A 143000-nucleotide genomic window follows, 5' to 3' on the forward strand; every position below is an offset into this window, starting at 1 on the left:
GAGATAAAGATTTCTCCTTTTGATTGCTCCACTTGAAACCCAAGAAAATACTTCATTTCACCCAAGTCTGTTATTTCAAACTCTTTTAGCATGGCATTCTTGAAGGCCTCAATCGTCATTGAATTAGTGCTGGTGTAGATCAAATCATCAACATAGATACATACAATAAGTAAATCAGCTGCTCCACATTTCTTAACATATAGTGATGGTTCAGATTGGCTTTTAGAGAAACCATTTTGCTAAAAATAGGAATCTATCTTGCCATTCCATGCCCTTGGTGCTTGCTTAAGCCCATAAAGTGCCTTGCATAGTTTATAAACCTTCTCTTCTTTTCCTTTGACAGCATAGCCTTGAGGTTGTTCAACATACACCTCTTCTTCAAGCTCTCCATTTAGAAATGCTGATTTTACTTCAAGCTGAAATACTTTCAGTTTTAATTGAGTAGCTAACGCAAGAATAGTTCGGATTGTCTCCATTCTTGCAACAGGTGCAAATGTTTCATTAAAATCTACTCCATATTTTTGAGAATAGCCTTTTGCTACTAATCTTGCCTTGTTCTTTTGTATGTCTCCATCTTCATTGAATTTTGTTTTGTACACCCATTTCAAGCCAATTGTTCTCTTTCCTTTTGGAAGATCAACAAGTTTCCAAGTATTGTTCTTCTTGATGCTAGACATTTCTTCATTCATTGCTTTCCTCCACACATCTTCTTTCACAGCCTCCTCAAAATTCTGAGGTTCACAAGTAAAAGATGCAACATTACATGAATGATAAATATCAGTTAAGGAACGATATCTTCTTGGTGGAGAATCTGAATCTAGATCAGGATTTGATGTTTCAGTTTGAGACATGCTTGTTGTTGTGTCACTTTCATGATGATTTAAAGTTTCATGAGAACCTGCATGATGTTGATTTCTTGTAGGTTCAAGAAATTCTGGAGACAGAGAAACTTGGGTAGCTTGTTCTTCCCATTTCCATGATGACGTCTCATCAAAGATGACATCCCTTGAGAGTATTAGGTGATTTTGGCTTGGATTGTAGAGACGAAAACCCTTTGATTCATCACTATATCCAATGAAGATATACTTTTCTCCTTTTTCATCAAATTTGTCTCTCTTTTCATCTAGAATAAGTGCATAGGCAAGACAACGAAAGACTTTAAGTAGACTTACAATGGGCTTATGCTTGTACCAAGCTTCAAATGCGGTTTTGTTGCGAACAGCCTTTGTTGGTGATATGTTAAGAATATATGCTGTAGTATTTACAGCTTCAGCCCAAAATTGATTTGGAAGACCCTTGCCTTTGAGCATGCTTCTTGCCATCTCCACTATAGTTCGATTTTTTTTTCAGCATTCCAATTTTGCTGAGGAGTGTGCCGAACTATGAGCTGCTTTTGAATTTCTTTTTTTTTTTTTTTGCAATAGTCAAGGAAGGGCTTGTAAATGAACTCTCCTCGATCAGTTTTTAGTGTCTTTATTTGATAACCACTTGTTTTTCTGCAAGAGCTTTGAAATTTAAGAAGGCTGAAAATGCATCAGACTTTTGATGGAGAAAATAAATCCAGATCATTCTAGTATAATCATCCACAAAGAGAAGAAAATATCTTTTGTTACTAAGTGATGGAGTTCGTGTTGGACCGCAAATATCTGCATGCACAAGTTCAAGAGGTGCACCAGCCCTCGAAGCTATTTTTGGTAAAGGAAGTCGATGCAGTTTTCCGTATGCACAATCTTCACATACACCTTGCTTTCAATTTCAAAAAGTCTAACCACCATGCTTTTTTGCTTCAGTAGTTGCAAGCCCTTATAATTTAGATGACCATACCTCAAGTGCCAAATGCATGAATCATCACAATTTGCAGTTTTGAGAGCAACATCATAAAATGCCTTCAAGGTAAGAGGAAAAACATTATTTGAACTCATCTTTATGGCTGCAACTTTTTGAGTGGAGTTCTTGTCAATTACTATGCATTGGTCATTATCAAAAATAAGCTTATAACCTTTCTTCATCATTTGTCCAACACTTAAGAGATTTTGGTTGATGCTAGGTGAATAATAAACATCATGAATGTAATTTTTCGCGCCCTTCATGGAGTGGACAGCAATGATACCTTTTCCTTGAATCTTCACCTTTTTGCTATCTCCAAGTTCAACATTAGAAGAATAGTTTTCATCAAGTTCCACAAACTTCTTCCGATCTCCTGTTATATGGTTGCTACATCCGCTGTCCAAGTACCAAATTTCCTCCTTTTGTCCAGAACTTGTATAGGAGAAGAATAGTTGATCATCACTTTCTTTTGAAAAGTTTGCTGTCTTTTTGTCTTTGCTGCTTTCTTCTTTGTTCTTATACCAACAATCATTTTCAGAATGATTTGGAATCTTGCATCTAGTGCATCTAAAATGGCAATTCTTGTTTTCATGATTAGTCTTCTTGCAAATTGAACAATAAGGGTTAGAATTACCAGATCTTTGTTGCTGAAAATTTCCTCGACCTCTTCCTTGAGTTCGTCCTCCTCGGTCTCTTCCGAAGCCTTTTCTTTGAGATGAATTCCCTCTTCGAGCAGTATCTCCTCTAGAGTTCTCATGACTCTTCTTTTCTGCAACATTTGCTTTAGCTTGAAAAGCTTGCTCCAATGGTTGGTTGGTGTACATGCTAACCCTCCATTCATGTGCTTCGAGAGAGCCCATCAACTCAAACATAGTGAGTTGTGAGAGATCTTTTGATTTTTCAATGACAGCAATGATATGCTCAAACTTTTGGGGTAGACTCCTTAGAATCTTCTCAACAATTTTCTTTGCCGGAATAGTGTCTCCGCAACTCTTTATTTGGTTGATGATCTCCGCAGCGCTTGAGAAGAAATCTCGAACAAGTTCAAAATCCTTCATTGTCAAATTATCAAATTCTCTCCATAAGATTTGCAACTTAATGGAGATAACTTTATCTGAACCTTGAAACTCCTTTTTTAGAATTTCCTATGCTTGTTTTGCTTTTTTTGAGACCAAATATTCTTGGGTAGATAGATTTGCTTACCCCTTGTTGAATTATTCTCAATGCTGCAGCATTTCTCTTCAAACTTTCTTTATACTCCTCATTTTCTTCTGTCCATGCCATGGAGGTTCCCGTTTTAGGTTTCTCTTGAAATCCGTCACACACAACATCCCACAGATCTTGTGAGATGAAAAGTGTCTCCAATTGAGAGCTCCAATAGTCATAGTGCTCTCCTTCAAAGATGGGTATAAAGTTTGTAGAATATGTGAAAAGAGAATTGGTTGTTGTTGCCATTGAAGATGATGGCTCTGATACCAAATTTGTTGGAGGATAGAACAAAAGGAAGAATAATTTGGTAGAGAGGAAGAGGAGTAAAATAAATTTCTGCTGAACGTCCTCTTGATTGACTGATTTTTTTTTCTGATTACATTGAGTTGCTTTTATAGGCCTCAAATATTAATTACTCCTAATTACTAGACTTAGGATTACAAAGAGCCACACAGGAAACAGAGCATGTCATAGGATACTAAGAGCCTCACAAGAAACAAGGCATTAGTCAAACTTTCTCAAGTTACTAAGCACCAGCCAACTACTACTAAATTAATTGCAAATTACTCTCAACAGCAAGAGCATGATGGAAGATCGTGTTCATGTTCAAACATTCAAGCTATTTGGACTTAATATTGAATGAACATATATTTATATGTATGCTACTCTGGTTTGCCTTTCTGCCAGCATGGTGGCATTAAGAATGCTAGAGGTGGAGGGACATTGAGTACACGTGCAGATTGTGAAAAGTTCCTTATTTATAAGCTTCTGAAATATCCATATTATACATAACCGTCATGTGCTAGGAAATAGTATGGTCAAGGTTGACACCCATGGAATTTTCAAAATGTTGGGCAGTTAGGGCTTTTGCAAAATTTTAAGTCTTAGCCAATTGCTTCTAGATTGAAAAGTTGAATTGAGCTTATTCTTGGATTGAGAAATTCAGAATTTATGATCATCATCATCATCATCATCATTTTTGGGGGGAGGGTTTACTAATAATTGGAATTATTTGGAAAACGCTATTTACTTATGAAATGAAGATATATACATAAAAATATGGGGATTCATTGGAAATGCAAAATGCAATAAATTATAGTTTATATGTTTCTGGAAAGCATTTATTAACTTGTGACAAAATCACAAAATAACATCAATTTTTTTTCATGAGAAGATAAATAACAATCTTAGAATTTTCATTCTTTTGTAGACCAAATACTGGATTGGGGACTTCATCTAATAATTTTTGGACTCTTCTTTTCTCTCACTCAATCACTCAGCTTTAGGAAGGATTCATTCTTGTAATTACTTCTTCCTGATGTTTTTTCTCTAATTTTCATAATATTTTGCAAGTTTGTTTCACCGCATTTTGAAAACCCTGCTGCTGGTTTGGGGCCTTTCAGCTTCACCTGACGTACATTATGAAAGAAGTTTGGCAAGCAAACAACATATTAACAATTTGTGTTGTATATTGTAAAGTTTGTAGATTTGGATCTGTTTCAGATCCAAATCTTGGTTGGTAAACAACAATTTGTTACATAAGGTCGTGGACTGAGATCCAGTTCACCCACCAAATAGGTGATATAAATCCTTGAACTATTTTTATTTCCATTTGATTTTCTTTAAAAGTCACTGATATCTACAAATCAAGAAAACTACAGCAATACTTGAATAAAGCTGGTGTGGATCCCCAAAGTTAGATTTTCTGTTAACCCAAATAAACAACATTCCAAGTCTCTCATTTCTTGTTTATTAACACATGCCAAATTATGTTTTTGAATGGTTGGCTGATGATTAGTATATCACCTTCTAGTTTTACTTGGGTTTCATTTGAGGGTAATAAACAAAAATAAAAAAGGAACCAACAATGCTACATGAGTCTGAGATCCTAATGCAAATATATTTCAATATTTTCTTTTTATGCTATGTGCAATGCATATAACAAGTTTGTCCCAATCAGGACTGGGAGCACCATGCCAATGAAAACATTAGAGAAGCAAGAGGCTGCACGCCATGATAATTTCCAAAGAATAGTCCTTTCTTCCAGGTACTGGGCATGATATTCATTCTAGCTGAAAGATCCACTAAATGGTTGGAAGCGACTGAGTGATTCATTTATTGCAGCCTATAATGTTTTTCCACTAATTGGAAAGGGAATTATAAGAAGGCCTTGTTTTCAGAATCTGTTCACTTGCTTTGCTCATATATTTATTGTATCAGTTTTTCTGCAAAAATGTCTGTGTCGAGAGAGTTGGACCATGAAACTTAAATCGTGTGTTAAAAATGTATCACCACCGTTGATGTCAGTATTGATATTAAGTTTGATTTTTCACTCAGGCTTATTCTCTTAGAAATAACAAAGTACAAAATAATGATGAAATTCAGTTAATTTAAAGTAATATCTGAATATTGCTTGTTATTCTTTTCGGTCATTTATGATAAATCCTTTTATGGCAGTTATTCTTTGTTCTGGCATGTAACGTATTTAAGCAAATATAGAGCTTTTCTGCATTACCCCTTTGTTTGACATATCTATCATGTAGTTGGACTTGGAAGACAACTATTCCATCCTCATTTATGGAACTGGCGTGCTAGTTGCTCTGTGGATATCAGTGACCATCGTTGGTGCAGTTGATTCTCTTCCTCTGGTATGTTCTTTCGCATATCTATGTGGAAACTCGTTGAGTTCCCTTATATGCAGATATAAGTTTTTGCTTTTAACCAGTTTTGATGATCTTAAATTCATGAAACAGTTTCCAAAGATGATGGAAGTCGTGGGCCTTGCCTACACACTCTGGTTCAGCTATCGATATTTGATCTTTAAGGTGGCTAAACTCAATTGTCAAGGTAGCGTATCTTAATTGGAGAAATTAGGTTAATAATTATGCTGTTGGCTTTTACAGGAGAATAGGGATGAGTTGATTGCGAAAGTTGAAGATCTGAAGCAGCAAATCATTGGGTCATATGATGAATAAATTTGCTCTAATTCTGTTTGCTTGCTGCTCCAAGCTGAGCTGTATGATGGCTGGTTAAATCAGTTGAACATGAAGAGCTATATTTTGTTTACATTTTTTTGAGTGGATTGTCTTTCAGTATTCTCGTGCAATTTGGGAGCATTGGACACGTTAGATGACATTGCTCTTTAGTTAATTAAGCATGTTCATGGCTTTGATTACATTAATTCTCTGTAAAGATGTTTAATGATGAAAAACATATGCTGAATTTTTTTTTTTATACAGGTTACCTGGTGTATGCACAACTGGCATTGAATAGATCAGAAATCTGTGCTTTATGAGATATGGTTACATCTGCAATCTGGTTAAATTATGTAGTTACCTTGCCTTGGGGTTGATGGAATCCAAGCTAGCATCTCTCCATGCTCGATTCTAGTAAAATGATTTTGTAATCAATATCTGTTAATTAGTCAGTATGAAACTGAAGGAATCGTACACAACAGATTATGGTGTTCTGAAGCAGCAGATAAAAGGCAACCTATGAGTTCTTGGATTGCAGGAGGCCTAGTACCAGAAGACTTTCCAAGGCTTAGCTTTCTTACGGTAGGTCATGATTTGTTGTGAGGTAGCTAAGCTCTTGCTCAAAACAATTGGGTCATAGGCTTTTTCATTAACTTTCTTGAGAAACCGTAGACTCACATTACATTGCTGACAGTGATTTCATGAAAATGTACAATTAGCTTGACCAGTCAAGTATCATGGTGTTATTTGGGGTTTTGAAGTGCCATGTTGAATTTGCGATGTGCTTATCCTAAGTGATGCTTTGAACTACTTCAGCACAGGAACAAGAGAACCTTGTTTCTCTTCGGCATCGGGTCATTCAGCTTATGTCCTCGCCATCCTGAATCCAAGAACGTGTTGCAGCAGTATTTGGGCCAGAGCCTCATTTTAAGAACAAACTGCACTTCCGAGGTCCACATACAGCTGCAATTACCAGTTAAACCCCATTCCCTCCCGCCCCCTTCCTCCCCGTCCCTTTTTTTCTGGTCAACCAACATACCAGCTGCTGTATGAAGCAAGTTGTTCAACATGGTTCTTTAAATAAATTTAGAAATTTCGTCGGGAAGGTTTGCTGTTAAGATGGACTGTTAGGTGACACAACTGGGCCAAGAATTTACTTGGTAGGTCAGTCATATCAGCATCCGAGGCATCACATAAGAGCATAAGAATATCATCAAAGGCTTGCACCAAGGCACTTTGCTCTCTTTTACAATTTATACGTCCCACAGGGGGCTAGATAGAATGATATGTTATATATTTATGTAGAATTCAGGTTAATGCCGGCAACCTGTTTGCAGCAATGACCTAAAAAATAATCACTATACATTTCATTATCCCAAAATAAAAAACGATATTAGGAGTCCCGAAGCATCCCCTCCCTTCTAAAATTCCTCCTCGCTTTCCTTCTTTCGTCGGCAATTTCAATGCGAAGTCGTCTCTTCTCAAACCAAAACCCTAAGCCAGGTATTCTTCGGCAACCCCGCCGGTTCGGCGCCATCATTGCCACCGCTAGTAGAGGAGAGAACTTTTATCTCCACTTAGAGGTCATCCCCATAGAAGATGATGCGAAGCTTATTTCCTCTCCTTATTTTTGTTCTTCGTAGTATTTCAGCGAATTTTAGTTGGCCTGCTCCGGTAATTGGCCCGGTTGTCCATATTTTAACCCATTTGAGCGGGTATTTGCTCACGATAAACCCACCCATTTAGTGGCTTTTTGATATACCCCCTCCGCCGAAACGAAGGCCCACGTTCTCCTCTGCCACCGTTATCCTCCACCTCCGCCGCCACCGCCCGCGTTCTCCTCTGCCACCGTAATCCTCCACCACCACCGCCGCGTTCTCCTCTGCCATTGTCATCCTCCACCTCCGCCACCACCGACCGCCGTCCCTCTCTCTCTCTCTCTCTCTCTCTCTCTCTCTCTCTCTCTCTCTCTGTCTGCGCGTCACGCCACCTCGCCGTCGTTCGTTGACCTCCCTACTCCGTTCGACAGGGAAAGAGGCGGGAAAGCCGAGCTTCCGATCGCCGGTGGCGGACGAAAAGGCCGGTGGTGGCGTTCCATCCACCGGGAGAAAGCGGCGGTGGTTGCCGACCGAAGAGGGCGCGTAGTGAAACGGACGGTAATTTGTGGACGCCAACCATCTGATCTTGATCGAGTGACGGCAAATAGCGTTCGCGCAAGCATGCCATTTCGGCCCCGCTCAAATTTATGCGAACTTACGCATAACATTTCTATGCTGATGTTTTCCGCATAGAAATTAATATAATCGAAAAACGTACACATGCACAAAACTTTCTACGCGAAGACCCAGGTCCGCATGGAATTTAATATGCGGACAACATCTGACGCGTGCGTAAAGTTTCTATATGGGAGGCATAGAACATAATGTGAGGGCATATGCCAAGTCCCTAAAAATATACACGAGTTTATGTCCGCGTGGTAAATAATATGCAGACTACCGCAAAAATAATTGTAGTAATTCTATGCGGATTTTGTTCCGCATAGAAAGTATGCAGATACACGTAAACATTTGCATAAAGATTGTATGTGGATTTATCCTGCATAGAAACTAAAATAACCGACACCTGAAAGTGAACGCATAAACATTCTATACATATAATGAATGCATAGAAAGTTGTATGCAAATACATACAAAACATTTGCATAAAGATCATATGCAGATATAGTCCGCATAGAAATTAATATACGTACAATAGCGAGCTAGGCATAAAATTTCTATCTTGATGCCGTCTGCATAAATAATAATATAAAAAATATGCCAACACATGCATAAAACATCAGATCAATGTATGCATAAAATTGAGTATGTGAAAGCTCCACTTTATGTGCATAAAATTTGCTATGCGGATATTTAATCTGCATATAAATAAGTTTACGGGCATAAACCGAGGTACGCATAAAAAGGTACATACAAATTTATCTTCACATAAAAATTATTATCCATAAATATGCGAACTCATGCATAAAATATTTATTTTAAAAAATTATGCAAAATTTTATATGCAGATATATAAATAAATCGTATAAATTTTTTATGCAGAATTATGCCTATATAGAATTTTACATGCAGACACGTGTAATTATGTATAAAATATATATGTGAGTTTTTTTTATATAGAAATTTATATGCACATATATGCGGACACGTATATAAAATATTTATGCAGAAAAAATTGCATAGAATTTAGCATGCAGAAATTCTTTTTATGCATGCAAAAGTTCTATGCAGAAGAAAACTGCATAGAAGCTGTATGCGGATATATGAGGATGTTGCGCATAAAAAGTACATGCGAAAATATTTTTGTATAGAAATTTATACACATGAATATGTGAACGAAGACATAAACAATCAGTGCGGGGTAACATGTACATAGGGTATAGCATGCGGAAGCTCCACGTTACGCGCATAAAATGTTTATGCAGAATCTAAGTCTGCATAAAATTTAATATGCAGACATTAACAAGGTCGTGCATAAAAAATATTTGTAAAGTCGTTTCCGCATAGGATTTAACATACATAAATATGCGGATACCTATATGTTCATGCACGAACCAGCATACGTATAGAATTTAGTATGCGATAGCTCCCATAATGCGCATAAAAATTGTATGCGGAGGAAAATCTGCATAGAAATGAGTATGCGAACTTATGCAAATTTCTCATACATATTGTATGCGGGCTCTCCTCCACGTAGAAATAAGTGTGCAGATATCAGTGAGAGAATGCATAAAGTTTCTATGCAGTAGCATAATCCACATAGAAATTGTTGAATAGTGATGCAATATAATAGGAGAAGTTGTTAGTAGACTGGATCATAGGTGAGATATTATTTTATTTTTTTATTTCTGTATAGTGTGGAGGCTGTTTTCATTTTCTGTTATGAATTTTATAGACTCGTCTTTTCTGTAAGGTCTTTATATATCAGATATTGGCCATCACCTAAACTGATAGTAGAAACAGTTTTAAATCTGCTCCCTTTCTTCCTTCTCTGATTTTTTTGTTTTTGCTGTGTGCAGGGCATTGTGCAGCAGATTAAGGAGACGAATCCAACAATTCCTGGTATCAGAGCTAAGTTTGTGCGATTCGTATTTGAAAGAAAGCTTTTTGGGGGGCTGTTCTGCTACTGTGGAAGGCTATTTGAAGGAGAAGATCAAATTGCAGGTGGTCGTTCTCCAAGAAGTTGGTAAAAAAATCTTGTGCCCTTGAACTGTTTGACGAAAGTTCTCTGAGAAATCATCATGGTAGCAGCCAATGGTAGCAGTTTAAGTATTACTCAGTTTTTGATTTCTATCTTTAAAGGTGCAAGTTATGAGTTTTAGAAGATTAAAATGAGAACTTTCTTCTTGTCTCAAAATTTGTGGAAACTTGTTAAAAATGGTTATGCAGAACCAGGTGATGGAGGAGTTAATCTCTCTGCTCAACAGAAGAATGAGTTAAAGGAGAATCGGAAGAAAGATTCAAAGGCCCTGCTGGTGATACAACAAGCTGTAGATGAATCTATCTTTCCAAGGATAGCAGTAGCTATAAAATCCCAGGAAGCTTGGATGATTTTGGAGAAAGAATATCAAGGTTCAGACAAGGTGAAAACTGTTAAACTTCAAGGCCTTTGTCGTGATTTTGAAACTCTCTTCATGAAAAAGTTAGAATCTGTCCATGAATTTTTCTCTAGAGTTTTAGTTGTGGTTAATCAAATTCATGCTATAGGTGAAAATTTGCTTGATCAAAGGGTTGTTGAGAAAGTGCCGAGGAGTTTGCCATCTAAATTTGACTATGTTGTTGCAGTCATAGAAGAGTCTAAAAATTTAAGTACATATTCTCTTAATGAACTAATGGGTTCTACGCAAGTTCATGAGTAGAAAATTAATAGGTCGCAGGAGAAAGGCATCGAGCAAGCTTTTCAAGCAAAGATGGAGATCTCTTCAGACAAAGCTGAACATAGGACAAATAAAACCACAGGTCGAGATCATGGTCAAGGTGAATATGAAGGTCGTGACCATGCAAGAGGCCGAGGATGTGGTCATGGCAGATCCTATGGTAACCAAGACAACTTCACCAAGCAAAGGAGTAATCATTTTTCTGATGTGCAGTGTCATTCTTGCAAGAAATATGGGCATATCAAAAAATTTTGTCCAGAAAATTCTAAGCATGAAGCAAATTTTCTTGAAGAAAAGAAAGAGAAGAATGATTTGTTTCTTACTTGTTTGAATGGTGAAGTAATGCTGACATCTGGTTTCTAGACAGTGGTTGCAGCAACCATATGACAGGTGTCAAGGAGATTTTTCAGAATTTGGATGAATCAGTGAAAGTCTCAGTTTATCTTGATGATAACAAGCAAGTTCAGTCAGAAGGCAAAGATACTATTGTGATTCGCAGTAAATCAGGAAATGAGAAATTCATTCATGATGTTTTATATATTCCTGGTTTAGCACACAATCTGATTAGTGTTGGGCAATTACTTCAAAGAGACTATTTGCTTTCTTTTCATAATGACAAATGTGTTATTAGCAAAAAAAAGTTCAGATGTACCCTTTATGGAAGTTTGTATGACAAAAAATAGGATATTTCCTATGAAAACTTCTTCCATAGATCATGTCTTGGTTGTTAATGTTAAAAATGACTCATGGTTGTGGCATAAATGTTATGGACATCTAAATTTTCATGGGCTCAAGTTATTACATGAGAAGAAAATGGTGGTTGGACTGCCATCAATTGAACAAATGCAGGACGTATGTGAAGGATGCATATATGGCAAGTATCAACGGGCATCATTTTCTTGTGGAAAGTCTTGGAGAGCAAAGAAGTCACTTCAGCTGGTGCATGTAGACATTTGTGGACCTATGCAAACATCATCTCTGAACAATAGTAAGTATTTCCTTTTGTTCATTGATGACTATAGTAGAATGTGTTGGGTGTATTTCTTAAAGAATAAATCTGAAATATTCTCTAAATTTCTGATTTTTAAAGCACATGTTGAAAAACAGTGTGAATAGTTTATTCATGTTTTGAGGACTGATCGAGATGGAGAATTTTGTTCTAATGAGTTTATTGGGTTTGTTAATTTAATGGCATCAAAAGACAGCTTACAGCAAGTTACACACCTGAGCAAAATAGCATAGCTAAAAGAAAAAACCGCATAGTAGTTGAGATGGCTAGAAGTATGTTAAAAGCAAAGAAGCTTCCGAACACTTTTTGGACAGAAATAGTGGCTACAGCTGTTTATCTTCTTAACATTTCTCCCACAAAGGTAGTTTGAAATCGTACTCCATTTGAGGCTTGGTATAATAAGAAGCTAGAAGTAAGTGATTTAAGAGCTTTTGGAAGTATTGCATATTCCCATATTAGTGTAGAAAAGCATTAGAAATTAGATGAGAAGAGTGTTAAATATATTTTTATTGGGTATAGTGAAGAAAGCAAAGCCTATCGCTTATATAATCTTGTTACAAAACAGCTACTTGTTAGTAGAAATGTTATTTTTGATGAAAATAGCTACTGGAATTGGACTGAAGTTGAGCAGGTAACACCCACTATTGGATTAGATTTTTGACTGTCAAACACAGAGAATTGAGAATCTCCTGCAAGCTCTCCATCATCAAGTGCTCAAGGCACTACTCCTTTGAGTACTCAATCAAATAGAGTGCTTGAATCTGGTTCTTCAAGTGAAAGCACACCAAGGAAGGTAAGATCACTTGTAGATATTTATAACTCTTGTAACTTTGCTCTCATAGCTGCAGACCCTTTATATTTTGAGGAAGCTATAGAGAAAGAAGAATAGAGAAAATCCATGAAAGAAGAAATCTCAGTAATTAAAAAAAATAAAACTTGAAAATTGGTTGACTTGCCTAAAGAAAAAGCAGCCATTGGACTGAAATGGGTGTATCGAACAAAGTACAATCTTGATGGAAATGTGCAGAAGCATAAAGCCCAGCTTGTCGTCAAAGAGTATGCCCAACAATCAGGTATAGACTATTTTGAAACCTTCTCTCCTGTGGTAAGAATAGAGACTGTTCGAATTATTTTAGCACTTACTGCACATAATAAATGGATGGTTTATCAATTTGATGTTAAATCTATATTTTTGAATGGAGAATTGTGTGAGGAGGTATATGTACAACAGCCCTCAGGTTTTGAGATCAAAGAAAAAGAAGACAAAGTTTATAAGCTCAAAAAGGCACTCTATGGGTTGAAACAGGCTCCGAGAGCTTGGTGTAGTAAAATTGATGCCTATTTTCTTGCAAAAGGGTTTCAAATGAGTGTACACTCTATATGAAATTGAAAAATGATGGTGAGATACTTATTGTTTGTTTATATGTAGATGACATTATATATACTAACTCCTCCAAATCTCTTCTCCATGAATTTAGAGTGCAAATGATGTCTGAATTTGAGATGACAGATTTAGGAGCTCTTCATTATTTCCTTGGTTTGGAAGTTAAACAAACAATAGATGATATTTTTGTCTCACAAGAAAAATATACTCTTGATTTGCTTCAGAAGTTTGGTATGACAGCTTGTAAAAAGGTTGATACACCAATGAATGCTAATGAAAAATTAACTCTTGAGGATGACACAGATCTAGCAGATGCAACATCTTTTCGAAAATTGGTTGGAGGGTTGATGTATTTGACATATACTAGGCCTGACATTGTATTTGCAGTAAGTATGGTGTCCAAATTTATGCATAAACCTACAAGATAACATTTTGGAGCAGCTAAAAAGATCTTACGTTATGTTCGTGGAACTAGCAACTATGGCATATGGTACTCTCATATTACTAATCTGAATTTGTTTGGCTTTAGTGACAGTGATTGGGTAGATTCTTTGGATGATCGAAAGAGCACAACAGGATTTCTTTTCAGTCTTGATTCAGGAGCAATTACCTGGACATCAAAGAAGCAAGTAACAGTTGCATTGTCTTTATCTGAAACTGAGTATGTTGCGGGTGCAGCTGCAGCATGCCAAGCAATTTGGGTACAAAGAATTCTTGAAGATCTCCAACAACTTCAGTTAAATGCAACCGAGATCTTTTGTGACAACATGGCTGCCATCTTCATGTCAAAAATCTTTCTCATCATGGCCGTGTTAAGCACATTGACATCCGTCATCACTTCTTGTAGGAGATGGTCTTTAAAGGTTTGATCAAGATGAAAAATTATGCAACAAATGAGCAGATTGTAGATATATTAACAAAGGCATTTCCTCCTGGAAAGTTCTTATATTTTAGGAAACTTCTTGGTGTTTGTGGTTTTGCATCAAGGGGGTGTGTTGAATAGTGATGCAAAATAATAGGAGAAGTTGTTAGTAGATTGGGTTATAGGTGAGATGTTATTTTGTTTTTTTGTTTTCGTATAGTGTGGAGGCTGTTTTCATTTTCTTTATGGATTTTGTAGACTCGTCTTTTCTACAAGGCCTTTATATATCAGATATTGACCATCACCTAAACTGATAGTAGAAACAGTTTTAAATATGCTCTCTTTCTTCCTCCTCTGGTTTTCCCATTTTTGCTATGTGCAGGACATTGTGCAGCAGATTGAGGAGATAAATCCAATAGAAATTTAACGTGCGGTCTTCTATACCTGAGTCGACCGCGCCCCTCCTCCCGATGTCATCATCCCCCACCGTTAGCCTCCACCGCCGTCACGATCTGTGGTCTCCTCTTCACCCGTCGTCCTCCACCTATGCCACCATTGCCCCCGATTTCTTTCTCTCTCTCTCTCGCCGTGCATTACTCTACCTCATCGTCGATCAGTGATATCCCTACTCCGTTGGAATTGCCCTAACCGCTAGGATTTAACCCAGTCGAGGACTAAGATAGTATAAGGAATGACCGGGCCGTTGTCCGATTCAAGAACTTATTGCCTGGAATCGGGCCAGTCCTACTGTAGCCCCACCAACGAATGCGAGACGGGCGACTGCGAGAAAGAGGGGCGGAAAATCTCTTCCTTTCGTGAAATTTTATTATAGAATTCCGCGGTTGAAATCAATTACCAAAGCATTTTGTGAATCATGAGTTGCATGGTGCATGGTCTTTCGCTCTGGTTGAGAAAACTCACCAGAATATGTCATAAAAATACAAAGAAACTTTAACGGTATCAGGCATCTAATATATATATATGAAAGCAGAAACGGAAAATAAATATGTTAGCAAGTTAAGCTATCCATTTAAGCATCAATTTAAGCAAAAACTGAGAGTAAGTATTTTAGCAAGTTAAGCTATCTACATAAGCATCAACTTGTCATTTATGAATGCTATATAAATTAAAAAAAATCTGTAAAGTATTATTAAATTAAATAAAAAAAATATTATAGTATTAAATGATTGAATTGAAGCCCATGTATGTGAATTAAATGATGTGATTAAAATATGATATTATCATATTTTTGTAATTAAAATCCACTCATGTATGCAATCGAAAATATAGATTGATATCAAAAATTTAGATAGATATTATTTCATCATATTGATTAGTTTAAAAAATAATTAATTTTAAAAAATAATCAATGATATCATCTGGAACCTGCACATAACATGCGGGTTCAAAACTAGTTTCTTAGGAATCGGATGCAGATTCCACCTACAAAAATTTAAATCCTGGGCTTCATTGAAATGGAGAAAGACGCCAACTACCTAAGACTCGTTTTTTGACTGACTCATCCTTTCTTTTTATTGATAAAAAGAACAGCTGATGTGTACATGATTGACTAGATTCATAATCCACAGTCCTGTTTGCTGGGTACATTGATCATCCGGGAGCACAAAATTTTACTGATGAAAGCGAACAACTAAATGAGATATGACTAGATTGACGATCCATTTGCTGACTTGTCAAAACAGAGCATCCACCAGCTCCTAATGGGATGTTTCCTAATCCCACTGCAGCTTGTTTTTCCTTCAGAAATGTAAAGATACTCTTCCTTTGGGAAAATTGTTCAAAGCAATATAACCTCAAAGGAAATAAAGAGTCCTAGTGGAATTAAAAAAAAAAAAAACTAAGGGCTTATTGACTTGTAGCATTTTCTCCACGACAGCTCATGACAGGATCAGATCAATTCCCAGTTGCTTGGACTAAAACCATGCTAAATTGAATCCTCACAGATCTATACTTTGCAATTTACATTGTTTGGATTTAAGGTAACTTATAGTGATTTGATTTTGGACAAGTTGATGCATAATCGGAAAACTTGGACAATAAATTAAGTATGCTACCGGCATTGATGCATAACCTGGCATCAATGAAATATATACACTTTTTGTATTGCTCGAACGACATCATTTGTGCGAGAAAAAAATTATGAATAAAAAGAATCTTTATAGAGGATGGTTCTGTCACAGTCCTCAAATGGATCCAAAACGAAATGAGATATTGAAAAATTCATCTATCTGCTTTATGATATTTGAAGATCTCTTTGTTATTCTATCGTGGTATTTGCTCGGCACATCTTTCAAAAGATGAATTACATCTTTTTGTTATTGAAAAAAAAAGAAAAAAAAAGAGCACATGGTCGAGACTTGCAATTCGCATGAATACTTTTACATGTAAAACCCCTGAAGAAAACCAGTGTTGGTAATTGATATCTTTCCCACGTGACATACATGTGAGTGTGCTGCTATTGGGTTTCCCAGTTAACGAACCGCTCGAAAAACCCTGCAAACGGCTCGAAAAACCCTGGTACATACCCCAACGCCGCCCGGCCCACTTCGCCCCTCCTCTGCCGGTCCTCCTCTTGCCTCTACAAGCCATCTCTCTTCCTCTCGAGGTCGAAACCCGGACTCGTCCAAAACATCCTCTTCTCCCTACCTCTCCTTTCTTCGATCTCGTGCTCGGCAATGGCGTGCTCCGATCCAGTCTCCTCGGAAACCTCAAAGAGTGGCAAGAGGAAACGACCCCAGGCCCATCAACTAGAACCCCAAGAACAAGAAGGACAAGGGAGTGGCGACCAAAAGAAGAAGGCCAAGCTTAATGGAGTCTGGGCAAACCTCGACCTCATCCTCTCCCTCCAGAGCAAAGATCTTCCGCTCCAAAGGTCCGTTCTGGCCGCCTGAAACCATCTTTTTTCCTGTTTTTCCTTTTTGTTTTTGATTCGATTCGGTTCGGGAATGAATTTGATGCAGAAAGATCGAGCTTGCTTTTGATTTTGTGAGATTGGGAGGTGATTTCAGTGGTCGAGGGCCGGAGCCAGTCGGAGTCTCCCGTTTGGCATCCTTTCTAAGTGATTGGCTGCAGCCCCTCTTGATTTCTTTTGATAATAGTAAGAAAAGCTTGGAACTTTTCGATCCTTGTTTGAACTATAGAAGTTGGTTTATTCTGAAGTTCTGTATAGAAAAGTCATCAGTCGTTGTTTCCCCGAATCTACTTCGAGCTATTACTCGTACCTCAAGGCATGCATTACTGGTAATGAATGGTGATGTTATGTCGGATGACGAAGAGTCTGGTATATTCTTTCATCAGGTTTTGGAGTGCCTCTCTTTGCTTTTTGAATCCAATGGCAGAGCCTTCTATAATGCTGGTGCAGAATTATGGGTTTCATGTGCTGTGGAGGTTGTTAATCTTGTCCGCAGGGCTTCAGCAAATGATGAGCATCACTCTTCCCATGCTGAAGTCCTCTTAAACCTTTCCAGTCTTCTACTCGAACACTTCTCTAGGTTTCTGAGGTTTCATCCGAATCCAAGAAATGTCTTTCGTGTCTTTGTAGATAGACTCCTTGACCTGCTGTTGGAATTGTTGGTATTACTGCACTTACGAGTTGGTGGCAGCAAAGGTTGCCAAGTTGGAAGCTTGTTGAGGATGGTTGAAGATGTTTTGTCAAATGGGCTGTTTCATCCCATCCATATTAGTGGATTTTTAAGTTTGAAGAGCTCAAGCACAAAGCGTGATGCCAGGGAACTGAAGGGGATCAATGAGAGCTATCACAGACATTTCTTTCAGAGACTAGAGAAGATCATAGCGGAGAAGAAGGCAGTGTTGCTCGGTGGTTTTGGACACCTGTTTTGTTTATTTGCAAGTAGAGTTAAGAATCATAAGGGAGCTTCATTGGCATCGAAAGTTGACAGTTCTTCAGGGAAAGGTGGTGACATCTCTGAAGAAGCTCAGGAAACTAATAAGCCACTCTTTGAAGTATTTGTGCATTTTATGGAACCTCTGTTGCTAGAATGCAAAAGGTGCACCCAGCTGGAATTCTCAGAACTGGGAGAAGCCTTAGAGCTCAGATTGGTAGAAACTCATTGCATGCTCAAGTCCGTCAATGAAACTCTTGCAAGTTTTATTCAAGAGAAGATTTATGTACGTACAGAGGATACATCTGAAGGAACACATTATAATTTCTTGAAAGAGGTCTATGACACAATTATTTCCATTTCGAGCAAAATTTATCTGTTTTGGTTATCAGCTTTGCATAAGGATGATGCAAGAGTCAAAAAGGTGCTGCCTCTGATAGCAAGGGAGGTTTTTGTTGTGGTGGGGTATTTTCTGGAAATTGAGTATAGAGCTGTTGGTGATGACCTAATAAAACTGTGGCTCATGATGTTCTCATACTTGGCCATCCATTTATCTGCAGTGGATACAAAGCCTTCTTCTTTGCTAGTTTCAGAGATTTTAAACCTTGGTTGCCAAGTAATTAATGTCTACAGTGAGCTTCGCCAGGTCAGTTGTGTATTTTTTTGTGAGTATTTATGATTGTCAATTGTTGGCCCCCCAAATTTATTATGTTAGATATATAAAATTTGCTTATCTGTTAAGCATGGTCTGTGCAAAGTCACCTTATGCTGAGTTTTGCATCCTGATGGCTTTCTATTATGTCATTTTCTGTCATAATGCCAGTGCCATTGACTTTTTGTTGCCGACCTGTTTCACACTTCATTGACAGTCTGTGATTTTTCCCCTTTAGTATAAAAGCTGATATGATGAATTTGCTGCTGGCATCTCAACTACATCTAAATGGCTGAGGATCATGTTAGCACCATGACTAGACAATAAAACCTATATTCTAAGCTTGTTTTACAGTCAAGACATGTTTGCATTTATTGGCATGGCTTTAGAATATTTTGGTCAAGCAACCTACATGATCAGATTAGATTTACTCATAGTATTCTTTTTGCTGAGCTACGAGTTTTCTTCATATCAAATTTAGTTTTTACCAGTCAGTTCCTTGTGGGTGATTCATTTGATTAATGAACATAGGATCAAATTTTCTGAGGGCAATATTTTTCTTCAGTCAGATATGAGTACAGGATTTCGGTGACAATGTTAACATTAATCGTCGAACGAGGGGGAATCTTGCCATTCGCCTTGCTAAGAGAAAATTTAGTAATAAAACTGAGAAGATGCTAAAAAAGGTTTTTTAATGTGATCAAGATTGTTTCTCTGTAGCAAAGGAAAGAAAGAAAAGCAAGGTAAAAAGAATTGGCCTCTTTCTTCATCAACTCTTAGTATCCACTATTACTACCATGGATGCCATAACTTCCTTGGGCTACATTTTGTTACATTATAACTTTTGAGGGGATCAAGTAAAATTTATCTGGGTACCATTGGAGGGATAGAATTCATTGTGTGGGAGAGGCTGTTTCTATGTTTTGAACCCATGACCTTTAGGCCACAATAGAGCCCCATTACCACTGTGCCATGGCTTACCCTCTTAACCAACATCAATATTATATTGAACAAAATAAAAAATTAACTTAACTTTAGTTTTTTTTTTTTCCTTCCAAACTTTCTAAGAAACCGTACAGTACATTTTTGAGTTTCATTTTAGTTTCTTTATTTCTTTTACTCATCCACTGACCTCCTATCCTTGTCTCTTTATTTTCTCCTATCATATGCTATATAGCCAAACACAGGCTACGGTTCTTTAAGGTTCATTGAGTTGGCAAATCATTGCCATGTATAATTAACAAACAAAAAAAATGCAATTAAAATCAAAAGAAGAAAAAGACACCAGATACAAGTGTTGTTATCTGCTGAATTTAGCATAATTTGTGGACTGAAAGAATCCAGTTTGTTTCTTCTAAAGAAATCTCCCTGATGAATTTGGAAATGGAATATAATAGTACAATCTGATTCAAACCAGTCTTAGAATATTTAATTTCTAGATATCAGTTCTAAAAGCTTGTTGGATTGATGTCTGATCCTGAAATCAGATTGACCAACTATCAAATCAAAGTTAGGTCCTTCGAGAATCCAGACATATTTCAATATTTTAATAATATATAGTATCATAATTACCATTTTATTTAATTGAAATAGTGTGTATAGACACCTGGATCTTTACATAATCATATTGAAACTGGATATAGATTTTTACTATATCTGTTTAGTAATTGAATTTGGATATGAATCAAGGTTTTAAATCCCGTGGGACGGAGCTGTCTCGGTTTTTTCATGGGACGGGATGCGTCGCCATCCCGCCCCGTCCCGACACTTGGGACAAAGGATATCCTAAGACATCTCGATTGAAACGCTAGGATGCTAGTGGGATGGCCTGTTCCAACACATGGAATGGTACCTTATCCCGATGTCCCATGGGACGTCTCGGGACATCCCACTGGGATCTGAATCCCTAGATATGATATGACAAATCGAACTCTGACTTGAATCCTTGTGGGATATGAAGTGAATCCATGCACATGCCACTCATTCCATGACAAATCATCTTTTTATCTCTAGAAAATATTTTAATACAATGAAATAAATTCAAACCTCATTGCCATTTATCAATGCATACTAATTAGTCCCAGGAAACTACTAAAGATATCTCAGCGAATGGCATATGGTTCATTATAATGTTTTATCTGTTGCATGGTGTTTTATTGCTTCGCAAAAGTTTAACATCCTATTTTATTTACTTTTTTTAATTTAATGAAGTGAAATTAGCATACAGATATCAGGAAACTCTCCAACTTGTATCTTAATTTCATCTATGCTGACTACAGTTCAGTTGGTGACTTTCTCATGGTCCCCATCCAGTTGAATTGGGAATCTCTGGTGGCTAAGATAATAATTCAGTTGCATCCATTTGTTGCTTTGATTGCATTGTTGCAACCAAAAGAGTTTTGCTCTGTGGTTATGGTAACCAAGTAATGAGGTGTGTACCAATTCTACAGCATCATCTTAGTCATCTGAAGGGAATAATAGTACATCAACATCCATCACACTACTCAGTATACAAGAGTTCTTTAACGCTTTGGGGAGTATCTGAGATAAAATATTTGTCGTTTTGTTATTATTGAACATTGACTTCAAACTCCTTCTGTTGAGAATCTTATTTTTCACCTCCCTTTCCACCTGGATCTTTGTATCTTCTTCTTCTTCTTCTTCTTCTTTTTAATTCCTTTACTATTTCATATTTTTTTTTTGATTAATCCATTTTTATTTGCCCTTTTAGTCAGTTGTGATCCTATTACCAGTAGGGTCAGATGTAGAAGATCCAAGGGAGGCATTTATTCAAGAAAAGTGGATGAGAGTTGACAAGACCTTGTTTATGAATTAAAAGAAGGGCATCTTCTAGAGAGAAGATGCCTAGTAACCCCTAAATATGATAAAAGGAAAAGGGTGTCCTATTTTACAAAGAATAATGAGAAAAGTTGTCGCATGTGAAGTTGCAACAATGCAAAGGGGAAACATCATTGAAGCCAAGAATAACATCCACTTCAAGTCAAATCCACATCTTTATGCTTGGCTACTGTTGCTTTGTGCTTTAACAAATTTAAAGGTGTTCTCTATTGAAATATGATGGAACCCTGTCAAATGTTCTGGTTATTATATATCAAAACTGGAACCTGATGTCTATGTATTTTGTTTTTCTGCTAAAAAATTCTGCATTCCTCTATATCCATGAGCTGTAGTCACATAATTAAACTTGTTTCTGTTCTCTATATCATCACTTCTTTCCCTTTCTTAGATTGAACCAGGAATCACCTGTTTGTTAGCACACTCCTGATTTTGCACCAAACAGTGCAGGCAAAATCACACAGCATGAAATGATTACTTAAAGATTCTTCTTTGTTTACAGTTCATGTTTTCAACATGTTGACCTGTTTTAGTCAATGCATTCATAATCATTAGCTTTCGAGGCATGCAAACCTTTTGCATTCCATGTGTCAGTGGGTATTTGTATTTTTTATATGCTAGTATTGGGCACACACAAGGCATGTGAGTGATAGAAAAATTTGATAAATAGCTGTGATCTGATCTAGTACAACATCTCTTGTGCATATTAAGATGATGGATGCACTTTTACTTTTGGTTGGTGTATTTCTGTTGTTTCTCTTGTACAGGGAGAGAGCATGAGCAGGATCAAACTGACCTAAAATGGTCATATGTACTGAAGCATCAAGTATTTATCGAGTTGATGGTTGAACAAAGATACTCACCCCTTGGAATCTCGAATTATAATATTGAGGGGTGTATGCAAAACATTTGAGTAGAAGTGGGATTTGATGGACTGTTATGATCCCATTTGATTCAAGACTATTTTTAGAAAAAAGAACCCCTCCAATCTCACATAACCTTATTAGCTATTGCTTCTAAGCACAGCAACAAATTCTCCAAGGAAAAGAGCTCCATGTTCGTTATGTTTCTTGACATGCTTCTCACCTTTATTCATCTGATCACATTTTGTGCTGTCATTATACCATTAGTTTTGGTGTGTGATGCTATTCTAGAGGTTGTCATTCATGTGCACCTCCAAAAGTGCAAAGCCAAATCTTTTTCTGTAATTCTTCTAATGAAATTGGATTCCTTCTTGTTCTTTCTGCATTTTTCTTTTGGGTTCTTGTAATTATAACTTGGCATGTCTTTGTTTGTTATTCCTGTCTATCTTGTAGGTAAGTAGTCCCATTTTTTCACTGTGTAAAGCTGTGAGACTCTTCAGAGGTGCTGGTAATGCTGGTTCAGCAGGTCATTCTATATTTGTTGCTTCTTTGCCTCTATCCTCTCAAGTGTGTCAAAAATCACTGGCAACTTTGTTATGTTCACAAGCATTCCGACTTGCCGTTTCGAATGCTATCAAGTTAATACCAGAACGACAAGTCAGCGGGTGCATACAGCAACTGAACATAGATCTTACATATTCACTGGCATGGATGAGACACAGTTCCTTAGGGGACGATGTTCTGGATTCAGGAGAAGTGAACTCCTTAGATAGCGGCATACTGGATATAGATCTGCAAGCTGAACTTCTTGGAGGAGTTCTGTCAGAATTATACACCATTGTGTTGGATTCCTTAGCTGTCACAGCAACAAATAGTGTTTTAATAGAAAATTCTATTGAGAACTTGATGAAATCAATGAGGCCAAGCTTCAGTCAGTTGGTACAAAATCAATCAAATGGTGTGAACAATTTCCTTTCTTCTCTTATAGGCATAGATTTATCCAACTATGAATGTGAAAGTGGATTGCTCGCAATGTCACTTAGTATGTCCTGGGTATTTGTTTTTTTCTTCCGGTTGTACATATCCTGCAGAAGCCTATACCGACAGTCAATCAGCCTCATGCCGCCTAATTCATCAAGAAAGGCATCAGAAGCAATGGGGTGTTTGTTTATGGTTCGTTGTGGAATAGAATGGACTGAGAAGCATAAGCATATGGATGAAGGCTATTTCTCCTGGGTACTTAAACCTTCTATTTCCCTGTTGGATGTCATCCAGACTCTTTCAGAAGTTTTTCTGTCAAGCAGTACAGGAGGCTCTGAACCCCTTGTTTATGTATTACATATAATGGCCATCCAAAGGCTCAATGATTTGAACAGAAATATTAAAGCTTTTCAGTTCTTGCAAGAAGGGGATGAACGTTCAGTACATGTGCAGCTGCCTCAAAGTCCTTATGGACACAAGTCAAGCAAAAAGTGGAAGCGACTCGTCACTGCTTCCAGGCAGGAGGCAGCTGGGCTAACTGCATTCATAACTGGATACTTACCAATGCTAGCCACAGAGGAAAAATGTCTATACAGCCAGAGTGATGAAACTGCTAAGACTAAAACACCATTATTTTCCTATGAAGATGCCTGGGATATGGGTGTTTGCTCATTAAATGAGAGTACCCTGCCAGTTGCAATATGGTTTCTTCTTTGCCAAAATATTGATATTTGGTGCACTCATGCTACTAATAAAGATCTGAAGAAATTTTTATCTCAATTAATACATTCTTCTTTGCCATCTGGAAACAACTACAGTGATGTCAGAGAGCAGAGCACATGTGAACCTCTCTGCAAGAAAGTTACTGCACGCAATATTTCACTGGGACTTCTCTGTGATACTCTTCTATATGACCAAACAGTAAGTAAATGCATTGGACAACAGATACATCTCTCTTCTATCCATACACAAAAACTCTTGTTTTGAATGATCAAACTGATTTATTTTGTCAAGTTTCTAAAATGGATGAATGTTTTCAGTTAAATTTTCACCTTATTTGCTTGTTGTGGAACCAATTAGTCTTCTTGTCGCTAACAATGGCATCTTATAATATTGATTCTTTTAATTTATCCTTTAGGTAGTATCCAAGCATTTGCCATCAAGATTTTGCCGTATTATGAAGAAAGCACTTTCTCCTATAATGAGACACACCTGGGCAAATGATATAGATCTGAGTTCCTTGCCAGATTGGTCAGAGATCTTGAAAATGCTGGATCCAGGGCCAAGGGTCAATATGGTTGATGGGAATGCTTTGCATGGTTGTTCTTCAAACATGTCCTATAACCTTCAAGGCGAGAAACAGTCATTTTCTTCCTCCAGTGTGGAACTCAAAACCTGTGAAAATTTACTTAATCTCTTCTGTAAGATGCCTGGAATTCATGTAAATGTTAAAACATTTTCACTCTGTGCAAGTTACATGCTGAATCTTGAAAGGTAAGCTTGCTGTCCTTTTGTTTCCCTTCTTACTTGCTGCAATAGTGTGATGTATGCTCTAAATTTTGATGTGATAGTGGGATTTATGAATTTGGATTACACACATTTTAGCAAGTCCTTGGGAATTTTTTTTAAACTAGTGCTTTCTTTCAGTTGTTTAATTAACTGTTTCATCTCTCCATAAAATTATAATATTGCAACAATTTTTGTTCAGGCTAGTATCACGAGCAATCTGTAAATTTCAAAATTGTCTCAGTTGTAACAACTTTGGGTAATGCCAGTGATGAAACAGGGAGTAGGGCTTTTTTGTCATTTTAAAGTAAAGGATATCATAGACATTCTATAATGTTTAGCTAAAAGAAGGGTTAAAATATTTATTGTGGGACCTTATAAGAAAGTTTGGAGAATGCAAGGACTGTAAGGAATATTAACATCAGTTGGGAACCATAAATTTGTTATCTCTATCATCATAATAATTACTATGGCATCTATATGGTAAATGGTGTGGAGTGGGTTTCCACATTTGCAGCTTATGCCTCTGTGGCTCAGTGTACTGGTCAACAGAAGATAAATCTACTCAGAGAAGCCATGAAATCTTTGACATGACATAACCATACAAGATGATACATCAGTGGAGAAAATAAATTAAAAAATGCAACTGCTAATTATTATTGCAGGAATTTCATTGTAAAGTCTTTTCTTGTTCCAGATTAGTGTCAGTGAGGTGCTAGTGATGCACTTTTAGAGTGATTCCATTGTAAAATCGCAACTGCAAATGAGCATGAAATTGAGTTTTCAAGTGGAATTGACGTGAAAATCCTCTACACTTTCAGAGTATCTTGTTTTTCTTGTTCTTTTTAAGGCCAAATGTGCTAAAATATGATTTTTGAAAGGAGCTGAAAGCTCAGACTACAGATATGTAAGCTTTAAGTTTTATAATTTAAGCAGCTGAATTCTTGTGGTTGAAGCTAGAGTGCTAAAACTTATTTTCAGATTGTTCGTATTACTGTTCAAAGAAATTTAAACTGTAGCCAATGAGTTTAACTCTTTGTAGTCCTGCATTAAGACATCATTGAACTCTATGTGTGTAGATTTTGTAGCAGCAAATAATCCAAAATATTTGAAAGTTGTTTAACAGTTGTATGTACATACTGCTTAAGGAAATTTTGCCCACAAGTCAGTCCATTCCATTGCTTTTTAGATTTTATTATTTTGGAATTTTGAAGAATTTGTCTTTGATTCACAATCTGATCTTCTATATCTCTCCTTGCTGATGATGCCATTTATTGATTACTGTCTCAGGCTAGTGGTTTCAAGCTTGCTAAGCTACTGTGGTGAATCTTTTATCTACAGCCCTTATGAGCTTTTCAAGTTATTTATATGTTGCAGAAGGGCCATGAAATATTTGGTTATGGCATTAGTTGAAGGGAATTCAGAAGCCAGGCAATCCTTGTATTTATGCACTTTATTTAACAGCTCATCTTCTATCTTGTGGCTTTTGAAGTCAGTCTATGAAATAGTTGGATTGCCAAAAATCTTTTTTGGGGAGAACTATGCTAATCAGGTGGAAGATTTGATATTTTCATTAATAGATCATACTTGTTACCTTTTTCTGACAATAAGCAAAGAACAGATGAATTCTGCAATGTTCTCCTTAATAAATAATGAAAAGCTCCACATGGACCTGCCAGTGCATGATGTGCCTGGTGGAAAGGCTAGTTTAAATGAAGGTGGTCAGGACTCTGATGCTTCTGATTATGTTGAAACCTGGAAAAGCATCGAACTTATGGCTGACACCTTGAAGGATCATATGAGAAATTTACCTGTAACTATAGAAAGTGGTATGTGTGTGATCAAGCCAGAAGCTTGCTTCAGTTTGTTGAGCTGGAATAAGTTATCATCTATAGTATCTTGCTCCCAGAGTTTTTTATGGGGTGTGGCATCAGCCTTAGATAGCACATACAAGGATTGCTCCAAGGAAAAACCACAGTCATCGACATTGATGCCTTGGTGTGTATCTAAACTCGGCAGTTACATTTCCATATTTGAGAATTTTGTAAACCTGTGCCTGAATATATTGCTGGTGGATAACAGAAAAGGGTTAGATTTCCTCAAACATCTTCCAGAGTGGAATTATGATAATGGTTTCTTAAGCTTGGATGTTCTTGTGGGAAGTGCTGCTAAGTGTTCCTGTTGTGAAGTTGAAATTTTTGCTGAAAATCATGTCAAGACACATAAGCAAAGTGAAAGGCCCGAGTCCTCTACATCTGGTTATGATCATGACAGTAAAAACCCTTCAAATTACGAACATACAAAGGGTTCAGGATCAGAGGAGCAAATACCATCATCTGCGCATGCAAATCATGTAACCAATGCTTTTAGTGACATTCATGCAATTGATTTATCTAACTTACAACATTTAAACAGACCTCTATTATGTAGCCTGTTGAAAGGTGAAAGTCGTCAGATAGCATATACACTCAGGCAGCTTTTTATTGCATCTGCAGCTATTCTCAAGTTGAAGTGCATGTTACCATTTTCTACACATTTGGCTTCACAATTGAACTGTAGTCACCTGGCATCAAAATCCATGGCTGTTCTTATTGGAACTTCTCATATTGTTTTACAGGGAATAGCAGAAATGGTTGACATGCCAGATCCCTTTATTTTTGTTTGGGTTGATGGCATATTAAAATATCTTGAAGTTGTTGGGAATTATTTCAGTTTGGGTGATCCTACCTTGTCTAGCAATGTGTTTGCTCAGCTAATAGATTCTCACATGAGGGTTATAGGGAGATGTATTTCCTTCCAAGGGAAGGCTGCAACTCTGTCTTCTCATGAGACAGGATCAAATACAAAGATGCTCCAGTCTCAGAAAGAATCGAGTGGGAGCAATATGCAATTTCTTGATCATGGACAATGCAGCATAGATGCATTTAAGGCTAGACTTAGGATGTCATTCAGAAAATTTATTAGCACACCTCTGAAATTGCATCTGAAGGCAGCTGTACAGACAATAGAAAGAGCATTGGTAGGGGTGCAGGAAGGTTACAATGTGGTCTATGAAATAAATACTGGCAGTATAAATGGAGGAAAGGTATCCTCAGTCGTTGCAGCTGGGGTTGACTGCTTGGATTTGGTTCTTGAATCAATCTCAGGTATTGAATAGTTTGATCTCTTCCATGTTCATTGAAGAAGATAATACTGATTTCCATTAAATAATAGGTAATTTAAAAATTATTTTACTATTAGAAACCATTAGTCAATTTCCATGAGGTAAAGTGAGGGAGAATGTAGTATTCTTTATCTGTAATAATCCCCAAAAGGCTGCATTACTATGTAAAAATGCTTGACATGTATTCATGAATCATTGTATTGGCTGCGATATTTTTAATGTACTATGGAATGAAATAGTTGATCAGTTGCCAGTTTATATATAAATGTTTTTTTCTGACTTTAGGCATGCTTTCCAGGACACAAGCATGTTATAAAGAAAAACATCCCGAATCTAATGGGTGCTTTATTCAATATAATTTTGCACCTCCAGAGCCCAACAATCTTTTATGTGGGGAAGCTAGCACATAATAAAAGTGATGTCAATCCCGATGCAGGGTCAGTCATTCTTATGTGTGTCGAGGTACTGACAACTGTTGCTAGAAGGTCTTCTTTTCAAATGAATTCATGTCATGCAAGCCAGTGCTTGCATGTACCAATGGCACTTTTCAAAGACTTCCATCAGCTTAGAGCTTCTCACGTCAAGTGTCATCCTTTCATATCCAAAAACCAAGAAGAAACATCATTAACAAGTGTGCATCACTGCATGATTGATCGTCAGTTCTCCATTGATTTATATGCTTCATGCTGCAAGTTATTATGTTCCACTCTGAAGCATCAGAAACGGTATGCATATTTTTTCCCCTTTTTATCCTTGTTTGTTCTGTAATATTTCACTTGAAGCATATTATTGTGGTGTAGAGGAGGCATTTTTAATCCCACATCAGTTGTGAGTCAAGAGGGAGTATGACTTATATGGGATCAAGACCATCTCTCCCCCTTGCAAGGCACCTTTTAAAGGACAAAATTATGAGGCCCAAAATGGCCCATACAGCTTCTGAACTACTGGCATAGGCCAAAGTGGACAATACTTTGCACGTGTGAATGCAGAGATCGAGCCCTCCGACCCCTTGACCACAACATTGGCGCCTATCGTGAGGCGGCCTTCTGCCTACACATACCTCCTCTTGACTGGAGGGGTATGTTGTGGTGTAGAGAGAGCATCTTTAGTCCCACATCGGTTATGAGTCAAGGAGTATGGCTTATATGGGATCAAGACCATCTCTCCCCCTACGAGGTGCCTTTTAAAGGATAAAACCGTGAGGCCTAAAATGGCCCATACAGTTCCTGAGCAATGAGTCTATGCCCAAGTGGATAATACCTCGCGTGCGCCAGCGTAGAGATTAAGCTCTCCGATCTATTCAAGCCATCCGACCTCTTGACCACAACGCATATTATTTCGAATTTAAATGAATATTTATATAAGTTGCCGATGGATTATTTCTTCAATGAATTCCTGTTCAAATTAGTTGCAAATTAATGTTGAGATAATACGTTTTCCATTTATTGTAGATGCTCTTGATTTAATTGATGGTAATCTAGAGGCCATGGCCTTCAACAAAACTACTATTGTATGTGCTCTTCCTAAATAAGTTTGGAAGGCGATTCTAGCCTGAATATATAATGACATTGAAGGAAAGCAATTTCAAGGATCATAAAGTTATATAGTTGGACACTTCTGCGAACTGCTTATGGTTATTTATCATAAGTGCCAGTAAAGCGAGTTTAAATGTTATCATTAGTGATGGTATTAAAATTAGAATTTACAAATAATAAAGGAGAAAAGAAAACAAAGTGTTTTGATTAGTTCACATCTTCATTTTACAATCTCAAAGACAATCTTATGCTTCTGCCTAGGGGTCAGTTCTTCAAGTTTCTTTATGCCCATCGCTGGAGTCATACTGACCTTCTACCTTGCAGTTAGGCTTAGACACTTCTTCATGCTAGACATTGAGAGAAATCTCCAAGGCATTGGGTATGCATCCACACAATAGGACTAAAAAGCATCACAGAGTAACCATTTCTTGCAGCAGAGGGATTCCTACCTGCCAACCAGCAATTGTCCATTAGACAATAAATCTCTAGAAACTCCATGCCGGTAAAGCATTTCTTGTTAAATGCCTTATACGCAAAGATTTTTGAAGTCTTCCAGCTACTTGGTTTCCCATTGACTTCTTTTTCCATTCGTGTTTTAAATTTGTTACTCTTTAGAAAATCCTCAACCATCATTTCATGTTCGTGCACTATAGCATGGACACTGTGACACCATCATATTAATCATCATGGAAAGTTTGGAATATAATATGATACTCATCAAATTTAAGAGAAATAAAACATATTATTCAGACAAAACAAGTGAAAGATACTTCGAATATTGTAAGACTTTGTTAGAAAGGTGATGGGCATTAGTTTATAAACAGAATCTGCAGAACTTAATGGAGATATTTCTTACTTTTGGTAATAGATAGATGGTAGTAGAAGTATGGAATTTCAACAAGGCTGAGGATCTCTGTCATGCTTATATTGGAAAGTCAATCCACTGAAGTTTTTGGAGAACTTGAGGAGTTAGTGGTGAAAATATTTCTTCGATCTAATAATGACAATGCTTAAAAGCTAGGCATAATAGATATATGGAATTTCAAAGAGGTTATGTTTATAGGGAAAGTTAATACCATTGAAGTTTTTGGAGAATTTGAAGAGGAGGTATAATGAAAATAATTCTTAGATCTAATAAATGCAACACCTAAAGTTAGATATAATAGGTACCTAGGAATTTTAGTGAGGCTGTACTTACGTTGTTAACCCCATATGAAGAAATGAAGAGGGGATAAACCGATAAAGTGAAAATATTTCTTAGATCTAATAAGTACCATCTTAAAGCGAGACAATTCAACATTTCTATTTTATAAGAATTGTTAAGAAGACTGCTTAGAGATGATCTCATGTACATATAGCCAAAGCTGTACCATTAGCTTGTTATCACCCTCTTTGCCAAGACATCGTTGGTGTGGGTGAATCTAGATCACAAGTTCATTGAATTCTATATCTTTTTAAGCAAACATCTGAATTGTTAAGAAGACTGCTTAGAGATGATCTCACGTACATTATAGCCAAATTCCATACCGTTAGCTTGTTATCATCCTCTTTGCCAAAAGACATCGTTGATGTGGGTGAATCTAGATCACAAGGTCATTGAATTCTATATCTTTTTAAGCAAACATCTGAAATTCTGAATTATTAAGAAGACTGCTTAGAAATGATCTCATGTACTTATAGCCAAATTCCATACCATTAGCTTGTTATCACCCTCTTTGCCAAGACATCGTTGGCGTGGGTGAATCTAGATCACAAGTTCATTGAATTCTATATCCCTTTAAGCCAACATCTTGGCCATTTGGCTGAAATAAGTTCATGAACCTTGGTCGGCTAACATTTGGAGTTGCACCATGAAGAATGCAGATTTGTTTGTTGTCTTGCAAGTTTGTGAACTTGAAATTTAGGTTGAGGTAGTTGAGCATCATTTCTACAAGGAGAATAAATCTTTTGTACTTTTCTTATATAATGTTGGATGATTCAAAGCATTAATCATATGCTGCATGGATCTATGATCAGTGAGGTGGTTCTCATACTGTAATTGCAAGATTGGAAAGGGTGGGGCTGCTATACTTATCCCTCAATATCCCTCCACAGTGCTGTTATTTTTAGGTTAAGTGCGAATGCTGTTTCTTTGGACTTTTATTATTCCTGGTGATCATTGTTGGGAAAGATGCCCTTGTCCCAGTGAGTGAAAATGGATTCCCTTATCTGTTTGGGACGAGAACTACAAATGAGATACAAGCCTTTCCCCTCCTACCTTTCCATCACCAGCAAGTTTATTTGGCTAGTTCAAGGTTGTGTCGACTGTGGATGGTTATCAATCGATTGATAATGGCATACATGGTTTCAAAGAGCTGAGGGAAGGGAGACAACCAAAGTAAGTGGTCACTGGTGGTCGGAGGGTGGATCGAATCCGATAGTGTGGAATTTGAATGTCAGCCATGGAAAGGTCCATAATTATACTTGGACTGGGCTTTTTGGCCCAACCAAGGATGCATGTCACCAAGTCACTATTCCAAAGGATTGGTTGAATGAGTACATATTAAGAAAAATAAATATTTAAAAGTATAATATGAACTATTAATTATTATGTATCAGACATTGATTTCATTTATTAGTGATTTAGTAAATTATAATCACTAAAAATATGTAAATGGTTAAAAAAGGTTTCTTAGTGCATGAGACTCTTACTACTATAGGTCTTGCGAGGACCAAATGTACGCAACTCCCGTTATTGTGGTTTTGAACTTTTGACATCCTAGTCTAAGGCCTCTGCCCTCTTTAAAATACCTAAGTAGTTAGATGCAAATTAAATAAATCAAAAACTTTCTTAAAATTTCACTTTAAAATGACCAAGAAAGAGCATTTTTAAATATCAAAAGTTCAAAATGTACACATTCTTGATTATTCTCTTTTTTTTTTTAAATAGAAGAAATTCAAAGAAAAATAACCTGAAAGGGTAGATTAGGATGGACTACTAGGACTCCTAGAGATTTAGAGAATGGAGTGCGGCCTCATTGCCTTAATCACCCTTAGCTGATCAAGGAGGGGGTGAGAGAGGGCTTTCCAGCAAGGGCAGAGGCTCAAGGCCATGGAAGTGGGGAGGGAGGTAGAAGTGATGGTCATGGACTATTCAGGACGGGCTAGGTGCTGATCTTGGGGGTGGATTGGGATGCCAATATTCAACTTGGGTGTATGGAATGGGAAGGATCGACCTCGCAAAAGGTAGTGGTCGTGGTCAGGGTTGACAGATTTGCAACTCATTTGTGAGAAGAGTCGATGAGGCATGGGCATGTCGTTCTCCCCCTCATTTGAAGAGGACTAGAAGGGAAAGGATTAGATTAGACTTGATTATAGTTTTTGGGTTTATAATCTTCAGTGATATAAATCAAAATACCCAAAAATGGGATTATAAGTTAAGAAGTGCAAATGGGTTATTTGGCATAAGTTTAGCCACTGGTCAATTCTTTTGGAATTGCCTGGCTTTTGGAATTGCCTGGCTAGTCGAATCAAGGCAAAAGTTGGCAGGTCACGTGAATTTTGGGTATTTTGTCTTTGGATTGCATATTTGATCTTTCAGGAGAATTGGATTGGCAAAAGGGCTAGTTCACCGGTTTTCCTGCCTGACCAGCTAGGTCCATCCAATTCTGATCTATAGGAAGAGCTCTTGAATTATCCAAAAAGGAAGAAAGAGAAAGGTAAGAACCAGAAGAGATGGCCAAAAAGGATAGGACAAAACAATTCCCCTCAGAAAACAAAGGAAAGAAACTAGTTATTCTGGATAAGTGAGTTAAACCTGTATCTACTAGACTAACTATATGATGGCTAAGCTATCAATATTTGGGGAGGATAGTGGGATAAATCCTCAGTTAATCCACCTTATTTCTCGATCAAACACTGTATAACCTTCTCTCTTCTACTTATGGAACACCCATCACAATAAAGTTCTATAGCCAGGTTTCTTTTGTTAGAGGATATTTTTTGGGTGTTGGGATGTGGTGTTATGACATTGCCAAGTGAAACAACCCCAAATTTATTACATTTCAAAGTAGCTACAATCCTTTATGTTATGCTAGTTTCAGAACTCATTTTTTAATCCATCCTGTCAAAGCTAGTGCAGTTATATTTTTAATACATATATAGATGTACTTATGCATGTTGGTACATGCATAAAAAATATTACACCTTTTTTATTAACTTATAATTGCTTTTTTTATTTTATTCGCACTTAAATGTGCATTTTAGTGTTTTATTCAATTTAGGTTTCATCTAGTTTGGATAGTTAACAGAGATTCCTTTATTTGGCAACTCAAATAATGATGTTTCTTTCCCTACTTCTGTCCTGTAGTGAGGTTGAACGATGCATTGGTCTGCTTGGAGATTCAGTAAACACTCTTCTTAATTGTTTGGAGACTGTGGATGCTAAGTTAGTCAATGGAAAGAGTTATTTTACTTGGGAGCTGCAGGAAGCAATAAAATGTGCCAGCTTTCTCCAGAGGATCTATGAAGAGGTCTGAGATACCTGAATATATTCCTGTGCAGCATATTTTTGCATGCAATCTTTGCTTGCTACAATCAAATGTTAACATTAGTTTTTTGTTCCCATGGTTTTCAGCATCATTATTTAAAGTAAGAAATATGATTGTTTCAACTGTATCCTTGATTAATTGACTGCACTGAGATTATCTCCTATATCAAAATGTAATTGAGAGAATCTCCTAAATCTAAATGTAAATTTATAAAATTTGATTATAGAGTTATAAAGAAACAAGGCTCCTGTATATGAGATAATGAAAGTAAATGAATGCTTTATTGAGGATCTGTGTTATATGGATTCTTCATCCCAACAGAAATACCATATCAACATTGACACTGGTATCCTTTTTGTATTCTATTAAATGTGCAATCCTGATTTAAGTTGCCTCTAATTTAGCTTCATGGAATATAAAATCTTCTTTACTCTTTTTACCTCCAACCAACTACATTATTCGAAGACATTAATAGAACATATGATTTACTTAAGAAACACTACTATGGATTAAAGTATGTTTGCATGGTATCCATCTGGATCCATTTCCATGTCTGGATATATCTGGATGTAGACACAAAATATAGCATATATCATCTTGATAGTATCTATATACAAATCCAGATCTGTTAAAGGAAGTAGATATCTATATTGATAAAGGAATCATTAATGTGTATCTAAGTCCAATTTCAGCCTTATTTAGTCCCATATAGCTCTCATAAACTCTAAAGGTGAATAAATGGCAAGATAACATGTTTTTACTTTATCTTGCTTTCCATGCAGTGGCATCTTTTATTTGGTACTTGTATGCTTAGAGTCAGCCTTACAACCCAAAGCATGCAACATAGCAGGCTTATCTGGAGCCACTAAAAGAGTCATGTGTTTAAGTGGATGCGGTGTCCCTTATTGTCCCTTGTACTTTTGTTTGTTTGTTCTAGACAGAAAGTTAAGAGGCTTGTATACTTAATTTGAGTTACTAAAAGTAGAGTGGAATATGTCATGCAAACAGTTTATACTATTCAATTTATGTCTGCATTCTTATCAGAGTTGTTAGTATCCATTTCATGTGCATGGCCCTTCAAAACAAATACTGTACAAATTTTTCAGCATCCAACAATATCCATATTTGTATAAGCTGGATGGAAATGAATATGGATATGATGTACTAACACCCAATCCCTTTTCGGCTCTGAATACATGGGACATGGTGATATGACATGGATTTCCTTGGGGTCTAGATTTCTAGCATCTTTAGATATGTTTTCTTATATGGGTTGTTTTGGCTTAATCCATGATGATTTTCATGGATCATATGTAATTCTGCTCATGGTTCAACATGAGTAAGATTTTATAAGAAACATATCTACACTTATTTTTTACTTGCGATGAACTAAAAAATATGTATATGTGTGCACTTTATGCATATTAATATCTGTAGTCCCATCCTAGTATTCTGTTTCATCTGCTAGTAGAACTGGCGAGTATGTGGCACCTATGCTTACAGTCTCTAAGCCATGCAGGCAAAGATGCTGGGAAGTAGGACCATACAAGGATCAGATAACCTATTAAGACTAAAATTATGAAGCATCCAGTTCATTTTGACAACGAAATATTTCTAGTAGATTCTTGAAGCTCAGGAGTAAGTGAAAAGGAGAACAGGCAAACTGGAAACAGCTTTCAGTAAGTAAAGTGATAAAATTAATTGCACTGATTAGAATGAAATCAAAACTATGAATTATGCAACAAAGAAATAGAAGCCATACTTACACAAGGAGTAAGAAGAAGAACAAAGTTTTTTAGGACAATTAGATCTCCTGATTCTGTAGTGGCCATAATATATAAGGTTAAATTTCTTTTAGTCTGTTCTTTTTCTCATGTGTCACTAAGTTCCCACATGACATTTCGAGATGAATGATGGTTCTATTATTTATCATATCCATACTGGCCTCCTTAACTAAATCTTCCTTGCTGACAATACCCGAGTTTCTTTGCATGACATTCATTTTCTTGACACAAACTTCTAACAGAGTTAAATTTTAAAAAATATAGTTTGCAAGGAAGCTTATGAGTTATGACTTCCGTAAAATATCAACTTATGCCTTCATTTTAATTTTAGGTGTCATGAAAGCATTTATTGTATTCTTCATCAGTTTTAAGTTCTGGCTGACAGTGCATGTTCTACAATGTATCTTTTGGGCATTATTATTTTGTAGATAAGACACCAGAAGGATGCTCTTGGAAGGTACTCCTACTACTTTCTATCCAGTTACATAAGTATCTATTCAGGATATGGCCCCTATCGAACAGGCATTAGAAGGTCAGGATCTTGTTCTTATACTAAATAATATCAAGAGCATAAGGCTAGTTCTAATGCATGTGATTTTTCCCTTGATGATCTTGCTACTGCAAAACTATAGGTGCTTTACCTTATTAATGTTGATGGTTACTCGTGTCTTGCAGAGAGATAGATGAAGCATTGAGACCAGGAGTATATTCTTTAATTGATGTATGCACACCAGCTGATCTTCAACAACTTCACACTGTACTGGGTGGTTAGTGATCTTGAAGTACACAAATTGATGTTCAGAAAATTTATGTATGCCTTATGGCATGGGCTTATATATTTTACCTATCTTGTGGATTTTGCAGAGGGCCCATGCAGAAGTACTCTCGCAGCTCTGCTACATGACTATCGATTGAATTTCCAGTATGAAGGGAAAATCTGATGTTATAGTTACTGTATACTTGAGAGTGTTATATCTTTCTTTAGGCCTATGTGCCTTGACCAAACCTTTCAGGCAAAGCACATAGATCATCACTGAGAATTTCCAGAATGGAATGCCGCTGACCTTTTGACTGAGCCTGAGACCGTTAGGTTTGTTGCAAAGCTAATTTGTTTTCTTCTCTGCATGCCTGCTGGATTTTTGATAAATTCAAGAGATGTGACTTATAGTGCCTTCACATTATGCATTTCTGCTGCAGGACGTGACTGCAACAGATGACTAATGGAAGGGAAAATGATTCAGTTAGTAAGAAACAGTGGGATGCAGTATTTGAATGACCAAGTTTGAAAGCCTACTCCATGCCCTATGTAAGTTTCTAAGCCCCGGAATAAATGGGCTTTTCTCCTACCATGATCTATTGATCCTATCGTCAAAGGAGTTGGGCATTAGCACATTCGATTGGAGAAATTTAGCATTTTGAATATGATGTGAGAATATTCATATGTCCAAGTTTGGCAGCCTACTTCATACCCTATTATATGAGTTTCCAAACCCTGGAGTACACGTGCTTGCTTTTTGCCTGCGGTGATCAACCAGTCTCCCTTTTCAAGGAGTTGGGCATTAGCACCGGTATCATTTGCATAAACAATTGGAGATATTTACCTTTTTGAATGTAACTTCTTAATGTTCATCCATCGTTAATGGAGCAGGATCTGGTCAGTTTTGGTTCAAGTCAATCACTGCTTGTTATACCAAATGTAGTGATAGGAGAATTTTAGAAAGATGATGTATATTGGATGATGTTCCCTTATGTTTGTTTCTGCAAATATATATGATTATTGGCCAAACGGCTCATGCCCTCTGATGTCCATGCATCACTGTTGTAGTATATTATTATTATTATTATTATTATTAGTATTATTATTATTATTATTATTATTATTATTAGAAATGAACGATCATATCAATCTAGTATGAGAACAGTTCAAAAGATCAAGATACATAAAATTTTACGGAACCAATGGATAGTCATCACTCTTTCTAATTCAGTCATCAATATAATCTGCAACAAAGATTGTCATTCAATCTACCGTAGTATTCTCTTTTTGTAGTATATTATTATCTCGCTGGAAAGAACTGAATTTTGTTTCAAGTTTCTACGTCTGCTCATATACGCTGCATTGCTTGATAGAATAGTCAAAAATCACCTATCAGATCACCTCTGAATTCATCAGTAGGGGATCAACTGACACCACTGATATGCTCATGTATTGCATCTATCCTCGGCAGCCACATCAATCCAATGAACTGAGCAATGTGTTCCAACAGGTGACCAATGGCAGTAACAAGTAATTAACACAACTTGGTTCAGATGGTTGCATGCTCAAAACTAATCACTGAAAAAACAACTACTTTGATAAAATTATGCAATGATTTGGAGTCGTGCCACTTCAAAGAATAATACCACAATTAACTACTTTGATAAAAGCAACTAATCATCTATCAGATCACCTCTGAATTCATCAGAGTTGGGGATTGACTGACACCAGTGATATGCTCATGTATTGCATCAATCCTCGGCTGCCACATCAGTCCAATGAACCGAGCAGCGTGTTCCAACAGGTAACCAATAGCAGTAACAAGTAATTAACACGACTTGGTTCAGATAGTTGCATGCTCAAAACTAATCACTGAAAAAGCAACTGCCTTAATAAAATTATGCAATGATTTGGAGTCATGCCACTTCAAAGAATAATACCACAATTAACCACTTGCATTTCACATCTTGACTTGGAGAATATATATACACAGCTAGAAGTTTACCAGGATGTGACGGGGCAACCATGAACCAACTTTGTTCATTTATACAATGAAATTCTGTAAACAATGTTATACACGTGTGGGGGTTCTGTAAAGGTTTTCCCGGAAAGGAGGGAGCAATCTAATTTACTCATGAATGATGTTGAACGTTCCCGAGCTCTATTGAGTTCTCCCAAGCATGTGATTTTGCTCTCCAATGCAGTGAAAGCATCACCATGATGTTAAGCATTGGGTTCTCCCCAGCAAATTATAGCTTTCAAGCATTACATCCAATAAAATAGACGACCTTAGAATAACTTTGAAATAACCCCGCAAGATGACCAAAACGCCACAGAGGCTGCCTTTAAAATTGCTGGATTTTGGTAAATCCTGGAAAGGCAGAAGAGGACAATTCCTTAGATCAACAAACTGCAATATGGAAAACAATTCAAGGAATACTCTCAGAAGAAAGTTCAAAAGCATCTATGCAAGAAGTGCTGCTTGAACAAAAAATAAATAGACAACAATTCAAGTAATACTCTCAGAAGAAAGTTCAAAAGCATCTATGCAAGAAGTGCTGCTTGAACAATAAATAAATAAATAAAATATGCACAAGAAAAATGCAACTAAAGGACAAATATAAGGATTTTGAAATGGAATATCATAAAATGATTTTTTTTTATTTTTATTTTTTTTACAGTCAACATGAATACATTATTCCCACCACCACCATTATTATTATTATTATTATTATTATTATTTTGCTACAGAGGGATCAAAGATCAAAGTTGAAGATACGAAACACTACGGGCATCAGCCATGATCAAACAGTTCAAATCTATAGGGAAATGATCAGATCTCATAACTGCCGCTTGATTCATGCAAGCCTCCTTTCCTAGGTGATCAGCTACCTGGTTACCTTTTTTTTTTTTTGGTACAGAAAAGTCAAGTAACCCAGAAGCCATAACCCTTATACGCCTGATAGCCAGGTGTAAGGGGATCTTTACCATTTATCCAAGCAACTACCGTTGAAGAATCTCCTTCCATTTCAACCTTAGCAGCCTGTATCCTTTGTATGGTAACCTTAAGCCCATGCCAGGCAGCAAGATTGTCAGCCACCGAACCGACCTAATTGAGATCATGATCGATGCAGCAATCAAGACGGCCTAACTCATTCCGAATAACCAACCTGCTCCAGCTCTTTGTTGAGGCACTGAAGTGTCAAAGTTCAGTTTAGTGAAGCCTGGTTGTGGGGGGTTGCCAGAAAACAATCAAATTTGAATAGGATTCCACAAAAATCTGTGAAATATAACAACCCCAGATGCCAGTTCCACTCAACTACCTCCATTCCAAAGACCTAAACCATTCATTCAGCAATCTCCAACCAGTTTTAATGATCTCCATGAGTTCAGTGAACTTGTTGAGAAACAGACCCTTATTCAAGTATGACTGCCACCACTGATCGGTTGACAAAAGAAATTGCCAAACTTGCTGAGCAAAAGTGATTTGGAGTTCACCAAGCTGTTGAATGATTTGCCAAAAAGACAAATACATTATTTAACTTTTTTTTTTGTGGATATAAGGAGGGAACCCTTTGAGACTCAAGCCCAGGAATTTTACCCAGGGGAAAATCGTACATGTAGGAACAACCTGGGCCGAATTCTTGAGAATATACCATTCAAGATCTGAACCAGAACGTCTTGTAAGGGCAGGGTATGACCAAGGAGAATTTTCAGGGCTGGTATGTGACTAAACAATGATAAGTACTTCCCTTGCAGTCATGCACCCCCCACCACATCTCCTCCACGCCCCCTCCCCAAACCAAACAACACCTCCTCCCCCCCCCAAACCACCCAGCCCCCCTCCTTTGAACTTGTCCCATGCCAATGCACCATAAAAGAAGGATTTAGTACCACAAACCAAAAGACCACATTTTTTGTAAATTTGGTAAGAGTAAATCTTATTGCAACAATTAAAGATAGGTATATAATATTCTGATACTACCAGTTTGCATCTCACAAACATTAGGAAAATAAAAGTTAGATTCTATCTTAAATCTCAATACAAGGGAGTATCAACATGTCACAATCTTCAGAAACCAACTTTCTAATAAAATATTAGATGCTTCCATGAAAACTAGACTAGATACTGGGAGAATCAGCATGAAAATATTTCTGAAAAAGATAAATAGGAAACCATATTTGTATGTATAAATGTGCACCTTATGATTAATCAGTGCCAGAACTCTTGGAACTAAAAAACAGACTGAATCCAGCTTGGTTGGGGAGGGTGGGGGGTGGTGGGGGGGGAGAAGCCATGATTGTAGCATGTAGGATAAATCATAGAATCCGGTGCCATTGCCCGGTCTCTGTATGTGTGCAAACATGTGTGTACCTGTTTGTTTTGTGGGGTACACGGTGATTCAAATCTAACAACCTACTTGGACAGAGAACTTACCCAATAGCAGTTGCACTCCAAGAAGCAACATTGTAAACAACTTTGCTTCTATCCCATGCCTTTTGAAGCCTACTCTTCTTCCTTTTTTCAGAGAATGTTTTGCTAAGGGCTAAAAGGACCCAACAAAAAGAGGCAAAAAGCATGCAATAGAAACATTAAGTTTATTTCTGATAATTAAGAATAAAGTAAGAAGCAATGACTTATCATATACTTTTTATGGAAATAGATCATAGAAACTTACCTTCTTGCAGTTGATTGGGGGTTAATTCCTGCATAATAAGGTGCTAAGTAAGAAGACATACAAAGGTAATAAAGAAAACTTATAATTCAAAACCTTATAAAATGAAGCATTAGGGAAATAGAACTTTCTATTGGCTCAGATACAGAAATATCTTACTTTTTTGAGATAGGTATAATCCATTAAATCTTGTTAGCTTATATAAAAAAAGAATCCTGGTGAAAATGTAACTCGAACAGTTAATTAACAAGATGTCAAGACAGGAAGTTTTGAGCAAAAATATTGTCATATTGCTGGCCAATACAGTATAGTATTTGTAGGGTTAACAAGCAGAAAACCGAGAGACCAATACTGGAAAAGTTTGGCATACTTTAGTTTGCTTTAGTGATAATAGGTATGCAGCCATGAAGCATGCTATGCCATCCACAATGTCCTCTTGCCTAACAAGAACATAATCATCTTGGTCTGATTCATTCTCCCCAACAGCATGCTTATCTTCCCACAAATCATCAGCACTAACCATATCCCAAGAAGAATTATCATCTGCTGCCATAAAAGATCTCTGTCAGAAATTATGACTAAAATTTGGAAATATATCAGAACCCACAATAAGGAACATATTAGTTCTTCGAAGATCAATAACATAACAAATTGTGATAAACGATATGAGACAAAAAAAGTAGTTGAGAACAATAGAATAATACAAACAGTTTGGTATGTTCAATGCATACCATGAATAGTTTGAGCAACTGGCTTGTGGACACTCCCAAGTTTTTCCAGAAAGTTCGGCGATTCAACTTTGGACTTAAGAAGTTGACATAGCTGCATAACAAGTGAAGGTATCAAATATATTTTAAGGAAAGTTCCTGAAGTTAAGAGCTGATACATGGCATTCTGCATAGTAGAACAAATAATCACACACAAGGACACATTCTATAGTCTACATGTTGATACATATGCAATTGTTCCCTTCTACAGTAATCTGCTGTAGTAAACAGACAAATATACAATGAGCACTTTCAGTTATTCATTAACTTCTTACCCACAACTGTATTTTCTCTTGAACAAGAGGAGACCAGAGGAAATGCATGTGCAAAAGAAAAAACAATATATATATATATATATATATATATATATTACTTTTTATCATAGGATAGCTTGTCTAGAGAAGGGATATCATTCTTGAGCCCTTGGGCTTCAGTCAAGGCATGTGCCACAAAGCTAGGCTTGGTGACAAGAGCCAATGATTCTAGCTCTAGAGGGCTACCAAAAAGGGAGGCAGGAGGGGGAGGGGTCTCCATAATGGATTCCATCGAGGTCTCTCACCGATGTTTCTTGGTTAGGATTAGAGTTCTAGCATATTTCCCGAGGCCAAGTGGCAGTAGCCTTGAGTGACATTATAAGCTTGTCATATTTACACAATGCAATTATAGATTAGTGATCATAATAAAACTTGTATCAGCTTTTCTTTTTTTCTGTTTCTAAAACAAAACCCAATTACATTAAAAGATCTGTTCTCAGTTGTTCAAGAAAAGTTAGAGGTGACAGCCCAAGTGGGTCTCAATGTCCTTGAGTAATCTTAGAAAAGATATGCAAAAGGTTCTTTTTCATTTTGTACTCAGGCTCATAGCTTTAGTAGGTCTAGATGCCCTCAAGCAGCCTTGCAGTAGAGATGTAAGAAGTTTTCCTTTTCACTTCTAATAACAGGGATATTTTAACAATTGTGGTATTTTTGGAATAGAGGTGCAAAAAGTGGGAAAATATTTTCACTTTTATATCGTTCTAATCAAGATTCGCAGATTCGGTGCCGGAACCTGTGCCGGTTGCCAATCGGTACGGTACTATACCGTATCATACAGTATCATACTGGATATAAAAAAATAAAAAAAAAATATCCCACCCAACAGCAAAAAAAAAAAAGAAAAGAAAACTGGGCCGAACTGGCCCTAAACCGGATCAAATGGCCCGATATCAGGCGGTTCGGGCCGATACCGTCTTGAACCGACCGGTTCAGTCCAATTCATACCATTTTCTGAAAATCCGAACTGAACCGGACCGGTTCCTTGCCGGTACGGTACAGTACAGGATGTACCGGCCGATTCGGACTGATACGGAATACCATGGTTCTAATTATAATACGCTTGTTGGATGCATGCCACTGCTAAAGATTTTAGATTTATCATAATTTAGCATTAATTTTAATTACTAAATCCGAAAATAATTAATTTATAATTAATTTTTCTTATCTCCTTTCTTCTCATCTAAAAGTTTTTAGTTTTTACAAATCAAATATACTAAGATATCTTTTATAAGTGTGTAAATTCTTTCTTTCTAACTAATCTGATTCTCTCAAAGCCTACTGATATTAGAATTCCTTCTTCAATACAACTATACAAGTCTTAAACTTTTGAAGAGAGAAATCTAATTAGAGTTACCATAGTAATATAAGATTTTAAATATTTAATAGAATATTCTGATTAGGTTTTCTTTTTTTTTAATTGAATAATTGAAAAATTAAGCCACTTTTATATAGTTTAAGATATCAGGTTACATAGAAGGTGTGACTCCAAAATGGTTGCAGACAAGGGAGATTGCATTAGGAACTGAGTTTAATATACAAGATAAAATTGGAAGAAATAAACAAATATAACATAACATAAAAATCCTAAGCAAAACCTAGATTAACAGCATATGGTTTGTAGATAAAACAAGGTTCTAAAGTACCACAGTTCGTACACTAATTATAAATTATCATAACATATTATACCATCGCAAGTAGCAACATTATGGAATAGAAAGAAAACATACATCTAAAGCACTCTTTCAGTTAGACAAAAAATTAATTATTATAACAATCCTTTTCGTACTTCCTTTTTTATAAATAATTAGATAAATCACCAACTTTAAATAATTTAAAATGTCAATAATCATATAAATTTTAGAAAAAAATATAGGAACACCCTCTCAATTTTAGACCAATTTCATTTACATCTTTGTATTTTAAAAAGTGTCAAACTAGTATTTCTAGTTATCGATAAGTTTTAATATGGTCTAACAATCTATCTCCGTTTATGGAATGATATCATTTGATCACCAAATGATACTAATATTTTGTAGAATGATGAAAAGACCCTTATATCCATCTCCTCTCTCCTCCCTCCTCTCCGATTGATCCCCTCCTCCATTGCTTGCATCCCTTTTCTCCCTCCTTCCTCCTTACCTTCCTCCTCACCCATTTTTCTTCCTCTAAGGTGGCTCCCTTCACCTCCACCTATTCCTCTACCTCCTCCCCTTCCTCCTCCTCCTTCTCCTCCTCGAAGCCGCCCATAAGCCATCCCTTTCCATTGCGGCCCTCTCCACCTCTGTCCCTTTTCGCCAGCAACCCATCCTTCTCCTTCCCCTTCATCCCCATCCTCTTCTGCTCCTTGTTATCCTTCTCTTCCTCCAACTCATTCCTTGCCGACAGCCCCTCCTCCCTTTCCTCCTCATCTACTTCTCTTCCTCATCCTCTTCCTCCTCTTAGCCCACACATGAGCCTTACCCCTCTATGATGGCCCCCTCCACATCCTCCCCTTCTCACCGGCAACTCATCCTTCCCCTCCTCTTCCTCCTCATTCATTTCTCCTCCTCATGGTGGCTTCCTCCATCTCCATCCATTCCTCCACCTCTTTTCCTCATCCATTTCTCCTCCTCATCCCTCTCTCCAAGTCTACCTCTATCCTTTATTGTAAGCAATCCCTCCTTCCTCCCCATCCTCTTCTCCTCCTTGTCCTTTTCCTCCTCCAACCCATTTCTCACTGGCGGCCTCTCTCCCCTCTTCTCTTTCTTCTTCATCCACTTCTCCTTCTCATCCTCTTCCTCCAAGCCCACCCATAAGCGAGGGACATTTTTGTCCATTGAAAGAGAAAGCTAACACCGTTTGTTGGTAAGTAAATGGCCGAACCATATTAGAACATATTGATAACTAGAAGGATCAGTTTATCATTTTTTAAAGTACATGGGGTGTAAGTGAAATTGAACTAAAATTGAAGGGGTGTTTCTATAATTTTTTCTAAATTTTAAATCATGTATAGATAAGAAATCATCTTAAATGTGCATATTGATGCAAAAAGGCAAAATAAACATTTAACATCAAGCTAAAATTTTTTACTTCAAATTCCACAACTGTGGCCCACCAATAACCAGCAAAGTTTGAGATTTCAATCTAGACTGAAATATTCTAATCAAAATAAGTTTAAAACTACTTTATTTTCATCAGACATTTGCCAGTTTTGGCTGAAACTAAGCCAAATAAATCTACTAATTTATTATAAGATGATTTCTTATCTTCTTCTTGAGTTGCATCTAGGTAATTAATCAAGACTCTGGGAAGACTTCTTGAAAGATTAAACTTGGCTTGACAAGTTTTGAATAGATCTGAAAGCACATAGCTATTGGGATGTAATGAATTTAATTGAAACAGAAGTCTCTTCTGATTTTGTCATGTTACAACTTTTAGGCTATTAACCATGCTTACATTTTCATGAAGTATCACTAAGGAACCAAAAATCACAAACGAGTATATATGCATATGTGTGTACAAGATCTTTAATAAATCACACATTATAATTTGGAAAAGCTTTCTAGTCTAATTTTCTGAAATTTATTGCTTTCTTTTTTGTTTGTTCATAAAGATTTGTTTATTGATTTAAATTTGTTCTGGATCAGTTTAAAGGTGTAAGACTGGAGAACCTACAAAATTGAAGGTTTGAAAGAATACAACTGACATTATGTTAAGAAGAGTGATTTGAAATCCTTGAGCTTGTTAATATTTGTCCATGTTCCGAAAAAACTAATCAGCCTACTAAAGTTTTATGCCATATAGATCAAGAACACATGTAAAGTCGAAAAAGTACATGGTTTCTTTACTAGATAAAAATCCCATTCAAATTGAAAGATGGACTGCCTCCGGTTTTCTAACCAACCCACGCACTAATTACCTCTGTCAATCACATCTCTTCTCAAGCTTTGTCCCTCCAAACTGACCAAACCAATTCAAACTGTTGATTTATCTCATTTTATTTTGCACGCATGCATTTGGATGCATTTATTTTGCAAGCATCTGAGCCTTAGTGCTCACAGATATCCTAATCAACCTGCTGTACTTTGCCAGGGTTAATCTTGGCTTCAATTGAAGCTTTGGTATTTACTTTTTCTTCCAAAATTTTTTGCAAGCCATAATTACTATCCCACACCTAAATCGTTCTCATGGCAATTCACAAGATTCTTGCCACTATAATGTGTATCATGCCAAAGCTGATAAAGGGCTTGCATGGGCATGCCATGATGCATTTGCTCTGTCTTAGAAAGATGTGACTCTATCAAAAGGTTACTAAAGGTACAGTGAGATATGCCAGGGAAAAGCTTTCGTTTATTTAAGCTGTTTTCACTGATTTAAAGTGGTTAATAGATAGGTTCTGAGTTTTGACACTTCTAGACAAATCTAGCATTTTACGAATTCAGACAGACACAAACTTGTGGCTGAAAACTTGTTCTAAACATATGTATGACAGTTACTACAGAAATCTAGCCTACAAAATCAGATGGAATAAGATATTATGAATTAAGCAAATCAAAAATCAAGAGAAGCTTGATGATCGAGGGTTCAATGACACATAATTTCTGAGCAGCTCAAATGAAACAATGCTTCTTCGGCAGATGCAAGTTCTATTTATGTGCCATTCAACCACATGACAAACCAAATAACCAAGGTATTTCAAAGACCAATAATCATAATCATGTCATCTAACATAACATTTGTTGCTCATGATCCGTTTTATGTAGTTGCTTTTACTCCACTTCCTAAATTATCATTATTACCCTTGTGTCTATTAAATTCACAAACATGCCTATTGCCCAAAGTTTATTATATGTATGCCCCTTTTAGTAAAACAGAAGATATAGACTTATGATAGAACCCAAAACCCAAGGCATTCTTCCCGGTTGCCCTAAGGCATCAACAGCTAGCCTAGTGAGTCCAGATTGAGCTTTAAGCCTAGAATGCTAGAATGGATATACTACCTTTTTTTTATTGCTGCCTACCTCTTCCTGAAGCTCAGTAAGCCAACATTATGGAAGTCCTGGATCATTTGATATAAGATTAGTAACAAAAGCAGCCTCTGATTTCAGAATAAAATATGGAAAATTGGCTATGGAGATTCTGTGTGGTCATCCTAATATGCAGAACTTCAGCCAAAACTGCTTTCAAAGTGTTGCCCTCTGCCCCAATTAAAAACTGAACCACCCCGCCTCACCCCCACACCCCCCACCCCCACCCCAAAAAAAAAGAAAAAAAAGAAAAATGAAAAATGAAGTTCAACATGGCAGCCCTGTATCTGGCCATACGCGAGACCTTGTATTTGTTCCTTAATCACATCCAACTCCAAAGGTAATCTAAAATTACTAAGTCGAAAAAATCAACTCTATAATTTCTAAATTAAAGCATCACACATAGCATCTCTTCAATCCAGAATCCAGTCAAGGATTTCTATGCTGATCAACACTACACTAGTCATTCATTCAAAGTAGATCAATAAGAATTCAAAATGCAACCGCCTTTCCCAAGTCATTCTCACAGTACAGGATACAATAGTCACCATGATTCACCATGAATATTGAACCAACGAGATCTTGGCATAATTATAAGAACTTAAGAAGCATTTGTTTTGCCTACAAAACCAAGTATTCAGCACAAATTTCCATAAGGTTAAACCTGCATTTCAAGACTTCTCCCATATTTCCAGGAGCAAAGAACAGTTTATTATGACCACTTCTTCTGCTGCTGCTGCTGCTGCTACCGGATTATTACCATCCTTCCATTCTGGAAGTGCTACTAGTTCAAAGAACTTCAAGATAGATAATAGACTAGGTTCCACAAGTTCTAGTCTGGCTCTTAGTCAAATAAACCGAAACATAATTATGCCTGGCAAGCAAAGGTGGGTGAATCTAGGAATTTGGGTTTGGATCCTCATAAATAATTGGAAAAGTATCAGACTACACCATATGCAGTTTCAAACAATTTCGCAAGCCTCCAAATCTGGTTACAAGAAGACTTCCGATCACATTCTGCTACCTCAGCTCTAAAACATAATTATTTTAATAAGCAGATAAATCACAGAAATGAAAACCAAATCCTCCTTACGTTTTCCATCATACAAAGAACTGTGAAATGTATATAATACATCACCTTCCACCCCAATCATAGATCCCACACCCCCCCACACCCCACACCAACCAAGATTAAACTTTTATAACATAATCAGAATAAATTATACGGAAAATATCAGAATTAAATGCTATCCACCATTCGCCGTTATCAATTGTGGATCAGAAAGGAAATTCAATCAAGAATTAGAATAATTCGAGATCTACCTCATCTGTTTCACAATCGCTCGCTGCCGAGGACTGCAACGGCAATCCCTCCTCCCACTCCTCCTCTTCCCTCCTCTGCTCCTCCTCGTCCGCGCCGACGGCGGCAGGATCCGGGTCCAGGTCCGTGTTCTTGAGGAGCTCGAGCGCTCGCTGGCATTGCTCGAGGACCGCCTCGAGGGTTTTCCGCCGCACACGTATCTGCTCCTCCGCGCCCCGGTGGAGGCGCGGCGGACTCCGTGGGGCCTCGGTGGCGGAGTGCAAGGTGGCCGCCTCCGCCTCCTCCATGAAGCCCTAACCCCAAGACCAGAAAATGGAGGGGGGTAGGGATTCTATAGAAGGATTAGGTTTTGATTGACTAGATTGAGGAGGAATTCCGGCCCCGTTCTTCATCTCCGGCTACATGGGTTCTGTTCCTTGCTGTCGGACGGATCTTGAATCGACCTTAATAATTGTTGCTTTTATTATAATATATGGTCTTTGGGAAGGGCTTATCGTTGAGTTCTCCGGGAAGGGCTCGGGTTGTATCTTTCGCACGAACGAATGATTGATCTTTTCTGGCAACATGAACCGTTGGATCGTAGCTTCCCCAACCTCTCAAAGCATCAGAAATTCGCTGGTATCCGATCCAACGGTGGATGCACGCGAAAGAAGGTGCATCCTTCTTTCATGTTAAAGATATAACCCCTGCCCCTCGATGAATTGGCGTTCGGGTGGAAGCGGACGGGAGAAGCAAGGCCTTCTCTAAGTTTGGTTTATTAATTATTAGTGTCACTGTCAGGTAAGAGAAAAACTAAAGAAATAATACAGGGAGACAAAAACTGAAGTAACCCAAAAAAGGGACTACACTACAAGGAGGAACGAAGCCCCACCAACTCCGTGAAGATAATGAAGTCCAAAAAAAGGGACGGGAAAGGTAAAGGAAGAGATGGGAAGAGGGTTACATGGAAGGAAGACACATGCGGTAAGACTGCTCGTTACTCAAAAATATTGACGGTACGCCTCTATTTCTTCATCCAAATCCTTCTGCAAAAGAAATATGTTATTTCGTTTTATCAATATAGATTAATAGAAGTGCAACCGATAGTTGCTGATCTGCAGGAAGATGGTTTTCTTTTTGTGTTCTTAATTTCTGATCTTTGCCCAAGCTGATTTGCCATGGAAGTTGGTTGCCAAGGAAACAGCATGCGGTAGTCTTCTAGCAAACCTATAGCAAGTGAGGATGTCTCTTATCTTTTCAAAAAGGCCACGGGGCAACCAGTGCCCACTTGCCACCCTTTTTCCATGGGACACAGTGGTGCACTGCAGTGCATCGCATGCACCGCAGAGGATCCGCACACTTTTCCCTAAAACCTCTCCATTGTAAAGTCAATCTCCAAATTGCTGATAAAAATCTGCGCATAGCCCATCTTGATAGAAGGATTTAACTGAGGATACATTTAGGGTGCACTGAGTTGGCAGTTGAAATTGAAATTAGAATTAAAATTGGAATCAAAATAGCCGTATCTTTTTTATAGATAAAATAGTCATATTTTGCAATATGTTTGATTCGTGAGATCAGAAGTGGAGCATTTTTTATTAAATTTTTAAAAAATCAATTAAATAAAAAGATGTCTTTAAAAAATTAATTTTTTATATATTAAAAAATTAATCTTTAAGTAAAATTAGTGGAATGATTAGACGAGCCACTCATTTGCATTCCTATGTCTGAATTTAGCTCCCCAAAATCAAACACATCTTTGAATCATACCATCAGAGTAGAGCACCCAACATATCGTTTGGCTGAATCAATTTTGGGATGCCCATAAAATACTTTGGGCTCCTTTAGATGTGTGTAGGAGGAAGGCTACGGTCGATTTTTCATGAGTCCTCGATCTATAGTAAAACAACTACTCGAAAGAGTTGGACTTTGGAAAGTCCATTCGCATATACGAACGTGCTCTCCGTAGACAAACCCTAGTGGAACCAGCTGTGGTACCCTTCTTCCGTGGCAAAAATTAATAGTCTCTCAAGTTCAGAAGATTTCCAACAATGAAGGATTTAGAGAATTTTTTTGTTACAAAAAAAAAGAATTGGAGGGGGGCGACCCGCTCGGTTATTCACACCCCGACATTTAATTGAAGCCCGGTCTTCATCGTGACTTGAACCTAGGTCACTTGATTGAAAATAAATGACCCGTTTCACTGGGTTGCCACCTCGATGGCGAAGGATTCAGAGAATTAGTAATAGCTCTCTGCATAGTTGCAAGTTTTTATTGGCTGGTTCCGCTGGTTAAAGGGGCAATTTATGTACTAGCTACTCATAATAATCAAATTGCACCATGGTGAGAATTGGGACGAAAGCAACCATCAATATTTTATTCAACTCATGAAATTAAAATCAAACCGGCCAATGTCAAAACTATGCAATCTGAATCAAAATTTTCGGATCAAATTGACTCAGGTTATGATATATACCAAAAATTTAACAAATGACAATTAATTTATATTTAAAAATGAAAACATAGAAAGTGAATTAAATAAATCAATAAAAAAGAAACAGGTTGAGAGGCCTATAAGCAGCTTGTGTTCGACTTAAAATTTAGTTTGAACTGGCATGTTCAATTAGTAAACACGAGCCAAGCTTATTAACTCGAAATATAACTGAGCTATACATAAGCTAGGTCTCGTTCATATTTTTCTTGGTATAGGTCAATACTATATCTAATTTGTTTAGTATTATCAAAAGTATTAAACTATAGTGCATTAATTTTGCCACCTTTGTACTCAACGTCAAAATCTTCCTTGATTTGGTGAAATATGCTAGCAAATCCACCCTAAACATAAGGCTCCTTCGATGTCTGTGTAGGCAGTGGAGCTAGGGGAGAGAGAGAGCATGTTCCCTTGCCCTCTCTCTCTCTCTCTCACACACACACGCGCGCGCGCATGGGTGCCAACAAGCCCTTCTATACAAGTGCTATTCTTAGTATCATGATCATTGTCTTGAAACTCTTACTTTTGAATCAAAGCCTTTTATGGAGCACAAGACTAGGGGGTGCAGGGGGCACTGGTGCAAGATACCGAAAGCCCTCTAGCAACCCCCACCCCACCAAAAGAAAAGAAGAAAAAAATGCGTAGGGTGGAGGCCATATTCGATCCATAAACGCAGGCCCCAACACTCATGGTCCTTGCCATGAACCTAATCTCAAGGTCATGGGCAAGAAGAACTTTTAACTATATTTTGTGTTCGGATGCCGGTGTTTACTCTGTGCATACATGAAGTTATGTTCCTTGTTGTTGGTTGCATTATTACATTTGTGATGTCCTAATTGGAGTGCTTTAGTTGGTGCAGGTGCTTTATTTTGTGTAGGAGTTCATTTGCCGCTTTGCATATACAGGAAGCTGCGTTCCTCGAGTTATCATTGATGTACTTAGAAGGCAATGCTCTCAATTATATGTTTGTTTGAATAGAAGCTACTCTTGTACCTGCATGGTTCAGTTGAATAGAAAGTTTACAGCTCATTAATTTGACACATAATTTGACACGGTACAATAAGTATGTCATTTTTCCCATGTATATGGAATAGATAAATATACTATTATCTGATCCTTGTACGTTATCTCTCATATATCCTAATTTTATTTTTTATTATTTTATTTTTAACTTGTATTGCTTTGCTTGTATATGTGCGTGTATATAAATAAAGATACGCAACATTAACAAGGTGAGCGGATGGACAAGAGCATTATCCTGTAATACGGCAACGTAATCGGAACACCCAACAAAAACAAATATAAACAAATGAAACGAACCCAAATAAAATAAGCCCCGTGTAACACGGCCATCACCTCCCCCTACAAGTCTGCAACCTCCCTCAAATTAGCAACTCAAACACCGGTTCCGGAACACACAATCCCCTCCCACTGTTCCACCAAACCACAGCATCCCACCACATTGTCTCACCCCGCTCACAGCACACTCGACCCTTCCACTCATCCCTTCCCTCCCTCTCCTTTTCCTCTTTCGTCTTCTTCTCTGCCTCTATTTTTCTCCTCAGACTCTCTTTCTTTTTAAGAAGATTTCGCGAGCCAATCAATCAAACCACTGGTGGACGGCCACCCCTTGGTCCCGGAGCTTCCCATAGAGCGCGAGGCACTCCCGATAAGCCCTCCGGCTTCTCATCTCTTTCCTTCCTTTCTTTTTCTCCCACAGGTGGTCGCACTCGAGGAAGAGCTCGTCGACGAGCCTGATTGCCCGCCCTTTCACCACCTCCTCCACCACTTCCGCCTCCGCCTTCATCACCACGTACTCCTCCTCCCGGACGTTCTCTTCCAGCCACTCCGCCATCCCGGCCGCGGCCGCCGCCTCCGCTTCGCCCACCGCCACATCCACCCGGATGATCTCGAAGTCGCGGTCGCCCTTCGGGTAATGGCGCTCGAACCACGCAGCCGCGCTCCCCCCCGAGTCCCCGCCGGCCCTACGTCCACGAACACCCGCCGCCGGTATCCTGCTAGCGAGTCCCCCGTCAGTTCCGGTAGGTACCGCGGCCGCAGCGACGGCTGCCGCCTCGACGTCCTCGGCGGCTCCAGTAGCACTCCCTCCAGCCCATTCAGCACCTCCTTCTTCGCCTCCGGCACAGCCAGTAGCCGCCACCCGCTCCACTGCCGCACCACACCCGGTGCCTCTCCGGTGGAGGTGTCGGTCTCGGTTGTGGCCGACGCCGATTTTTTCCTCATCGCCACAATGGTGGCGGCGCCGATCCGGCGGATGTAAGCAACGCGGTAGTTTTCCGGCAGGCGGAAGGGCTCCAGGGGGTCGGAGCTGACGCGGACGGTGGCAACGCCGTCGATCTTGAGGGCCCGGTCGATGAAATCGAACCCGGAGAGGCCGGCAGCGGCGAGGACTTCGCCGGCGGAGATGACGAAGTCGACGGCGCCTTCGGGGACGGCCGGCATCCGGTCGCTGGAGATCGGATCGACCCCATTCTGCTTCAGGTGCGGGAGCTGGACGCCGGGGTCGCCAAGGAACACGGCGCGGTCACCCGGCCGGAGCAGCCCGCGGAGACGGAGATCGCCGAGGAGAATCGGCAGCACGAACGCCTCATCGTCGATCGGCGGGACGGTGACGAGGGGGGACGCACCGTTGCCGTTGCCGGGAGCGACGCTCTCCGTGGAGTCCAAGCGGCGGAGGAGGGAGGCCTGGAGCCAGGGGAAGGACATGATGACGAGGGCGAGGAGCACCGATCGGGCGAGGAGGCGCAGGAAGCGCGGATCCGGGAGGCGGATCACGAGGCGGTCTCGGTAAACCTCGACGGCGCTGGCGACGCCGAGCCGTCGGACGGCTCTCGCCTTCTCCATCTCGTCACGGCTGGCCGACTTCCAGGAAAAGATGAACGGAAAAAAAAACAAGAAAGTAAAGAAAGTCTCCTGTTTTTCTGGTCGCAAGAAGGAATTAGTTCGCGAAGAACATAGAAGGGAGAGAGACGAGGGGGAGAGAATGCCGGAGAGCGGGAGGTGAGATTAGCGAGTGCAGAAGCGGGCAGCGGTGTGGTTACCACCTACGAGAGCAACACGGGTGCCAAGAGTTGGGAGACAGAGGAGTATAAATTGTTTCATGCGTCGGCCTTCCATTGCTTCGGTGTACCTTCAGATTGACGGTGGAGATTAGTAAGAGCAGATCATCCGGGTCTCCACCACGCAGAGTTGGGGAGGGGAGGGGAGGGGAGAGGAGTGGGTGAGGACTTTGGAGCACGAGGAAATGGGAGCCCGTGGAGGTGAGATTTTTGTGGGGTTGGATTTCTCTAGTTCTCACCCAGAAAATTTTCTGACGACTATTAGGGAGGGCGGGAGGGAGAGAATTAGAAGGGAGGGTTTGCTAATTTGGGAGGGAGGGAGAGGTTATTGTGCTTGCGGTTCTTATAATCTTATACGAGATGGGAGGGCGCTTGGTACTATTTTTAGGGGGTGGGAGAGATTAACCGTGCCACCGGAAAAGTAGTTTCACCAGTGGCGGCAGGCCGGCTTGTGCTGGCTTTCGTGGTGCAGTTGTAGGAAGATGATGAGTAATGGTTCGGCTGCAGCGATAGGTGTTTCGGAATCCTACATATGTTGGACCAGGTTAGTATCTAGGTTTCACCTCGCATTACAATCGATGGCTCGTGCTCCATTGAGACAAACCATGCATGCATGGCCATGCGGTATTATCAGAATAACAAAATTCCTAAGCACGACATAATAGTATAAACACTCCCAGAATGGGAATATAATTATACAAGAGCGACAACCTTAGGAGAAGAGGTAATAATATCCATGATATCCTATATAACAAAAAAGCTCCCAAGGATTTGATTTTGGAATTTGATATGGCGAGCTGGATCATGAGCAAGGCAATGAAGTGATTCCACTTACTGAAGCCAGATGATGTACTTGGAAGCGTAAGTCAGAAGTCCTCTTTGTAGCAGTGCCAGCAGAATGTAGGAGATAGATGATAGACCCATATCCATAAGCCATAAAATTCTGATTTTCCCTCCCAAAGTAGGCTGGCTGTCAACAAGTCTAAGCAAAGGAATATGATCATAAAGAGACAAACATAGATCGAACACTGGGCACCCTATAAAGCACCCCCACAACAGAGAAAGAAGCTCAGAATGAGTTGACCCTAACTTGCAAGTGAAAGGGTATTAGATAATGCACCCATCATAGTCCCAAATAGACCATTGCACACTATAGACCCAATCCTTGATACCACTGTGGATACATTCACCTAAACAACCGCATCCTATTAGTGAACATCGAAACTGTTACCACCGGAGATGTGCATTGAATGCTAAGTTGCTAAGTATGTATCAAATGGAGATAAGCTAAATATTGATGAATACTATATCTTGAAAATTATATATTGATTTACATGAAGGGTGCATTGAATTGTCTAGATAGGTCATTTGGGATGGGAAAGGAAGAGACTGAGAGGTTAGGAGGAAAAAAAAAAAAAAGGGACGCAAGAGCTGCACTCATTTTTTTTATGGAAATATTGTGGGGGATGGAAGGGACTCCATTAGTAGAAGCCTGTTCCTGTCTGAACTCTTCACTATTTAGTTGCCGTTTCAAGGGTTACGTGGCAAAAAGCTTCCAGACGATCTTCTCTCATGCGCACACCAAAGTTTTTTTTTTGCTCCTATCAAAATGCCATGGAAAGTAGAATGTTAATATCAATTACCAGTGTCACGTGATCAAATAGATAAAAAGATTAAAGAGAGAGAGCGACGAGGGTGATTTCGATTGTCCAAATCTCAATATTTAGGAATGCACTGTCCAAGATTTAGAGGATGGGAGTCCCCCAGTATATCTGACCAAATAACTATTTAGGGAGCATGCTATTGTTATTGGTGCCATATGTATGTAAATATAAGAAAATTTATTACAATGTTACAATCCAATTTTTGTTATGGTTAACGTTATGATAATTAGAGCATAGACGTGATGGAGGATTTGTTATCGCTGCATGTATCTAATAGCATAATTAGAGTGTCTCGAAACTAGTTCAAAAGCCTTTAGAGGTATAAAACTTAAACAAGAATCTGTGAAATCTAAGGGAAGAGGGACAACACTGCACAGTAAAAAACAAAAAAAGGAAGGTGGCACAAAGCATGTCATAACTAGTTATCCAAATTGTCTCATATAACTGAAAATATGAGCACCTGAAGACTGAAGTCTCATGTTTCACAATTGCATGTGCAATCTTTTGAGAATGACTAACTGAAGTCTCGACCGGTTGTTTAGCAGGCAGAGCATTCCCGTGCTGCCATGGGTGCATCCTTGATGCCGCCATCCTCCGGACTTTGCCATACAACACTGACTCATGCTTCGAGGAATGCAACGCTGACTTGTCATCGGTGAAGAAGGATCTCAACTTCAGAATCTACCATATGGAACACTTTGTTTGACTCATTGACATCAACAATGGTGGGTTAAAGTGCTCCTATCACAAAATTATTTGGAAGGTGGCTATATCTGAGAAGGTTAAATTGTTCTTATGGCTTGTTTTTAGAAACAAAATTCATACTGAGGAGAACCTTGCTATGAAAAGATGGAATGTCAGCTTAGGGTGGTTGCCTTTGCAGGGGAACTAATGAATCAATGGGACACTTATTTATTTCTTGTCCATTTGCTTGCCGTATTTGGAGGACCTTAAAAATACAGTTGAAGATCACTAAGTGGCCTACGAACTTGCATGATTTATGGACTGCATTTAGAAAGGAGAAATTTGATTCTTCAGTTAGGCCCGCGGCGGATCAGCTGATAGCAACAATTTATTGAAAAATTTGGCGAGAGCTAGCGTAATTCAAGAATTTTTCTAAAAAGATTCAGCCCCTGGGATATTGTGGTTCAGAAAATTCTACAATCATTTCAGAATTGGGATCAGATCCATTGCTCATCCAAGACTCGTTTGTGCCATGAATCCTTATGGTAGCGGGTATGTTCCTTAGCTCATCATTCATAAGACCGCTGCAATTTGCCTTGAGTGGATGGGCAGCTCTCTAACTAAAGACACTGTTTAGTCCTTGTTTCTTTGCGCGCAACTCTTCAACGGATAGCTTAATCTTTGGTGCTTGGAATCCTTGGTTCCTTATAGAACTTTTCTGCCGTGGTGTTTATAGTTGATATCTTCTTTCTCACTTTTCATTTTTAAATTTGCTTTGACTCCTTTCTGTAGCACCAAATAGTTGTATTTATTTGTCCTCTAATGACTTCTTTCTGAAATTTTTATCATCTGTACATATTTTTTCTTCTAATAAAATTTGGGTGGCTGTTTTCTAGACTCCCTTAACTTCAAAAAAAAGACTCAATGAATTTTCACTGAAGGAAGAAGGGGTGTAGAAATGCCAATTTAAGATTTGCAAAATTAAAGTTTTGTGGAGAATATGTGCGTAATTAGTTATGACCACTTCCGTCATCATGGTATATATTTGTCCGTCGTCGCCAAGCCAGAGCAAAGTAAACATTCGTTCCCTCTTGTAAATACTGTTTTGTACATGCATATAGACACAAAAACACCTGCATGCAACTTCTTTTTAACAGTGAATATCACTTAATAATCAGTATAAAGCAAATAATGCCATTCCAACAATTATAATCTATATACACAACAATTTATATGCATGAACTCATATGTGAAACTATATTGTTCATAAAGCGAACCATAAAAGATCCAAACTCAGTTTGGGTTTGCTTCACAGGTTCAAATCCTCTACATTGGAGAGTCTGATTCCAGGATGGATGGCCACGTCCCAATCCAAGCCAATGGGTCGAGTGATGATTCGACCCAACACATAAATTATAAATCATCTCAGTGCCACATGAAACAAGCCAGGCCGACCAAATCCTCACCCGATCTAACTTAATCCGACTACAATTGTGGGCAGTGCCACGTATGTTGGAAAGAAATTGAGATGAAACAGGACCTTGAGGAAGATTTTTTTTTTTTTCTTTTGTTAAAAAAAAAAAAAAGACCGGGTTGGAGGAAATATCTGCTGTCGTATTCGTACCCAAAGTTTTAACTTCTGCGTAACGGGCCGACTCGATTTTTAGATCAGGACACGATACCGTTCCGCCCCGTAACGCATTGAATATGATGTTCCACCGTGCTAGGGTAAGCCGCCAGCAGATCACGCGGCCCGCTCCCTCCTACTACCGGTACTACCGGCGTCTTAGTTAAGCTAACCCAGTCCTGTTCCTATTTCCTAACTAGTCGGTATGTCAGACCGCATTTGGAACCTGATAAGTAACTAGCGCTCCCGGCGTACCTAGTCCTAGTCCGGGTCCTAGTCGGAGTCGATATAGAAGCATATATAAGTAAATACTGATACATGAGAAAGAAAACAACAGTTCCCTTCGTTCAGCTTAATTTCCACCATCGACATGAAGAGAGGTATGGCCTGGGAGAAGAGGATAGAAGCCGTTCTTGGGGGCATGCGAAGAGACTTCGACCTTGGCCTGTCCAAGAAGGAATTCGGCGGTGAGAAATCTCTTCTTTTCTCTCTCGGTTTTTCACTGTACTCTAATTCACCTCAAGAAACATGTTGGGGGATTAAGTTTCCATTGATTGAGGCATGTTTTTCTTTGCTTTCCGTTGTTGGATATTTCCCTTCTTTATGTCTTCTTGGATTCACTATCCTCTTCTTTTCTTGTGAGAATAATGTAGAACGATGCAACAATGAACAATATCCTTGAAAACTGAATCTATGCCGGGGAATCAGAGAAGTTGGTCTCCTCACTGCTTTGAGATTTTCTTTTAATTTCGATTTGTCTGTGTACTTCAAGAACTACATACTGCTTCAAGAACTGCATTCCCCTTCGATACTTTGTCCGATTTTAATCACCTGAATACTTTCGTTTCCCCTTATTGTCTATTGTCTTGAATTATTTGAAAGAATTTCATCAGTCAATTTTTAACACGTATGATCCTAACATCATCTGTTCTCTAGTTCACCGCAAGAAACCTGTTGGGATTAAGTTTCCGTTGATCGAGACATGTTTTTCTTTGCATTCCGTTGTTGGATATTGCCTTCTTTATGTCTTCTTGGATCCACTATCCTCTTCTTTTCTTGCGGGAATAAAGTGGACTTCGTAGAACGATGGAACAATGAACAATATTCTTGAAAACTTAATCTATGCCAGTGAATCAGAGAAGTTGATCTTCTCACTGTTTTGAGATTTTCTTTTAATTTCGATTTATCTGTGTATTTCAAGAACTGCATTCCCCTTCTATACTTTGTCCGATTTTAATCACTTGAATACTTTCGTTTCCCCTTATTGTCTATTGTCTTGAATTATTTGAAAGAATTTCATCAGTCAATATTTAACATTGCATGATCCCAACATCATCTGTTCTCTAGTTCACCGCAAAAAACCTGTTGGGATTAAGTTTCCATTGATTGAGGCATGTTTTTCTTTGTTTTCCGTTGTTGGATATTTCTCTTCTTTATGTCTTCTTGGATTCACTATCCTCTTCTTCTCTTGTGGGAATAAAAATGGACTTCATAGAACGATGCAAAAGGAACAATATTCTTGAAAACTTAATGCCAGTGAATCAGAGAAGTTGATCTTCTGACTGCTTTGAGATTTTCTTTTAATTTCGATTGGTCTGCGTACTTCAAGAACTACATTGCCCTCTCATACTTTGTCCGATTTTATTCACTTGAATACTTTTGTTTCCCCTTATTGTCTATTGTCTTGATTATTTGAAAGAATTTCATCAGTCAATATTTAAGATGTATGATCCTAACATCATCTGTTATAATTTTCTCCTTCTTCTTTCCTTTTTTGCAGGGCCAATGTTTGGTGATTATGGAACGTTTTTACCTGTTCAGGTGCGGCACCCTTCTACAAGCTCTTGCCCAACACTTCAAGCTTGCGCTGCCTCGAAGCCTCCTTTCGAAAAGGTAGTTGTGCTCCTTTCGGTATTTTTCCCACTACATTTGCTTTATTTATGACATAGGATCTCAAGTTTCTGAAAATCAATTCCTACTGGTTTTGGTCTGTGAAGCAGAGTTATGGAAAATACGATACTGGACATGATACAAATGAAACTGGTGAGGCAACCACAAAATCCAAGACATCCTATGATGAGCTGGCTGATCTGGATGATAGTTTGGCGGAATTCACTCTATATGAAGCCAAAACTCTGAGACAATCAGCTGATCGATTGAAGGTTTGGAGAATTTTCATGCTTCTTTTTATTCTTTGTTTAGTCTCTACTCCTGTATGATTTTATACAATACCACTTGTGATGTTTAAAACGTTGCAGACTGCTGGGGATGGAGTTGAGGTCACTGAGATCTACCTCCATGCAGGCTTGAAATTTTTGAAAAGTGCCTACTTGCTCGAGTGCCGCACGATTCCAGGATTAAGAAGACCAAAGGGTACTCCTGATGCATTTCATTGCTACATTGATGCAGCAAAGCTCTTCAGGTAAGTCATTCAAGTGCTTCTTTGAAATATAATATGCTAATTTTCAGTTTACCCAACGAATCTGGAATAACACTTGCCTCTGTGTAGTACAACGTATATGCTGTTGAAAAGCTTATTCTAACCTAGAGAATTGGCTGAGCAATGTTAGTTGGACACTTGTAGTGTTAAAGTGATAATATATCGACATAAGGATTCTAATCTACTTGTCTTTATGCCCTTGTTGATGAATTGGAAAACTGCAGCTTCACCTTTTCAAATCTATAAGAAACTAAAGCACACAGATATTTTTCCAAACAAAAAAATTGAATGCATGAAAACAGCAAACCATTTACTCTATTATATCCCTATTGTTGGATCTACATCAAGAACACACTAGCTTATGTTTTCTTTGCATGTAGTGCCAATCTAGTCTGTCTATGTTTTCCGATGCTCGGAGCAAAAACTAGCCCATTAACTATCCTATTTAGATGTTCCATTATAATATTTTTTCATGTTTTTGAAGACTTGCATTCCCACAATCTCAATTATTTTTGAGTAACATCAATTAAATTGACTTGAAATCATATTTTAAATGCAGGTACTGTGCAGAAACTAGTGAGAAAAGTGGAAAGATTGAAATAGCTGTACTTTCATACAAGTGCATGGAAGTGACACACTTGAGAGTTGCTTTTGGCCTGAAGAATATCTGTTCAACGAGCAAAAGTAATTACTTCACCACAATCAATTTCTGAACTATTTGGCTTTTCTTATTAGCATCTAAATAAAATGCATCATTACAATAAAATATCTTCTGTTGGACTAATACTTTGGTTCTCACTCCAAACCAGGTCTGATTTATGAGAAAGACATCAAGATGTCATCACATCTCAAACCAACGAATGATACTGTATCTCATCTAAGGCAGCTTCTCAGCATTGTAAGTAATATCTTCTTCTTCTTCTTCTTCTTCTAATTTTTGCTGGATCTTTTAGAAAGGAAGCAATAAATGTTTGTACTTATATGATTGAAATTCTTTTGGGAGGAGTGAAGGTAGGCAAGATCTTGCTGTTAACTAATAGAGATATTGATTATTGTTTTACAGTCAGAGCATACTGCCTCTGCAATGAATGCATCCAAGAGATACCGTGCTTTGGAACTTGCTATTCGACACCACTCTTGCACCGAGGGATACAGAGCTGAGAGCTTGTCATCAGTGAAAAAAGCCCTTGATTTTAGTTTCTACAATGTGGAAGAGTTTGTTCGCCTCATCACATTATCACTGAAGGATGTAGGGATGTAGAGCACCTATCTAAGATTTGTAATTTTAAATGTGTTTATAGTATTTGTGAATTTTTGTGCAAAGCATAGTGTAACTAATTGTTCCTCTAATGTGTCAAGGCGTAGACTTGTATATAGCTTTGCTAGGTCAAGACAGAGTGACATTCCCTCATGTAATTATTGTTTTCTTATTTTTCCTAACTTTGTATTCATTCATTCTTTCAATTGAATTTAAACATAAAGTTATCCTTTTCTCTGAAACTGGACTTCTACGAATTCTTTTTCTTCCAATCTAATGTGTTCTCCTTTTTCTATTTTTTGGGTGAGAACAATGGCGAGATTGCAATCATCTTGGATCAAACTTGGAACCTCACACCATGAAAAACGTGACTTACTGTGATATCCCAAACCAGAACTAATCCCGCCCAACTTTAAAGAGTAATCCAACTGTGCACAGATTTTAAAGCATCAAAAAAAAAAAAAAAAAAAAAAGAGGGGGGTGGGGGGGCGCGAAGAAACATCAGGAAGAAGACTTCTCTGATGAAGAGGAGTTTGAGCCAAACTTTAGGGCTCCTCTATAAGAGGAGATCCTCGTTCCCTCCCTTCCGTGAGCATCCACCGTCAAGAAGATGCCGAGATCCCTCTCTCCCGTTGCCGGAAGACTCGTGTTCGTCTTCTTCTTTTCTTGAGAAGCTTTCATCGAGATCAAGGCCGTTGATCGTCGGAAAAAGGATAAGAACTCTCTCTAATCCTTCTTGCCATCTTCCTCAGCCTTTAAATCCCAATGTTCCGCCGGCAATCGCCGGATTTCTTTGAAAAAAATAAAAAAGAGTCCCCTGTTTCGGACTGTTTCCGCCCCTCTTTTTCTGTGGTTTTCCAGCACCGGTGGTCACCGCCAACCACCGGTCTGGGTTTCTTGGGCTGTGCGGTCACAACCCCGACAGCCGCTGGCCACCACCATGCCGGACGGGGGCTTCTGGTCCAAAGAACAAAAAGGGGGAGCACAGTCCCCTGTTTTGTTTAAACGAAGGAAGAAGAAGAAGAAAGAAAGAGAAAAAGGAAAAGAAAAAAAAGAAAAAGAAGAAAAGAAAAGAAAAGAAAAAAACTTTCTCCTCTCTCTCTCTAATTTCTTTCTTTATTTTTTCTCTCTAAAATTTTTTCTCTCTAAATTATTTTTTTCCAAATTTTTTATAATTATGAGAAGAATGACGATGAATTTGAATGATTCTAATAAAAGTAATCTGATCCGTGGTCATCGAGCAGTATACTAGTATCTTGATCAGACCATGAACTATTAGATTTGACCATCCATGATTTTATTTTGAATTATCTGTATATTGATTTAACCATGACTTGATTAGATTATTTTGATTGGACCGATCGAGATGTTAGACCATGTCACCTGATCAATTCAAATTATACCTTATAAATTTTCTCTTCTCTGATTTTCTCTCTCCACTTGATTTACGAACTCAATGAAGAAATCTCGACTCTATCACTTTGAAAATCTAATTTGGCACGGTAGCTAAACTCTACACCATTTATGTCCTAATTGAATTTTGACTAGATAAAATTAGATGATTGGACTAATTTGGACTGTAGGATACAGATATCCATCAATTCTATCTTTCTTAATTATTCATGTATTATCTAATTATTGGAATTGATCCTGTATAGAGTTGTGGATGATGATCATAGGATATTGCAATATGATCTATGAACAAAAAATTTTGGAAGAAAATTTTTAAAATTATGTAGATTTATTAGAATGCGTATAAGGTAAATAATGCTTCACTTTTTTTAGATTTATTGATAAATTATAATATATTTTTTTGATATGATTTGTGAAATGATGCATGAATTGGATGAATGATATTTTATTATAAAAAATATCTTATTTTAAAATATTATGACGAAGCATGATTAAATTTTTTTATTTCGTTATGCATTATGTCGATTGACCATATGATTATATGTTTTTTTATCGAATTAGGAAAAGAAATATGACTTATGAAGAATTTTGATATAAGAATAATATGAACTGATAATCTGGCTATGTAAAGGTCCCTGCCAGTGGGGACAAATACGTTGGCAATTGATTTATCTTGAGAATTTATATCGCCAGCGAGATAAACGACATGTCGCCAGTGAGACCAGCGATAAACCGTTAGCGAAATCAGCGGTTCCAAAGGACTTTGCTGCCAGATGATTCGTAGCTCACCGCAAGATGATATGCGGTGTTATGATCCTGCTATAGAAAAATGTGATCATAGTTCATGGTTGATGAAAAGAACTTAAGAATGAAAGAAATTAAAATCTCGAAGGAAACTTGAATATTTGAAAAAAAAATAAATTTAACGTGAACTATATTATATAATTGAAATTGATTTCAAATTGATGAACTCTATATGCGTATTTTTTATAAATAATTATTTACTTTAATACTTGATGAAATCTATTTAAAGTGATCATTGCTTATTGGACTGTTTAGCTCATTACCTCTTATTTTACTATTTTTACATATGTTGAGAAATTAAGATGATATAAGAAATGAATGGAAGAGTGATTAGAAGCAGAATCTCTATACTTTTATTTTAGATTGAAAGTCTTATTGAATTTGATGTAAGGCCTATTGAATCATTGTTAAATTTATTGAGATATTAAAGTTGAAATTTAGATTGTTATCTTTTCGATTTAAATTATTGACTAATTATTCCGCTATTGTTTTATGATAGTATGATAAGATATCTTGCATGTTTATGAAGAGAGTTTTCTATGAATATGCGGCGATTGTTATGACTTTTAGCGCACAATCTTGGATCAAAGACATGATAATTACGTAACTTTGCTTGCCAATACATTCAATATATTTACGCTGAAAGTGGTGATGCTGGAATCGTGTTTGTTCTTCAAGAAGCAATACAGTAATCCAACCACTTATTCACGCTGCAAGAAAAAGCTTGTTAAAGTTGTTCTGGCCCATTGGCTCAGTTGGAATTGCAAGTTGAGGACATGAATGGGCTACGCACAAGAAATTTTTAGCATAAATTTTACAACATCCAGACCCACACAACCGTCGAATGTTGGTGAGACAGTGTTATAACTTTGGAAGTTTTGAAGATTATTGTGGTGTTTGAAAAACAAAAGCAAATTGGTGTATCGAGTATTTCGATTGTAAGGAAGAAAGCAACATAAACCACACAATGAGGACAGGAGCCAAGGACTCCACACATCAAGAGCTCCTGCATATATAACAGCTTCGTTAGTAACAAAATATGCCCACCAGAATGAAAAACAGCGATCTTGCTAGAGGGGAAAATTTCAAATTTCAAACTAATTTCAGATACTTATTTTAATGCTACTGGTCACTGATACGTGCCAGGAATTGTAAAAGTATAAAAAATGATTGTTTATCCAAAGAAAAGGAAACATAAACTCATTAACAACTAGAGGCACTTGTGACTATGAGAGGATAATGATGAGGGGCGATTCAGAGAAAAGAAGAGATAGGATCTAGCTATTTCTTATGTTCTGATGAAATTCTTAACCAGAACCTATTTCTAAGCTTGAATGGACTGGAACATAAATAAATTAAGAGATTATGCGTTATTTCAAGTTTACTAATGGACATAATCTGTAGAATTTAGAATTAAAAGAAACCATTTTGCTCTAAAAAAATCAAAAGAAATGACAGAAAAATTAAAATGCCTCCAAGGTTTGAGCCTGGAAAATCTCATCTCTGGAGAAGTAAAAGATTTCACAAATTAGACAATTTGAAAACAACTCCCAGGTTTTGAAGTTGGGACATTGTTTAAAAGAGAAGACGAATTATTGGGCTATGGCTTGGTTTGTGTTTTGCTTGTCTTCTTGAGAGGCAGGTTGGAGATGCTATCAACTAATAACTTGTTTTGGTGTAACATGAAGACTTCTCTGAGAGGTCACCATCCAGGTGTTACTTTCAGCCAAGCACATCAAATTATGGTGGTCTAATGAAATCCTGTGCTCAGTACTCCTTTAACTGCACCCATATTCATGAACAAAAGATCATAGTTGAGATGTAAAACCTATGTCTTATCGAGGGAAGATCGGATAGTTGCATAAATATAAACATGACTCTAGTGTTATGAATTGGGCTAGGTTCATTCAGGTCTAATTACTATTGGGACCAGGTCCAGTGGATCTTACTAGTAGTTACTCGCCATATTATCTTTTGCATTTAAACAGTTCAAGATCAAATGAGGGTGCCTATTATCCATCATATATGTGTCCTACTATTTGGATTGATCCATGGTCCATGTAATAATTTCTCCTGGTTTACACACAAAGTCAACTTATGTTTGGTGCCCTCCACTTACATCTAGTGAAGCAATTGACAGGCAAACCCTACTAAATCACCGGCATAAATATAAAGGCTCATTTGCTTCGAGGGAAGAAAATTTTCTCATTGAAATATTTTTTTTAAGAGCGTATTCTTAGGAATATAATGTCCAAAAAAGTAGTTTTAGTATATTGGATGGACCATGGGAAAATGATGCATTTCAGAATGCTTTATGCTTATTTGAGTATCTATTTTTCTGAAAAATCTATGTAAAATACCAGTTATATCCTTAATAAAGAAAAAGACCTTATCCTATTTTATTCACGGCTTTAATGGTACCTTTGGAACAAAAAAAAAAAATTCAATTTTCTTCCCATGAGAAAGCTCAAAACCATATCCACGTAGATTTTTCTTTCTCATAAAATATGAGAAGTATATTCCTATAGAAATATCATTTGCCAATCTCTCATTTGAAAACACCAGCCAAATAAGGGGGGTTCCTTCATTTTTTTTCATTAACCATACCGTCCTCCTTCCTAATCCCGTCAACCAAATAAGTCTCATGGTATTTGGAGGAAGGCTACATGTTAAATAGCCTATTGAACTATTAGTTTACTTACACATGCAGACGTGCACGTAAGCACGCACTCAAAAATAACATTTGGTTTTGTTTCTAAACAATGAATAAATCAAAAAAAGCATATAATCGCTACCACAATCTAACTTGTATACCCCACGATTTATATGATTTAATTGTCATATGTACTATAACATAACAAATGTGCCTGCAAACTAGGCTTTAATCAAGTCATTACAACTCTGCCTTGGAGTAGGTTCTGTTGTTCAAATCATGAAATTGCTGTCCACTTATTGGAGACAAGTGATTCTAGCTGAAGGTGCTCCCATAATTCTTTATAAACAAGAAATATTTAATGCAAGTTTATTTTCAAAGGATATTAAAAAAACCATTGTTTTGAGGGGAAAGAAGGACCCAAACCCTGACAAGAAGGGCAGAAAGGTGGTGGTGCCAGGATTAATGCTCTTCCAGATACCGTGGAGACCGGTGCATGAGTGTTATTTCCACTGCTCAGTGGCTCATTTGGGAGGGCAGAACCAGTACTTTCTGAGAGCATCAGGACTTCTTCCAACATGATAGCTCGGCTGTAGAATACTGTGGCCCCAAGGACATGATCAAAATTCAGCGGTGAGTCCCATAGATGGGTTAAATTGTACGCTTTTCCATCTGGTTTTTGAAACTTGGACACTGATAGCCCCTTGTCCACCGAGTTTTGGCAGTTGATAAACTTAGATCTCTGTGGGGTATGCACTCGAAGATATATGATTGTACTTGATAGCTCACCAGAAAAAAGAAGAAAAAGATCAGTGGATGCTGGAGACTCGGCCAAGTTTGTCATGCTACTCCTAACTTCTGCCACACGCCAGATCAGATCAGATCAGATCAGATTGCCAAAGTACGTCCTTCTCTTCTTCTCATGATGAGAGAGTAGAAAAGGTAATAAAGTAGTCCATTTAATTTTCAGCCTGTTTCTAATGCGCCTCTTCTTATTTTTTTCTTTTTTCTGGTAAAGTTAATGCACCTCTTGAAGGGTGCTCCCTTCCACGTTTGATCCCCATTCCAAACAGATACGTATACACCCAAAAAAAAAAGGAAAAGAAAGAAGAAGAAGACGAATGGAAAAGCCACATCACCGTCATCCCAACCTTATCCACTTCATCATTTATGCCTCCAAATTTTAGTCCTGATGAGAACTGACTACTTCCTACTCAACCTTCACTTATTACATTACATGATAACAACCTCACGAACAATCAAAACCAAATACAATAAGCAAAAAAACAGATCCGATTTTTTTTTTTTTTGACAAGAAATAAGAAAATAATATCAAGTGAATCGATAAGGAGGTGGTGGTGGTGGTGGTAGATGCGGGGAGCGGGCGGTGGGAGTCCATAGAACATCTGGAGGGAAGTGACCGGCGTAGATCGGTGTACCGTCGGACGATCCATGATGGTGATGACGATGAAAATGGTCGTGTTGATAGTGATACTGCGCTTCTTCATCATGATCATCCTCATCATGATGAGGTCGGGCGGCAACCTCATCGCCACCTCCACTGCCGCCGGCGGCGGAGAGAGAGGCCGAGGCCGAACCCGCCGTCTCCTCCTCCACCGGCAGCCGGTCGAAGGTGGGCTCTGCGAATCCCGCGGCCACCACCACCACCGTCCCCGCTGCCACCAGAGGCCCCGCCACCATCCCCCCCACCACCCTCCCATGCGGCCCCCCAGCGACACCGAGAACCCCCCGCCTAATCCGCCGGCGGCGGCTGGGAGGGACGGCGGGAAGAAGGTGGCGGAGATGGAGAGTATGTCGAACCGGCCGCCGAACGTCACCACGGCGGCGGCGGCGGAGGGGGATCCCTCCACCGGGAAGGGTGACTGGCGGAGTGTGACGTTGGCGACGGGGCCGGAAGCGGCGAGGACGCACAAGCCGAGGGCGCGGCGGCGGGAGAAGGCGGCGAGGGAGGCGGCGACGTCGTGGCCGGCGGGGATCTCGAGGACGTGCGGCCGCATAGCGGGGGAGGAATCGGTAAACTCCCGGGTGATGACGACAGGGGGCTGGGGCTTGTTCTTGGATCCCGACGGGCGGCCTCTCCGCCTCTTGACCACCTCATTACTCGACCCATCCCCTTCTTTCCCTCCTCCTCTTCTACTCCCCAACTCCTCTGCCGTCTTCTTTTGTTTCTTGAACTCTCCACAGCTCCTACTGTCCACTTCCTCTGAGTAGCACTTCATCTTATCTTCTAACTCTTTAACAAAATGAAGAGAGTATTGGATTGATTATTGGAGGAAGAATGGGGTATGGAATTAAAAAGGTAGAGAGACAGAGAAGACGGTTTGTTCTGGAGTGAGTTGAACTTTTGAAGGAAGTAAAGTAAGGTTGGAAGGAGCAATGGGGCCGGAGGTTGATAGGGGTGAGCGGGGCCGTGTTGGTCGCGCGTCGGAGAGATGGGTAGAGAGATATGGGAGCACGTTGGTATGGTACAATTTCTCGTTCGTACGAATGGGTGGATGTGGGTTGGCTCTCTCGGGCTCGTCGTTTGGTTCGCCCAGTAAGAATTTTAATTCAGACCATATCATCTGAAAAGCAAAAGCTTAAATAATATTATATCTAAAGAAGTTATATATAATATTTTTTTGTGAAAAGGATAAAATATTATTTTATATCCTTAAAGAATCAATTATACGAAGGAAATACAACATAAGCTACCTGAATTAAATGCATTTCTAGAAAAAGAATTTGATCATGGGAGAGTGAGCTTTCTTTCTTTCTTTTTTTTTACATGAATTTTATTTCTAATAGAAGATCAAAAATTTATTTTTTTTTAAAAAAAATTATATAATTTTTTTATCTAAAATTTTTAATTAAATATAAATTATTTTGTCTTTTTTTAGCTGACCATACTTTTCTCCACCCTTCGTCACCAATCAAAGTAGTTCTCAGTTCGCACGGCTTCTATCTGCTTTTAGAATAATAATATATTTTTGAGGTGCTTGAGCTGGAAGATGGAAAGGAGGAAGGGTGGGCTTCTCACTCCACTGCTTTCTTTTGTCCATCTTCCAGATCGGAAAGCGACCGTTGATGGCTTTCGTTTGTCAGCACCTGCTTCGATCCACCGTTTCTTCTTTTATTTCTCACGCGGAGAGTTGGGCTGGCAATTAATGCCGCGACGCCGCCCACGTCTTCTGACGAGACGGCAGACGGGGAGCTCCGCCCCTGATTGCGGTTACGTGACAAAATGCGTGATTAATGGTTCCCGACGGTCCTTTTTTATGTGTTAATCTATTGCAGCAAACGGCCTTTTGCTGCTGTTTTTTAGTTGACATTTGGCAGTTGACGCTTGAGATATGGTGTGGTGGGGTGCTCCAGCCACGTCATAGCCTGATCCGTAAGGACCTTCGGTGCATCCATAATGCATTGCCTATCTTTATTTAATTTCAGGTATAATAAAATTGATATAAAACGTATCATTCAATTATATTGAAATACATAATTATTATTTTCTAACATATATTTAATATTTATAATTTTATTTTTTTATTTAAAATTTTAAATAATAAAAATATTTTTTTATTTTAAAAAAATTATAACATCCTGCGATCATATTATAATATTCTGCGTTCAAATTATGATTTTTTGTACGTACAAAATCATAATTTTTTTCAGAAATAATAAAGAATGAAAATATTTTTATTATTGAAAATTTATAAAATTTTTAAGTGATGAAAATACGTTTCTTTCTTAAGATATCTTATGATCAAATTATAAATAGAAAGTCATAATTGGATCGCAGGATATCATAATTTTTTCAAAAATTGAGGAGTATTTTCGTCGTTCAAAATTTTAAACGAAAAAGTAGAACTATAAATATTAAATACGTGTTGAAAAACAGTGACTATGTGATCCAATCAGATGGAATGATATATTTTTTTTACACTACATACGGTACACAAAAATTACTCTTAGTTTCACATCTGCAAAGTAATTTACACCCTGTTAGGAGAACTTACGTGCCGGCATGACATGAGCCCAAAGGGACCTTGCTAGCCAGCGGACCAGAGTGGTCTCGGGTTGGCCTGGCTGCATATATATTAGGCCCCACTGCACCAATTCGGAAAGAAGGTTGGCAAAGCCATGGTGTTGGTGCAACCGTCTAGCCTCGTTACAACTCGGGATGTTACTGAAGAATACTAATCCTAAAATATTATTCAGATTTTCTATATAAATATCTTAGTACACAGTCGTTGGGGGACTAATTATGCTAGCTTCGATAACCTCGTTGACAGTATCTATATTTGTAGTGAGCCAAATTAACCCTCCTCCTCTTCAACAGCGACAGCCACCACCACGACACCGTTTAGAATGGGCGGTGGTCAAACCAAAACTAGCTCCAACTCCAATAATTTTGTAGGATGAGTCATTATGGAGATCCATGGAAATGCTGGTCCATGCCTACCTCAGTTTATCTGACAACTCGATCCAAGTCCAAGCGCCCTTTCACTTGTCAAGGGAGAAGCTGGAAACAGATGGCCCCACCTAACATGGCTTGCACGCCATAGCATAGTTTCAAATAGAGACGAGAGAAATTAGTTCACAAATCTACATCCAATCTAAATATGGGTAGCCTTTAAGCTCCTCCATATAATAAGCTCCACATTAGGGAGGACCGAGCTGGAAGAAAGGGAGAGCAAAAAAAATTGCGTGAACTAGAGCCTCACGCATTGAACAGAGATTATCGTAAAAGCCCGTGCATATATCTTCTTTAATATCGAAACCCCTTAACGGTCATCATGTGAGTTCAATCCAGTAATCATTATATGTGGACAATTACGTAAACAAATCCATGCATTTAGAATACCATATGGGGTGGATTTTATATTTTGACACATTCTTTTAATAATAATCTTAAAAAATAAATCTAAAAATCAATGGCTTTTTTAACTAATGGAGTTGCCGGTCCCATAATTTAAAAAATATGGCACCATTTCTTCTTCATTTTTAATACATACTTTTTATCAATACATACTATATGGTCATATGTTACACACTAAATAAATTATTCATCAAGTAAGTCAATACACACCCTCAAATAAAGATACACAGTTTTCAAAATATAAAGTTCACAAATATATAGTATACAGTCAAATGATATACACTTAGCAAATTAGTCATCTAACAATCTAATATGTATTTTCAAGTAAATTAATATGTAGTTTTCAAAATATTATATTCCTTAGTACACACTACATGATCTAGTGATATACACTCATCGACTTTCTAATATATATTATAAGCTTTTTGAATACACACCCAACAGTGCTCCGATACATATCACCAAATAAAATGCATATCCTAAAAACTATACATCGATTTATCAGAAGGTTTGTATTAGATCGTTACCAAGTGTGTATGAAAGAAACTTCTAATATGTATCAAAAGTTGATATGTATCATTATATCATATAATATGTACTGATGGACATAATGATCTGGAAATATGCATCAATTTGCTTGGAGGTATGTATTGGATTACTAGATAACTAGTTTGCTAAATATGTATCTCTAGCTGTGTATTATATATATGAACTGTATATTCTGAAAATTGTATATCAATTTATCTAAAAATGTATATGGGATTACCGTTAGGTGTGTATCAAAGAAATTTATAATATATATCAGAAAGTCAATAAGTATGTGTCACCGTACCATATAGTGCGTACTAATAATGAATATAATATTTTGAAAATTTTGTATCGATTTACTTAGAGATGCATTTGGATTGTCACATAACTAATTTGCTAAGTGTGTATTATTTGACCGTGTAACATGTATCGATGTATTTTATTCTGAAAATTATACATCGATTTTTCTGGAGATGTGTATTGACTTATTTAATGATTAATTTACTTGATGTGTATTACTTTGTCATGTGGTATGTATCGATAAAAAATATATTATGAAAAAAAAATATTATATTTTTTATTTTTAATTATGAGATTAATAACTCCATTAATGAAAGGAGCCTTTGACTTTTAGATTTTTTTTTTAAAATTAGTATTACAAGAAACATGGTAAAATAGGAAACCATCCCATATGATATTCTATGGCGCCCGTCCTATATGATTTTTGTTCCAAGACTAGGCACCATTCCCTCCAGACCACATAAATTTCGAAAAAACTGGTTCTGAAAATTCATATTCATAGATCAATGTGCTCCAAATGAATCGTATGTGATCAATGGAGAAGCAAAAATCAAAAGAGAAAAGGAAGAAAGAGACCAGCCAATTTTCTATACCAACCGGAAATTCCAGCATATTTATTGGAATCCATCACAAGAAGCGTAATTCCTGACTTCCTGGCTTGCCAGACCAATTACTCTACATCATCTTGTTTTCAAGTCATAATCAAAAAATTCTGTTTCCAAGTAATCTTGTTGTGACATGTCATGTTAATACTAATCCCTATAACATGAACCTCTGGATAATGCTACGGCGCGATCCTTGGATTCGCACAAAATTAGTGCAACTTGCAGCATCATATGGGGTCAGGAAACTTTTTGTGTGCACTAACAGGAGCTCCGAAGCATTTTTATTAAATCACACTCCGATGCAGGCAACTAAAGATGGGAAGATAAGCATGTAGAATTAGTGAGAAGACATGATTAGACCTCTGACTAATCTTCATGTTTGTTCCTGTAAAACCCTTTACAAAAGAAGAAAACGTCAGCTTGTCACTTGGCGTTTGTTTCTGCACCAAATCTAATTTCAGACGTGAAGATTTCCTATGGCTTTTGAAATGCGTTGTGTGGTACCCCCTCGATCCTGGTCGAGGACAGCATTTTCTGGCAGGTGGTCCTGCAGGGAAGGTTCTGAAGAGGCTCAAACATGGGTAAATACACAGTATCTAGGCCGGCACATGCGCACTTATGGGATGAGCTGGGGTTCTCCGTGTCAATGGCGGTATAGATTCCATGTATCACCCATTGCCTTATGGTAACAAAGTAAATTTTGTAGCTCCTTCAGTGCAAGTTTACTTGCTGCACGCATGATTAGCCACTGTCTTCTGGTTATTGCTTTGCAATTGCTCTGCTCTTGTTCTTTAAGCTAATTATTGGGAACATTGCAGAACATCGGATGGAAAGTCATGATTATCGCACTTTGGTGGAGCAGTCCAATTAGATGGGGATGGTTCTAATATTGTTGTTTAACTACTTTGATCTAATTATTCAGCTGGATTTGTACCCCTCCATTCGCCCTCTGCTCCTGCTGCTGAGATTAGAAGGGCATGGGAGGGAATGCAAATGTGCCGGGTCCCTTTGTCATGGAAAACAGACTTCAGAGGGATTCAGCCACTAACACGTCCTGAATTTCCTCTCCTACTCTAAATTGCACCAACCAGTTGATGTCTGATTTATGGTCAAAAGCCTCATCCTAATTTGCTTCTGAAGCATCTCATCCTTACAAAGAGGATAACAAATGCATGGGAGGTGCCTTGCACTAGGTTGTATGTACTTGGTTTTGAAATCTGTCTCCTGTTCCTGTAGACCTGGCTCGAGAAGATACCTTTGAGGTTGTACCTAGACATAACAAATAGCTGCATCAGCACTGTCTGCAATTTGGAATGTTGTATATTGCCTTTGGATGTCATGGCGAAGTCTTATTGCCTCTGTAAGGGCATAGATGAGTCAAACAGGCATTGGAATGAATTGATCTGATATGATTTAGCTCAATCGCACCTTTAAAACAACCAGGACCCAACCTGGCTTCTGAACATCTTTTTGGAGATTCTGCAGTCTGCATCTTGGAGAGGGCCCTGGCACTGGCAGTTCACTAATCACTGACCAGCGGACTGGGCAGCAATAGCTGGCACCTCTCTCTCTCTCTCTCTCTCTGAGAAAGAGAGAGAGTATTCAGAGCACTATAGATTTTTACTAGTATCTCTGAACTAGGTCATCAGTGATGAATGTCATGTTCCCTGCGTTCAACTTGGATTCTGATGGTCTCTCTGTATTTCTCATGGAGGTACATGGGAAGTCTATTATAAGATGGAAAAATGTTGTAGGAGAAGATTCAAGAAAACTCACATTAGAAGTGGACGACTCTCAAATTTGATGCCGCCCTTGAACAGAATATTTGGTGAGTATGTGGATTCATTAATCCGGTATCAGAAATTTGGATCTCAGTTCTTTGGTTACATGAAAGTAACAAAATCCAGTGATTTCCAGGAAAACAAAGTGATGCCTTCCTCAAAAATCAATAAGATCTGCTCTCAAGTTGCAGCGAACCAAAAAGCCATGAACAATGGAATGAAACTGCAAAAACTTTTCCATCTGAGATGTGTTAGACATGATATCCACAAAGAAGGGAGAAAAACCTCACACAGGAAAGACTTGCTCATTATTTTTTTACGTTAAATTTTCATTTTCCCTTTTCCATTGAACTTACAGTACAATAATTAATACAGCGTAACTTATTTTCTCTTCACAACCTAAACCTATCAATAAAATGTTTGAGCTTTACTTTCCCCAGTAGTGCACCCGCTCATCAACACAATGGACTGTACCTCACATTGGTTAACCCAGTCCGTCCCCCTACTCCTACCATGCTATGTTAGTTTCCTACTTGGATTAGTTGTCAGAATACAAATTGTTACGGTACTCCTCCCCCTTGGAGCATCCCTCTCTGCTCTTATCCCAACTGCTACCGGCCACTGGCCGATCTGCTCCATAACTTAACAGCATTCACACGACTTCCATCTTCATGGTATGACGACGTGATGTTTGATGGAAGAATGCTTCTCTTAGAGCGATCTGACACATGCCTATTTGAGACAATTTCTGAAGTATGTCTCGAGTTCAGCAGGGAGTGAGTGTAACCATTTGAATCCTCAGAGAATCTTAGAGGGCTATTCCGGTTGTAATGATCTGACTCTCCAAATATGTACTCAGAATACTCATCAGTGCTGCTAGAGTCTCTGGTGCTCTCAGTGCTCCAGGAGCCTTCATCCGAGCAGCTTAGAAGAGAAGAGCTGTCACTGGAAGAATCCATCTTGGGAAACAGAAACCTTTCATCCAACAGATTGTATGGTTCATAGCTGAAATGGTTATTAGGCGTCCAGTTGGGGTGATCTTCTCCAATGTGCTGCACGACTGATGAAGCATGGTGTGAGATCATAGAACAGGACCTTGCTTTCTCTTTTACGGGCTCAGAACAAACAGCTTCCTTGCACTGGCTGTTCTTACTCTTTACCGGGCCTTGGGAGATTGTGCTCCTTATCAAGCTTGGGGCATGCGGTGAGCACCTGAGGAAAAAAGATAACCAATTTATCAGACTGCAGACACCTAAATAGAATACTGGTTGAAATCTTAAAATAGGAGAATCTTCACCTATAGTTACCTTGCATAAAGAAGCATGTATGCATTTTTTGATAAGACACTCTCAAGTTCCACCTGTTTTACCTGCAGTTAACATTAGAAGCAGTTTTAGTATTAGGTTGTCTTTGTTGACACTTAAATGATATGGCAAAAGCATTGGTAAACAGTAAAATACTTCTTTAATCTCCCCCCCCCCCCCCCCTCTTTTTCTGTCTCTCATGTAGTAACAGAATGAATTGCTTTATTATTCTTCTCTCATACAAGTAGTATTCAGTAACAAAAAGAAATCATAAATAACAACTAATGATATGAGAAAAAAGAACAACTTGACAGCAATTTGCAGAATCTTTTAACCAGAGAAGTGCAAATATTTTACATAAATGCAGCAGGTAACTTTATTTTACAAACATGCTGGATCAGCTGACATTTTAAAAGATCCAGTTTGATTGTAGAAGGACCAAGGAAAGTGAGACAAGTATTATCTCATTTAACTGTTTGAAAATCCAAAAAGCTGATAATGAAAAACCAAAAGAAAGTGGAAGGCCATAACAAACAATGCTGAGGAGGCCATGATTTTTCTTTTTTGCGAACCATAACCAATATCTGTGTAATGTCCAACAAAAGAGAGCAGCACCTTAAGTTGACAAAAGGACTTTGAAAGAAAGTGATCACAAAACAAAAACATACCATGCTATCATCCGTCTTATACCACTTTCCTTGAGTACTCTTCACATAACATACATAGTGGCCAGAAAAAGCAGCATTCATGACATCCAGATGAACAACCACCGCATAAAGCCTGTATAATGGGGACTTATCATTCGTTCCACTCATGTAAGGAGCTAGATCCAGATACTCGGGGAACTTGACAGCTTTGTTGAGCTTGCCAAATTTACCAGACTGCAGAACATCAATAAGCAAATATAAACCAAACTACCTCTGAGAACTAGACTTTATTGTAGATTGAAGCCAACAGTGACCACATTCATTGTGGATAAAAACTCAACTACAAATGGAAGCAAAATGCCTTACCTTATGAACATTTACCTGAAATCGTTTCAGGGCAATTGTAAGGATATTAGGGGCATCCAATATGGTCAGTTTCTTTTTTGCTCGTTCATATGATTTGCATCTGAAATAAATCATGTCACAGGGATAAAAATCATAAGATAAAAATGTTCATGAATCATGAAAAATAAATGTCATTATACAAGTACCTCAGAGTTTATAGGGTAATTGAAGTTAGCGGGCTTTTTGCATATATATCCTTATACATATCTGAAATTGCATGTGCACTGTCCCAAATTTACTATTTGCTTGTATACCCTTGTAAATTATTTCTTTATGGACATATACCCTGCAGTCTAACATGCCATGCAACATCATGAAGAAATGAGCAGTTTAAATCAAAATGATAGCTATCCGATCGTAAAAAAGCATTATTTTAAATGGTTAACACTTCACCATCTTAATCTCTCCCCGGTTCTCATCCCTCCCCATCTTGTCGCCTGCATCCCTTTGCTTGCCCCGCATCACGATCCCATGATGTCGGCCCCACCCCTCCTCCCTCTCCCCTCCTTTCCCTCCCGCCTCCCTCTCTCCCCAAGCCACTAACCCACCTCCAAGAGAAGGCAGAGGAGAATGGCAACGAGAGAGTGGATGGGTGGGGCCAGCAGCCTAGGGAGAGATGTGGGGCAGGCGAAGGGACACGGGCTATGAGACGGAGCGATTAGAACAATGGAGAGAGTAAAATGGTGAAACCTTCGCCACTTAGAACAGTGCATTTTTTACAACTGGGTTAGCTATTAAGGTTATTTAAATCATTTCAATTTTAAGCAGCTCATTTCTTCACAGCCTTGGATGGCATGCTGACCATAGCATAGACGTGCAAAAAGAAATAATTTATAAGGATATATACGTAGATAGCAATTTTGCAAGGGTATACATGCAATTTCAGATATTTATACAGGTATATATGCAAAATAAATAAATATTAACAGAAAGAAAATATAGAAAGCAACCAACAGACACATACAATAATTATTGCTTATTCAGGTTAAAGAAAAAGAAAAGAATTCCAAACACAAGAGTTTCCCAAAAGAGATGAAATATACTAAAAAATCAGTAGGTTGAATAAGTCAATAGATGTGTAAGCTAATGTCTGGTTAGGCATGAAATAACTAGTAACAAAACTGTGCAAGAGTCATGTCAAGATCATTGCATCAAGTAGAAAACAAGGTTCGGCATTTGGATATCCATTTTGAAAGACATTCTGACCAAGTTAAAGAAATGGATCTAGATCTAGATCAGCCTATTGTTATAGAGTCACATCAAAGGCAAACACTCATTTTAAATGCCCTTTGAGAAATGTGGTTGCGCAATGGCAATGCCCTGCAATTAATACTTTCTGTTTGAATGTAAAAATCATATGTGTAGTTTAACCTAATAAATGGAAAAACATACCAAATGGCATGGCAATAACTGAAAGCTTCTCAAATTAAAAGGGAAAAATAAATTAACCAACCTGTTACAATGGTATTTATTCTCCCCATCTAAAATTTCGGTCGCTGTGAATTTTCTAAGAGCTTCCTCAAGGGTTCCAATATTACCCTGTATTTCTACAGTCAGATCCATCATCCGCTCATGTCGTTCAGATTTGCCCCAGCACCTCATGCACCTTATCTGGATTTGCAATCAATAAATACTATTCATTCCCGGATGTAAAGAAATGAAAATGAACTTGTAATTAAAAATACTGAAACTTAAGGAACTTAAATTTTCAAGAAAAACAACCTTTGATCTAAGGTAACCACCAAAGGTTAGCTGTATAAGGGTAGTCTCTTCAGCCAATGGACCAACTGCATATGATCCAGCTTCCTTAAGGCACACAGAATGCATCACATCAATGGCATATCTGTCAAAATAAATCACTGAATGAATGCCCATAATAGCGGGAATCATTGTCCACACATAAATTATACATAGTCAACTGAATCTAAACAATGAATCAAAACAATGGTACATCAGTTCTGCAAAATACATATGGTAACATTTACACAGCAAAGGGTCCTAAACCTAAATTATCAACAGAAATAATATGGCAATGAGCTTTCTGCTGTCTCAGATATTACAAATATCTGAACTGCACAAGTAAAGAATCCTATGATTACAGTAAGTAAATTTAGAACAATTCTAGGAATTCAAATAATTAATATTCTAAAGTACACTGTAAAACATAACTTCAAAACAAACGAATACATCAAAATCTATAAGGTGAATCTGACTGCCTCATATTGGTGATATAAAGATTTGTTGGCAGTAAATGAATAAAGGTACTGACTATATATTAAAAATTTATATTCATTTAATCTTCAATGATACCAACCAAAAGCTATATTAATAATTAACTTAAATCACTTAATGAACTAGAGTAACCTAGTCTAGTAAATCGATGGATGCATATCTGCATATCATTCAAACCAAATCATTTGTAATAATTTAAATGGCACTCGTTGATACCCAACTCACCTAAGAAATTCATGAGCATCTTCCTCTCTCCCATGACCAAGATGACTTCCAATTTTGTGTATATGAGAGAGTATCCCAATGGGGGATAAGGGAGACTGTCCTTGTTTTGCCTTCATAAGGAGACTTTCAAATTCACATGTAAAACACCACTCTCTCCTTTGGCCTAGAATCAAGGAAAAATGTTGAAGATTGTTTAAGAAAACTTTGTATTTAGAGGCAAAAGAAAATCGAGAATGCCAAAAAGGATTAACAGAGGGAAAACATGCATGCTTTCGAATGAAGTCCTTGAAGAAGATAAGCAGTGAGTGGCCGAGTAAATGCCAAGCTTTGGAGCACAGCATTTGCAAAGCAGCTGCAATAAACAAAAAGTTATGCATTAAAAAATATGCTTGTCATATGCTTGATACAGCTGGTCAGTTCTTAGAATCAAGAAGCAACATTCAATAATAATGCTGGTATATAGATTCTATTTTTGCCTTTTTCAGCAATATGATGGTAATGCACCACCAGAAGAGTTTGAACCTAGACCTCTCTCAAGAGCAAGCCCTTAGGAGAGGGGTGCCAACCATTCTAACCAAGAGGAAGCCCTTAGGCGAAGGGTGCCAACCAGTGTAACCAAGTCTTGGGCGTGCAAGGTAGCTTCCTTTCTTCACAAGCATAACTTAATCTTTTTAGGAGAAGCTGGCTTTTATCCAAATGATCTGAAAATAGCCAATATTGTTGCTACAACTAAGCTATTGGCCGGAACTACTAAAATTTGAGAAGAATTCATAAGCATGGTATGAAATTCTGATGGATTATAAGGTAGAAAGTTTAGCATGAGAGTGCATGTCATAGTAGTGCATAACTAGATCAAAATATACTCATGCAAAAATAGATGAAATATTGATCACTTGTACAGCAATTATTCTGGAAAGAAAAGGAAATTTCTTGAGCAGAATGATTAAAATCAGCACATGTATTACTGATCACATTTAAAAACCGAAACAAAAAAAGTTTTTCAGTGACATTTTGTGACTCCAATAGTTGGTATGAAGAATCACCTGGGAAGGAAAAGGACAGAGATGGAAAAAGACTGATGTGGTGAACAGTTATTGGATTTTACATAAAGTCAAACAGACAGACATGAATCATGGATTTGATAATACTTACATGAACACCAAACGTTAATGTTTAAAATAGCGGCAAACTTTACCTATTTCCACAGTTAGTAAGACCACAAGGACGCAACTCCACTTTGTCACAGTTGTAAAGCTTGACAAAGTAATCATATGGAAAAAGCATCTGAAAAGAGAGAGAAGAGGGAAAAGACATGGATTAGATACCCAACACACTGCAAAACAACAAGCAAATAAATTGTGTTGCCTATTCGGAAAAATGAAGAAGAAAAATGATAAGCCACCTTGTATTTTCTTGATATATCACTTCCAAAACCAGATGGATGATGCATTGAAACTTTTGAAGACTTCAACTGCTGAACAACTTTCCGAACAGATGTTTTTAAGTCACTAATTCCATTTGGTACAGCTTTATTTTCAGATAATTTTACACAAACTTTAGAAGCATTTTCCACCTCCAAGGATGCATCGGGTGATACAAGGTGCACTCTGCCACTAGAAGATGCTCGATCAGCAGAAGCTGTAAACTGCGATTTTGACTGTCTAGACTGCAGTGACCATACATCATTGCTCTGCCCACTAGAGACAGTACCCAAAGCCGTGGATACTGTATGGTCAGATTGCACTGTACCTTCCAATGGAGCAGATTCACGAGACAGTTTTTCAACTGCAGAATTTGTTTGACAGGGTGAAGCCTGGTTGGAGAGTTTGGAGGAGGTATGCACATGTGATTTTTCACCCAACCAATTTGCATTACCCTGTTGATTTAATTGGAAATTAGTGGATCCAACATCACCAGAGATTTGACCCATGGTTGAATCAACAAGAGCATCATGACATACACCAGCATCTTCAGAAGGCTTAGCATCTGTGCAATTGTCAGAACCAATGATGCTTGTGCTAAAAGGACCACCTGGCTTGTCGTCAACCTTTTCAGTTCTAGAATTGGATGCCCTTTGCTGAAAGTTACTAGTGCAACAAATACTATGTACAGATGAGGTCACACGAGAAAATTCAGGAGCAACTTTAGTTAGGTCTGCTGCTTGCTGAGTAGGATCCTTGCTGGAAGGTTCTCCTGTACTTGCATTATGGAGTAGACTGTGGTCCTCATTAGCAGAGGCCTCATTAAATGTTTTCACTGAGCCAGAGGTTGTAGAGCAGCTAGATGATGAATTTTCAGTGAAAGAATCAGAAGAGCTTTCTGTTCCAGATGTATCTGTAAATTCACTCTCACTAAAAGCTTCTGAAGAGAAGTTGGATTCAGATGATGGTCTCTCGGGGGATGTCACAATGGGTTCTTTCTTTGATTTTCCTTCAATTTCCAGATTGTCATTATGTAAATCAGGTTGTTGAGCTTCTACTTCCTTCAAATTGGAGACAGTTGCATGGCCATTATAGTGATCATCAACTTGTGGGGGATGGCATTCATCCTTGTGCCCTTGTCTCCAATGGATTATCTGGCATTTACCTGAGCTGCAATTGTCAAGAAGAAAATGCAAGTATTTTGAGCATAATATTTTCCAAAATCCCTGTACATAATGGTTATTTGAAATTAGATGCTTAAATATAATAAGCTATTATCTTGGACAAGTATAAAGAGAAAAAAAAGAAAAGAAAAGAAAAAAGGAACAACATACCATTCTCTGATCTGACCCTAACATGGAAATTTGATAGAGGAATATAGCTCCACCTTTTCTTAGTATAATTTATGTTGCAGAGTCAATCAATATATTGAGTGCAGATATTGAGTGCTTACTCTTCAGCAACCAAAGATTTGCTATGACTCCTAGAAAACTACTTCAGGTCCAGGATATAAAATTGAATGGAAAAATAAAAAAACAACACTAATCTTCAGCATATAAAATACAATGAGAGATTAGAAAAAGCCATGCCAGCTGATATTTGCTTGCTCGAGTCAAATAGATAATACAAGTGTCACCTTTGCAAAACGACAACCTTCATCTTCAAAGTTTATTAAGATTCACCAGCTATAGAAAGAAATTACTCACAAGGATAAGGTTGTAATCATGCAATTCTAGTTCCTGGCTTGTCTTTATTAAGATTCACCAGCTATAGAAACTACCCATGAGGGTAACGTTGTAATCATGCAGTCCTATTTCCAAGCTTGTCGTCGGAAGCATGCTTAAACAATTGTCGAATCGCCTATACATAAACAATCAATAAATTGAATATATACATGGCATGTCCTACCTTTTTGTTCATGCTTTGCTATTGCCAAAGCACAATTCTCCAAATTTCAGAACCAAGGTTATATGAACATAAGAAGCAGATAACCATAAACTCCAAGCCTTCTCGATTATTTAGGATCTGTTTCATGAATTCTTATTCATCATTTTCAAGTTCAGGTTATGTTTTATTTTGTGGGCATAGATACTGTTTATGTTTTCCTCTTTAATATCAAACAAAGATTCTTTATTCGTTTAAATTTTAAGAAATAGCTACATCCTAGAACTAGAAGGCACTAACATGCCACTTATCATACACTAGAACTTGTGAAGATGTAATGCTTCAGTCTGATCATGGATGGAGCCAGAGGAGGCTGGGGGACTTTGGGGATAGAGGTGGGGGGTCATGAACTCCACTAAGAATGAGAAATTTCCTAGTGTGTTTCCCTTCTTGATTCCATTGCCTCCCCAATGCTTCCTTTGGCCCCCACTCCAAGATTAACTAGGAACATGCTTTTCATGCTCCCTACTCGCAGATCTCACAACCTTTATCAGAATCAACTTCCTATTATACTTGGAACATTACAAATTGGTGGTACTTTTTTGCATGAGTGATTACTTTAATAGGTACTAGGAAGTGGCATGGGAGATGCATGTGTTATTTTGCTTTTGATAAAAATAAAATTTATATAAATAAATAATAAATGCTTGAAGGACTTGAAACTTTGATCATGTGGTTGACAACTCAAGGAGAAAGGGAAAACGTGCAGATAGAATGTAGGACAGGGAGAGGCAGGGGAAGGAAATGTGCGGGGTGAGAAAAGTGGGTGGAGAAACATATGAACTTGCAGTATCAAGTTTGTGATCTTGCACCATATGAAATTGAGATACCTAACACAATATTTAAGGAATCAATCAAATAATCACATATTTGTAATTCAAACTCTCACATGGTCTTCCTTAAATACAATAAAACAGGAAAAATAAGAAGAATAAAAACTCATGAAGAAACAGATACAATTAATTCTTACTCCTATTTTACTACTCTAAAAGTCTCATAGGATGCCAATACCCTTTAATGGCTCCAAGATTTGGAAAAAGAGATCAGTTATTTACAGATATGAGCTGCCCATTTAGAACTGCCAGCTTCGAAACAATTTGAACAATTCCTTTCATATCCTAATAGCTGTCTGTAATGATTTGGCATGACAATTACTTGAGAATCGCTGTTCCTTTTATAAGGACAGCTGTATACCATTCTAATTAATAGAGTTGCTCCATCTGAAAAGTATTACAAGAATACAATAAAATAACTAAGAAAGTTCATTCCTATTTCTTTTCACTTTGACCTCCTCCCTTCATGCACTACTTCATTGTCGTCCCTCCATTATTGGCCCCACCAATCTGCTACTTCATTGCCCACCCTACCGACCTAGCTGCCTCCTCCCCACCTTCTTCGTGCTCCCTCCCAATTGCCTCTTTCATGCATGTTGATCCAAACCTTCCTTAAATAGAAACAATCAAAGGAAGGAAAAGAGAGGAGGGGGAGGCTGTGATCAAGAAGGATGACCACTAACCATTAGAGGAGACCTCATCACTAGCAACCAACAACAGGAGGTCCATCTCTACCAAGATCTTGAGGAAAGACCTCACAAAGAAGTGGGACACTGGCAATTGTGAGGTCAAGGATTTTTAAGGAGTTCTATGATAATTTGTGAGACTTCTATCATGCACAGTTGGTAATCACAATGCCTTCCTTATCACAATCAGCATCAGAGGTGCCTCTTAGAACTAATGGCACTCAGCCATGTCGTCACTATTGCCATCAGACAATTGGTCCCAAAGCAAGCTTGGAATTCTCATAATCGAGGAAGAAAAAAAACCATCACAAATTTGATCCATCAATCCTCATCATCCAAAAATAATTTTTTAAACAGTTCAAATTCATGCTTGCAACATATATCTTAAAATTTAGTATAAATATATTTAAAAATTTATCTAGGATGATTGGTGCAAGGATAAAGATATTTTCTGAAAGGTTGTAATTTATGCAGCACTACGTTATGTCCTAACTTTTGATTATTGCCTGACCAATGGTAAATAATCTGACCCCCATGGGATGAATCTTGGCTCCACGCCCAAGCACACATATGTTCTAACTGACCAAATTATCGGTGAAATCAACTATTACTTAATCCTTTAAAGCATGCCTTTGGACAGGATAAGATGTTATTTCATTTAGCTACCTGACTAACATCACATCACAAGGTGAAGATTGCATCCATAGCAGGCACATCGCATCAGATTTAGTGTTGATGATCATTATGATGCTCAATAAAATGACTCCCTTAGGGTTAGGAAATAATAGGAGGCAACTGGGAATACTATGCACACAATAACGTTCTTATCCCAACAAGATCCCTTAAATGAAACTTACCTTGGAAGAGGAAGATGGAAACGGCAACTACAAGAAAACAAAAAACTGAAAGAGTTGGAAAAGACAATGATAAAGGTGGTGACTACAACAAGGCTGAGCTAAAATGGAGAGGAAAGCATGAAACAGCATGGTGTTATGTACAGGGCTCGATCCCAACGAGCACTTAATGTTGTTTTGTTGGATTTGTTCTGACCCCTTATTAGTGGATTCAACTTGTTCTATACTCTTGAACCCTCCGATTTTTCTCATGATTCTTTTCGTCTAACCCAAACATTTAATTACATCATATTAAAAGAAGTCAGACACCTAAGACAGTGTTTTGCAGTAAGTCGGAAAGCTTCCGGAAAAAGATAAAATTTTACAAAATATAAGCTTTGGTTTACATAGATACGCGAGCCGAATCTAGCCAAAAAAATCAACATGGGAGCCCTAATTTGACCAATTTTCGAAGTTCACACACCAATGAATCAAATGATATCCCAATAGAAGCAAAAAATTAAGAAAAGTCGAACAAATTCTCCATGAAACCTAACACAATAATTATGATTCGGAAACAGAGAATGAGATGGGGAATCCACGCCCACTTACCAGTATCTGACGGCCTTGCACCGAGAGCACCTCGTGGTGGTGGGGCTATAGCATACGGCGCACTGAGGCGTCCGCGGCCCCCTGCCGGCGGCGGTTGCGGCCGTGATGGGGCGGTAAGCGAGGACCGCCTCCTCCTCCGCCCGGGTGGCCTCCTCCGCGGCAAGGCGCGCGAGACGCATGACCTCCTGCCGCCGCACCGCTGCGAACCTCCACCGCCGGCGGAGCAGCAGGGCGAGGAGAGGGCCGAGGAGGAGGGCCACCAGGGCGGCGCCGGGAAGCCCTAGATCCCCGCGATGGGGCATTTATCCGGCGCCCCTGGCCGAGCCTGAACTCCGGAGCTCCGCCGTCGCCGCTGGAAGCATGGATCCTCCGCCGTCCGCCGCGATCGGATACACCGGATCCTTATGGTGCCCCCACGGTGACGACGCCGTCGTATGATGAGATCATGATGCCGATGTATCGGAAGAAGCGATCGTAGCCAAGAAAATATAATTTAAACTTTGAGAGAGCGTGATAAGGATGGCTGATGTTGCTGGTCGGCCTTCTACTGGCCTCTCATCGGGAATAAGACAACGCAGCAAGACAAATGGTATTATGTAACGGCCGTTAATAAAAGATGTGGGCTATTTCTTGTTGTTCGTTTAACGGTGTAAGTATTTTGCCGGCTATTTTTACTGTACAGCCAACGGACTGTTCATGGCAAGGTGCCATTCTGTACATTTATTCCATGCGACGGTCCGATTGACACCAGTGACCGGCAGTGAAGCTGTGGGAATTTTTTTTTTTTTTTCCTGTAAGATAATTATTTTTCTAGAGTTACCGAGGTTTATCCACATAGAATTTTTTTATATTGTAGTTAATCTTGAAATCTTTCTAATGCAAAAAACGTAGAAGTCTTGAAATCTATCTACACGAGGCAAGTCTTTAAAGCTACTTTTATGTGAAAAAGCTGTCAACAATTATCGTTTGTCCAATTTTTCTGGAGAGAGAGAGAGAGAGAGGAAACAAGACTAAGATTTGTTTTTTCTTTCGTCTTTGAAGAATCCGTCTCAAAGTATGAAATAGGAAGTATCCAATATTAAAAGACAGGTTTGCGTCGTTACTTTGCACCTGGATTTTCATGATATGTTGTTCTTTCTCATTATAATATTTAGGCAACATATAAGTTGTTGTTCCTACCTCGAACATATATAAATTCTAGGAGCATTTTTTATAACATTGAAATGATAGACAGAGAAATAATCAAACATGGTACATTACTAAAATACGAAAAAAGAAAAAACTTTTTTTTTTTTTTTTTTTTTTGCGATGTCGTATGAGATATGCCTGCCTATTGTGACCAATATTTGAATAGCATGAAATTACTTGATATATTTTTTAGCTGGAAACACATGCTATCCCTAGTTTCTAATAAAATTTCAACAATGCCATGTTGAGCACCTAGCAGCTTTTCTTCAAAGAGGAAAGAAAAGATCCAAATGTCCGCATACTTGTATTATCCTAAGATAAATGATGGAAAATATTTCAAGATTTTTTCGTTGGGATTTCAAAATAGAGCAAACAAAGAGTTGGGCTAATAAAATCAACTACATAAGTTGGAGAATACCCACCGACCGACCGACCGATGGCCGGAGGGACCGACCGACCGACTTACGGGCGGAGGGACCGACCGACCGACCAACGGCCGGAGGGACCGACCGACCGACTTACGAGCGGAGAGACCGACCGACCGACCAACGGCCAGAGGGACCGCGGACCAACTGATAGTCGGAGCGACCGACCGACGGACGCCATCACCGGCCAATTAACGGCCTACAACCGACTGAGGATGTGTCAGCCGGGCATGCTTTTCCCGACCGACTGAACTTAGAAGTCTGTTGGCCGACTCACGCAAGGCTCGCCGACCAACGGAGGGGCCCGACGCCACTTGGCTGGCCACCGACCTAGGGTCGGTCGACTCCTCCGATCGCCGTACAGCCGCCAGAGCCTGTCAGCCCTGACAGCGACATGCGGCACTGCCGTCTAGGGGTATTATCCCGCCTAGGGCATTGTCAACCCTAGTGATTTGACAGCCCCACGGCGATATGACACTTTTACGGCGACTCTGACAATCTACAGTGAGTTGACAATTCCTCACTTGTCTGCGCCATTAATGACGGCGCCATACCGTGCTCCACTATATAAATCGGGGAAGGCAACAGTGCAAGGGATCCGCTCCCCCACTTCTCGACTTCAAAACCACAGGCTCGCACCTCTCTCCCTCTCTCCCTCGATTGAGCTCTCTGTCTTCATTTCACTGTTGCCCAGTCACCTCTCTGACTTGACCGTCGGAGGGTCCCCGCCGGAGCTGCCTCCGGTCAGTGTGGACTTCTCGTTTTTGCAGGCGCACGTTCCCCGGCGATCAGACGACGAGGCGATTGGCCGCAACAGATTGGCGCGCCAGGAAGGAGGCACGATGACGAAAACAAGGGCCCAACGATCGAGGATCACCGGGTCGGCGAGGCGCTCTTCCCGCCGGGAAGAGGCCTTCCCGCCACCGTCGGTGGCGGAGCCCAGCTCTCCACGCCCCGCAGTGACCACGGAGGCGCAGATCGCGGCCATCGTACGGCAGATGACCGTACTGACGGACGCAGTCAAGAGCCTCCAGCAACAACCGGCGGTCCGTCCGATGCCCTCCAGGAGCAGCCGCCGACGATCGCGCCGATCCCCGTCGCCTCCGAGCAAGCGCCCCCAACAGCGCTCCCACGGAGAGGAGGAGGGACGGCCGTGGCGCGACGACCGACGGTCCCAGCAGCCCGCTCCTTCCCTGCTGGAACGGGCAAGGAAGGAGAAGCGACCGCGCACGCCGTCGGCCTCCCTCTCGGAGTCCTTCGGAGACTCCACTCCCGGGGTCTCCCAGCATCGACGAGCGGACGACTACGAGCGTCGGTTCGAAGAAATCGACCGCCGGCTCGTGCAGTTGCAGGTGGACGGCCAGAAGTCTTCGAACGACGTCGACTTCCAGACCGCCCAACCTCTCTCCCGACTAGTTCTCGACGAACCGATTTCCAGTCAGTTCAAGATGCCGCACGTGGAGCCATACGACGGCTCCACCGACCCGATCGACCACCTTGAGAGCTACAAAGCTCTCATGACGATCCAAGGGGCAACCGACGCTCTTTTTTGCATCGGCTTCCCCACCACCCTCCACAAGGCTGCCAAAGCCTGGTACTCCGGTCTCCGATCGGGAAGTATCCACTCCTTCGGGCAGCTCGAGCACTCGTTCGTGGCCCACTTCAGCACCAGCCGGAAGCCGCCGCGAACGTCGGACAGCCTTTTCTCTCTCAAGCAGGGGGAAAATGAGACGCTCCGATACTTCATGGCGCGATTCAACATGGCCACGCTTGAGGTCCGGGACCTCAACGAAGACATGGCTATCTCACACATGAAGCAGGGGCTGAGGGCGTCCCGATTCACCTACTCTCTGGACAAGACCCTCCCCCGGACGTACGTCGAGCTACTGGAGCGCACATACAAGTACATGCGCGCGGACGAAGGAGCATCCGACCGACGCTTGGCCGAGCCCAGAGGTCCGAAGGAGAAACGGAGGAAAGGTCGGGAGCCCGCCGAGCCCAACAGGCCCCCGACCGATAGTCGGGTCTCGCCGCCCCGACGAATCCAAAAATCACTCCGGCAGCAAACTCCGAGGCCGGCATGCCCCAGGTATAACTCCTACACTCCTCTCTCCGCTCCTCGTGCACAGATTTTAATGGAGATCGAGGGGGAAGAATACCTGTGACGGCCTCCACCTCTGAAGGCAAAAGGCCTCGACCGTCGGAAGTGCTGTCGATTTCACCGAGGCCACGGCCACAACACCGAGCAGTGCATCCAGCTGAAGGATGAGATCGAAGCTCTCATCCGCCGGGGGTATCTCGGCAAATTTCGGAAGGGCCCGCCGACTCAAGCAGTTGCCGATCGACGACCCAAGCCGACAGAAGAAGCGACAACTAATCAACCGACGATCGGAGTCATCAGCATGATCTCCAAGCGGCTGGGCCCGGGGACGTCCGCGGGGGAGCCGACAAAAAAACTGCGCCCGGACGACGTAATCACTTTTACGGAAGAAGACGTTCGGGGCATTCAAACTCCCCACGACGATGCCGTTGTTGTGTCGGCAACAATAGCAAACTATGATGTAAAACCAATTTTTGTTGATAATGGAAGTTCGACAAATGTTTTGTTTTACTCAACCTTCTCCCGGATGCAACTGTCAACCGACCGACTTAAGAGGGTCTCCATGCCCTTGATCGGCTTTGCCGGAGACGCTGTCACGACAGAGGGAGAAATTACCCTGCCTGTGACGGTCGGCACCGAACCACGGCAAAGCACGGTCCACTTAACTTTTGCGGTCGTCCAAGTTCCTTCGGCCTACAACGCCATCCTTGGACGACCCGGATTGAACGCCCTCCAAGCAATCGTCTCGACGTACCATCTCCTCGTTCGGTTTCTGACCAAAAATGGGGTCGGGAAGATGCGCGGGGATCAACAGCTCGCCCGACGATGCTTCCAGATCTCCGCTCAAAGCGACGAGTCGAGGGGTTCCCTGACAATCGACAAGCTGGACCAGCGGGAGGAGGAAGAACGAGGTTCGCCGGCCGAGCAGCTCGAGGCGGTCCCGATAGCGGAAAATTCAGATCGGAAGGTTTGGGTCGGGTCTCAACTGTCCGACCCCGAACGACGCTGACTAGCGGAGCTGCTGACGGCCAATGCCGACATATTCGCTTGGTCGGCAGCAGATATGTCGGGCATCCTCCCAGAAACAATAACCCACCGACTCAATATCGACCCGACGATGAGGCCGGTGAGGCAGAAGAAAAGGTCCTTCGCTCCAGAGAGGCAGAAGGCCATCGATGAAGAAGTGGACAAGCTACTCGAAGCGGGCTTCATCCGAGAATCCACGTATCTCGATTGGCTCGCCAATGTTGTCATGGTCAAAAAAGCCAACGGGAAGTGGAGGATCTGCATCGACTATACCGACCTCAACCGAGCCTGCCCAAAAGATAGCTTCCCACTTCCCAAGATCGACCAGCTGGTGGACGCGACGTCCGGATTCCGACTGCTCAGCTTCATGGACGCCTTCGTCGGATACAACCAGATCCGGATGGCGCCTAAAGACGAGGAGCATACCGCGTTCGTGACTCCCAAGGGCCTCTACTGTTACCGGATGATGCCCTTCGGATTGAAGAACGCCGGCGCCACCTACCAGCGACTTGTCAATAAGGTCTTTAAAGACCAGATCGAGCGCAACATGGAGGTGTACGTGGATGACATGCTGGTGAAAAGTGCACAGATCCCGGATCATGTTCAGGATCTCGAGGAGACCTTTCGCAACCTACGACGACACCGAATGAAGCTCAACCCGACCAAGTGCGCTTTTGGGGTGACCTCAGAGAAGTTCCTCAGATTCCTCATTTCTCAGAGAGGGATCGAGGCCAATTCTGAGAAGATAAAGGCGATCCTCGACATGCGTCATCCGAACACCAAGAAGGAGGTCCAACAGCTGAACGAAAAAATCGTCGCTCTTAGCCGATTCATCTCTCGATCAGCTGAAAGGTGCCTCCCGTTTTTCAAAATTTTGCACCAGGCAAATGGTTTTTCTTGGTCGGATGAGTGCCAACGAGCCTTCGAAGACCTGAAGAAGTACTTGGCTTCCCCGCCGCTGCTCGTAAAGCCACAGGTCGGGGAGACCTTATATCTCTACTTGGCCACATCATCTGAGGCGATCAGTTCGATGCTCGTCCGAGAAAACGAGAACCGAACCCATCAGCCTATCTACTACATCAGCAAGGTGCTCCACGGCGCCGAAGCAAGGTATTCGGAGATGGAAAAGATGATCTTCACCCTGACCGTCTCCGCGCAACGACTCCGTCCATACTTCCAGGCTCATGCCATAGTGGTGCTCACCAACCAGCCCCTGAGGGCGATACTGTGCCGACCGGACACATCTGGACGACTCGCGAAGTGGGCAATGAAGCTCAGCGAGTTCGACATTCAGTACCGACCAAGGCCTGCCTTGAAGGCTCAGGTCTTGGCCGACTTCATCACCGAGTGCCCGACAACCGACCAAGGGTCGGGAGCTGAAGACCCGGGGCGAGACGCGGTCTCCGAGCCAGACCCGATCTCCACCTGGGTACTCCACATCGACGGAGCTTCAAATGCTCAGGGAAGCGGGGCCGGGCTCCTGCTCACGAATTCGGATGGGGTGGTCACCAAGTACGCCCTCCGGTTCGACTTCAAGGCCTCCAACAACCAAGCCGAATACGAGGCACTCCTCGCTGGCTTGAGGATGGCGAAAGAACTGGGCGTCGACAGCCTCCGGGCATTCTCCGACTCTCAGCTGATCGTGGGGCAGGTCAAGGGCGAATTCGAGGCGCGAGATCCGACCATGGTCAAATACCTTCGGAAAGTGAAGGACCTCGTGGTACGTCTCAGGTATTTTGAAATTTCCCACATCCCTAGGTCGGAGAACGCCCGTGCCGACGCACTCTCCAGATTGGCGACATCGACTTTCGACTCCTTGGGTCGGACGTTCGTGGAGAACCTCGAGCAGCCAAGCATCGATCGGGTCGAAGAAGTACAGCAGCTAACGGCCGAACCAGGTTGGATGGACCCAATCGTTCGGTATCTGACCGACGGGATCGGCCCCGAAGATCCCGCGGAGGCCAAGCGACTCCGATGGTCGGCCTCTCAATATGTAATGATGGATGGCCGACTCTACAAGAGGTCGTTCTCCCTCCCCTTGCTTAGGTGCCTGGGACCGACCGACGCCGACTACGCTCTCCGAGAGGTGCACGAAAGAATTTGCGGGAACCACTTGGGGGGCAAGTCCCTGGCCTACAAAGTCCTGCGACAGGGCTACTACTGGCCTACCATGAAGAAGGACGCGGCCGAGTTGGTCCGGAGGTGCGAGCCATGTCAAAAGTACGCCAACCTTCAACACCAACCGGCCAACCAAATTGCTCCTATTGTCGCTCCATGGCCCTTCGCCCAGTGGGGGGTCGATATTCTCGATCCTTTTCCTCCAGCGTCGGGTCAGAGGAAGTTCATAGTCATCGCCATCGACTACTTCACCAAATGGGTAGAGGCGAGCCCCTGGCGCAGATTACTGAGCGGAAGATGGAGGACTTTATCCAGAAGTCCATCATCTTCAGGTTCGGGTTGCCGCATACGATCATCACCGACAATGGACGGCAATTCGACAACCAGGACTTCAGAGACTTCTGCGTCAGGTTCCACATCAAGCACCGACTGACATCAGTCGGGCACCCACAGTCCAACGACGAGGTCGAGGTGACCAACCGGACCTTGCTCCACGGACTCAAGACCCGACTAAACGAAGCCAAAGGCCTCTGGGTCGACGAGCTGGGCTCCGTTCTGTGGGCTTACCGAATGACCCCCCACGTTCCGACCGGGGAGTCGCCTTTCAGCTTGGCCTATGGAACGGAGGCCATGATCCCGCTCGAGATTGGACTGCCATCTTCAAGAGTCGAGCAGTATCAAGAGCCGGACAACTCTGAATGTCGGAGGGCCGACCTAGACCTCCTCTCCGAACTACGAGATAAGGCTCAAGTTCGCATGGCTTCGTACCGACAGAAGGTCGCTCGGTATTACAACGCCAAGGTCAGACCAAAGCTTTTCAGGCCTGGTGACTTGGTCTTGAGGAAGGCAGAGGTCTCGAAGCCCTTGGACCAAGGGAAGTTGGCTCCAAACTGGGAAGGACTCTACAAGGTAGCAGACACTTATGGTCCGAGGGCCTACCGACTGGAGACCCTTGAGGGGAAACCAATTCTCTGAACTTGGAACGCCGACAACTTGAAGTTATATTACCCGTGAACTTTGTAATTGTCCAGTCGGAATACAAATTCGGTTTGAAATCTCGAAGTTTTAACTCTTCGACTAATGATCGGCGCTCACCAAGGTCAAGCCCCGACATACCAACGTGGACTTAGTATCCACCTGGAACCGACGACCTTATCGACGATACATCGGACCCTTACAAGGACCGATGCATCCAGATGGATGGGAGTTGACACTCCTTCGATGGTCGACGATACATCGGACCCTTACAAGGACCGATGCACCCGTGTGGACGGGAGTTACACTCCTTCGACCTTTGACGACACATCGGACTCTTGCGAGGACCGATGCATCTACATTGATGGGAGTTGACACTCCTTCTACGGTCGAACTTTCGGGCCAAACCGTCGGCTAACAAGCCGATCGGGCCCCGACCAAAGAGAGGCGAAATGCCTACGCGACCGACGTCGCGACTCCCGACCAGGCTACGACCGGTCGAAGGATATTCGGCTTACCACCGTCTATTGCACAACGCGACCTTAGTCGCATCCACGACTTGCCGACCGAGCCACGGCCGACCGGACGATATTCGGCTTACCACCGTATATCAAAAGGCACAGCATGAATAACCGATGCAAGTGCATCGGGATCCGACTTGTCGCCGTTTCTCCGACTGAATGCGCCGGACGGCATTCGACTGAACGCGTCAGTGGAGACCCGACTACCGAACCTTTGCCACGTTCGGTCGGCTCCCGACTCAACAGACGCGCCCGACCGACGACCTTGACTATCAGAAGCCGATCTAAAGTCGGGACTTACCCCACCTTCGTGGCGGCACGAGTTGCCGAACGTCCTACCGACTTATTTGAGTTAGCGACTTACATAAGTTAGTGACTCACGAAGGCATTCAACCATACATTTGAAAGAAACAGACAAAAGAAAAAGTGGAAGAAGTTTTCATTCAAAGTTGAAAGAAAGTTTACAAAGTCGGATCGGAGTCCGATTACAAGTATTTCAAAAATAGAAAAAATAAAAGAAAGTCGGCAAGGCCCGATCACCCTTCTGAGTCGATCTCCTCGACCGACGGAAGATTGGGGATGACCGGTGTGTCGGCCACGATCGACGTCGGGTCGACGGCTGAAGCTGGACCTTCGATCGGTGGGGGACTGACAGTCGGCGCCACTTGCTCCGGGACGGCTTCCTCCGCAGCGACGACGCCTCCCGATGGCTGGTCGGCCATCTCCTCGGTGGCTTCCTCCTTGGCCCCCGGTGGGACGATGCTGCTGAGGTCCAGCTCCGGGTACAAGACCCGGACCGCATCCCGACCGTCCTCGTACCCCACCCGGTACGAGGCGAAGCCCGACTCGAGCATCTCCTTCTGATACTGGTCGGAGGCCCGAAAGTCCTCAACCGCCCGACTGGCCGACTCCTTCGCCGACCTTGCCTCTTCTTTCGCCCGACCGAGCACGTCCTTCGCCGACTCTGCCTCCGCCTTCGCTATGTCGGCATCGGCCTGGGCGATCGAAAGCTCCTCCTCAGCCTTGGCAAGCTTCTCCAGGCTGACCCGAAGCTGCTCGCGCTCGCCTTGGAGTTCGGCGGCAACGCCGTCCCGCTCGTGCCGCAGACGGCGCACGGCCCGGCCCTTGTGTCTGGCCTCCTTCTTGGCCGACCTTAGCTCGGACCCGAGCCGGGAGACTTCGTCTACCAACTTGGCCTCCCGGTCGGCCGACTGCTGTAGGTGGTCGACCAACATTGCCTTTTCGACTTCGGCCGCCGCCGACCTCTCCTTCCAAGCTGCCCGAACGTTCTCGAACCTCCGGTATCCGGCCTCGAGCTCCGACATTGTGTAGATTAGCTGCCGTTGCAAGCGCTTTGTCAGGAACACATGGTGAGAAAATTTCTAAGGAGAAAGAAGGCAATACAAAGCTTACCTCGACCATGGTCGGGTAGAACTTGGATAGCATCTCGGTCACTTGCCGAGACCTCAGCGACTCCACGTCGGCCGGGAGGAGGATCTCCTGGCACAACCTCCTTGCCAGGTTGTGGTCGGCCAACGCCGACGCCCCTTCGGGGAACTGTGCGCTGGGCGGCACAGAGCGGCTCCCCGACCTTGTTTCGTCCGCGGGGTCCATCGGTGCTTTCCCTCAATCGGCCGCCCCAACCGATGGAACCGGCAGCGAGGGGATGCTCGAAGTAGAACCAGCACCCCCCGTTGCGGCCACAAACACCGCCGGATGATGTTCGATTTCCCGAACGTCATCCGGCTCCACTGCTGCCGGTGAGGCAGCCGACGTTCCTTCGGCCGCTTCTTCCACCGGCCTCTCCTCCGCACGCGTTGCCGGAGCCGCAAGCGCTATGACGGGCTCCGATTGGTCGGTCATCGACGCTTCGACGATCGACGCTGCTGGAGCAGGCCTCTTCGGAGGGTGCGAAGGACCGGCCCCCGATGCTGGCCTCTTCCTTGTCGCGAATTGCCGAATCTCGGCATCTGTCGGCCGCATTCTTGGAGGTGTCCCTGCGATACCGACAAAAGTGTTAATCAAAGAACCGGACTAAGGGCCGAATGAAAAGGAGACCGGGGGATCGGACGATACCTAGTCGGGGGACCAAGCTCAAGCCGGCGTCATAGAGAGCTTGTTCGGTAACAAGCTCCCTCTGCTTCGGGACCGACATATCTTTTAGTCGGTGGAAGTCCTCCCGGTCGTCCGCCTCCACCCGGCTGTTGTCATTGGCTTCAGTTCGGGGCACGCCCCAGTGGGAAGGAAAGCCCCAAGAGGATGGAGAAGAAACAAAGAAATACTGGTTCTTCCACCCATGAATGGACGATGGAAGACCAGTGATGAAGGAAAGGTCCTTCCGGGGGTTGAAGAGCCACCACCCTCGGGCTTTAGGGTGGGGTCGGAGCACAAAGAAGGCCCGGAAGAGCGAAATGCGAGGGTTGGTCGGCAAGAGCTGACACAACAGCGCAAAGCTAATTATGAGACGGACGGAGTTCGGCGCTAGTTGCACCGGACAGAGTCCGTAATAGTTCAACAGATTTCGGACGAACTCCGAAATCGGGAGCCGAAGACCCGCGCGAAGGTCTTCGACGTACAACGCCAGCTGGCCGGGCGGAGGACTGTTAACCCGACTGCCGGCCCCTGGGGCGGATAGTTGGAACTGCTCCGGGATGCAGTACTGCTCCCGAAGCCGATCAACATTCGGCCCCAAAAGCGAGGAAACCTCAACTTCCGGAGTCGGCCGGGAGTCGTCAGTCGGATTTCCCGACCGAGCTCCCCGAGTCGGATTCCCGACCATTACACCAGAACCGAACAAGAAGAAGGAGAAGCGAAGAGAAAGAAGGAGAGGCGAAGAAGAAGAAGAAGAGGATGAAAGGAAGACCACGAACCGGAAGAAACTCTTCTGGAAGCAGGAAAGCTCTGCCCGCGATGACTGAGAAATCGTCCGGACAGAGTTTCGGCAGCAAAATGGCGATAGTGAGGTCTTGGGTTCGGATGGTCCTATATATATAGGGCCGTCCGACGGCCGAGATGTCTCCGCGCCGACCGAAGCTTCGCGGATGTGCGACACGTGGCAGCTTTCGGGTGGCCTAAGGATTCGGCGCGCCCCATCCCAGGACGGCCGCACCGCCCATATTAAATGCGGGGGGCGCCGGCCAACCACCTTCGACACGCGGCAAGCGGGGCCGCGGTTCCGCATTAATGCGCCCGTGCCGATTCGCGTTCCCGATGGGACGCCTGACAGCGCCCCGCGCTCCCAGAATCGGTGCCGGATATCCGGTCGTCTGACACCGCATCGTCCGGCACCCGGCCTCCTGACACCGACGAGACGTCTGACGACGACAAGATGCGACGTCTGACACCTGACGCCGACGTGACATCTGACACCGACTAGTCATCCAACGCCATCGAATCGCTTGGCATTTATGAGACGCCTGACACCGTATCAACCGACGGTACGGTCGGATCTTTGCACACGACGAATCCACTCCTTTTCGCCCGGGATTGCTGCCCGAATAAAAGCATCCGTCAGCTCACCGTCCGACTCAGGAGTGGAGGGGGGCAACTGTTGGGGAATACCCACCGACCGACCGACCGATGGCCGGAGGGACCGACCGACCGACTTACGGACGGAGGGACCGACCGACCGACCAACGGCCGGAGGGACCGACGGACCGATTGACAGTCGGAGCGACCGACCGACGGACGCCATCACCGGCCAATTAACGGCCTACAACCGACTGAGGATGTGTCAGCTGGGCATACTTTTCCCGACCGACTGAACTTAGAAGTCTGTTGGCCGACTCACGCAAGGCTCGCCGACCAACGGAGGGGCCCGACGCCACTTGACTGGCCACCGACCTAGGGTCGGTCGACTCCTCCGATCGTCGTACAGCCGCCAGAGCCTGTCAGCCCTGACAGCGACATGCGGCACTGCCGCCTAGGGGCATTATCCCGTCTAGGGCATTGTCAACCCTAGTGATTTGACAGCCCCACGACGATATGACACTTTTACGGCGACTCTGACAATCTACAGTGAGTTGACAATTCCTCACTTGTCTGCGCCATTAATGACGGCGCCATACCGTGCTCCACTGTATAAATCGGGGAAGGCAACAGTGCAAGGGATCCGCTCCCCCACTTCTCGACTTCAAAACCACAGGCTCGCACCTCTCTCCCTCTCTCCCTCGATTGAGCTCTCTGTCTTCATTTCACTGTTGCCCAGTCACCTCTCTGACTTGACCGTCGGAGGGTCCCCGCCGGAGCTGCCTCCGGTCAGTGTGGACTTCTCGTTTTTGCAGGCGCACGTTCTCCGGCGATCAGACGACGAGGCGATTGGCCGCAACAATGCCCGAGCTCAAAACCTAAGAATTACATGGGGAAAACATGATGCAATTTTAAAATAAGATGAGTTATGCTATAATGGTCTCAATATGCTGCTAATTACATAGTGCTTTTAATAGTAGTGTGGTTCTTAGAAATTGCTAATAGATATAAAAATAATAATTTTTAGAATAATAATAAAAATATAATATCATAAAATCAGAAGAATAAAAGTTTATATAAATATGACATATAAAAATAGTAAGAATAAAATTTGCCTCTTCGTATGAATCTATGATGAGACCATCTCTGAGGTATAACAAATCAACTTCAATCCGATTATCCTCTCATGAGCGCGATCGCATGGAAGATTTGATCCAATCAACTCTCCTTCAATTGCCCAATAAGACAGTTAGAAAGAAAAATAAAAATAAAAAATAAAAAAAAGAGAAGAAATTATATTGTGCACGAGCAATGCCATGTGCCATGATGTTGCAGTCTACATGCATGTGCATGGCACTATTGACCTAGTTGAGCCAAGCATGTGCATACGAATGGTCACCTACCCACTATCTTTAAAACCCAACTTGGATTTGAACGAATATGACATTTGTAAAATGCAAGAGTAGTTACATTTAATCATTCAATGTAAAACTATTAAAATCAAATTTTAAAATTTTTAAATCATTTAAAAAATAATCAAAAATTTATTTAAAAAATTAAATTTTTAAAAATTAAAAATTTTAAAATTTTCAACGGCTCTCAAATTGTAGACTTGTATTGAAAAACCAATTATGCATTATCTGAGCCATAAAATGTATCTGCTCCATAGAGTCGACCAAAGATAGCAAGATTATCTTGCTATCATTTGCGGTCTATACCATACTCGATTCTTGTAACGTGTCGAATCAAATCTTTAATTATAGTAGAATTGCATTTAAGATATTATAGTGAGAATTTTAAAACACATAGCCAATACCGGCAGTCTAAAAAAAAAAATAATTGATGGGATGAGTTAATCTTATAAGGTCATTAAGCTTCCTAATTCCATGCAGTATAGAGAGCATCTCAAATCTTGTACAGTCATAGCCCCCTACCTTTGGAGTGGGTCTCCCTTTGATCTCAAAGTCAAAATTGATGGGCTGAGAGTCTGAGACTATGGTAGCTAAAGTCCAAGTCACGGCAAGGTCACCAGGAAAAGTGGGATCCAGAAAAGGTGAATATAGGTGATATAACGACGCATTTGCAATCAAAGATATAGTCGTTATTACATTAAGGTGAAAATATTGTCATACACATTAGCTCTAAGATATGTTGAAAACTATTTTGTTGGCAATGCAACTTCAACTCTCATCCAAAATATTGTCTACTTAGAAAACATCTCAAGGTGAGGAATGCCAAACCAAGAGGAATGCGGAGCTCTACTCAAGTACAGAGACTTGCTCATAAGAGGATCCATGCAATTTACTTTCATTTAACCAAAATATCTTGTTACCAAAAAAAAACCAAAATATCTAGCATTTTTATAAAAACAAAATAAAAGGAAATCACTAATTCAATCCTTGTAAGCAAAAGTTCATGAAACTAGAGGGGAAGAAACATTTGGTAGTGGCAAAGATGCTAGCTGGTTAAGTTTTTTGAGTTGACAAGACCTTTTGATCCGAATGTAAGAAATATAAATTCAAATTTCACCTTTCCAATAATTTCAATCTCAATGAATCCAATAAATTATAAATTATCTTCCCACCTTTCGTTCTACATCTAATATTATCTTCTATTCTTTTACTAAATCCGGTGGGCTTCAGCCGTCGTCTTACATCAAAAAGTATTATAAGTTTTCATTAAGATAATATAAAGATCCAATTACAAGTTATGATATAATCATAATTATTTATATCCAATTATTTGAGGTTGTAAGTTGGATCATCTCGAGTTTACTTTGATGTTCGGGTGCATTTAATTTGTAATTGAAATCGAAATTGTAATATATTGAAAAAAAATTAAAATAATTATATTTTTCGATAGGATGAGGATGAGAACTAAATTCAAAAAAAAAATAGATGGGAATGAAATTTCCTCCAACTAAATAAGCAGAATGAGACCACTCATTTCCATTTCCCAACTCCTCTTAAACAAATATATATTTTTTTAGTCCTTTTTCACTAATTCTCGGAGGGGAATGTAGGATTTGGGAATATACCTAACCGTTAGATACGTTCCACGGTGTTATTTCTGAAGCATCCTCATGATTGACGGGGTCCGCTGTTCCGCCGGCCCACTCTCCGCACCGAAACCGCCCGACAGGAGGCGGTGATGGCGGGGCTCGGGGTAGATGACTGGTCCCCGTCGCTCATGGTGACCCTTTGATTCTTGTAGCGTCCCACCGGGCGTCAAGGTGACGTCCATGGTCACGCGCGTGTTTTAAAAACAGACACAGGTTTGGAGACCACCGGCCTTCGTTGTCCACCGTCACAATGGGGTCAAAGATCGTTTGATGCGTGCCTATCGGAACGTCAACCGTTGCTGGCCGTCGGATCTGCCGATCTGCGTCGATCCAGGTGCTTTTAGAAAGAGAGGTTGCCAGGTCCCTGCCATCATGAGAGCAGCTTTTCAAGGTTCAAACGTACAGAGCACGTGATATGACCCGGAGGTGGAGGTGCGTAACGTAACCCAGCATAGCTTAATTGAGTCAGGACCTGGTCAAACCTTTTAAGCTTGAGATCGTTAACCATTATGATCGATCCTAGTCAAGTCTAATACTGAATCAAGCCAAATACGGCTCTATTTTAATCGTCTTGGCGATTTTAAATTAAACAAAATCAATAGAAGCTCGTAAATTTATGTTGACTCCAATTTTGACAATCTAAATAAGTAAAAAACTTACACTACCTCTTTTTTTTTTTTTTTGAGATAAAAAACTTATACTACATCAAAAAAAAAAAAAAAAAGAAACGTTATTTTTGATTAAAACTCATTCTAAATCAAAAAAAAAAAAAAAAAAAAGAAAGAAAGGGAGTGTATGCATCAATGGATGACATTTATTTTTAAATGGATAATTTATTAAATAAAAAAACTTATAACGTGATATTTTTTTTAACTTTGTTGAAGGAGTCGAATACAAGCCTTGATTAGTGTAAGCATAAAAGAGATGAGGTAATGTTAGTGATTAATTTATTTTAGTGATTAATCATAGTATTAGTTTGTCTCAGCGAGTCTAGGTCACATGTACTTAAGAGATTTAGGCCTCTAGCCGACTAGGCTTCAGGGCGGGCTCGACTCAGGCCCTCTGAATGTCCAAATCAAGCCCAAAATTTATCACTATTCTATTTGACTGGATTAAAAAATAATAATTTTTTTATTTTTTAATTATTGTTATTTTTTAATCCTTAGTTATTCAATTTTTTTATAAAGTTACCGGACTTTTTCTCTAATCCAACGTCCGAATCATCCGCTCTGGGCCTCTGGCTGGACTTGTGCGTGTATGATACACCAATATCAAATAAATAATAAATAAATCTAATTCATGCACATTGCGCGTGGTTTCCGTGGCTCGTCGGCGGTCGGGGACACGGGGAGGCAAACGCGAGCAATCAGGGTCTTTCTGTGTCTGTTCCTCCAATCCTTAAATCTTCTATTTGATCGTTAACTCCCGTGGTTTGATGTCGTTCATGCTTAGTTATTTGATTTCCCTTTTTTTTTTTCTTCGGCTTTTTGAGGAGACATTTACATTTACCTTTGTTATGGAAGCACCCTTTGTTAGATCTGAATCACTCGCTGAAAAATCAATGATGTATCGTCCTATTTGATCTGGCTAACATTGATCACTGTCTTTTGTTTTGGTTTTCTTTCATGTATAAGTAAAAGGAGCAATTTCATATATTCAATTGATTTGGCTTGACTCTGGAAGGATTTCTTTTTTTTTTTTTTCTTTCCGTGTGAGATATATGAAGAAACTGAAATTCGAGTTAGCATATTGGTTCGGGAAGTTGGACGATAAGTATTATATAGGAACAGCATTTTAAGGTAATTAATTTTACATGGAATGAGAACCCTAAGCGCCATCTTTATTCATGATATTATAATCTCCTAGATGAGTATTTACCATTCCATATTTAACTCTTATAGGTTTCTGGCAAGAGATATGATGCACAAGATAGCTGTGCATGGATGGTATATTGGGGCATTTGAACTTCCCTGGAGGATTATTCGGTGGCAGAACAGGGCCCAGGCAGGTGGAGCATACTTAGGTCTAATGGTCTCACTATTATTATATGAATTCTTCCAATAGATAATGGTTGCACTGGGTTGAATCTCGAGCAAATTTCAGTTGTTATCTGTTATTTTCTGTTAGGGGGCATTGCGTGGTGGTGCAATGGGAGAAGGATTGGGCTAACAACCCTCCCAGGATTCCCGATTGCTGGGGCCATAACTGAGTAATGACCCTTTTTTATCTGTTATTTCCTGCTCTAAATTAATGGCTAGTAAGTAGCCATTATTTTATTTCTAGAACAATCTATTCAACAATTGACTGGAAAAATAATATTCAATATTCCCTCTCTGATGGTAAACAATTATTTGAAGGAAGCCTGCTGGTAGGGGATGCCACTCCTTTTAGAACCTTGCAATGAGTTGCATCGATTTACTACAACCTTTGAAGGTTTGAACAAACTTTCCAATCAGTTATAATCTATGAGGAGTTTTTGCACTCAAATGGATTTATGGTGAGTGCACCCGACAAACTTTGATAGAAATATAAAGAACTGGCTGGCATATGAATTTAGCCTGTACATATTCCTGATATTAATCGCTCAAAGTGCCAAGATAAAGAAAGTATATGCATTCATGGAGAGTCACTTTCCATCTCTCAGTTGTACTTGTTCATCTCCAACACCTATGTTTCCCTCGGTCAAAATTCATGAACAATCTTGGCATGTCCTTAGTGAAGTCTCTCTACAGTCATGATTTTACTTGGCATGTCTTAATGAATGAAAGTATCTCTTCCCGATATTTTTCTTATTATAATTTTTCCTACATCTTTTGGAAAGTTCATTATCTGCAATTTCAGACAAAGTTTATGATTATTACTCGATGGATGGCTGGTAACTTCAAACTGTATTGGCCCATGATGAAGTCTTTCTTATAACTCCACAAGGGTCATGGTCAGAGAATTATTGAAATATATCAGGTTTCTATAAAATCATCTTCCATGAGATCATTCTAGTATAGGTCCATCCATGCTACTGATGACCACATTGCATTGGTCCCCATATGTGTAGTGTGTTGGGGGATACCTTCATGTTTTCTTTTTCTTTTTTTTTTTAAATGTTAACATATAATGAGCCTCAATACTAGGCCCTAAGCTGATAGCTTATCAATACAGTTGCACATCCGATACTGATATATGATACACTATTCGAGTTAGCATAGTACTTTACTCTGTGCTAGTGTGGGAGTGTACTAAGTCCTTTTATTGTTATTGGTATTCATCTAGGTCGGTATAGTACACCAGATCGGCCTTTAAAAGGTCCAGTATGTTTTGATACTCAAAATGCATGGTCAGGTTCCATACTTCAAACACTTTTAATAAGTTAGAAAGTATGTGCTTAATTCTTCTCCATTTTTATGATGTTTACTTATTTTTAGTGTTTAGTTTTTTCATCTGTTTTGATGAACTGGTTATCTTTACCACCTACATATTTCTCTGGATATGTACTACACATGTCTTATTTATTTTCAAGCCATGAGTTAACACTCTTGACTATGTTACATGCTTATAAGCATAAAGTTTGATTCGTTCACTCAATGAATCATGGTTAAGATCTTTCTCGACAATTGTGATTCATGCAAGTGATTCTGTGGGTATAAAATACATGATTTTTCATTTTGTTTGATTAAAGCACCTAGCATATTCTCCAAGGTCGGGGTTGTCTCTTTCGCACGAAAATATGATTGATCTTCTTTTTGCGACATCAACCATTGGACTGCACCTTGGACAGATTTCAAAGCACTCCAATCACTTTGTTCCATCTGCCTGCACAGATCTCAAAGTGAACATTGCACCATCTAAATATAGTTGACATCGTGAAGGAGGGGGAATCATTCTTTCCGATGAAAGATACAACCCAAACCCCATTCTCCATGGTAGTTTCATGAGAACCAAAATGCATGAAGCAACCTTTCCTTACGCAAGCTTCGCAGTCTCAGTATTGGTTGCATACTAGGAATTTTTTTTTTTATAAAATTTATTTTCAAGATTTGTAAGTTGGATTGAAGGAACAAGAACAAGTGAACAACTCAGCCTTCCACTCTCTCCTTCTCTTTCTCCTCAACTTCTTCTCTCTTTCTCCTCTCTTACCTTGAAACAAAGTAAGAAAAGGGGGTTGGGTCCCTCTCTCCCAATTATTGAGGTCCTGAACTAGTATGGCGCCCTTTATCATGCTGAACTACTTGGAACCGAGCGACTTCAAGCATTTCAGCGATGTGAGGATCTGTTCCTACCAGTTTGGGCAAAATCGATGGCAAGACCATGAGCCATCCTAGTTCATGGTTGGTACAGTATGATATCGACTGAATCGGGTAGTTTGGTATGGTATAGCATTCCTTATTCTTTCCTTTTAAATTGGTGGAGTAGTTTATCTAATGGTGAATGTCCGGAAATTAGTGATCCAGAATGTTGGTCTAAAAATTATTTGGCATTACATGTTTGGATAGAGGAGCTTCTAGGATCTCTCAGACCTTATGTGGTTGGTAATTAATGAAAAAGAGTTTGGAAGTGATCTACAGTTTTGATTATAGATGCCTTCCTTTTTCATCTCCATCTGAGGGTGAATTAACTTGAATCCTTTGTTGTCTATACTCTAAATCTGTTGAGAGTCAAGACATCTCTTGATTGTGCCAATCTTCCAAAGTGACTTTAGGATGTAAAATAAACTATTAAGATATCAGCTTGGAGTTTTCGTACTTGATCCTACTAGCTTTTGGTGGTTGATTTGAAATATTACAATAAGCCTATGGAGTCGTTCTTGAGTAAAAGGATAATCCCCTGCATTTATCTTCTTATTCCTTGCCAGGTAAATGCCTTTCTTCAATGTAAGATTATTAACTAACATTTAGAAAATCGTAGGGCAAGTGTTTATTTTGCTTTCAGCCTGTCATTATCTGGGATGGATCATGGATATGATGCTGCCCAATAATTGACTAAACTTGTATAGGACATCACAATGTTGTACCTATCAACTGACTTGTAGATGCAACTTCATTGAAGTAAATGTGTATTTAGTTTATTAGAAGCTTATAAATGGACATTATGATCTTGATAAAGGTTATGGCTACTCTGGCCGTATATGTGCATCACAAAGATATTTACATATTCGGAAAAAAGGAGTCTTTATTGTTTCGATGAAATATTGATAGTATCAACTTAATGACAATTCCTTCAAATGAATGTATTGATGTGAAGGACACCATTAAGTGAGTTGGTGTAGGGGCCTCCAGATTGAAGGAAGAGGAGATTGTAACATTGATGGATATGGGTAATATGTTCCCACTGAGATGTTTAAGTAGATTCAAAAATAAATTAGGAGCTTTAGCTCATCTCCTTTATTATAGATATTACATGGGCAAGAGAGATCAGGTCATCATCTTGCTGGAGGACCCTCAATGGTATCATGAAGGTTAAACATCCACTCGGTATCAATATATTTAATTTTTTATGCAATTTGTGGAGTGAATGGATGCATAGGTGTTAAGATGTTCTAATGTACTAGTACATAATGGATGCTATAGAAAGTTCAGTTAGATTTGTTTAACAGTTAATCTTTCATTGCTATTAGGATGGCCGGTAGAATTGGACCGAAAATAGAACCTATTCTTGTATATGTATTGGGCACTTGAGGATGGTAAGGATGGTGTCTTAGTGATGAGTTTGCAATAGATTTTGATCTAGAAAACTCAAGACTTGTGTTTTTGGTGATTTAGAAAAGAATTTTGGTATTTACAATTATACTGAAGTTATTTCTTTATTCATTTGAGTATTTAGTCTATGTAATTAATATTTTCAATGAATTTTTTTTTCCTTTTCATGAGCTAAAAAGATGGGATAGAAAATGAATATAACCTTGATGGGCTGAGTTGGGGTAAAAAAAAAAAAATATTCGTATTATAATATATTGCAAAGAATAATTCGAGCATTTTTTCTTAATAATATAAATAACATTCTTTAACCACATGCAAATGACTACATAGCCATCTAACTTCAAAAACATAACATTTCAATGCATTTGACTTCTCCTAGAAAATAAGAAACTATTTGGTTGCACTTGGTATTAGAAGACTTTAAAATTGGTAAATATAATGAACTTTCTAACTTTTGGAGTTCAAGAAGGAAATATTGTATGACATATGTTATATTATGTATTTTATGTTATATATTATATATTGCTACATGTTATATTATATATTGTGTATCATGTATTTTATGCTATGTATTATATGTTATGTATTATATGGTAAATATAGCAATCCATTTTCACTCATATGCAATACTAGTATTGTCACTGTCACGCCCCAAATCCGGGACATAACACGGCCATGCTACCGAGGGATGGAGCCCACGATAACACAAAGCCAATCCATCATAATCACCTAATATCTGTCAAATAAAAAAATTCAATTCTATTATTCATCAAATAATCGAACCAATAATGGTTCAGAGCATCTAAATCCAAAAGCAAGTACTAACCCGAATCTCAACATTCATAAATAATTACAGATCCATAATTATAAAATAAATTAAATTTCTGCTGCCAAATTTTCAGCTTGCTATGCCGATCTTCAAGCTTGGATTCCTTTTGTCGATCCTAACCTTATTTTTCTGTACATGAAAGAGAAAACAAAAAGAATATGAGCTACACTAGCTCAGTAAGTAGACTTCCGCTTCCTTACCGGATCAAGCATAAGTTTTCTATGATAATGCATCATTTAGCAAATAACAATTATTGCAAAAATAAATATTTCATAGAGCATATAATAAAATAAGTTATAAGCTCATCATGCATGCATAAATCATGTATATTTCACAATTATGAATCGTAAATCATTTTCATCATGTATTCATGTCATGTTTCAAAACATTGCTCACAGATATTCGTGCTAAGGTCACTATTATACCCGTGACAGGGCCATGTTTCTTAATCGACAGAGTTCTTAATTCATGTGCTAACTTTATACCCGCTGGCAGGGCCATGTTTCGTGTGGATGCTAGCTCCGGATGTCGACCTTCCCGAAGGGATTCATTCATAGCCATCTGAGAGCTTTTGAAATCTTTATATCTTTTTCTTAAAGCATACATATACATAGATGGAAAAACAATGAAATTCATGTTTCATAATCATGCTATTTTCATAAGACATATTCATGAAATCAATGCTCATAATAAAACATGCTTTTCATATCACATATGCCGATCCTTATTTTATGAAAAATTATGATTTCATCAATAGCAATTCTTTGCATAAAAACATGATCATTTAAAAATAAATAAGGAGCATAGGATCTACTTACATCGTTCATCTCAGATCTTCGGATTTCGTTAGAAGAATCAGCTAATCCTATTTAAAATATCAAATCATTATCAAATTTTATTTCATAAATATAACAAGATTAAATCATAAGGAAAGAGGACTGTTGTCCGGATGTGTCGGACCATCCAGATACCAGGGCAATTCAGGATCTCTGATCTGAGGGTCAGATTCAAGTGACTTGATCAAGAAATCGTGAGGCACAGATCGAATTAAAATCAAGATCAATCAATAGGGTTCTTTAATAAATTTGAAAGATTTTTGATACGATCAGATGAGGTTGACATACAGCACGGATATCAAAGCAACTTCAGATCTTGTTAGAGTCAATATAAGCTTCTAAAAGATGAAGGCATGACTCGATACAGGATTCATAGATTTTTTTTTTTTAGAGAGAGAAAGTCGGTCATGAGAGAGAAAGTAGAGAGAGAAAGTGGAGAGAGAATCTTCGTATCCTTTAAAAGTGGCAATCATGATTGAGATCATCAGAGGTCATATCAAGGTGACTTAATATAGATTAACCATGATTGATATTATCAATTTCGAAAAAGAATCGGATCGGGATCCGATCTATTGCACGAATTTTGGAGCAGTCCCAGATCATCATATTTTCATCTCAAGTTTATCCTAGGGTCTGTGATGTAATCAGAGAGAGAGAATGACCCTAAAGAGACGAAATCCATAATGAGAGAGAAAGGTCTAGAGAGAGAAAATAGGAAAAAAATTTAGAGAGAGAAAATGTAGAGAGAAGGTAGAGAGAGAAAGTCTAATTCTAGAGAGATAAAGACTTAAGAGAGAGATGAGAAAAACTTTCTCTCACATAAATTTTTTTATTATTATATTTTTCTTTTCTTTTTTTTTCTTTTTCTTTTTCTTTTTCTTTTTCTTTTTCTTTTTAGAGAGAGACAATAGAGAGAGAGAAAGAGGGAGAAAGAGGGAAGAGAGGGAATTTTTCTCTTTTCTTATTATTATTTTTTTTTCTATTTTATTATTTTTCTATTTTACATTTTCTTTTCTTTTTTTTTTTTCCTTTTTCTTTTCTTTTTCTTTTTCCTTTTTCTTTTCTTTTTCTTTTCTTCTTCTTCCTTGGCTTTTCATTGGGCCGAAACAGGGGACCTAGAGGTCCCCGTGCCTTGACCGGCCGATCACGGCCATACCATGGCCGATGGTGGCCGACGGCAACGGCCGACTCTCCCGGGTTCGGAGAGACCAGAGCCGGCGGTCGGCGTGACCGTCGGCGCTGGAAAATCAGAGGAAAAAGGCGGCGAACAGGGGGTTTTCTTCTCCAACTAAATCCGGCGACACCCGTCACCGGCCATCGTGCCCACAGGCATGGGAAAGAAGGGAGAGAAGAGAGGGAGAGGAGGAAGACCTTACCACAACCTCCGGTGACCCCCACCGGCGAAAAATCGCGACGAACACGGGTCGAGGAGTCGCGGCTTCAAACGGGAAAATCGAAGAAAAATCTCCGACAATCGACGGCGACTGAAGGGTCTACCCATAGAGGAGAGAGGGGGGTTTCTTATAGGGTTCGTCCTAGGGTCTTTTAATGGCCCTAGGACTCCGATTTTTGATCGGAGAAGAGGAAGACTCCGATCGGGAGTCTTCCTGCTCTGTTTTTCTCTCTGTTTTTTTTTTTTAACAGGGCTAGTGGGCCGGGCTTTCACATTCTACCCCCCTAAAAAAAAAATTTCGTTCTCGAAATTTAACATACCTTCATTTTCAAATAAGTATGGATATCTCGTCTTCATATCATCTTCAAGCTCCCAAGTGGCCTCTTTCTCTTCATGATTACTCCAATGAATCTTTACATACGGAATGATACGCCGTCTTAGAACTTGCTCTTTTCGATCAATAATTCAGAGGAAAAATTCTTTATAGATTAGATCTTCATAAACTTGCAATGGCTCATACTTTATCACACTGTTTGGATCAAGTACAAACTTTCTCAGTAGTGAAACATGAAAGACATTGTGCACTTTGGATAAATCTGATGGTAAGACTAGTTCGTAAGCAACATCTCCTACTCGATTTAAGATTTCAAAAGGTCCAATATATCGTGGACTCAGTTTGCCATGTCTCCCAAACCTCATGACACTTTTTGTAGGTGATTTTTTAGAAAAATATGATCATCAAAATAAAATTCTAATTCTCTTCTTTTTCTATCTGTCCAACTCTTCTGTCTATCCTATACTGCTTTGAGTCTCTTCTTGATCAGATAGATTTTCTCTCTAACATCCATTTATTATCAGTAAAATCCTTCCTTATTTACAACTAACGTATTTCATAATATCTTTAGATTTAAAGGATTAATATTTCTAATCAATTCAGACCACCACGCTTTTGCTGCGCACTCTGATCTCAACTTACCAAATTATCTAAGTCTATCAAAAATAAAAGATATCTTTGTATATTAAATCAATCAGAGATAGATCCAACTTTCAGATTTCATATACACTTAAGGGTAAAATTTAAGATTTTCTTGTCATTACTATCTCTTAGGCATAGCTCATCAAAATTAAATCTTCATCCACCTTCTATGCTTGAACTTATTACATAAGCTTCGCCACTCCTCAAAAATCCAATATGTCTAGAATTAATTTGAGTTAACCTTCGATTTACTTTACAATCATTTAGACAACTTCCAAACCAACCTTTCTTTGCAAAGAAATTAACATCAAAATCAGTAAAATTATCATATCATTTATCCATATAGGTTTAGCATTCCAATATCATCAAATATACCTAACATAATATATCAATACCTCCCACTTCATTCTAGGGTCAGCACTTCTCGTACTCAGGTCAATCTTGCTAATTGAAATCTAAGATATAACTCGTCAATTCTATTATAGACATCATATGCCATTTATACATAAATTTCATCATAATACCTATTGATTCGAAATCAAATTATTGAATCATTTCTTTTATATCTATCATGTTCCTCATGATCTTAGCCTCAAGTTCAAATATCATTAAAGTCACAATCTCGAAAAATGATAATCTTAAGCTCAAATACCACTTAAGTCATATTCTCTAGTGATCATAACCTAAACTTTATATCATTCTATCACGTCCTTAATGATCATAATCTTAAGCTCTGATATTATCCATTATACTCCACTCGGTCACATCCTATTGATCATACATAAAGTTTTGATATCACTTTATAATCTTAATGATCTTAAACCTAAGCTCTGATACCATAAAATGTCATGCCCCAAATCCGGGACATAACACGACCATGCTACCGAGGGATGGAGCCCACGATAACACGAAGCCAATTCATCATAATCACCTAATATCTGTCAAATAAAAAAATTCAATTCTATTATTCATTAAATAATCGAACCAATAATGGTTCAGAGCATCTAAATCTAAAAGCAAGTACTAACCCGAATCTCAACATTCATAAATAATTACAGATCCATGATTATAAAATAAATTAAATTTCTGCTGCCAAATTTTCAGCTTGCTATGCCGATCTTCAAGCTTGGATTCCTTTTGTCGATCCTAACCTTATTTTTCTGTATATGAAAGAGAAAACAAAAAGAATATGAGCTACACTAGCTCAGTAAGTAGACTTCTGCTTCCTTACCGGATCAAACATAAGTTTTCTATGATAATGCATCATTTAGCAAATAACAATTATTGCAAAAATAAATATTTCATAGAGCATATAATAAAACAAGTTATAAGCTCATCATGCATGCATAAATCATGTATATTTCACAATTATGAATCGTAAATTATTTTCATCATGTATTCATGTCATGTTTCAAAACATTGCTCACAGATATTCGTGCTAAGGTCACTATTATACCCGTGACAGGGCCATGTTTCTTAATCGACAGAGTTCTTAATTCATGTGCCAACTTTATACCCGCTGGCAGGGCCATGTTTCGTGTGGATGCTAGCTCCGGATGTCGACCTTCCCAAAGGGATTCATTCATAGCCATTTGAGAGCTTTTGAAATCTTTATATCTTTTTCTTAAAGCATACATATACATAGATGGAAAAACAATGAAATTCATGTTTCATAATCATGCTATTTTCATAAGACATATTCATGAAATCAATTTTCATAATAAAACATGCTTTTTCATATCACATATGCCGATCCTTATTTTATGAAAAATTATGATTTCATCAATAGCAATTCTTTGCATAAAAACATGATCATTTAAAAATAAATAAGGAGCATAGGATCTACTTACATCGTTCATCTCAGATCTTCGGACTTCGTTAGAAGAATCAGCTAATCCTATTTAAAATATCAAATCATTATCAAATTCTATTTCATAAATATAACAAGATTAAATCATAAAGAAAGAGGACTGTTGTCCGGATGTGTCGGACCATCCAGATACCAGGGCAATTCAGGATCTCTGATCTGAGGGTCAGATTCAAGTGACTTGATCAAGAAATCGTGAGGCACAGATCGAATTAAAGTCAAGATCAATCAATAGGGTTCTTTAATAAATTTGAAAGATCTTTGATACGATCAGATGAGGTTGACATACAGCACGGATATCAAAGCAACTTCAGATCTTGTTAGAGTCAATATAAGCTTCTAAAAGATGAAGGCATGACTCGATACAGGATTCATAGATCTTTTTTTTTTTTTTAGAGAGAGAAAGTCGGTCATGAGAGAGAAAGTAGAGAGAGAAAGTGGAGAGAGAATCTTCGTATCCTTTAAAAGTGGCAATAATGATTGAGATCATCAGAGGTCAAATCAAGGTGACTTAATATAGATTAACCATGATTGATATTATCAATTTCGAAAAAGAATCGGAACGGGATCCGATCTATTGCACGAATTTCGGAGCAGTCCCAGATCATCATATTTTCATCTCAAGTTTATCCTAGGGTCTGTGATGTAATCAGAGAGAGAGAATGACCCTAAAGAGACGAAATCCATAATGAGAGAGAAAGGTCTAGAGAGAGAAAATAGGAAGAAAATTTAGAGAGAGAAAATGTAGAGAGAAGTTAGAGAGAGAAAGTCTAATTCTAGAGAGAGAAAGACTTAAGAGAGAGATGAGAAAAACTTTCTCTCACATGAATTTTTTTATTATTATATTTTTCTTTTCTTTTCTTTTTCTTTTTCTTTTTCTTTTTCTTTTTCTTTTTCTTTTTCTTTTTAGAGAGAGACAATAGAGAGAGAGAAAGAGGGAGAAAGAGGGAAGAGAAGGAATTTTTCTCTTTTCTTATTATTATTTTTTTTTCTATTTTATTAATTTTCTATTTTGCATTTTTTTTTCTTTTTTTTTTCTTTTTCTTTTTCCTTTTTCTTTTCTTTTTCTTTTCTTCTTCTTCTTCCCGGGCTTTTCATTGGGCCGAAACAGGGGACCTAGAGGTCCCCGTGCCTTGACCGGCCGATCATGGCCATACCATGGCCGGTGGTGGCCGGCGGCAACGGCCGACTCTCCCGGGTTCGGAGAGACCAGAGCCGGCGGTCGGCGTGATCGTCGGCACCGGAAAATCAGAGGAAAAAGGCGGCGAACAGGGGGTTTCCTTCTCCAACTAAATCCGGCGACACCCGTCGCCGGCCATCGTGCCCACAGGCACGGGAAAGAAGGGAGAGAAGAGAGGGAGAGGAGGAAGACCTTACCACAACCTCCGGTGACCCCCACCGGCGAGAAATCGCGGCGAACACGGGTCTAGGAGTCGCGGCTTCAAACGGGAAAATCGGAGAAAAATCTTCGGCAATCGGCGGCGACTGAAGGGTCTACCCATAGAGGAGAGAGGGGGGTTTCTTATAGGATTCGTCCTAGGGTCTTTTAATGGCCCTAGGACTCTGATTTTTGATCGGAGAAGAGGAAGACTCCGATCGGGAGTCTTCTTGCTCTGTTTTTCTCTCTTTTTTTTTTTTTTTTAACAGGGCTAGTGGGCCGGGCTTTCACAGTCATGCCCCGAATCCAACATCCAGATCGGATACGTGATGGCCGCACACTCCTTAGAGCAAGCCCTAAAGAATATGCAAGGCCAAAATAAATATTACAACCTTAACATCCATAACAATTAATTTCAAATATAATTCATAAAACCTTGCATAATTATAATTTAAATTTCTTCAATTCTCTGATCAGATACTATGATACTCTATTTATCCTTCTGCTCACCCGTAAATCCAAGCCATAGCCAATCTAAGTCATCCTGTAACTCTGAGAAGAAAAAGAAAGATGAAGAGGTGTGAGCTTTACAGCCCAGTAAGAATTCCCATATCACACTGATATAGTAATATAGTCTGAAAATAAGGATAAGCAATAAAATATAAAATCTCATGTTCAATGTCCAGAATAATACAAACATTTATAAATTTTCTGTTTTGTCAAAATAGATGCATCATCATATGTTAACAGGTAAAACACTTTTGTTCAACAATTATTTCATGTCTTATCTTTCATTTCTTCTTTCATAATCACATGATTTTTAACCTTTTCTTTCTGGTTCTGGACTATCCAATTCTATACCTCAGTCATCATCCGAATCGAATCCATTTAAAAAGTCTTTCAAGACTGTCCCAAGATGAGCTCCTGGCCGGCTGTCCCACGTACGAAAGCCCGTGAGAGGCTGTCCCAGGCATAAGCTCCTGGCGGGCTGTCCCAGGCATGAGCTCCTGGCCGGCTGATCCACCTGTAAGCCAGTGGGGGCTGTCCCAGGCATAAGCTCCTGGCCGGCTGTTCCACATGACAAGGCTAGTCCATACCATATATCTCTTTCTTTTCATTTAATCATTATGTGTTGATTTCATCAAATCAATTCTGTCTTGCATTATGATCAATTCAGATATGTCATATCCATATAATCATGCCATCAATCTCTGATACATATATATTGACATAACATACTCATGCTCAAAATCAAATAACAGTATCTCAGGTATAATAAATTCATCGATCTCAAATCCAACGATGCAAAACCAATGATGCAAGACCAACAGTAAAATAGCATATATATAATAGTGATCATGTACAGGGATTCTTACCTTTACCGGTGACTGATCCAAACACAGAAATCGATGTTCTTCTTTGATTTATGAATTTCTCAAACAAGATATTCCACTCGATATCATATGCAGACAATCATCTCTTCATAACTCTGATCAATATAAAAATCACATATATGAAAAAAATTACCGATAATTGATCTGATAACACAAATCTAGGATCTCTCTTAGGATTAACCAAAATTAGGATTTACCTAAGTATCTGGATCCTCCACTGATCCATAAGACTTCTGGAGAGAGAAAATTCATAAAGAGAGAGAAAATTTTAGAGAGAGAAAGTGGAGAGAGAATCTTCGTATCTTTCCGATGAGGCAATCATGGTCGAGACCATCAGAGGTCCTATCAGGATGACTCAATATGAATCAAGTATTATAATTTTGAATAGAATCGGATTGGAATCAGATCTACCGCACGAATTTCGGAGCAATCTCAAATCATCTTATTTTCATCCTCAAGTTTATTCTAGGGTTCATGATGCAATCAGAGAGGAAGAAAAGATCCTAGAGAGACAAAATCCGTAAAGAGAGAGAAAAGTCTAGAGAGAGAATCTAGAGAGAGAAAATGTAGAGAGAGAAGGTAGAGAGAGGAGAGAGAGAAAATTTTTCTCTCTTCTTCTTCTTTTTATTTTTTTTATTTTATTTTTATTTTTTTTTCTTTTTCTTTTTCCTTTTTCTTTTCTTTTTCTTTTTCCTTTTTTTTTTCTTTTCTTTTTCTTTTTCCTTTTTCTTTTCTTTTCTTTTCTTCTTCTTCTTCTTCTTCCTTCTTCTTTTCTTCCCACGGCCTCCCTTGGCTGAAACAGGGGAGGACCGTGAGGTCCCCCCCTCGGTGGCTCGGGCTCCGGCGGGGTGGCGGCTTGGCCGGAGATCCAACCACGGCCGGCGATGGGGTTCGGCCGGCGGTTTTTTTTTTTTTTTTTTCGAAAAACAGGAGATCCGTCCCCTTTCTACATGAACTCCGACCATTGGCCGGTCGCCGGCGGCCAAGGCTTTCAGGGAAGGAAGAGAGATATATGGGAGTCCGGTCTCAGGAATGGGACGCCGCAACCGGCGGCGCCGGTGGCCGGAAAAGAGAAGAGGATCCGGCCGAAACAGAGCAAAACAGGGGTTTACCTTGTTCATGGATTTTCCGGCGATCCTGGCGGCCGGCGAGGGTGCACGAGGCCATGGAAAGGAGGGGAAGGAAGAAAGGAAGGAGAAGACGGATTTACCTCCGACTCCGGTGAGGTCTCCAGCGAGTATTTGAGATGAACACGATGAGGACATCCGCGGCTTCATCGGAAAAATTTGAGAAAAATAAAAGAAAAATCCGGTGCTCGTCGTGACCAACCTTAGAGGGAAGGAGAGGGGGTTTTATAGGGTGTAGGGGAGGTCGAATCCACCCCGGATTCAACCTCTCCACCGGTGATTTTTGGGCTTTGGGCTTTTTTTTTTTTTTTTGGCTGATTTGGGTCGGGGTGTTACAAGTATGAACCTTTATTGTCCAAATTACAAGTAATGAGTATATATAGCACAAGATACTCAAAATGCCATCTAATAACCTTTTCTTGTTTCTTTTAATTTTTCCTTGTTTTTTTTTTTTTTTTTTTTAATTCTTAGAATTTTTCTTGATTTTTTGACCGAAACTCTGAAACTTGGAGTGGAACTTCCTAAACACCAAAACTACTGAAATTGAAACTCAACAAACCCGATCAAAATGGAAAGCGAAACTGAGTTTTCACACAAACGAAAATTTGGATCTAAGTTTTTGGAAGAGTAGGGCTGGTTGATGAGGGACCCTGCATTCAGTTGGAAGCATAGATTTTTCCTTGATGATGCTTTAGAATGCCATAAGAGTATCTGATCACATTGTGATTACCACAATTTCAAACAAGAAAATCAACCAGCTCGCTGGGGCTTCAAAAGTGAGCCTACCATTCATCAACTCCAGCTGGAAGGAGGATCTGCTGTTCCTACTAATCTGTGGTGTTATTTCTGGAGGTTCAAAGATTATTTAGATTGTCTAAGGCTTTTGTGAACCCGTCACTGCTCAAAGAAGAAAATCTCTATTATCAATCTTGTATCTGCATAGAATGTAACTTGCGGTCACTCGCATCCTTAACTAATGAGATTTATATTGGAGAAAGAATGCTTTGTGATCTTTATGCTTTGAATTTTCAATTATTGAATGCATCTGTAATCTTAGATGTCCATGATGGAGGTAAGTTGATGGAAGGTGCAAGCGGAGGAGCTGAGCTTCATACTTTTCCTAATATGTGCTGATCGGTGTCTAAGAAGGCCTGTTGAGTATTTTTGGGTATTTTTGGTAAGTGCTGATCGTCGTTTTTGTTTTGTCTTTGGCATTTCTTGATTATTATGTATTAACCCATGGCTGTAAATAACTTTCATAAGCTGCCATTATTCACATGTGAAGAGCGGGACCTTATCTGAGTTTACACAAGAACCAAAAAAAAAGCAAGGTGCTGTTTTTTTTTTTTTGCTTGCTCAAGAATGTATATTGGCTGTAATATCATAGAAACATAAATTCTGGACTTTGAGAGTGAGATAGTTAACAGGGTTAGTGAACAAGAAAAATTTCTTTTATCCAGCAAGCCTTATTATACTCTTCCAGTCAGGTCTGGTTCTGAATGCTGCATCATTTGCACTATACTTTGAATATCAACTTGCATATATTGTTCACATCTGTTAAAAAAACCTGCAAGTTATATGTTATACATATAGGCATGTTTTCCACTGAATCATTGTCTGATTCCATTGTCATTTGGTTGGTGCTATTTTGTAGAAGATTGATGATCAAGACTCCGGATATTTTGCCGATTTCCTGGGCGTATTTGTATTTCTTTTGGTAATTGCTTTTCATTATGCGATGGCTGAACCAAAATATGAGGGAAATTAAATAGTAAACTGTTGATGATTTAGAAACAAGGAGATCAGAGCCTTCATCTTGCAACCTTGATGGTACAATCTTATGCTTTGTATGCCACGGATACTTTTGCTGTTTAGTGTTACAAGGGAAACTCAAACAAATTTGGTGATGTTCTATTTTTTTTTTTTTTGTTGGGTCATGACGAACTTTTAGCTTTCATCGTATCAAAATGAATGGTGTTAAACATTATGAAAAGAACATATTTTCTTGCTCGCAATCCTGTCAAATCAAAATCATATGCTTGCTTTAGTGTCAATACATCTCACTGTGCTGGCTCTTGCTGCATCAGCAAGGGCCTGGGGTTGAGGAGATTGATGCGGCAAGGGCCTGTTAGGGGTTGAGAAGATCCACAGCCTTCTTTGATCCCTTCTCTTTTTTCAACTTCCTCTCTTGTGCTTTTCACACGCAAGAAGACGAAATTGCTTGGTTTTCCAATTCGCTCATTAGTTGTGCATGGCACGTGCGGATTCGTGAGAAAACAGTTCGTGACAAACGTTATCGGTAGCTATAAAAAAGAAGCATTAGTCCTGTACGTAAAATCCAATGTGAAAGGACCTAACCTTTTCTCAAAGGCAGTGCCCTCGGTCAAGTAGTTTCTTCCCACGAACAGGAGACCCGTGACTCTCTGTCTTGGATTTAGAAGGAAGAAGGAATCATCTGGAGGTTGTGCAAAAATTTATAAAACAAATAAAGAACGAGCATACTGCACAAGTAGGACCCTATGATCCACTTTAAATTTTAAAGGGTGCTGCGGTAGAATATTTCCTGCCACCGACACGGTACAGTCCAGAGCACGGCAGCGTATGCCGTAGTTTTGATTCTCCAGAAGCTTAACTTGGATTTATGTTTCTTGTTTTAATGACTCCTGGGATTCTATAAAGGAACCAGAAACCTGGTTATTGGGCTATCACCCATTTTTCAGCAGGCGGTTTGTGGGACTCGTACGTCAAGATTGCTACTTGCAAATCTCCAAAGGCTTTGTCGTATCTTGGATCCCAAAGTTACGAAAACTCTCAAAGTTACGAATCAAGATTTGGTGAAATTAGATCACCAGGTGGATACTGGCTGACAAGATAAAATGATGTTCCTTCTCACTGCCTTGAAGATTTCATATATCTTCGATCCCAAACTCCCACCCATTCCACTGCGCAGTGACAAGGATGCTGACAAAATAGAAGAAGAAATAAAGTAGTGCGAATAGGACGAAATGCTGTGCTGTGGACATATTTTGACTGCATTACCGGATCATCTCTAGCATCTCTGCACCAAAACCAAGCCACCAAGGGAGATTTGAAATGTGTCGGATTCAAGTATTAGACAAATATTGCTTTTACAGTTTATAAATTAAGTAGACGTATATTCTAGTAACCCCAATGTTGATATTATCTAAAATTCAACTATCTTAGTAGTCCACAATACAAGTAGTACGTATATACCTTCAACTCGAAGTTCAGAACTTCTCTGTTCCTGCATCTGCAAATCCTCTGATGGTAATGGTGATCCTGATGGCAACAATAACGACAAAAGTTACAATAACAAGAATAGAGCAATTAATGCAAGCCAAGATGAATTAATCGTGGATATTCTCAATAAACCTCATTGTTCGATTCATTAGAATTAATAAAGATGTGCAACCTCCTGCATTATTGATGGCAACGTTCTCTTTCTTATTCAAATGAAGGAAACAAACATTTCATCAAGCTCTCTCATCCATAAAGTTTGGCTGGATTTCTGTAATATACTCGGGCATGCAGGTAGGTCTCTTCTCATGCCTTTTTGTCCCACTCTGCGTTATGGTCCCGAGGAGAGCAGTTGCCGCGAGTCATGTGGAGTATTAGCTGGGGTTGCTGTCGTGATGAGAAAAAACAGCGGGCAGAAGCCAGCTAAAAGAGAGGGAGTGGAGGGGGAGAGACGAATGAGGCCAAGAAGGAGAAGAAAAAAGAGGAACGCACGTGACCGTTGCCCTATATCGGGCACGTCACTGGAGGGGCCACTGCCACCTTCACGGGACTGGCCTTTCACGCCCGTTTCACACCACCACCCGCCTACTCCGAACATCAACAACTTGATGCAAGTTGATGGATGATTACAAATGATATCATGGATCGATAATGTTACTGTTATTATCGCTGATGCTATTATTGGATTTTCTGAAGCCATCTATGATGTTTAATAGTGATCTATTAGCTAAAGCTATAAATGTATGTATAACCATATTAAGAAAGTGCATGAAACAATCTTTATATATATATATATGTTATTTATGGTTCAATGTGCACAACTGAGAAAAGGTTAAAAGGATTTAGATGTTAAAACTGATCATACAAAAACTTCTTATGCGCATTTTTCTCTGCTATTTATATTTTAACTGACATGCATGCATGTCTTACTGAGAGAAAAGGAAGTGCAGTTATGAATTCAAAAAATTTTAATACACAACGTATCAACAATCAGTTTACTTACTATATCAGTAGCAATGTTCGAGTTGCTAACTAACTAGAATATTTAAAACTAAATTTGATATTGAAGTATTATGGTTATCCCTAGTTTACCAAGAAGTTGTCTGAACTTGACTACCAGATGTTAATGCATGGATGTCTTAATATAATCTTTGACTTATTTGCAAAATACTAATGGTGCTTAAGCCTTGAAATCGATAATCACCATCGATCAAGTAATGAGTTCTAGCCCAACTAATTGCCCAATTGTAAGGCATAAATTTCGTTAAAGTGCTTTGAGATTTTAAATTCTGGCAAATTAAATGTGGTAGCACCGGAGACATTTATGACATAATGTTCATGACAGAGAAATTTATGCTAAGAGTAGGTTAGAAGACTTTGCTGTACTGTCTTGAGACTAAATAACCAATTATCTTTTGAGAAAAGAAAGATTATGGACCATATCTACTTGCCCTTCGCTACTCAAGGAAAAGAATGCAACTGACTCTAAATGGTTACAATCTTCAATAACAGCCTAGATGTGAAAGTTACCTCCGTGTAAGCAAACATATTAAAAGAAGACAAAATGCATGGTCACAACCTTGTAGAATGAACATGTATCTAGAATGAAAATCGCCCAATTATTCCAAATATTGGGTATCAAGGCTTTAGGATTTTATTGTTGGAACTCCAGCTACATTGTTTGCCTGGAGATCCCATGCATGGATTCTGTGGATGGGCAAGTCGTGGTGGGTCATTTCTGCTATGCCAACACAACTATAAGTTCCGTCAAAAAGATCTCGTTAGATTTTTGTTACATGAAAAACTATTACACCATGGATTCTATTCTCCAGCCGGTTTTATCTTCTTTTTCTATCCATGATTCTCAAGATTGTCATCTGTATATTTTATAAGTTAATACCAATAACATGAATCACCAAGTGAATATGCCTCTAGTGATTTTGCTCAAAGATAGCTCCTGTAATTCAACTTAAGCATATGAAGAGAACTTAGAGGGTCATCAAATGGTCACCATATGGATCTCCAATCAACCACCAGCTTTGCTTAACTATATCTTGCACTTGGACAATTATTTTTTGTTTTGTAAGCAAGTATCTTAACGCATAAGATATGTTGTATTAAAATTTCTAGCTTATTTCTAAATCTTTTATGTTTCATGAGTAAGTTTTTTTTTTTTCTTTTTTTCTTTTTGAACGCTTCAGTTTTTTACTATTTGCCGACAAGACCCAATATTGGACCTACCTTGGTTCAAGACAAACATCCTTCTTTTTGGTTTTCCTTCCTATCTTATCTTTAAAAAATTCATAGCTAAATAGCCAACACACAATGAAGAGAAGAGCAAGATATAGAATTTGTCTTAAAAAGGAAAAGGAAATGACTCCTCTCATTGCACTCCCCCTTCCTCGGCCATAAATACCCCACCAAAGCCACACTTCGACCAATAAACCAGCACTCCACCACCTCACCCACAAGACTCATCCGAGTCCCAGCACTATCCATGGCCATGGCTTTCCTCTTGTCTCCTTTCTTCTGTCTCCTCCTCCTCCTTTCCTCTACCGCCATAGCTGCTGACATCCCCATCTTCCACTCCAAAGCTCCACCCCCTCCCGCCTCCTCCTCCCTCTTCGACTCCGTCCTTGCCGCCGCCCACACCGACCCCGCCCGCCTCGCCTTCCTCTCCCAGAAGGCCACCGCCGTCCCCATCGCCTCCGGCCAGCAGCTCCTCCAGTCCAACTCCTACGTTCTCCGCGCCCGCCTCGGCTCCCCCGGCCAGCTTCTCCTCCTCGTCCTCGACACCGGCTCCGACGCCGCCTGGGTCCCCTGCTCCCCATGCTCCTCCTGCCCCTCCTCCAATCTCTTCCTCGCCTCCAACTCCACAACCTACTCCTCCCTCCCTTGCTCGTCCTCTTGGTGCCCCATGTTCCAAGGCCAACCCTGCGGTGCCTCCCCTACTGGCCCCACCCCATCCCCATGCACCTATAACTCCGGCTACGGCGGTGACTCCACCTTCGCTGCCACCCTCTCTCAAGACTCCCTCCGTTTAGCTCTCGACGTCATCCCTAACTATGCCTTTGGCTGCGTCAACGCCGTTACCGGCAGTGCAACCAGCTTGCCCAAACAAGGGCTCTTGGGCCTGGGTGGTGGGCCCATGTCGTTGCTCTCCCAGGCCGCTTCGGTGTATAAGGGGGTCTTCTCCTACTGCCTTCCAAGCTTTAGATCCTACTACTTCTCCGGTTCGCTCCGGCTCGGGCCGGTCGGGCAGCCAAGGAGCATCCGAACGACCCCGCTTCTCCACAACCCGCACCGGCCGTCCTTGTACTACGTGAACCAGACCGGGATCAGCGTGGGCCGGGTCCTTGTCGCGGTCCCGCCCGGCTCGTTCGGGTTCGACCCGGCCACCGGTGCCGGCACCGTGGTCGACTCGGGGACCGTCATAACTCGGTTCGTGTCGCCGATCTACGCGGCGCTGAGGGACGAGTTCAGGAGGCAAGTCAACGCGTCGGGCGGGTACTCGGCGCTGGGGGCGTTCGATACGTGCTTCAGTACGGACGAGGTGTCGAGGACGCCCCCGGTGACGCTCCACTTCGCGGGGCTGGATCTGGTGTTCCCCGTGGAGAACACTTTGATACACAGCAGCGCGCGGCCGCTGGCGTGCCTCGCCATGGCGGAGGCGCCGGGGAATGTGAACTCGGTGGTGAACGTGATTGCCAGCCTCCAGCAGCAGAACATGAGGGTGATGATCGACGTGGCGAATGGGAGGGTGGGGTTCGCACGGGAGGTGTGCAACTGAGGGAGGATGGAATCCCATGTTATTTGTATTCTCTATTTGTTTTTGGTGTTTTGTTTCAAGTGTGAGAGTGGCCAGGATGTTGACGCGAAGTGTCACGGGTTGTTTTCCTAGTCTTTTTTTATGTTTCGTTGTTTGGGGTGTGAGAGACGCGGGGGTAAATCGTGCCTGTTTTACCAAGCAGCAAATAAGAAAGGTGATAATTAATGTCCAGTAATTTACCTTTACTCCGTCCCCACCTATGCGTTTCTCCCATCCTTCCACTGTATCAGTTCTGGTCCGGATTTTTTTACATCTTTATTAAGTTAAATAATTATAAATAATAATATTTATACAATCTAAGAGAGAAAGAGGTAAATGGCAATTTTGAAATTTAAGGGCCAGATCTCCTTGGAGTCCAGCTACGAATCGGAGTTCCCATTACTGTTAATTGGATCTGATTTCTCATTGCTCTAATCCTATTCAACGAGTGACGGGGTAGAGGGGATTTTGAGAAAGCGGAGGTCTACGTATGTTGGCGTATAAAATATAGACTAAATTGCTCAAAAATTTCCTAGCAAACGAACAATTTGGACTGTGTGCATGAGAGGATATTCTTACAGGTATACGTTTCCTTGAAAGCATCTACGCTTATCATGCAATGTTGTTTGTTTCCAAGCTTAATTTAATATAAACAATTATGCACGAATTGGCAAGCATGGCAATATACGTCAAGAGGAATGAATATTTACCTACATGAAATAAAAAGTATCATGTGTTAAAATTTAAATATAGGATGATTAATTGGATGCTCATCCACACGAAATTATTGGTTCAAATATGAAGAATTAATACTGGAATCTAACCTTTTGCACCTATATATTAAAAACAAAAGCGTTATGAAGAGTAAATCAACTAGAGGAAATTAAACTTCACAGATAACCATATATATGTCTAGATGGATTTAAACGATCGATTCTGAAGAGTCGTACCCCGACCAAAATTTGAGCAATTCTTTGCCAATATAATGTATGGTTCGGAGGTTTTCTAGTAAATGCATGGTCCAATAATTCATTGGATACGAATAGCTTGATCCAATGTTGTTCACTGTCGGCAAATGGAGGTCCATAAGCCTGTCCAGGAGAGTAGTCAATGGATTAGGTTAGAATAGCCATTAGTGGTCCTAATTTGTGATTGATGGTCCATAACATATTGGGCCTGTGCTGGCTCTTCCACTGCCCTCTGTTTGGCCAGAGAACACTACAACCAAACCGAAAGTCTCCTGCCTGAACTCCGAAGTCCCAAGCATTACGGTTTCAGTACTATTGCACCGTTTCCTCTTTTTGCAGCAAGCAAATAAAAAATTGCCAAATTGTTTGAGCTGCAGCAAGCATTACGTACGTGACAACCTTGGGTCTTCTTGGATTTATGTACGCTGGACAGGACCAACTGTTGGGTTAGTCCTGTGCCCATCTTCTAATCTCGTGAACCAAAACTGTGAGTCAGAATTATGGGTAGGGTATATGGTTTTGCTCTCAGCATTATGGTTTTAAAAGGTGTTACGTGCCACCAACTCCATGCCACATGCTTCTTCACTCTCAGTCACAAGTTCCTCTCATTGTTAATTCTTTATAATTCGCTTTACTTATATAAATAGTGATCTTTCTACTTTTATGGCCCATCGTATGTAATTAGTGAATGGTAGCACAAAAAATAAGGATTCGAAATCAGTTTGAAATTGGACAATTTCTCCCCTGGACAAGACCAGATTTAGCTGGTTCTTTCTATTGGCAAGAACCAGTTTTATTATTTATCAAGCTGTTATCGACAAGTTCTCAAGATCTATTCTACTTTATCAATGACCAAAATCTGAGTCAGTCAAAGCTTGCTTTCTCATCACCACGGTGGGTTCCTTGGCTCCTGTCCTCATTGTGGTGTTTGTGTTGCTTTCTTCCTCACGACAGAAACACTCGATACACAAATTTACTTTTGTTTTTCAAACAATACGCTTAATAATATTCAAAACGCCCAAATTTATAACACAGTCTCACCAACTTTCTAGGGTCATGGGGGTCTGGATGTTGTAAAATTCATGCTAAAAGTTTCTTGTGTGCAGCCCATGCATGTTTTAAATTTACACCAAAGTGAGCCAACGAGCCGGGACTAATGTTGCTAGTTTTTTCTTTCAGTGTGAATAAGGTGGCAGGATCACTGTATTGCTTCATTAAGAACAAACATTACATTGCTTATGGGATACAGTATCATCACTTGCATCGTAAATATACTGAATATATCAGCAAACAGATTCACGCCAGCTTAATGCATGGCACTCTTCTAGTGGCGTGAAGTTCCAAGTGTGAGTGATCCAAGGTGATTGCAATCTCACCCAAGAAATAGAAAGAAAAAGGAGAAGTCCAGTTTCATGGAAAAGGATAACTTTTTATATAACTTCAAATGAAAGAATGAATGAATACAAAAATAGAAAAAAAAATAAAAAAAGAATATAAAATAGAGAAAAAAAAATAAAAAATACAACAAGACAATAATTACACGAGGGAATGTTATCCTATCCTAACCATACAAGTATATACCCAGACACTGCAACAATGTTTGTTTTGCAAAAAAAACCATGAACGTTGTGCACAGGCTGTTTAAATTACAGATCTTAAATTGGCACTCTGCATCCCTACATCCTTCACTGATAACATGATGAGATGAACAAAGTCTTCCGCATCATAGAAACTGAAATCAAGAGCCTTTTTTGCTGATGACAATCCCTCGGCTTCAAGCGTGGTGTTTAATAGCAAGCTCCAGAGCACAATGAGATCTCAATAGGTGTATATAAATCCTTGCAGTATTATCCTCCATCTTTGCTTTTCAAATCATCCAATTTGAACCACTCAAACAGAAAAATATTACTTATATCCAAGGCTTCAAATGAATACAGAAGTACCAAAAAAATTTATAGCAAGACTGTGTTGAGGAAAGGGAACAATTTTGTTCTTCCCAACTAACGTCTTTGCTAAAGAAACCCGTCCCTCGGTAAAGACAAAATATAAACTAGTACTCCTGATACTATCTATTCACCAACTTCCAATATTACGATCTCAGTACTTGTATTCTACATTCCTGTATCCTTCAGTGCTAGATTGACAAGGTGAATGAAGTGCCCAACATCATAGTGAACACAACTGATAACCCTCTTAATTGATGACATGCATCCCTGAGAACCTTGTTGTTGTGGAACACCGAATTCCAAAATATGGAGTGATCTCCGTCCTGCATTTATAGCACACCTAGCATGGTCTCCCTGTGAAAGAAAAACACACTGAGACTTCAACTAGTGAATCTAAGATCAGCATAAGACACAAGGAAATATAAATTATATGGGCGAATTTACAAAAAAAATGTGATTAAATTGAATTTAGAAAAACTAAGTTCCAGGTTTCTTATCTTATAGTTTTAGAATCAGGATATCAGTCGGTATAGTTAGAAAACAGAGAAAAAAACAATTTGAGGATATCAACAATTTCTTTATTGGACTATGGTTTGCAACTGCATAACACAGTTAAACCAATATGCTCTATGCTTCAAACTTAAAAATGAGTTTAAGAAAATTGGAAGAATTAATAAACTATTTTATTATTCAACTGTGGATTCCTCTGTTATAATTGTTCTTGGGTTTTTCTACTTTTATACCTTCTTTTGTTGAGTTTAGATTGGGATCTACATGTTTGTGTTGTTTGGTTACATTTCCACAAGTTTGTAGGAATTGTATCCAGACACGATGATATTTCTTAAATTATATTAGGAGACAATCTCTTTCATGCACTCATGGCAGACAAAATTTGCTCCAACAAGATGGCTGATTAACGATGAGGTACACTCAAACAACATATTATATTTAGGAATATGTTTGATTTCTTCTTTTGTTGAATTCTCCTTTTTTCGGGGGGGTTCTTAGCCACTCTTTTTTTATTTCATTTCATTATTTAAATGAAATGTAAAGCCTAACAAACAACATTTATTTGTAGTACTACTAACAGTTATATTGTTCCCATTCCTGATAGTAATATCAAAAATAGGAAGAAGAGAGTATAAGTTACAATGCAAAGAAGCTGCTTGCGATCAGCTTTTTTCTCAAAACTCCTTTCAAAGATGACACCTGAGTAAGAAAACATATCAAAGTTCTAAGTCCAATAGAAGAACATTTGCTTGATTTTATGAATGCAGAGATCAAAGTAGATATTCAAAAATTAACAGTGTTTCAAGTTCATAAGAGAGGGGCAAGATAGAAGTTCAGTGGTGAATTGAGTACTTCTTTTATTTAGAGTCGTAGATAATAAATGGACGATTCTCATGTATGCAAACTCCAGGCATTTGTACACAAGAGCTGCTGTTTCATGCTTCCCATTCTTCTCATAGGTTGCCGCAGAGTACCTACATTTGAGTACATATTCAAGTCAAAAAATAGATATAACTTTCAAATCCTCACATTGTAAGGATGAAATCGTTCAAAAAAAAAAAATCATTAGGTTGAAAATTTCTGTAGGACTCAAGGAGAATAAAAAAGGAAAAGCATGATATGTAAACAAAACATTACTTTGATGGACTACTGATGATGGTACATCAAAGGAAAATGACATAATTTAGAAACAAATCATAAGATTTTCGATTCATTGACCATATGTTGTGAAACAAGTCAAGTACCATGATTTCCTATAAACTCATGAAGGTGAAGTTTGGATCTTCTGATTCATCAACAATGACAAAAAGACTAGTGTTTTACAAATCTTAGCCAACTGCTTTACTACTCAACCAAAGGGTGGTCACAAGAGGTGTCTCAATTTTGGTAGTTGAAGAGTCCTTGTTTTTGTTCATGATTCAAATCATCAATGGGATGAGTATCGTTATATCCAGTATAGAAAAAAAATCAGTTGGCTATAAAGATGGCATTTGAATCTTGAGCAGTTCTAGGAACTTCATCAGTAGGGTTTGCACAACACATACAAAACTTGATAAGGACATTTGCAGTTTCAAGATGGCACCCACTTTGTTCAAATATGCACAAATTACACAAATATTCTATAGAATAATCGAACCGATATAAAGCTTCCAGTTTTTAAGTGGAAAATATGTTTGTCGAGAAGGCAAATGTCAAATTGATGGTACAAAATATGGTATGTTGTCAGTATTGAGGAAAATACTTGAGTACTTTGTTTGGCAACTTTAGGACAGGAAACTTTTTTGAAAAAAGAAAAAAGATATCAACACTAGATCAATATAAATTTAAAGTTAATTACACTATATTTGTCTAAATAACATTGGTCGATCAACATTGCCAAGTCAGATAAGCTTCCAAACTAAATATTGAAATGTCACAACTCTAGTAGGGTAAACATCATTTAAGTTAACTAAATCTAGCATCTTATCCTTTAAAGAAGTATTTAGATATATTACCTGAAAAGCCTTGCTGCGTCTCTATAGTAATGCAACACATAATTAGTCTCTCTTGGTTGTTCACCTTGAATGATGCAATCCTCGAGCAAGGATGCACCTTTCAGAAATGTTAGTGCTCCCTCAAGATGTATTTTACTAATATCAACTTCCAAGGCCTGCAACATTCATCATCAACATCATGACAGGAGAAAAAGATCAAACAAGAGAAAATATTACAAAACAATGAGCTAAAGAATGAAGATTCTACAAACCTTTAACCGATCAGCTAAATTTTTTATACTTCTAGCATCCTCCAGAGTAGCAATAGCCATACAGTAAAGTTTTGAATCTTCATAGCTCTTTTTTATGCACCAACATCATGGTTAGATAGGACCAAATGCAATACCATTAGTTTCTGGATTTAACCTCTTCTACTTGGCTACAAAATGTAAATATATACTTGATGAAAGCAATAATAGAAAGAATGCAAAGGACCTTCAGCCGAGTTCTCAGGTGATGAGCGCATTCAACAGGATCTTGCATATCAACAGGTAAGAATGTGCCATACTCCCCTTGGCACATTGGCCCTGAGTAAAGATCAAGGAGTTAGGGGTCATACATGACCAAGTTAATAAGAATATGATGGTGAAGAATTGACAAGAGCAACTAGTTTCATGGAGCCATTATATGCTGCTCTTCATGAATCAACTAGCAACCTTTAAAATCAGTAAAATCCCTGAATATAACAGTACCAATTTCCAGATTTCACTTGGGTGGTTCTAATTATCCCGTTATGAGATTAGACACTTGAAAAAGAAGTATCAGCGTTTAACCCTTTTTTTTTTTTTTGTTTTTGGAATAAACTGGGGACAACTTATTTTGATTGTGGATTATAAAATTTTGTTTTGTAGCCTAGAATGCCAAGAACTGATGTTAAATAAATTGAGATGACATGATCAACTACAACAAAGGCAATTCATGAAAGCAGTATGTGGGGACCAATGTACGAAGCAATGAGGGTGAACTATGAAAATAAACAAGAACCGACTTTGCAGTGACATGTAACGTGGATCATATATGATGCAATTAATTTATCATACATAAATTAATTTCCTAGATTATTAGCCTCACTAATCTAATGGGTTGGTTAGATTAGCCACAACTATATCAAATGGATTTTGTTTTCTCATACTTCGAGTAACACCTAGTAATTGATAAATTGATCTCTATCTACTGTTGCCTCACTATTCTATATGTCATCAACATTTAAATGGAAAATACAGTGAGGATCGATTAAATCAGATGAAATGATTATTATGGAAAATGAGTTATCTGGATATGCAACTCACAGAAGATCCACAAAAAAGAAAAAAAAAACATCTAGCCAGTAACCATGGAATACAGCAACTTATTGGAAGGGGAAAAAGAAAAACGGTGAGGATAGAGCAAAAAACACTGAACAAAAATAACTTCTTTTTTGGAGAATAATGGTGGATATGCCACCAGTATCAGTCAAGCTCAGGACATTTTTGCTGTCTCTGTACGAGTCTTTACCAGCACAACCAATTGTCGCCCTCAATTTCCATCCAAATTGATTTGCCAAACAGTGTAGAGAATAATCTAAATGGAGCAGAAGCTGCCTCCATCAAAAAACTTATGTTCATAGTTCAACCGATATCATCAATAAATCTATATTTTGCATTGACACTGCCCCTGAATTTCTGTCAACTAAAGGATGGTGGATAAGTCCTACTGTGATAATGCAATAAACAAACTATTATGTTTTTCTGAGAAATATTATTGTGATGCCGCCATTGCTTCTGAGCCCCAGATGTACCCCAAGTAGAAAAGGATGGCCATTGGCTGAAATAAAGCTGGTTAACCAGCAAGCTATTAGTTATCCCTGGAAATTTAAGTGGCTGATTCTATATGATAAGGGATATACATGAACAACCTTCTTTTGCTTGAATAAATATTTTTATGCAGGTGTTGCAATATGACAAAATATTTTTATTCTTAATTGGACTGCAGCTTAGTTCTTTAAATGCAAATACCGAAGTTCTGAGAAAGAAACTGAGCAGAAATGTCTAAATTCTTTTTCATTTTTTGTCAGATGAAAGGTCTAAAGCATTCCGGGTGTTTGTCATAACTAGCATCCTATTTGCAACTCTATTGACGGTGAGCTATCTTGATCATGTTCCTTCAGTTATGGTCTGTAAATTGAGTTTTTGAGATTACAGAGGACACATCATGCCAAGGTCATTAACGATGATTTGTTACCCATAAAATCCCCTTCAAACTAAAATAAAGACAAAAAACAGATGGTTTTTAATTAATGAATGATGAGGACAGCCTGAACATCTTAATTACCGAGGAATTATCAACCTTTTTTCCTTACAGATCTGCATGTCATCATCAAAAGCAAGGTCAGAAGAATAACAATTTTGTTTTCTTTGTTAGGAAAGAACAATCAGCTAATTAATAAAATAGTTACAGAAAATAACCCTAGTGAAGCACAAGATAAGTAATATCAGCTGAAATTCAGTTACCTGAACAACTTAAGTTTCATCACTAAAAGAATATCATCAAGCAATCTTTGTTGTCCATATATTCCTATGTTTGACAAATCATAACAGTTGTGGCAATACGACAAGCAAGCTATCATGTTATCACTGACAATATAGCTGATTTTATATATCAGAAACTGCTAAGAATGCTCATAACCTTCTTTGCTTGAATGAATATATCTCGAAAGCAGACGGTGTTTGACATTCTAAACTAGATTACGGTTTAGTTCTTCAAATAGGAAAATTTTAGAGGTTTAAAAGAGGTAAAACGACCAAAGATTTTTTTTTTTTTTTTTTTTTTAGAAGTAAATAAACAAGACAGTCTCAGTCATTCATGTTTTTTTTTGAATAGCTAATTCCCTCTCCCGATGACATTAAGATGAATTGAATGGATTATTCCTAGAGTTATGCTCTGGGAGTAAAGCTCCTGAGGTTAAAAATAACACATCACTAAACGGAACAATCATCGGTAAATCAATAAAAACCAACGTCATAATAGATGATTACTTTTCCTATTAACATTTCCTTCCGAAAAATAAAGCCAAGCACAGCAAGGGTGATAGTTCGGAGACTGCTATAAACCATCAATACATGGTTTTAAATATGGAATGTGGCATCTTGTCCAGTGTCGGCTGATAGAAGGAAAAAAAATAAAATAAAATAAAATAAACTGATAATAAGCGACGAGGACAGACCAAACGATTTACTAAGGGTGGACCCGTCCTCTCCCTCTTCTCTTTGAGTTCAGATCTCCATCGGCTGATCTCTCCCTTCAATGCACGCAGATGGCAGACATTTCTCTCTCTTTCTCCCTCTTCGTCGGTTCCTTTCGATGGTGATCCAACTCTCTCTCTTCCTCTTCGTGACTTGACGAAGGCCGTGCCCTTCAGCCCCCTTCTTTACGTGACACGATGGCACGTTGGATGAAAGTGTTATCGATTTATTGAAAAGCCGTTAATTTTCTTTCTCTTCTGAGATAAGTAGTTTTGACGTTCTCCTCCAGTAGTCAGCATTGCTTCATCCCGTCGATGCCAAGACGAGGGTTCGCTCCTTTTGAAATTTAAATTTGAGATTTGTATTTTGATGTTGATGGGTTCTTTCTCTCTTGTACCAAAAATTTTTCATTTTCTTTATCTTTTTTATACTTTTTTTTATAATAAAATTGGATGGGTTTTTTTCCTCTCTTTGCATATTAAAGAAAAGAAAAACTTACTAAGGATAGCTCGGCTTTTCTTTTTAGTTTTGAGAAAAATAATTGGCATGCCTAACAAGAGAAAAGCTCATTTCTAGAAATCTATTTTGAGGCTCATTCCATAAAGCTGAGATTGTAATACGCGCCTTTGGAATTTTCAAAGTATTTGATATTTATTAGGCTAAATAGTACTTTAATTAAGTTTTATGGTTGCTTTTTACATTTAATGTTATGTTAATAGTTTGACTCCTTGTTATTTATAGTCTTTCATGGGTACGACTTTTGGAAATTATTATGTCATTCTTATAACATGCATGGAATTGGAGGCTGGTTCCATTCAATGCATATATATGATTAGGCTTTAAGGGAGAAAGTAGTTCTGGATTTGATAATTTTATGAGAATTTAGATTTTGGCTTTGAAGGAGTTCTCCTTGATGTCTTTTGCACCTATCTCCTAGGTGGATTCCTTGTAGAAGAAGTGTTTAGCCAGTTCCGCTTATACTACCTCCTTTTCTCTAACTCGTCATTTGACCCCCACTATTTCCTGCATTAAAACCTCTTTGCTGAGGAGAGGTGATGCAACATACACCTACAAGATATGAGGAGAAGAAGAAGTTGCATGGCCTCCCTTTCAACCAAGAAAAAGAGAAGAAGAAGCAAAGTAGAAGAAAACCTTATGATAATTGTTGATTAAATCAATATCTCGCTCAAATTAATCCTAGGATATCTTATATATAAAATCACTAAAATATCAAATGCCTAAATCACAAAATTTTCAAAATTAGAAATTTAACTCCATGATAAATATACATGTTAAATGTGAATAGGCTTACAAATGGATCAGATCTAGTTGGGGCATGCTTGATCCCTATCTAACTCAATTTCTTACATGGGTCTTAGTATTGGACTTGAATCCAATCTAGTAGATGATCGGAACAAGTTGGGTTGAGTCCATGTAAAATATTTTAGACACAACAGGTTATTCAAATCTGATCGAGATCATATATGATGCAGACCCAACCCTAAATATTCATGTCTAGTTAGATCTTGTTTACGTCTAGGTCTATATTTGCTAAATAATAATATTTTACGAAAAAATTTTGCTCTTGCTTTTGAATCAATGTTTATCTAGGAATTGTAATATATTTAAAGAGGTTGATAACCTCAACAAACTGTTCTCAATATGGTAAAATCAGTTTGAGTATTTTCTCTTAATAAATGAAAAGAAAGAAATGATTTGTCATACTTTTTTGGAGTCAATTCAGATTTAACTCGGGTGAGATAACTAATAGGAAGCTCTAAAATAGATCGTTGTATTATACGGACCATATCGGATTAGATTAGGTTGAAGTTTATAAAATTCAGACTCTATCCAAAATGTAGAAGGGGTTTAATGTTTGAACCTAACCTAGCTCCACAAGTTTTCAAGAACGAGTTGGGTCAGGCCTCAACAGGTCAGGTTGAGTTGGATCACAAGTCAACTCGACTCATCTGAATGCTTGCTTATGAAATTATAAGGTATTTTGAATATACTTGGCCTACTAAATTAAGAAAGGAAAATTTCTAAAATATAACTTTCCATTTTCAGGTTCCTGTTGACCTCCGAAATAATGGAACTCTTAGACAAAATCTAGGGCCAAAAATGTTTGTCAGTTAGAAAGAGCATCAATCTTTGAAGGTCAATTCTCGAATGAAGCCATATGCGGATCCCAACGTTATGCATGTTTTAGTGAAGGCCATGCAGAATCACATACTTGGCCACGAATGCCGTTGGTTCTTGCATTTTTTTTTTTTTCGCTTGATCAAGATTCTACGTAAAATCTATAGCTAACATGTAGCATCAAGAGAGACGCCGTTTGGCTCAAGTAGATCATGTTGATCTTTTGCATGGATAGATGTCATGAATGAGCCAAAGGAAGGCGAGTGCATGAAGCTCCAACTATAATGAAATTTAGAGATGGCCATATATGCATACGAATTCTCTACTATGCACCGCACCATATGATGCACAACATGCACGACTTAGCTCAAGTAGATCATGTTGATCTTTTGCATGGATAGATGTCATGAATGAGCCAAAGGAAGGCGAGTGTATGAAGCTCCAACTATAATGAAATTTAGAGATGGTCATATATGCATACGGATCATCTGCTGTGCACCACACCATACGATGCATAGCATGCATGTTTGTGCATGCATGCAGCTGTGCGATGCGTGCTGCGCACGGCCGCATGCACCATCCATCGTTGATAGAGTATACGTATGAGCACCCCCTATGCAATGCATCGCGTGTACAGCAGAGGATCCTTGTCCACATATCCAACCTTAACTTGCCACGACATGCGGAATAGTTATTTCTGTATTTTGAATATTTGATATTCAGATCACAATAAAGTAATCTTACCATTGCTCCAAGACTCGCTCTCTAAAAGAAAAATATAATATATATGCACAAGAAAATAATGTGAGAGGTACTTAGTGATAGTAAAGAAGGAGGGCACCATTAGTCCAATATTGGTTGTAAGTCAAGATCCTTTCCATGTGAGGTACCTTTTGGATTGAAATCCAGAGGGGCAAAACCGTGAGGCCCATGGGCCAGAACGGATAATACCTCACATATTAAGTCATGAGCACTTGACCGCAATATTGATAGCCGATGCAAATCCCGAACCTGCGACTGTGATACACCTCCATCCGTATACAGACTCCCTTTTAATTGAAGGGCTGTAGTGTTAATAAGGAAGGAAGGCACCTCCCGTCCATACACAGACTTCTTCTTGACTAGAAGGATTGTGATGATAATAAAGAAGAGCACAATTATTCTCATATTGGTTGTGAGTTAACGAGGACTCTGACTTATATATTAAGGGACCATACTTCTCATGTGAAGTATCTTTAGGATTGGAATTTAAAAAGATAAAATTGTAAGGCCTATAAGCCAAAGCGGATCAAATCTCATGTGCCGAGTAATAAGCTCTTGGCTACAGCAGCACCACACTTAGAACTTGGATAAATCTTAAGATTTGGGAGCTACATGACAGGTATGAAGACACTGAGAAGAACAACAATCAATACTTAACAATTGGATAAAACTTAAGCTTTGGGGTCTACCTGACACCCTTTAAAACACAATGAGAAGAACAGACATGTTTTCTTTACTTGGAAGAAAAACCAGATTAATTCACAAAACAATTATGGACAATTATCGCTATAAAGCAGAAGATGAGTAACATCAGATAGAGTTCAGCTCCATCAAGGACTATGCATCCATAGTTGTATCGGTATGATCTAGCAAAATTTTTTGCATTGCCACTAATCTTGGATTTCAATCATGTTGGTCGCCGTGGATAGACATAGCTTGGCAATGCAGCAAACCAGCTATCATGTTATCGTCAACAATGTGGCTATTTCCACATGTCAATGAATGCTAAGGACGCTCATGAACACCTTTGCTTCCATGAGTAATTCAATTTCACAATATATTTTTATTCCAAATGGATTTCTGCTTAGTTCTCTGAATTGGCTAATTAAAACTTTCTTTTCCTTTTTCTTTGAGAAAAACACGGTGGCAACACAGCAAATTCAGGTGTCCCAAGGAGGTCAAACAACCAAGAATGAAGGAAAGATCTCTCAATCACCAGAGAGGTTTTTCTTTTGAATATATTAATTAAGCTGAACTACACTAATTATTTGTGATGGCCTGATCCATTGGACCAGCCCATCACTGTGTCAGCCCAAAATCCAACCAAAAAAAAAACAAAAAAAAAAAGAGAGAGAACAAAAACGTTGGAGGAACCTTCTTCTCCAATTGATTTCGAAAAGAGCCGGAGTCATAGAATAAAGAGTACCTCAGGGCTCTCTATATATAGCCCCCATATCCCCCTACAGCCCTCCATCGGTAAATATCAAGCCTCCTTCTCTTCCTTTTCTTTCATTAAAGCCGTGGTCTCCCATTCTTACACCTGTCGAAAATCGAAGTTGGGAGCCCACCAGAGCCAAGGTAAGGACCCAAACCCACTTTCTCTCTCTTTTCTATCTTCTCTTGGACTTGGGCATAGCCGCCAACCATTAGTATCATCGAAAAATCATGAAAAAAAAATCTCCTATTTTAGCCAAACATTTTTTTCTTTTTTTCGGCTACCACTACCATCGTCCCTTGATTCTGGATCGGTGGTCTAGCCCCCCTATATGACCCTCCATGATGGTGCCATAGCTATCGATGACCGACCAATGGTCCGAAAAATCGAGAAAAAGGTTGGATGTCTTGTTTTTTTGAGCCCTTTCTCATGATTTCCTTGGCCAGCCACTGTTGTCAGCCATTCACTGCTGTCCATCATCGGCCGCTTGTTGCCGCCATCTATTGTCGGTCCTCCAACGACTAGCCACCACCCCTTTTGCTCTATTGTTTCGCCAAGAAAGGAAGAAGAAAAAAAAGAAAAGGAGAAGAAAAGAAGAGGAAAAAAGCAAAAGAGGGAGAAGAGTTCTCTCTCTCTCCTTCTCTCTAGTATTTCTCTCTTCTCCTATTTTTTCTCTCTAAAAAAAATTAAAAAAATAAAAAAAATCTTATTCTCTCTCCACTTTCTCTTTCTTCATCTACTTTCTCTCTCTAAAATGATCTATGAACCCTAAATCGAGTCATACATTCCTCTTCTAGGAACCTGAGTTGACCCTCAGTAGGAGACTTGAAGTGCCTCGATGTCTAGGTAGCCTGTTGAACTAACCATCTGATCAATGATTCTTTTTTCTTATGATTTAATCCTATTGAATTTATCGAACAGAAGTTGATCATATTTTTGATATTTTAAATAGGATCATCTGATTCTTCTAACGAAGTCTAAAGATCTAAGACAAATAAAGAAAGAAGATTTTATATTTTTATTTTTTTTAAATTACATATTTTTCATACAAATGATCTGTTGCTAATGAAATCATATTTTTCATAAAATAAGGATTGACATATGTGATACAAAAAGCATATTTCATTATAACTAGTGTTTCCACAAATATATTTTATAAAAATAGTATATTTATGAAGGATAAATTTTATTATTTTTTTTTCTCTACGTATATTTATGTTTTTAAAAAAAAAGATATAAAGATTTCAAAAGTTTTCAGATAATTATGAATGAATCCCTAAAATTGAAAAGGTCAACACCCAGAGCTAATATCTATAAGAAACATAGCCCTACCAACTGATATAAAGTTAGCATACGAAACAAAAAACCTGTGATTAAGAAACATGGCCCATCACGGATATAAAGTGATCATAATATGAATACTTGTAAGCAAAATTTTGAAACATAATATGAACACATTGAAGGAAAGGGAACAGTTTTCCTCCAGAACGTCCAGATTGCATCTAAAAATTTTCTCTAATGTTCTACTTGTTTATGGATCAAATCTTTACCTGAATTGCAGCGGAACCAGAGATCAAATCCCAAATTATCTGATATAAACCTTCGCGGAGGCCTGGATATGCAGACTCTCTACTTTGCATGCACGTCAGACGCCGTAGGAAAGTAAGATGAACTCCAATCCAATTAGCTTCGCAACTCAATTAATCGAAAGATGAGATGTGATGATGTGACACCTTACACCAGCAGGTAGGATGCCCAAGAAGGATCCAGTCCCAAGAAGAGGAGGCGGCAACAAAGGGAGAGATGTAGAAGATGAAGGATCTCTCTCTTCACACCCCTGTCTCTCTCTTTTTCTCTTCTCTCAATTTGATTTATTTGCTATTCTATTCTCTTCTTTCATCCATAGGTAGAGACTCTCTCTATTTATAAATAATTCTCATGACCCAATGAGAGGACTCTTTATTCAAATCTGATTTGAATTGGTCCAATACTCATGAAAGAAGGACTCCTACATGAGATATAATTGCCATCACTTATGATATCCACTTTGCACCCACTCCCACACCTACTTGGGACCCCCCAAATAAGTACCAAACCAATTTTTGACTGTGCTTCATGAGTGGATATTCTCAGTGCAAGTAGGAATACTCATATCTTATCCAAAACAGGTTCGATTCGAATCCGATTCGAAGCCGATTCGAAATAATTTCGAAAGGCTATCAATTCTAAACTCTTTAGGACTTTTGTACCAAGTCTAACTTGAATTTTGGATCTATTTAAGTTTAATTAATTCAGATCTAATCTGAAATTAATTAGTACTTAAATCCAATCTTTCATATGTTTCACGGATCATAGATAGAAATTGTTCATCCTCGGGATTGAATCTGAACCTCGTGTGTAGTACTAGCTAGACATAGTCAACTCTTCAATCCCATTTGATCCATAACTCAATTCTCAATTAAGTTAGGTTATATGTTCAATCAAGTCAAGTACTTCTAGATTGGACATATAAACATAGGTCAATTCATTCTTACTTTGTCTGACTTGTGTGCGTGACTCCATAGGTTCAAACACTAAGCCGGTAGCACAAGAACCAATTCCTGCACTAATCGAGATACCATCTAGCAATGATTTCCGACGTCCAGATAGGTCGAATTATCGCAAAAGAATATTTCAGAACCCATACTCATGGTTAGCGCATAATTCATCCTTTTGATTCTGGATGCTCTATGATGGTCTCAGGTTAACTGTCAACCGAGATTGCTTCATCCACATTGTATTTCAACCTTTCAAATCCATCTCATGGATTATCCTGGCCAAGGCTTTACTAAATTAAAATACAGCGATATATCAACTCCAATAATCCGGAGGGGTCAATCTCATCTTGATCCACACACAGACTTTGCAAGTACTTAACTGTACCCAGTAGCCTTTCGTCACTGCATTAAAAATCCAGGTAGTTCGGCACCAAAACACAGTGAGTTGTTTGCAAGTCACTATAGTGATTTCAGATCTGAAAGATATTTATACCCATGTATTTTGCGAGCAGCTCTTGACAGCAGAATACTCAGCAGGTGAGTCACTTGTTCAGTGACGATGTACTCTTACATCTCACCTGTATGCCATACCAATGTCACCACACTCCTTGGTTAAGAGGACAATCAATCCATATGGCACACAACGACCTTCACTCGATAAACGTCATCGTCCCGTAATGACGTATCATTTAGTCGTGAACTTGTTTAAGAACTATATGATAAATCCTCTCTTATCGTACACTAGCATAGTTCTAGGGACTTTATTACAGTACAAGAGTTCAAGGAAGATATCACTTTGTGATGAAAAATATCAGAATAACTATTATTTAATAATCAATAATTCATATACAAGGATGAACTCAATCATCACACGATTGGTTTTAGGACACAATTTCCAACACACATAACAAAAATAACTTACGAATTATATTTACAAAATGTTCATGATATACGGATGCATAACTGATTTATGACTTATTTTATTATATATTTTATAAAATATTTTATTTATATTATTTGTTATTTTTTAATATTACATTATCATAGAAAAATTTATGCTTGATCTGGTAAGTAAGCATACGTTTTACTTACTGAACTGATATATTTCATACTTTTTTTTTCTTTTTCTTTATAGAGGAATAAGGTTAGGAACAATGGAGTATCCAGACTTGAGAGTTTGCCTAGCAGGTTTGAAAATTTTATAGTTGAAATTTAATCATGGACTTATAGTTAACTATTTATGAATTTTGAGACATGGATTTGATGTTTGATTTGGATTTAGATGCTTTAAAGCACTCTTGATTTATTTATTTGATAAATTATAAAATTAAATTTTTTATTATATTTTATTTTTAATGGATTTTAGTTGATTATGATTGGTAGGCTTCATATCATCGAGGGCGACACATGTTATGTTCTGGATAAGTTATGATCTATGACTTGATCAGCTCCTGGGTTTATAGGGAACATATCACTAAACACAAACATCATCAGTAAATCACTAAAAATCATCAAAATCATAAAACCTCCCACTAAAATAATTTCGATATTAGAAATAAGAAGAGATTATTAAAGACCATTAAAACCATCCAGAAGGGGAGGAATGCAGCAATATAAAAGCAAACAAAGCACATAGACCATGCCTTGATGGATAATTCAAACCCAAAAGTATTCTCATATATAACGTGAGCAAGAGAATACAAAGAGATTTTGTTTTGCCGCTCACCCTTCATCGCACTGGAATGATCGTCATTGAAGGGTTTCCTAAAGCAACCGAGGGCATCTTCAAACCTCTTATCCTGCAAAGATCAACGGATCATCGAAAAAGTCAATCAAGAAACAGGCTTCAATCAAAAAATAGAGCTCTAGAAATCAAAATACACGATTTTGGTCTGAGAGGAAGTATATCAAAAACACGCATGAAAGAAACGCTTACAATGTGTGGGAAATCCAAATCTAGATGATCAACCCCTGGCAACGAACGTTTACGTCCGATTCCATTGCCAAATCCACCACCTGCAATGGACATCATCGATCTATTCTAATTCTTTGGCTACAATAAGCTATGGAGAACGGCACTCAGAGGTGCACTGATGGTTTTTTTTCACTGGAAAAATTCTTTTTCGCTTCTCCTTTGATCTACTCTGATGGCCTGGGGAAAGGAAGTATTAAATGCGAGTGTTAGAGAGAGATGATACCCTTCCTCACTCATGCTTTCCTCACTCTGGGAGTGCTTTAGCTGGAAACTTTTCCTTGGTTCCATCCCTCCTTCACACCCAGTGGCTTTTGGAAGCTTACGTACGTAAAGACAAAAAGGCATTAACAAAAAAGTACTGGATGGTGTCCGGCACAGGATAGGGAACTCCATTCTCCATCTCCTCTCTCTTTCTTTTTTTTTTTTTTTTTTTTGGTACAACGTTTATGTTAAAAGAAAAGGAAAAAAGAGATTTGGAAATTTTATAGCTGGTAGTGTTGGTTGGTCCCGATATCAACATTGAGCATTGTGCTAAGTCTCCACTCTCAATTTCACGTCTGTAGCTTAGCTGATGACGTATATATTTTCCAACTAGAGTTCTCCGCTTACGCTCTTAGTATACTGGGAAACCTTCCTATCGTCTACGATGCCAAGGAGATGGACAAAATTTTTATGATCAAATCGGTCATAAAAAAAATTATGACCAAATTTTTTAAAAAAATAAAAATAAATAAATTTAAAAAATTATATGATATTTATCAAAATTATTTAAATATTTTTGAAATTTATGTATTCTTATTTTTTTAGTATTTATGTATGTGCGGCGTATTTTGAAGACGTGACAGATGATGACGGTCTGACCATAATTTTTTTTATGACCGATCCAATCGTAGAAATTTTATCTCAAAGAAACTACTACAAATTAGAGTTGGCGTATGAAATTTGATTAATTACGAATGTTCATGAAAAATAATGTTCAGGAGCCTTTCAAATTTTTTCTCAATTTTTTGATCTTACGCATGAAAAGAAGAACTGATGTCTCCAGATTCTTTTGGAGGCATATACAATGCATATAAGAGAAAGCAATAGCCCTTTGAGACGAAGAATTATTGATTGGATCAGATCCTTTTCGAGATGAAAAATTATTGCTTTGATCAAATCCACTATCAATCTTACTAGTAGATCAGTCCAACCACCAAGGGACACATAAAAATATGTATGAAAAAGAAATAAGAGAAAGAATGGAATAATATAGACGTGTCTTTAATTTTATGGTTGGATTGATCCATCATTGAGCTAGTAAGCCTAATCTAACCAATAATTTCACCTTTGAGATATGCATAATTTACTTAAATAATGCATAGCATGTGGAAGTCTCAACGGTCTAGGTGGTGTCAAAAGCTAATTAAGTGGATAAAGCATCTGTTTTCCAAGCAAAAAAATTCTCTCCTGGCATTTGTGATTTACTAGGAAACTTTTGCCACAATGCCCAAGCCTCGTAAAGCCATTTAAGGCTAATAGAAGCTAGAGTTGGTGGTCTTTTGACTTGGCCATTGGCAGTATATATCTGCGAGGAATAATCTAGAGCCTTTCAGGTTCTTAATAGCGTTTTTTTTTGGTAAACGGTTCTTAATAGCTTTTGACCTTGTTAATGGAGGAAGTATGATCAATGGTTGTGATTCCTCCAGGAGGCATACGTCATGCATCTAAAAGAGAGCAGTTGCCTTTGGAGATCCTGGATTAGTTAACCACGTCCAACAGGAAGTACCATTTCAGTGCCTCTAGAGTTATTTGTAGGTGGGCCCCTTTGCGGAAGACATCCCTTGGGACCACGGAGTCACTTGATAAGGGCACAATTTATGTATCCACTCCGAGATGGCTCTTCTAGCTCAACGGATAAAGTGTCAATTTTCTAAGCAGAATGTCTCCACTTTC

At 39.3% G+C, this 143000-nt stretch overlaps 9 protein-coding genes, 1 long non-coding RNA gene and 1 other non-coding gene across 25 annotated transcripts in view; 5 read left to right on the forward strand and 6 right to left on the reverse strand.

Moving 5' to 3' along the window:
- The window catches only part of LOC105041403 (uncharacterized), an 8917-nt gene extending 2647 nt beyond the window's left edge, over nt 1-6270 (forward strand). Inside the window, exons 3-5 of the mRNA XM_010918373.4 lie at nt 5580-5684; nt 5790-5861; nt 5940-6270. Of these exons, the coding sequence (XP_010916675.1) occupies nt 5580-5684; nt 5790-5861; nt 5940-6011 (249 nt within the window). The 3' untranslated portion in view covers nt 6012-6270. The remainder of the gene's footprint in view (nt 1-5579; nt 5685-5789; nt 5862-5939) is intronic.
- Nucleotides 6271-16752: 10482 nt separating this feature from the next.
- Nucleotides 16753-37516, forward strand: LOC105041402 (uncharacterized). Of its 2 annotated transcripts, XM_010918372.4 has the most exons (11): nt 16753-17092; nt 17181-18708; nt 22887-24335; nt 24553-24908; nt 26211-28066; nt 28382-28808; nt 33967-34129; nt 36360-36463; nt 36607-36698; nt 36796-37021; nt 37129-37516. In XM_010918372.4, exons 1-10 carry the CDS (start codon nt 16896-16898, stop codon nt 36870-36872), a joined length of 6249 nt encoding a protein of 2082 aa, XP_010916674.1. In that variant the 5' UTR covers nt 16753-16895; the 3' UTR covers nt 36873-37021; nt 37129-37516. The 2 variants fall into 2 exon arrangements, with proteins under 2 accessions (XP_010916674.1, XP_073110256.1); XM_073254155.1 differs by lacking the exons at nt 28382-28808; nt 36607-36698; nt 36796-37021; nt 37129-37516.
- A 1097-nt stretch (nt 37517-38613) lies between these two features.
- LOC105041401 (uncharacterized) lies at nt 38614-49215 on the reverse strand. 2 transcript variants are annotated; one of them, XM_010918370.4, is made up of 6 exons: nt 48775-49215; nt 42096-42186; nt 41735-41907; nt 41368-41395; nt 41127-41235; nt 38614-39059 (listed from the first exon to the last, which is right to left on the reverse strand). In XM_010918370.4, exons 1-6 carry the CDS (start codon nt 49057-49059, stop codon nt 38978-38980), a joined length of 768 nt encoding a protein of 255 aa, XP_010916672.1. In that variant the 5' UTR covers nt 49060-49215; the 3' UTR covers nt 38614-38977. The 2 variants fall into 2 exon arrangements, with proteins under 2 accessions (XP_010916672.1, XP_010916671.1); XM_010918369.4 differs by having other exon boundaries at nt 38701-39059; nt 41735-41910; nt 48775-49199.
- A 3627-nt stretch (nt 49216-52842) lies between these two features.
- On the reverse strand, nt 52843-54107 carry LOC105041590 (uncharacterized). The gene is made up of 2 exons (XR_012139518.1): nt 53367-54107; nt 52843-53325 (listed from the first exon to the last, which is right to left on the reverse strand). It is a non-coding gene; the product is annotated as an uncharacterized protein (transcript).
- A 4572-nt stretch (nt 54108-58679) lies between these two features.
- On the forward strand, nt 58680-61998 carry LOC105041589 (cysteine-tryptophan domain-containing zinc finger protein 3-like). Its single transcript, XM_029263763.2, has 7 exons — nt 58680-58764; nt 60078-60190; nt 60298-60459; nt 60556-60719; nt 61297-61421; nt 61547-61635; nt 61801-61998. Exons 1-7 carry the CDS (start codon nt 58680-58682, stop codon nt 61996-61998), a joined length of 936 nt encoding a protein of 311 aa, XP_029119596.2.
- Nucleotides 61999-68006: 6008 nt separating this feature from the next.
- LOC105041400 (AT-hook motif nuclear-localized protein 28) lies at nt 68007-69409 on the reverse strand. The gene is given in 2 exon segments (XM_010918368.4): nt 68007-68595; nt 68598-69409. Coding segments are annotated over 2 exon segments (906 nt in total). The 5' UTR covers nt 69106-69409; the 3' UTR covers nt 68007-68197.
- Nucleotides 69410-75233: 5824 nt separating this feature from the next.
- Nucleotides 75234-86547, reverse strand: LOC105041399 (ubiquitin carboxyl-terminal hydrolase 17). Of its 2 annotated transcripts, none has more exons than XM_010918365.4 (11): nt 86101-86547; nt 81174-82362; nt 80967-81055; nt 80038-80123; nt 79772-79934; nt 79037-79157; nt 78768-78925; nt 77276-77375; nt 76931-77143; nt 76266-76327; nt 75234-76170 (listed from the first exon to the last, which is right to left on the reverse strand). In XM_010918365.4, the coding sequence occupies exons 1-11, from the start codon at nt 86400-86402 to the stop codon at nt 75570-75572; spliced, it is 3084 nt and encodes a 1027-aa protein (XP_010916667.1). In that variant the 5' UTR covers nt 86403-86547; the 3' UTR covers nt 75234-75569. The 2 variants fall into 2 exon arrangements, with proteins under 2 accessions (XP_010916667.1, XP_010916668.1); XM_010918366.4 differs by having other exon boundaries at nt 75362-76170; nt 77291-77375.
- Nucleotides 86548-87003: 456 nt separating this feature from the next.
- On the reverse strand, nt 87004-96068 carry LOC140856299 (uncharacterized). Its single transcript, XM_073253409.1, has 3 exons — nt 95868-96068; nt 95376-95791; nt 87004-87007 (listed from the first exon to the last, which is right to left on the reverse strand). Exons 1-3 carry the CDS (start codon nt 96066-96068, stop codon nt 87004-87006), a joined length of 621 nt encoding a protein of 206 aa, XP_073109510.1.
- A 6198-nt stretch (nt 96069-102266) lies between these two features.
- On the forward strand, nt 102267-118467 carry LOC105041397 (uncharacterized). Of its 12 annotated transcripts, none has more exons than XR_012139817.1 (5): nt 102267-102364; nt 102710-102782; nt 102885-103480; nt 117531-117804; nt 118128-118466. It is a non-coding gene; the product is annotated as an uncharacterized lncRNA (long non-coding RNA). The 12 variants fall into 12 exon arrangements; XR_012139818.1 differs by having other exon boundaries at nt 102268-102782; nt 117531-117650; nt 117737-117804; nt 118128-118467; XR_012139820.1 differs by having other exon boundaries at nt 102268-102782; nt 117551-117650; nt 117737-117804; nt 118128-118467.
- A 3678-nt stretch (nt 118468-122145) lies between these two features.
- Nucleotides 122146-123754, forward strand: LOC105041396 (aspartyl protease 25). The gene has a single exon (XM_010918364.4). The coding sequence runs from the start codon at nt 122229-122231 to the stop codon at nt 123519-123521; it is 1293 nt and encodes a 430-aa protein (XP_010916666.1). The 5' UTR covers nt 122146-122228; the 3' UTR covers nt 123522-123754.
- Nucleotides 123755-126056: 2302 nt separating this feature from the next.
- On the reverse strand, nt 126057-132338 carry LOC105041588 (cysteine-tryptophan domain-containing zinc finger protein 7-like). The gene is made up of 7 exons (XM_010918529.4): nt 132199-132338; nt 129432-129523; nt 129209-129295; nt 128958-129112; nt 127816-127937; nt 127604-127662; nt 126057-126807 (listed from the first exon to the last, which is right to left on the reverse strand). Exons 2-7 carry the CDS (start codon nt 129516-129518, stop codon nt 126619-126621), a joined length of 699 nt encoding a protein of 232 aa, XP_010916831.2. The 5' UTR covers nt 129519-129523; nt 132199-132338; the 3' UTR covers nt 126057-126618.
- Between the last annotated feature and the right edge of the window lie 10662 nt (nt 132339-143000).

The sequence above is a fragment of the Elaeis guineensis genome, chromosome 3 (genome assembly GCF_000442705.2).
Source record: "Elaeis guineensis isolate ETL-2024a chromosome 3, EG11, whole genome shotgun sequence".
NCBI classification, from domain to species: Eukaryota; Viridiplantae; Streptophyta; class Magnoliopsida; order Arecales; family Arecaceae; genus Elaeis; species Elaeis guineensis.

Excerpts from the sequence above, each read along its gene's own strand:
- LOC105041588 (XM_010918529.4), bottom strand. The coding sequence starts at position 129,518 with ATGTGCCAAGGGGAGTATGGCACATTCTTACCTGTTGATATGCAAGAT. Across the intron at positions 127,938-128,957 it reads GACGCAGCAAGGCTTTTCAG|GTACTCTGCGGCAACCTATG; the intron begins GTAATATATCTA and ends ACTCAAATGTAG. Across the intron at positions 127,663-127,815 it reads TACGACTCTAAATAAAAGAA|GTGTCATCTTTGAAAGGAGT; the intron begins GTACTCAATTCA and ends TTTCTTACTCAG.
- LOC105041401 (XM_010918369.4), bottom strand. The coding sequence starts at position 49,059 with ATGGAGGAGGCGGAGGCGGCCACCTTGCACTCCGCCACCGAGGCCCCA. Across the intron at positions 41,911-42,095 it reads AGTTGCTCAAACTATTCATG|CAGATGATAATTCTTCTTGG; the intron begins GTATGCATTGAA and ends CTTTTATGGCAG. Across the intron at positions 41,396-41,734 it reads TATCACTAAAGCAAACTAAA|GAATTAACCCCCAATCAACT; the intron begins GTATGCCAAACT and ends CTTATTATGCAG.
- LOC140856299 (XM_073253409.1), bottom strand. The coding sequence starts at position 96,068 with ATGGACCCCGCGGACGAAACAAGGTCGGGGAGCCGCTCTGTGCCGCCC. Across the intron at positions 95,792-95,867 it reads TCTACCCGACCATGGTCGAG|CTAATCTACACAATGTCGGA; the intron begins GTAAGCTTTGTA and ends TTGCAACGGCAG.
- LOC105041396 (XM_010918364.4), top strand. The coding sequence starts at position 122,229 with ATGGCCATGGCTTTCCTCTTGTCTCCTTTCTTCTGTCTCCTCCTCCTC.
- LOC105041399 (XM_010918365.4), bottom strand. The coding sequence starts at position 86,402 with ATGCCCCATCGCGGGGATCTAGGGCTTCCCGGCGCCGCCCTGGTGGCC. Across the intron at positions 79,158-79,771 it reads GATGCTCATGAATTTCTTAG|ATATGCCATTGATGTGATGC; the intron begins GTGAGTTGGGTA and ends TTATTTTGACAG. Across the intron at positions 77,144-77,275 it reads TTCAGGTAAATGTTCATAAG|TCTGGTAAATTTGGCAAGCT; the intron begins GTAAGGCATTTT and ends GATGTTCTGCAG.
- LOC105041589 (XM_029263763.2), top strand. The coding sequence starts at position 58,680 with ATGGCCTGGGAGAAGAGGATAGAAGCCGTTCTTGGGGGCATGCGAAGA. Across the intron at positions 60,460-60,555 it reads AATCAGCTGATCGATTGAAG|ACTGCTGGGGATGGAGTTGA; the intron begins GTTTGGAGAATT and ends AAAACGTTGCAG. Across the intron at positions 61,636-61,800 it reads TAAGGCAGCTTCTCAGCATT|TCAGAGCATACTGCCTCTGC; the intron begins GTAAGTAATATC and ends ATTGTTTTACAG.
- LOC105041402 (XM_010918372.4), top strand. The coding sequence starts at position 16,896 with ATGGCGTGCTCCGATCCAGTCTCCTCGGAAACCTCAAAGAGTGGCAAG. Across the intron at positions 28,067-28,381 it reads GGTTCTTGAATCAATCTCAG|GACACAAGCATGTTATAAAG; the intron begins GTATTGAATAGT and ends CATGCTTTCCAG. Across the intron at positions 28,809-33,966 it reads ACTCTGAAGCATCAGAAACG|TGAGGTTGAACGATGCATTG; the intron begins GTATGCATATTT and ends TCTGTCCTGTAG.